This window comes from Ambystoma mexicanum, chromosome 6q (assembly GCF_040938575.1).
Source record: "Ambystoma mexicanum isolate Mex_15411 chromosome 6q, UKY_AmexF1_1, whole genome shotgun sequence".
Taxonomy (NCBI): Eukaryota; Metazoa; Chordata; class Amphibia; order Caudata; family Ambystomatidae; genus Ambystoma; species Ambystoma mexicanum.
This window is the reverse complement of record NC_090937.1, coordinates 1020548222-1020692400: the sequence shown is the minus strand read 5'-3', so window position 1 is coordinate 1020692400 and position 144179 is coordinate 1020548222.

Sequence of the window (144179 nt, the reverse complement as noted above, 5' to 3'; positions counted from 1 at the left end):
AGAAGCTTAAACACCAATTTACTAGTGCACCCATCCTGGCCCAACCAGATACCACCAAACCATTCCTGGTAGAGACCGATTCTTCAGAATATGCAATCGGGGCAGTCCTTAAACAAGAAGCTGCTGACGGACATGAGCACCCCATTGCCTATCTATTGCGAACCCTATCCTAGTGAAACTCATTATTCGGTCCTGGAGAAGGACCTGCTCGCCATTAGACAAGCCTTTACAGAATGGCGTCATCTCCTTCTGATCATTGCAACCTCCAAGTTTTACAGTCCATGGAATGCAGAAACAGTCGGCAAGCACGATGGGACTATTTCTTCGCCAATACCAGTTTCGCATTAAACCCGTTCCTGGTCCTTCTAATATAATTTCTGATGCTCTCTCCAGAAGACCTGATTACATGACAGAAGATGCACTAGGCTTCCCCAAGATGTTTCCTGACAAGGTGTTCATAGGCCAGGCCAACTCGCTTCTAGAAATGATACGCTCAGAAACTGCAAATTCTGACATTTGGAAGGATTACATCAAGGATAACCCCTGGGCACTCTCCACCAAGATTGGATACCTTTTCAAGGACAAGTATCTGGTTATTCCCACTCAAAACACTCGGACAAAGATCTGCCATGACACATTCCATTCCGGACATCGAGGAATCAAGGCCACTTATCAGACAATTAGGAGGAACTTCTTGTGGCCTAAGATACGCTCTGAAATACGCGTATACATACAAGCCCATTCAGTTTGTAACCAGAACAAGATAGACAACAGGAAACCAGCAGGACTGCTTCAACAACCTGACCTGCCATCTCGACCCTGGTAAACTATTGCCACCAATTTCATCGTGGCTCTTCCTCACTCAAAAGGGTATACCACCATAATGGTCACTATTGACCTCTTTTCTCACATGGCCCATTTTACTCCTTTAACCAAACTACCTTCAGCACTTGAAATGGCAGGGGTCTTTGTTACTCAAATCTTTTGATTTCACGGCCTGCCTTCTAAGATCATCTCTGACTGTGGACCACAATACATTTCCAAGTTCTGGAAACATCTCTGCCAGCAGTTGGGAATTCAACGTGCCTTATCGTCAGGATATCATCCACAAAGAAATGGCATCACTGAGAGAGTAAACCAAACCCTTGAATAGTTTCTACTGTGTTTTGCTTTGAAAATCCAGGATGATTGGTCATTATTGATTCCAGTAGCCAAATTTGCTTACAACAATTCTGATCATTCCACGACTAAGATAAGTCCTTTTTTTGCACTCAAGGGTTCCATCCATCTGTGCTACCCACGCTCTTACCACAGACGACCTTAACTCCTTCAGTGGATGCTTGGATCGCTCAGCTGGTATCAGTTCATAAACAAGTTAAGGAACACCTAAAAAAGGTCAGGATGGTCATAATGAAATTTGCGGATACCAAGAGGCGACCTGGGCCTTCTTATGTTGTTGGAGACAAAGTTTGGCTCTCATCTCGATATCTACCCAGACATCTGAGACCCAACAAGCTGGCCCCTCGTTTTTACGGACCTTTCACAGTGACTGAAATCATCAACCCAGTTGCCTTCCGGCTCCAATTACCAGACTCCTGGAAAATAATCCACCTTGTTTTTCATACATCATTATTGAAACCATTTCACCACTCCACCAAGTCAACACTTCGACCTCCCCCACTCCTTTTCGACAACCAAGTCGAATTCGAGGTTTCCAGGATCTGCGACTCCAGGTACAGAAGAGGTCACCTCCAATATTTGGTGGAATGGAAAGGCTATCCGCCGCGTGAACGGACTTGGGAACCAGCCCCCAACATGAACGCTCCCCACCTGTTGCAGCGTTTTCATCGGACTCATCGGGGCAAGCCGGGTGGATTGGAGCATAGAAGGGGGCATGCTGTTATGAATCTGCAATACCAACCCTTCTGGTCAGCCTGGTCCAGTGACCATTTCACTCTGATCCTCCCCAACATGGCCGACACCTAGAAACTTTGCAGTCTAGTCTTTTTGATTCACTCCCATGCTTCCTTGAAAACAGACATGCCCCCGTGCTAAGGCGCGTCTCAATGCTCCGCTTGCCTGTACCCCTTGCCCGGCAGGTGTTGTACATAACTCTTCTGGCCCAGTTTTACCTTCGTGTTTAACTAGTACCTGCATCTATTATCCTTCCTGGTTACCCTTCCAAAACTCCTCCATGATCTCTGCCTTCGGAGATTTGCTTCCCGCTATACCTTCCTTGCCCCTGACCCTTCCCGGATCCTTCCGGGACCTTTAAACGTTCTGCGAGTTCCGGTGCTGCCGCAGGTCGGAGCCTGGAACGCTTGTGCTCATCGTCTCCCAGCAGACTGGATCCAGAGGAATCAAGACCCTACCTCTATAAGGCTTGTTCCTCCAGGAAGAAGAAGTCTGTGAACTCCAAGAAAAGGACCACGAGTAAACAGGTGAGTCACAAATCCGAAGATTCGGATTCTGACATATGCCCACCCCCTCTAACTCATCTGAGAACCCTTTTCTTTTACAGCCAGTACTTGTATACATCAGGCATGTTCATTGTCAACCCATTCAGAATTTCATTATTCTGTGTGCCTGGATTTTTTTTACATTTTTTGGTTGATCAACTGCTGTGAACTTTATCTCTCCTTTATTGTCCTCCTTTCACACAGGATTCTACCCTCTCTTGGATGCTAAGCCTGTGTCTTGCCTTTCTGTTGATGAAAGCAAGTATAATCTTTAGGCATGTACCTTTGTGCTTCTCTGAGTTGTGTTCTATGACTGAGATTATATCATTCGGACAGAATCTGTATCTATACGTCCCTGATACTAAATATTTCTTTTTCAGAGGAGATTGTTCGGTCACAGTTAACTCCGTGAACCCTATAAAATTCATCTGATATATCACCCTAGACCCAGACAATCCGGCTAATTACCAGCCCTTTGCTAACCTCACGTTTATTTGTAAAATCTTTGAGATAGAAGACACTATACAGCTATGCACCGGAAACAACTAAACCTCCTAAATTACTATCAGGGTCCACCCCAATTGTAGCCTCAAGACTGCCCCATCCAGGTTTTGTATGATGACCTCCAAATCATGGATACATGTGACTCATGCCTCCTCGTCCTCCTTGACCTCTCAGCTGTATTTAAAACCATTAACCACTTCATCCTCCTCTACCTACCCTCTGACAGGAAGGGATTCCCTGGCACAATCCTGAATTGTTTTCATTCATACCTCATGTGTAGATGACAGGCTGTCCAATGAACACAATGCATTCTAACACATTCCCAGTCTCCAGCACAGTCACCCAAGGCTCCATCCTCTCACTGATCCTTTTTACCTTTACATGGAGCCTCTGAGCACACTACTTAAAGTTCCTGATATAGACATCCATCAATACATGGACGTAAAAATAGCACAGGACATCAATTCTCTCTGCAATTACTTAGCCATCATCAAGTTCTTGATGTAGACTGTCTTCCTCAAACCCAATGCATCCTGGACTGAATGTGTCCCCATAGGTCCTCCCGCTAAACAACATCTTGTCCATGGCTCAATATATGCGCAGAGAAGAATTTTCTCTGCAACTCTAAGATTCAGTATAATCCTCAGGCTTTAACATTGATGGCAGTCTGTCTTTCCAGAAACACATAGCTAAGAACGCCCAATCTGGTTATCTCCAAATGTCTACCATTTGCAAAATCAAACCCTTGATCCCACCGCAGCACTTCTGGCCCGTAGTGCAGGCCCTTGTGGTCTTGCACACTGATAGCGCAAATTTCCTCCTAACAGGGTTCCCAGCCTCTCACTTGGCTTTCCTAAAAGCAGTCTGCCACAATGAAGCATGTTTGATTGTGGTTGCATGGACCTTTGACCAGGATACTGTTAGAGACTGCATGTATCATCTACAAAGTAGTCACAAGTAGCACACAAGTGTATCTGGTAGCTAAGTTCCACATATCTGGTGGCAGATTTTACTCATGCAGAAAATTGACTAACATGCTCGAATTACAATTCATCCTTAAAGGGAGGACCTGAAAACAACCCTTCTATATTCACACAACGACCCTCTGTAACCTGAACCCAGTATTGGCTCAGAATGCACCAATAACTCCCAAATTTAGAAAATCTCACAAAACCTGTATTTTTCAACAACACCTGACCAGGGACTAATCCCAATTGACACAAAGACGGAAGCACAGACGGCAACTCAGAGTACTGTGCTCCTGTTAAACGGTGCTATCTCAAATGCTGGCTACCCATGCCCTGTACATTGCTCCACTGTGTGTGATCTAGATCCATGCATTAAAACATAAAACAAAATAAAATAGTATTCAGAGGAGGAACTGCCTCAAGGTGATTCAGTTTAGTGGAGTGCAAACTGAGCATCACATTTTGGTTTGAGGGCATGAACTCAGACAATCTTTGAGAGATCACAATGAAAGTCTCCCTCACTTACTAGCTAGATCATCACCTGGTGTTGGTGCAGCTCCTAGAGCTGCTATCGCCATAGCATGTGCCATGTCTATCTCAAAGTGTCTCCTCAAGATTATATATTGTTGTATAGTATATTGTTAGAATTTCTGTTTGGGTGAAAACTGACTTTGTATTACAGTATCAGGCCTACTAATTTGAAGGGTCACGGTCTATCAGTATTTACTTGACATCTTAATTAACCCCCACACCAATTTCAAGGGTCTGTTTGGTCTAAGGATAAATCTGAACACTGATAAGGCACCTTTGCTATTTTATGCATCCTTAGGAAAACAGTTTTAAATAAACTCCCTACTTTTGCAGCTGGTGTTTTCATTGAAGTGGATAGTGCATCCCTAGGCAGACCTTCTGGTTGTTCCACTGCCATAGCAAAATTAGTGTTCGGATTTATAACACCTAAATCTGTCAACCTTCTATTTACTATATGTGACATTCAGCATGTACTGGAACATCTGGAACTGGAACTGAAGTGCTTTGAAACACATTGGGCCTCATTATAAGTGTGGCGGTGACGGTATGAACGGTGCCGGTAAGGCACCGGCACTGTTCATACCGTCCCGCCGCATTACAAGTTCTGCTCGCGAGTTCCTGACAGGTCACAGGGTCTTACCTGGTGGGCTGTGCGGTACCCGCAAGCAGAACTCGTAATGCCGCCAGCACCGTTATCAACGGTGCTGGCGCTGCCAGACTCCCCACCCCCATTCTGCATTATCAAACAGAATGGGGTTCGGGAGCCCGGCAATACCGCCACCCACGAATAGGCAATTACCAACCCATTCATCTCATAATGGCCCGGTTATTGCCCAATCGCGGGAGGTGGTGCCGCTAGCGAGCATAGCAGTAGCCGTGCCTGCCATACAGGCACAGCTACCGCCATGCTCATAATGAGGCCCATTGTGTATAGGCGCTATATGAATAAACTATCTCTAGGTCTAGCTCTGCTGCCGCTTCACTGAAGCCTCTTTGGCCAGGACCCCCTGCTACCATGGTGAGACAATACACTTTGAATTTGCTAAGCCACTATACCTTCCTTGCCCCTGACCCTTCCCAGATCCTTCCAGGAACTTTGAACGTTCTTTGAGTTCCGGTGGTGCCGCAGGTGGGAGCCTGGAACTCTTGCGCTCGTCGCCTCCAAGCAGACTGGATCCAGAGGAATCAAGACCATACCTCTATAAGGCTCGTTCCTCCAGGAAGAAGAGGTCTGTGAACTCCAAGAAAAGGACCACGAGTAAACAGGTGAGTCACAAATACGAAGACTCGGATTCTGACAGTTTGAGACGATAACCAACTAATACCATACCCACAATGGAAGCTGCCGTACAAAATCTAATGAGAGGAATACAGGAACAAAACCTTAAGGCTGAAAATGCAGCCTTAAAACAGCTCGTTCTGTCCAGGGATTCGGCTTATCAAGAAAGCGCAACTGTAGGAGGCAATGTGGACAAATATGATGGTAACCCAAAAACGTTACGCTGCTTCCTCGATTCATGCCTGGTTCATTTACCTTTAAACCTTACTACTTCTCCACTCCCAGAGCCAAGGCGGGGTTTATGATCTCTCACTTATCCGACAATGCGTTGGCCTGGGTGACCCCTTTGGTCTCTGCAGGGGATTCGTTACTCGACAACTATGATGGGTTTGTTGCCGCCCTCAAGGCCATGTTCGATCGTCCTGAACAGGTGTACTCCGCCCAGGAAAAACTGCTAGAATTCCATCAAGGCAACCAGGATATGTTGACTAGTGCGACCCGCTTCAAACAATTGGCAAAAGATGCTGACTGGACCCCTGAAGCCTGTTTTACCTTGTTCAGACGTGGATTGAATGAAGAGGTTAAGGATGAATTGGCCAGGGTAGCCCGTCCTGGATCCTTCCAGGCCCTTTTAGATCTGTCTCTACAGATCGACTTCAGGATACAAGAAAGAAGGGCTGAGAAGACACAGAGTATCCTACCTAGAACTCTACCTGAACCCACCAGTCCCAGGGAAAAGGACATACCCACGCAAAGCCCGACTGAGCCAGAACCCATGCAGCTGGGATCCTTGAGGGGTGCCATTACTTCCCAGGAAAGGACCCGGCGGATCAACAGTGGTCTCTGTATGTATTGTGCATCAGACAAACATTTAGTACGAAATTGCCCAATAGCTCCCCCACGACGCTCGGGAAACGCCAGCTCCCGGTCCTGAACGGAGCACAGTTTCAGGAGAAAGATTCATGCTCTGAAGTTCCTCTAGCACTGGACTGTTCCCTAAAGATTTCCTTGGTGCTACTCCAAGTGTCCCTTTTAACTCCCAACAAGGAAAGATGTTTCATCCTGGTCTTGGTGGATTGTGGGGCCATGGGTCTCTTTCTCGATGATGAATGGGCTCAGAAGCATCACATTCCACGAGAAAAGAAGAATGTCTTTCAGGCGGTAGAAGGAATAGATGGAAGGCCCCCATCCTCCGGACCCATAATGCAGCAAACCTCTGAGCTCTTGCTCACTATTAACAACCATCAGGAGTATGTGTGATTTGACATAATTAAGGCAGCCCACTACCCCATAGTGCTTGGCATGCCTTGGTTGCAAAAACATAACCCTTACATCAACTGGACGGCAGGATCCTTGTTCTTGGGTTCTGAGTTTTGTCTTGCTCTTTGTCTTTCCGGGAAACCCCAACAGTCCACAGGAAAAAGGGGCCCAGACACCCAACACATTACCGTTTCCACTATAACACAGGTACCTGAAGTATACCATCAATTTTCTGATGTATTTTCTTACGTCATTGTACAGTCACTTCCTCCTCATCGCCCTGAAGACTGTACCATTGATACAGAAGAGGATGCAGTCATTGCCTTTGGAAGGATGTTCATTCTGTCAGAGCCTGAGAAATCTGCCCTTCGTGAATACCTAGACAACAATCTGTCTAATGGGACTATCTGTCCGTCCAAATCCCCAGCTGGAGCCTCTCTCATTTTTGTACCAAAAAAGGATACAAAGGAACTCCGTCCATGCCTGGATTACCGGGGCCTGAACAAATGTACCTTAAAAGACTGATAACCATTGCCACTCATTTCGGACATTCTGGAGGCGTTACGTGGAAGAGTGATCTTCACTAAACTGGATTTGCAAGGAGCATACCACTTGATTCAAATCAAGGAAGGAGACAAATGGAAGACGGCCTTTCGGACCCCCTTCGGTCACTATTCATATTTGGTGATGCCATTTGGCTTGGCCAATGCTCCTGCTATATTCCAACGATTTATGGACAGAGTCTTTTCTGAAATGTTGTTCCTTTTCGTTATTGTCTACTTAGACAACATACTTATTTTTTCACAAGACCCAGCCTACATCAGAAACACGTCACCCAGGTCTTACAGCGATTACAAGATCAAGATCTGCTGGCCCAACCTGAAAAGTGTATTTTCCACGTGTCCACGGTTTAGTGCTTATGATTTGTATTGAGCCCTCAAGGGGTGGCCATGGACGCAACCAAGGTCGAAGCGATCCTCTCCTGGCCGGCTCCAACTTCAGTGAAACAAGTACAGTAATTGGACTCGGCAATTTCGACAGAAAATGCATCGCTACATTCTCAGCTATTGTACAACCTATTGTCCATTTCCTAAAGAAAAACACGCCCTTTCACTGGACAGCAATCCAAGAAGCCACCTTTCAGAAGCTTAAACACCAATTTACTAGTGCACCCATCCTGGCCCAACCAGATACCACCAAACCATTCCTGGTAGAGACCGATTCTTCATAATATGCAATCGGGGCAGTCCTTAAACAAGAAGCTGCTGACGGACATGAGCACCCCATTGCCTATCTATTGCGAACCCTATCCTAGTGAAACTCATTATTCGGTCCTGGAGAAGGACCTGCTCGCCATTAGACAAGCCTTTACAGAATGGCGTCATCTCCTTCTGATCATTGCAACCTCCAAGTTTTACAGTCCATGGAATGCAGAAACAGTCGGCAAGCACGATGGGACTATTTCTTCGCCAATACCAGTTTCGCATTAAACCCGTTCCTGGTCCTTCTAATATAATTTCTGATGCTCTCTCCAGAAGACCTGATTACATGACAGAAGATGCACTAGGCTTCCCCAAGATGTTTCCTGACAAGGTGTTCATAGGCCAGGCCAACTCGCTTCTAGAAATGATACGCTCAGAAACTGCAAATTCTGACATTTGGAAGGATTACATCAAGGATAACCCCTGGGCACTCTCCACCAAGATTGGATACCTTTTCAAGGACAAGTATCTGGTTATTCCCACTCAAAACACTCGGACAAAGATCTGCCATGACACATTCCATTCCGGACATCGAGGAATCAAGGCCACTTATCAGACAATTAGGAGGAACTTCTTGTGGCCTAAGATACGCTCTGAAATACGCGTATACATACAAGCCCATTCAGTTTGTAACCAGAACAAGATAGACAACAGGAAACCAGCAGGACTGCTTCAACAACCTGACCTGCCATCTCGACCCTGGTAAACTATTGCCACCAATTTCATCGTGGCTCTTCCTCACTCAAAAGGGTATACCACCATAATGGTCACTATTGACCTCTTTTCTCACATGGCCCATTTTACTCCTTTAACCAAACTACCTTCAGCACTTGAAATGGCAGGGGTCTTTGTTACTCAAATCTTTTGATTTCACGGCCTGCCTTCTAAGATCATCTCTGACTGTGGACCACAATACATTTCCAAGTTCTGGAAACATCTCTGCCAGCAGTTGGGAATTCAACGTGCCTTATCGTCAGGATATCATCCACAAAGAAATGGCATCACTGAGAGAGTAAACCAAACCCTTGAATAGTTTCTACTGTGTTTTGCTTTGAAAATCCAGGATGATTGGTCATTATTGATTCCAGTAGCCAAATTTGCTTACAACAATTCTGATCATTCCACGACTAAGATAAGTCCTTTTTTTGCACTCAAGGGTTCCATCCATCTGTGCTACCCACGCTCTTACCACAGACGACCTTAACTCCTTCAGTGGATGCTTGGATCGCTCAGCTGGTATCAGTTCATAAACAAGTTAAGGAACACCTAAAAAAGGTCAGGATGGTCATAATGAAATTTGCGGATACCAAGAGGCGACCTGGGCCTTCTTATGTTGTTGGAGACAAAGTTTGGCTCTCATCTCGATATCTACCCAGACATCTGAGACCCAACAAGCTGGCCCCTCGTTTTTACGGACCTTTCACAGTGACTGAAATCATCAACCCAGTTGCCTTCCGGCTCCAATTACCAGACTCCTGGAAAATAATCCACCTTGTTTTTCATACATCATTATTGAAACCATTTCACCACTCCACCAAGTCAACACTTCGACCTCCCCCACTCCTTTTCGACAACCAAGTCGAATTCGAGGTTTCCAGGATCTGCGACTCCAGGTACAGAAGAGGTCACCTCCAATATTTGGTGGAATGGAAAGGCTATCCGCCGCGTGAACGGACTTGGGAACCAGCCCCCAACATGAACGCTCCCCACCTGTTGCAGCGTTTTCATCGGACTCATCGGGGCAAGCCGGGTGGATTGGAGCATAGAAGGGGGCATGCTGTTATGAATCTGCAATACCAACCCTTCTGGTCAGCCTGGTCCAGTGACCATTTCACTCTGATCCTCCCCAACATGGCCGACACCTAGAAACTTTGCAGTCTAGTCTTTTTGATTCACTCCCATGCTTCCTTGAAAACAGACATGCCCCCGTGCTAAGGCGCGTCTCAATGCTCCGCTTGCCTGTACCCCTTGCCCGGCAGGTGTTGTACATAACTCTTCTGGCCCAGTTTTACCTTCGTGTTTAACTAGTACCTGCATCTATTATCCTTCCTGGTTACCCTTCCAAAACTCCTCCATGATCTCTGCCTTCGGAGATTTGCTTCCCGCTATACCTTCCTTGCCCCTGACCCTTCCCGGATCCTTCCGGGACCTTTAAACGTTCTGCGAGTTCCGGTGCTGCCGCAGGTCGGAGCCTGGAACGCTTGTGCTCATCGTCTCCCAGCAGACTGGATCCAGAGGAATCAAGACCCTACCTCTATAAGGCTTGTTCCTCCAGGAAGAAGAAGTCTGTGAACTCCAAGAAAAGGACCACGAGTAAACAGGTGAGTCACAAATCCGAAGATTCGGATTCTGACATATGCCCACCCCCTCTAACTCATCTGAGAACCCTTTTCTTTTACAGCCAGTACTTGTATACATCAGGCATGTTCATTGTCAACCCATTCAGAATTTCATTATTCTGTGTGCCTGGATTTTTTTTACATTTTTTGGTTGATCAACTGCTGTGAACTTTATCTCTCCTTTATTGTCCTCCTTTCACACAGGATTCTACCCTCTCTTGGATGCTAAGCCTGTGTCTTGCCTTTCTGTTGATGAAATCAAGTATAATCTTTAGGCATGTACCTTTGTGCTTCTCTGAGTTGTGTTCTATGACTGAGATTATATCATTCGGACAGAATCTGTATCTATACGTCCCTGATACTAAATATTTCTTTTTCAGAGGAGATTGTTCGGTCACAGTTAACTCCGTGAACCCTATAAAATTCCTCTGATATATCACCCTAGACCCAGACAATCCGGCTAATTACCAGCCCTTTGCTAACCTCACGTTTATTTGTAAATTCTTTGAGATAGAAGACACTATACAGCTATGCACCGGAAACAACTAAACCTCCTAAATTACTATCAGGGTCCACCCCAATTGTAGCCTCAAGACTGCCCCATCCAGGTTTTGTATGATGACCTCCAAATCATGGATACATGTGACTCATGCCTCCTCGTCCTCCTTGACCTCTCAGCTGTATTTAAAACCATTAACCACTTCATCCTCCTCTAACTACCCTCTGACAGGAAGGGATTCCCTGGCACAATCCTGAATTGTTTTCATTCATACCTCATGTGTAGATGACAGGCTGTCCAATGAACACAATGCATTCTAACACATTCCCAGTCTCCAGCACAGTCACCCAAGGCTCCATCCTCTCACTGATCCTTTTTACCTTTACATGGAGCCTCTGAGCACACTACTTAAAGTTCCTGATATAGACATCCATCAATACATGGACGTAAAAATAGCACAGGACATCAATTCTCTCTGCAATTACTTAGCCATCATCAAGTTCTTGATGTAGACTGTCTTCCTCAAACCCAATGCATCCTGGACTGAATGTGTCCCCATAGGTCCTCCCGCTAAACAACATCTTGTCCATGGCTCAATATATGCGCAGAGAAGAATTTTCTCTGCAACTCTAAGATTCAGTATAATCCTCAGGCTTTAACATTGATGGCAGTCTGTCTTTCCAGAAACACATAGCTAAGAACGCCCAATCTGGTTATCTCCAAATGTCTACCATTTGCAAAATCAAACCCTTGATCCCACCGCAGCACTTCTGGCCCGTAGTGCAGGCCCTTGTGGTCTTGCACACTGATAGCGCAAATTTCCTCCTAACAGGGTTCCCAGCCTCTCACTTGGCTTTCCTAAAAGCAGTCTGCCACAATGAAGCATGTTTGATTGTGGTTGCATGGACCTTTGACCAGGATACTGTTAGAGACTGCATGTATCATCTACAAAGTAGTCACAAGTAGCACACAAGTGTATCTGGTAGCTAAGTTCCACATATCTGGTGGCAGATTTTACTCATGCAGAAAATTGACTAACATGCTCGAATTACAATTCATCCTTAAAGGGAGGACCTGAAAACAACCCTTCTATATTCACACAACGACCCTCTGTAACCTGAACCCAGTATTGGCTCAGAATGCACCAATAACTCCCAAATTTAGAAAATCTCACAAAACCTGTATTTTTCAACAACACCTGACCAGGGACTAATCCCAATTGACACAAAGACGGAAGCACAGACGGCAACTCAGAGTACTGTGCTCCTGTTAAACGGTGCTATCTCAAATGCTGGCTACCCATGCCCTGTACATTGCTCCACTGTGTGTGATCTAGATCCATGCATTAAAACATAAAACAAAATAAAATAGTATTCAGAGGAGGAACTGCCTCAAGGTGATTCAGTTTAGTGGAGTGCAAACTGAGCATCACATTTTGGTTTGAGGGCATGAACTCAGACAATCTTTGAGAGATCACAATGAAAGTCTCCCTCACTTACTAGCTAGATCATCACCTGGTGTTGGTGCAGCTCCTAGAGCTGCTATCGCCATAGCATGTGCCATGTCTATCTCAAAGTGTCTCCTCAAGATTATATATTGTTGTATAGTATATTGTTAGAATTTCTGTTTGGGTGAAAACTGACTTTGTATTACAGTATCAGGCCTACTAATTTGAAGGGTCACGGTCTATCAGTATTTACTTGACATCTTAATTAACCCCCACACCAATTTCAAGGGTCTGTTTGGTCTAAGGATAAATCTGAACACTGATAAGGCACCTTTGCTATTTTATGCATCCTTAGGAAAACAGTTTTAAATAAACTCCCTACTTTTGCAGCTGGTGTTTTCATTGAAGTGGATAGTGCATCCCTAGGCAGACCTTCTGGTTGTTCCACTGCCATAGCAAAATTAGTGTTCGGATTTATAACACCTAAATCTGTCAACCTTCTATTTACTATATGTGACATTCAGCATGTACTGGAACATCTGGAACTGGAACTGAAGTGCTTTGAAACACATTGGGCCTCATTATAAGTGTGGCGGTGACGGTATGAACGGTGCCGGTAAGGCACCGGCACTGTTCATACCGTCCCGCCGCATTACAAGTTCTGCTCGCGAGTTCCTGACAGGTCACAGGGTCTTACCTGGTGGGCTGTGCGGTACCCGCAAGCAGAACTCGTAATGCCGCCAGCACCGTTATCAACGGTGCTGGCGCTGCCAGACTCCCCACCCCCATTCTGCATTATCAGACAGAATGGGGTTCGGGAGCCCGGCAATACCGCCACCCACGAATAGGCAATTACCAACCCATTCATCTCATAATGGCCCGGTTATTGCCCAATCGCGGGAGGTGGTGCCGCTAGCGAGCATAGCAGTAGCCGTGCCTGCCATACAGGCACAGCTACCGCCATGCTCATAATGAGGCCCATTGTGTATAGGCGCTATATGAATAAACTATCATATCATATAGCATATCATCCATATGTTGTGGTTGGATAGCTAGTCCAGTATCTCTTCATAAGAATTATTTTGCTTGTATTGTCAAGTTTGAAAACACTAGTAGCATTAGATTTTTTAATTCTACAGATCATTTTTCTAGGTAATGGGTGCTAACAGTGATGACTTTTCAGATCCCAGTAACATTAACAGTGCCAACAGTCATGGTGACGTATATATCCCTTAAATGTAATGGGTGGCAACATTGATGGTTGCCTAGACCTGCTATTAAAAGTTATGGGTGTCACTATTTTTACTATACCCTGCATGTCAGAGCATACCATCCAACCCAACGATGCTCTAAATGTCCACTTGGGGCTGTGGCATGATTTGAAGTAGAAACTTGTGCTGTACTTGATGCAAGGCTATGAAGAGTGTTCAGTCTCTGTGCTTAGTGCAAGAGAAACTACTGACCAAGGCTTACTACTGGAAAGCAATATTGACATGGCTCTAACTCTTGATCTTGGAGCCAATTTGTATTACTCTTGTATGTATGATAAAAATTAGATGTCAACACAACTTCTCTTCATAGTTTTAATACTAATCCAAGAGGCATTTGCACTTACAATGTAGTGTTGTACGCTCATAAATAGAAACACATTCTGAATGCACTCGCTCTCTTGTTCAGAATTCATGTATATTTAATCCCTTGTAGAGATAATGAAAGAGATCTACAAATATCATATTGAAAACATTATTCAGTCCCCACTATTAGAAATATTAAGCATATTTACTTAGCCCAAGATACGCCCGCTGATGATTTCGCATCCCGCTACACTCTCTTTGCTAAATTGGTATCCCTGTCTGCATTGAAACAAGAATACGGCATATCTGCAAGAGAAGCGCTATTTCCCGTGACTTGACGAAATAGAGTGGCATCCGCCATTGACCACCATGAGGACTGTGCATTTCAAACATGGCCGCCCCATGCAACGTGGTCCTTGTAACCCTCCCCACCTTGTGCCAGTGACCCGGGAGCATCAGGATTGGCTGCTAGTATTCTTAACTAGCCAATCATTCCTCGCCGGTAGGCGAGCGCCGGCCCACGAATGAAGGCACAGGAAAAAAGTCACCTGACCGAGTGTGCCGTGCTGCGGGCTGCTCTAGGTCTAGCTCTGCTGCCGCTTCACTGAAGCCTCTTTGGCCAGGACCCCCTGCTACCATGGTGAGACAATACACTTTGAATTTGCTAAGCCACTTACTCTGCGTAACGTGAGCCTCTACTTGTTATCCCATTGAGCACCCACCATATCGTCTCCCATCACCGTGACCAAGACAATCTACAAGGTTGACTGGAGATCCCTCTAGAGTACAATGCTCACGTGCCCTCTTGTCTATATATGCTTACATAGTATCCATAAGACACTCAAGCGTATGCTCGACCCTCTTATTTTTGATCGCCTTAGTAGCATATGCCACCTCTGATCTGTTCTGTGCATAGTAAGCTGGGCCTTTGCCTATAAATCGTATCCTGCTAGTGTCGGCCCCATTGCTCTTCAATGTATCTCGCTTGATAGCCATAGCAGTACTCCGCTTCATGCCCTGAATTGCATTACATCTGCCAGCGACAGTATAGTCATTGCCCTGCACCCCGCCATTGTCTCTGCTGCTTTGATTTGTACCGTATCACGTCGGCCATACCCTGCATCTTGGTAATGTTAGATATGCTGCACTGATTCGTATTGTATCACGTCTGCCATACCCTGCATCCTGGTAATGTTAGATATGCTTCTTTGATTTGTACTGTATCACGTCTGCCATACCCTGCATCATGGCAATGTTTGATCTGCTGCTTTGATTCATATCGTGTCACATCTGCCATACCCTGCATCATGGTAATGTTTGATCTGCTGCTTTGATTCATATCTTATCACGTCTGCCATACGCTGCAACCAGGTAATGTTAGATATGCTGTACTGAATTGTATTGTATCACGTCTGCCATACTCTGCATCATGCCAATGTTTCCTCCATTGCATGTTCGCTAGCAGCACCTTAGCTTACTATTATTGGCTTCCTGCTTGGGCCCCGCACCACTGCCCCGATAGAACTAATTGATATCTAGCTCACTCCTTCAGCTGCACCACAGCTTATAACCTGCCACAGCACCCTCACCACGCACCATCTTGCACTACCTTCTGTCAAGATCAGATCATCACAAACCTTTAGTCTGACTCGTGCTAACATACCTACTGCGCTCGCACTGACTGTTTGATTATTTTTGCCATAGCATGCACACAGTGAACCACCCCTGATTTATACTGTATATCCTGTACGTTACGGTACTACTACGCTCCCATTGAACACGTACCTGGCGCCATTACAGTGTTTACACTCTATCTATCCTAAACATTAGGCCACCTGTGTCACGATATGCCGCTGTGGGCACCTGCCACCATCTTCCTTACTTACCTTATCACTATCTCGCAACTAGTCAGTGCATACTGCGCACCACCCATCGGTACCTCTGACTTTCTCATTCACCACCCTAGCACTCACTCTCACATAATGGCCTACAGTACACTACCACTGACTCACCTCATCTCATGCCCTCTCTCACCCACACATAATATTATAACTAAATCCCCTACCGACTTCCCTACCAACCCGTATCTCAATGCTCCTGCTCTATGGCTTCAAAATTTCGCTATGAAACCCACACCCATTCAACCATGCTCCCTCCAATTTAGGAATACCAGACTCAGATCCAGACTGCCTCACATACCCTGCACCCAGCACAACACACACCAGCACCACACAGCCAGTCCACGCCCAACCACGCAGATTCCACCTGACCACCCTGCAACCCCCCCCAACAAAGAAGTAAAGGGAGCCCTCATCAACGCTAGATCCATCAAAGCCCACGCTCTTGACATCGCAGACCTCATCACCTCCCAAAACCTAGACTTCATTGCCATCACGGAAACCTGGCTACATGCCGCTTCAGGCCCACTTCTGGCTCTCGCCATACCTGATGGATATTCCATTCTCAGAAATGAAGGCCAATCCAACCTCTCCAAAAGCGGCGGCGTTGCATTTATACACAGGGACAACAACATGAGACTTATTCCCAACACTCAATTTAGCTCTGCCGAATCTCTATCAGTTAAACTCTCCCTATCACCGACCAATACCGCTTCACTACATCTTATTTACAGACCACCAGGACCACTTACTTCCTTTGCGGATGATATTACATCCATCCTCACCGACAACACCAAGCCTAACTCCCAAGTTCTGCTTCTGGGTGACATCAACCTTGGCTTATCAGACCCTAAGGATCTCAGGGCTATAGAGATCGCCAGTATCACCACTAACTTAGGTTTTCAGCAATGCATTCTTGATCCTACCCATAACAAGGGCAGAATGCCCGATTGGATTGCAGATTTAAACTGCAACACATCGATAAGCTCTAACTCTGCCTGCGCCAGGTCCGACCACCACATCATCATCTTTCATATACCAGCTTACAGTCTGTGCTCCAAACCTAACATAGCCCCCCCTATTCTAACTAGGAACAAAAAGGACATCACTAGGGACAAACTGCTCCCCCTCATCCTACCCATCCTTAACAACTGTGCCGCACAGCACAACGACCCCACAGTCCTTGTAGACACCTTCAATCAAACATTGCTCAAAGCCATTAATACCATAGCACCCCTCAAACTACAGAAAGCCAAACAACGAGCTCACTTGAACTCATGGTTTACACCGCAACTTAAAGCACTACGCAAAGAAAAACGTAAGGCAGAAGCACTTTGGAAAAGTCTTCCATGTGTGACTAACAAAGACAACCTTTTCATCGCATCCCTTATTTACAAGGAAGCGATCATACAAGCAAAAAAAGAGACTTACAACCAGTGCATCTCGCTAGCAGAATCCAACACGAAGGAGTTATTCAAAATTCTCAAAGAACTAGAATCCTCCTTCCCATCCTAGACACATGCAGCAAAGACAGCAAATGGTGCATTAACATACAAAATACTCTACTCACTAAAATAACCACCTTACAAGCCAAAACTCAATACCAAACAAAACAGCCTCTTACCTCCTCTCAAACTACACTCCCTGCACCTAAAACGGCCACCCCTTCATTCACCCACACCCCATTCAGCTTTGTACCTCTCACCATCCCAGAGGTCGAAAAAATCATTAGCAATCTAAAACCTTCCAACTGCCAAGGCGACTCCTGCGCTGCCCCCATCATCAAGGAATCCTCACACGACCTTGCCCCCTTCATCACTACCTTCATCAACTCTTCATTTCACTCTGGAATTGTCTCCAACAATCTAAAAGACGCTTGGGTCATCCCCTTGCTGAAAAGACCTACTCTGGACCCTGTGATACCGACCAACTACAGACCTATCACCACGGTCCAGTTCCTTCTAAAAATACTAGACAGGGCAGCTTATTTACAGATCCAGAAGTACTTGGAAACTAACAATCTACTTGGCACAAGACAATCTGGCTTTAGACCTAGGCACGGGACAGAAACTGCCCTATTAGAACTTAAAACTCAAATCGAGGATTTAAAAGATAATGGCAAACTGGCCATCCTTCTTCTCCTTGACTTTTCAGCAGCTTTCGATCTGGTCAATCACCAAATCCTCTGCCATCACTTTAAATGGGCTGCCCACCTCTCTGAAGAAGCCACTAATTGGATTAGGTCCTTGCTGGACAACAGACATATGAGAGTTTTCTCACCTACCTCATCTCCAGATCCAACTCGGGTCCCTTGCGGAGTGCCTCAAGGGTCGAGTATATCCCCTATGCTTTATAATGTATTTACCAAACCTTTGTTTGATGTGCTTGACTATCTGGGTGTTACCTACACCAACTACGCTGATGACACCCAGAAACTCATCCCTATCTTGGGTGATTACATTGCCGATTCCAAAGCTTTGAATGACATCTACCAAGTTATCAAAGCTTGGATGGCCCAACACGAGCTCTGTCTTAATGATGATAAGACAGAGCTCCTCATTCTGGGCACCCAACAAAGGCTCAACAAGCTCGACCCTTCATTTAACACTTTCAACATCAAAGGCAATTTCATCAAAGTATCCAAAGATACCAAAACCTTGGGAATCTATCTCGATGCTAGTCTCTCCTTCAACAGACAAACTAATGTGGTTGTCGCAGCCTCTGCTTACACATGTAAGCTCATCACAGCCTGCCGCCCATTCCTCGCCACACAGAATTGCATTATTCTAGCTAGGACACTGGTTATGTCCAAACTTGATTATTGCAATGCACTCTATCAAGGCACCATTCAACGTAACCTCAACAAACTCCAGATCACACAAAATAATGCTATTAGAGCGGCCCTCAACAATCCTAGATCCGCACACATCTCTGAAACCAGGAAGAGTCTACACTGGCTCTCGGTTGCCCAAAGGATATCACTGAAATCCCTGACCCTCACACACAAATGTGTAAACAACCTGGCCCCCATTTACTTAGCCTCTCAGTTCTCTCAGTATATACCGCAGAGGTCACTTAGATCCACCCAAGCAAACTGCCTCACGATACCCAGATACAAACTTCAGATAGCTGGAGGTGCAAGCTTCCCAGTCCTAGCCGCCAAACTTTGGAACACACTGCCACTCAGCATGAGATCCCTGCCTTCACCCACCTTATTCAAACACATAGCCAAGCTTTGGCTATCCGACACACTTGACCAACGGCCTTCACAGGCCATCTGACCCTCTCCGCCTTTATGTACCTGCTGCTCTAAGATATGCACCTGGTTGCCCTCGGGCCTAGTGCGCTATCCAAATAAATTAAATACAAATAAACTAGTGTAACATAGTCCTCTTTTCTCCTTGTCACTTCTAAAAGATTATTGGAACCTAAAACCAATCACCAATATGTATAAAGACATTTTGGCACTGCACACCTTACAATCATACTCACAATAGAGATACTCACAAGAAAGGTGAGATTATGCATATTAACCTCTGTGCGGTAAAACCGATTATATAGAATTGGTAAATCTGTCAACCATGGCTTCTGTGGGCCGTCAACTAAGGATAACCTAAAAACAATGAAAGCCAGTGATGAAAAATACATTTTAAACCTCTTGGAAAGGGAGTCCTCGGTTCTGTCTACTGTGCCAGGGGACAGCTAAAGTTATACATACAATTCGGTGTGATCTAAAATCCAATATATGGAATTTCATTTAAAAGACCACAGGTTCCAAGGTTAGTTAACTTAGAACTACCTAAATGTAATACAAAGTATTGGATTCAAATAAAAAAAAATCATATCACAGTGAACGCATATAACATTCTGCGTCAAGGATTCCTCTCTTCCGTCTACTGTGCTTTAATGGAACCACTTATCCTGACCAACACAATTTGAGGAGCAGCACAGGCTGCGGTTGTGTACTGTGATCAAATGCACTGTTATGATAAACTTAATGTTTCACCAATTTCACCAGTACAGTGATATTTGAAAAGTGTAGATAAAGAAACACATTGTAGTGTCTCTTAATAGTGCAAGCATGGACAACTACAAACATATGTTGTAAAATGGGAAAACATGGCTTATTTAAGCCCCAAATTATTGGCAAAATTCACATGTTTAGGCCCATGTGCAGATATGCAGTATCAAGAGGGTGGTATTTAAAAACGTTTTGCTCCTTCTAATTAATGTATTTCAGATCTGTAATTTCATTTTGAATCAACATTATTGAAGCAAGCATTGAAAATGATTATTTAGACAAAATGGCATAGTAACAGGTTAGCCAATACTGGTTACCTCTAGCATCCATGGGCATAATCACTGAGCTTATTATAAATTTAGAATCCTGTGGTATTCAACCACTCAACAGTACTTTTACCAATCACGTACTAATAAGATTGAAACCCAATGGACAATAGAGACTCAGTGCTACCTAAGAGAATTAAATGAAAGGGTGCACATGCCATTGTGGCCTCTTCTTTATCTTGATCGTGACTTGCTCATGTCTATGATTCTAAAAAAAACCTGCTCTTAATTTGACTAATGGATATTGGACTGTTTCTGTACTCAGTGAACGCCATTATAGACTTACCTTTCTGCTTGGAGGCAGCAGTACGCATCTACCAGAAATCCATATGGTTATATCAATATCAGAAATTATTTCAATATATTCCTACATAAAGCCATGCCTTGACCTTGTAGAAATAGGGAATTTGGCTTATGTTGAGGAATGCCTGGAGGAGATTTGCCATGTGAGAAATGTAGGTGCAAAATTATCTCTTCACAAAGCAGAGAGGTGCAGAACTAAAGTAAACTTTCTAGACCATAAAATCACAGCTGACAGTATTCATTCTCAGAAGCAGAAGCTTGAGCTTCAGGCTCTGATGAAATTCAAGAATGCCACAATTCTATTAGAGTTACATCGACTTTTAGGATTGACAAACTACAGTCATACATTCATAGAGGATTATTCAGAGATCACCCAACCCCTTGTCCATCCTTTGGAGGCATTCTGATGTATAGATTATAAAGATCTTTATTTTATTTATTAAGCTAGACATTCACATACAAAAAATAATGTATGTGAATGAAATGCCCCTCCATATGGTTGGGCATGAGTTCCCCCATCCCTTCAAATCATAATACTAGGGTGGATAGCCCCACCTTGCAAGTAACAGAATAAGGAGTGAATGGCTCCCATCACTTAGTCACGGGTATAGGGGAGGGATTTTGATTATAGAAAACCTTGCACAAAGATAATCAAATACACATTTTCATCATTATCTGGATATTACTGGAAGGAGATGGCTGGCTGAGGGAGAAAAGACATCAACTGGAGTGTTGGTTTTCCATAGAGGCTGCAGTGATTGCCCCCCATTCAAAAGCAGATGAGCAGTCCATTCTGTAAACGTATTCAGAAACTAAAAGGCACCTTGCTGTTGGTGGAACTACAAACTGAGAGGGTCAAGGCTGATGTGAAAAACATAAGAAACCACATTTAAATGGTAAGTGCTCAACCCAGATATAACTCCAGATTGCCCTATAGAATTGTCTAAAGTAACTCCTTGGGAATAATAGTGGCCTGGGATGAACAAGGAGATAATAATCTTAACAGGGACACAAGGACAGTGTAAAATAAAATGGCACTGTAATCTCTATTTGAATCTGAATTGAAGTGAGATTTCATTTCCTCGGTATTACCCAAATTGTTTGTTTACAATTGTTCGAATGAACAATTGACCGAATTTAAAGGGTCACAATTGACCTTTTCACAATTGACCGTATATATATATATATATAGGGGTTTGGCGTTGGGTGGGGGGTTGTGGGGGGTTTCCCCCCACATATATGTTACAATTGTTCTTCACAATTCGGTCAATTGTGAATAGGTCAATTGTAATTCGAACAGTTGTAAAACGAACAATTCGTATACAACCATTTCCTCAAAGCCCACTGTATTTTTGTATTGTGAAGCTCAGTTTAACTGACAGCATTTTGTGCAACTTAAATGCAGAGTGTTTGTGTAAAATTAAACCAGAAGGTGTATGTCCTACCAGCATAGTTGTCGATGTGGGGCATGGCAGTCATGAAGCTCCATTGCCTAGAATAATACTGTACATGATGTTTTGCCAGTGAGAGACTTAGTCATAAAAAGTGTTGTGTGGGAGAGTTCACTGAAAATCATGCACAGGCAAAACCCAGGGAATCCCGTATCCTGAAATGCACAGGTAGAGCTTTGTCTGATGTGAACTGGCATGTGTGCTTTTACAATTGTACCTTTTAATAAAAATATTATATCTTCAGCACAAAACCTGTCCCAAGTGAATAGATGTAGATTGAAAGTTGAACACACAAGTTCAAGTGAATTGTGAACACATATGTATAATGAATGCTGCACACATATCTAGATTGAAAGTTGCATACATATTGTCAGAGAAAGCTTTACAAATATGTTAAAGAAGCACCTCCATCACATTCAGTCGAAGGCACTATACATCTTATATCAGTCCTTCAATTCTGTAAATGGTGGGTGGCATGCAGAGAATGTGAACACAGTATTTTGATGCATTTGAAAATGTTACGTCAGATTTCATATTGATTATTATGCACAGTTAAGCATTGTGAGAGACATTTATTGACAAGAGATAGAAGTGTATTTAGGATGCTTAGTATTCTTTCGAGCTTAACATATACATAGAATTGGTTAAGGAAATTAATGCGTGTGTGATGCAGGGAGGTTGAAGGCTGCTTCAGTGACTGATTGTTTATGAGCATATAGCTGGAGGCCACCTTTCTTTGGATTAGATTTCAATTTTTTTATAACTGCCTATTTATTGCCCAGAATTGAGGGTTGCGACTGCATGATGGGACGTGTGAGACCAACAATATCATACTAATGCTGAGTCTGTTATTTATAAGATAAAAACATATTTTTTTCAATGATTAACATGATATGAGTTCATAGGAACCTGCCTTCATATAGCACCAAATGATATGTATGTGGATTAGATTGAGATCCATTGCACAACATCAAAGATCAATTTGGATGTGCTGTATACTAGAGAACAACATCTACAAAGAACTACTCAATCATGTAGAAAGCAACAGAATACTTGACCAATCCTAAGCTGCCTTCAAACCCATGAGAGGACCCGAATCAGCACTACTCTCCTTATGGGCCAACCTAAAAATAAACATGCACACAAGCACCTAATTGGCCCTCAAATTACTGGACATATCAGCCGATTTTGTCATAATAAGGCACACAATGCAAATTAAGAGACTGGAGAAATGCAGGATTAAAAACTCTGCACTGCAAAGGCTGAAATCTTTCCTCATCAACCAAATGTCCCTTTGGTCTACATGACACTTATCCCTATGCTTGCTACAGCCTCTGTTCCCTCCCAATATGGTGCCTCAGAAGTCCTTGGTGCGGTCTAGTCTTTCTGGTGAACCGGATACCACCATTTCTGCTTCCGTTGTCTTTGATTCATACTGCAGCAACAGAAACTGCTTCTTCATGTCTCAATGCTAAAATTGGATTTTAGCTCAGCACGCTTCCAGGTACCTGTTTCCCTCCTACTTCTCAGTCTGTTTCCCTCTAGATTTGGTCCTTCCTTTGCCTTCAGCCTCCATTCACCTCCAATCATGTTCTTCGCCTTGTTTCCCTGCTTGATCCTTGAACCGAGAGCTGTCTCTTCTTGCTGCTACATTCTGCCCCTTTAAATACTTTCTTCAGCATTGGTATCCAACCATAACATCACAAGGACCTACAGGGTTTTTCCCTCTTTTAGAGGGTTTTTCCAGTGATCACCTGGCGGTCTCTCCGGGGGTCATTCTTCCTGGCACTTGTCTAGAACATGCAGGGTGGCTTCATGAGATATGTCTCCTAAACTACAAGACTCTAGGACCAGACGAAAACCATGGAAGACACTGACCCCTGCTCCATCTTCAAGGCAAAGACATCAGGTGAGCCCCACCTTAGAGGAATCTGACACCAAACCAAAATAACCACCCTCCCACCATTTACATCAAACACTAAAAATATCACCTGTGGTGTATCACAAGGATCGAGCCTCTCCACCCTTCTCTTCAGCATATGCGTGACCCCACCAATGAAACTCATTCAAAACCATAGACTGACATCCTACAACTATGCATACAGCATCTAACTTATCTTCAAGATGACTTCCTACCAATACCCTGACAACATACTCAACACATTCCTCCCCAACATAAACACCTGGATGAGAAACAACAATCTCAAGCTAAATCCAACCCAAACAGAAATAAAGTTCTCCCCAATGGAAGCCAATGCAACACTGGCACATCTGACTTGGCCATCAAGCATGAGAACCTAACAAAAGACATTGACAGTGTTAAGAATCTGGCTTCTCTTTGGAACCATAAGTCAATGCAATAGCAACAAAAAGAATCTACCTTTTGGTATTAATAAGAGGTATCCTCTCTTAACTCAATTTCCGACACAGAAACCTTGCAACAATTCCCTTGGTACTATAAAGAATGACTACACAAATAGTCGCTAAATTGGAATGCTAGAAAGCCTCACAAAAAAATATAATGCATCCAAAATACTGCATCAGGATAAATCCTGAGATGGAATAGAAGAGACCACATCACACCGGCTCAGAGAAGTCGTCAGTGGATAACCGTAAAGGAACTGATTAATTTCAAAGCTCTCCGCATTTCTAATAAATCGTATACTGATAAGGAGCCAGATTCCTCCGAGCTAATACCACCCATTACTGACCAGAAAGAGACTTGGGATCAAGCAACAACCTCCAAATATAAACAAGACACTACGAGAAAAGGAAATTCAGAGCAACTGCCTTGTTGTACCTGATAGCCAACTGAGGAACCTGATAGGAGAGGGAAATAAGAATGATGGAAGACCACCTAGCATTCATGAAACAACTGGTTATTCAACTCACTGAGAAAAACATAGATGCGCGCCTCCACAAACAAAACAACTGCACCAAAGCAAACACAGAATAAAGAACCAACAAATACTCAACACCTAGAGATCATCAGAGGCCAACTAACCACCTCTTTTTCTTTTCAACTCCCCTCCCACAACTCACACGTGCTACACACACCCAGAGGGCTAGTGAAACAACCCACCAAAACATGCAAACCACAAGCCTCTCTCTAATCATGCTGCAACCCCAATATAGGAAGACAATGAACAAATCAGAGACTGAATGGCTGCCTTCTGGACACAACAAGCCCAGTGCACATAGCAAAGCACAACTAGAAATCTCACAGACACAGACTCCAGTTTCCACTGGTTCTGCATGCATTAACAGATAAGCACAAGCTGTATCTTATTCATCTCTTCCTCACTAACCAATCCTACCCACCTCTCATACAGAGCCATGTGAGCTCCTGAAGACCATGCAAATGGCAGTGGTGTGCAGTATAAATCAACAAAACATAAAATAACATAAATTAATGTGGCAAATAGTGAAACAGGACAGTATGCGGAGTGTTGGCTGGCCACCCTCTGCTTTTTTGTACTCTGGGTTTAAAAGAACATGTGTTGTCCACAAATGCAGAAATATGCTGACGTTGTGTGTCCCCTGTCTGTATACTGTATGACAACAAAAAGATGTCAATATCTGTGGCCCAAATTACTAGACAATTGGTGAATACATACTACAGGCCTGTGAAAGTGAACGCCACAGTATTTAACCATACACACGTAGGTGTGCTATATTTCTCTCTGTGCAAGCGTCATCTTCATTATGTTGACTGTCTATACTGTAATCTCTGTCACACAGGAGATGCAGCACGGCCCTTTTTGTCCCTGGCTGAGACAGCATTGCAGAATCCTGCCAACCCTAGACAGCAAAGGTACAATGCTGCCCACACCACACGGAACTCCATTGAGTGGGCTTTTGGCCTTCTGAAGAAACACTTCCTGTGCCTCCCCTTGTGAGTCCTTCATGTACCATGTAGCAGTTCTGCCACATTGTGGCAATGTGTAGCAGACTGCACAACATTGCCAGTCACAGGAAGAGGCTCAATTCAGATGAGGATCAGGGATAACCATGATCAGGGTGGACTTGACCATGACGGCATGTCTCTTGGGCCTGTACAACAACAGTGCTATATGGACTGACTTGTACTGTGGGAGGAGGTCATACATATGATTATATCTGTACACTGCACAACATGGCCCTACTTCTCGCTGCCCCTTCCCATGCACTCAAATGACAAACAGGCAGTATAATGCAGATGTTGGTACAAAAATTGGTTTACTGAACAGCGAGGTTATTGATGGATGCTGGTGCCATTTTTGGGGTCAGAGTGGATTGATGAAAACCGATATATCCTGTCCATTGTCCATTAAATGCTGTGTTCATGTACATCTTTCCCACAGGTAGTCCAGAGAAATACAGGTGAAGATGAAATTCAGGAGATATCCAAATAAACAAACGTCAAAGGTTGGGAAACATAAAGCTGGATGCAGTCCGAACAAAATCAAATAATGTTGAAAGCTTGCCAAGGAAGGTTGAAGGGAATGGTAAAGGCTGGGATGGTGCAACTTTTTATCCTGGCATGTCTGCTTAGGCACAGGACCCTATGGTGTAGAGGGCTGTGGTCACACAATCCGCACCCATTATGAATGGCATTCTAGCTTGGGATGGATGGGGACACTTGGTTAGAGGTGGAAGCAGATGATTGGTTGGGTGGATGATGAGGCAAGGTTGACTCTCCAAAACTTGATTTGTGACTGGGCATGATGCAAGCCCAGCCTCCACTATACATTGGTAGAGGGCTGCGACTACTTGCTAAGAGCTGGTTAGAAGCAGAGGACGTGCAAACAGCATGGTTTGCGACTTGGCTATGCCTGGAGGCCTGCTCCCAGGACAGTCAGACATCCTACCTGGCCTAATCGCTGGATGCTGCAGATGCAGCTTGTTAGGAAATATTTCGTAATTGTAGGGAATTTTCCTTCCATGTGGCAACCCCTAAACTTTTTGCTATTGTTTTTAACCTTGTTGTTGACTTTGCCAGAGAAGTACAGCCTTCTGCCGCACTTCTCTGGGCTTTCGCTCCTTTCTTACGGGGAAACTGACATGCCCTTAAGACAGTCAGTACCGGGGAACGTGGTTTCCGGTAGTTTCTTTTATCGTGTCGCAGCTTTAGTGCAACACGACACAAGAGGGCACTGTAAGCTAAGTTACAGCTCTCTTGGGTCTCTAGCCTTCTACAGGCCCTAGATACTCTTTTAGGAATGTATTTGATCGGTGCAAGTCATTCAGGGACTCGAATGGTGGCAGCGATCGTATTGTTTATTTTGAGCTCCTTTTGGCGTTCTGAGCACGTTTTTGCACTGAACCCAAAATGGTGGCCTGGCTCCCAAAATGGCCAGGCCGCGAGGCTCCTTTGTCTTGTCCACTGACCGTTTTGCTCCCTTCACCTTCCCCAGGTCAGACGACCCGGGGCCTTCCTTATTTGGGCATGTACTTTCCCGCGAAACGTGGTTGCTTTCGCGGGCTTCTACATGTCGTTTGTGTGCCTCCAGGGTGTGGGCTGGGATGTCTGGTCCCAATACACATCCTGGGTGCCAGAGAGTCTGGGGTGGTGTGAATGCCTGGGACCACCGTGGTCCGTGATTGGTCCACGTATGGTATGTGTGTTGATGAGCGGATCTCCCATTGGCTCCCCTCCGTTTTGGCGCGAAGGGAACCGTGGATAAGAGGGGGCTGGAAACACCACTACCATGTCGATCTCCTGAGTTCTCACGAACGAAGGAATACAGGAGCCAAGTATCCTGCAACTACGAGGCTGGACCGAGGAATCGCTGGTGACCCGCTGAAGGAATCCTCCTTTGCACTGCTGTCGTCCTGTGAAACCCTTTCCTCCTTGGATCGAACCAGAAGGCCTGTACTGGTGCTTCGACCTTTGGAATAGCAGGAACAGCTATTCCCGGCGACTTCATCATCTCCTGCCAAGTAAGCCTTCGGAAGTGTCTCTGGGCCATCCAGCTGACTGACCAGCTTACAAGGGAGTCCTGCTCTGCAACTGCCGCCAGGTTGTGTTGTATTTCGAGTCCTTGTCACTCTCCCCCGCTTCGTATGCTTGGCGTCCCCAGGTCTGAAGGGAGGAGTGTACATTTGGCTTGAATACACACAGCCGCTCCGTTGTCCTGCTGCGGCAACAAAACTGTGCTGGTTTCGTCGATTGGGACGTCTTTTTGCTCTACACGACTACGAGGCGTTCCCTGCTCTTCTGAACCTGCCAGCTGCTGAAACTAACGTGGAGAAGCCTGGGTCTGCTTGCTTCGGGGACCGGTGAGTAGTTTAGCTAGGATCTGGTCGCCCTCCTGCAGTATCCCATTGCTTTTCCCTGCTGTGTAAAAACAGCACCCTTTTGCCGTACTCGCGCTCTGCTTCTGCTCGCTGTGGAGGCTGCGCTTGAGTTGCGGAACCTGTTCTCCTTCTGCTGTGCACTAACCCGAACTGCCTGACTTCCTCCGAAGAGCTTCCCCTTTTGCCCGTTGGCACCGGCGTGGCAGGTACTTTGAGCACAAGGCTCCACTCTTCGCAGGGCTCGGACTTCCATCTAGTTAGGTGCCTCTAAAGGCGAACTGAGTCTAAAGCGTTATCGCACTGCCTGTTTTCCTTTCCTTTCAGGTGGACTACATATTTCGTGCTTTAAACGCTTGCGACTGTGTATTTGTATATATATTGTGTTGATATGGTATGTGTTGGTTTAATATTGTGATATTGTGATTTTCTCGCTACGGTCATTATTTTAAAGGCCTTAAAATAAATGTGTATCTATTTTTGATATAACAACTGTTTGGAGTAGTTTGTAAGCGCTCTTGCTTTGTGTGCTCATTGCGGGCTTTCAGTCACCCTCACCCCTCTTGAGACCTAGTCTTGACCGCCGCGATCGCTACCTTGATTGGTCTGGCTTGTCCAGAGGTTACCCTGTTCCAAGTAATTAGGTTGGCCTTCTGAACTTCTGCGCCACCAGGACAGAGTTCAGAAATCCGTCTTAACAAATTGGTGGCAGCGGTGGGATACGACTGAAGGTATCCAGTGTTGCGCTCGAACTAAGGCATTTCAGGTTATTCCAAACAGTACACGTAGTGAATTGTTATAGTATAACTTTAAAAAGGCCATAGTCCTATCAAACAGTATGGAAACAAGTACGTTGTTAACTTTAAATGCTTCCAAATCAGAAACGCTGAAAAAGATGTGTGCGGAGAGAGGTGTTTCCTCTCAAGGCACGAAATTGGAAATGATCCAAAGAATCGTGGCGTGGCAAGAAGCGCAGCTTGACGCTATTACTTCTGAGGACAGTGCGGAAGGTGGTGGGGCTGCTCTCACTGGTAGAACCGACGGTTCTGCCGCCGCACTGTTCCACCGTGACCACGAGGACAGGGAGGACGAGCTGTCTAATGTTTCCTCTGCCAGTGCTGATGGGGAGGCTATGCTTGAATTCAAGAAGCAAGAGCTGCGGTTTAGGCAGCAGGAGCTTGAATTCAGCATAGCCAAACTAAAAATCGAACAGGCAGAAAAACAAAAAGACAGGGATCACCAGTTGGAACTGGCCAAGCTTCAGGTTGCAAATGGATCCAAGGGTCCTGGACATGGGTCTGGGGCCTCCTCTCATCCACGGTTTCCAAAAGATCTGCTCAGTGTGTATGAAGAGAGGAATGGCATTATGGACTGGCTGAATGCGTTTGAGTATGCATGCGAGGTCCAGGAAGTTGACAATGCTGATAAGATTGCGTGGTTGCTCAGTAGACTGCCCCATTCTGGCTGTAGTGCCATTATGGAAATGTCGAAGGCTGAGCGGGCTGATTTTGCAATGTTAAAGCAGACTCTCATTTTAAAGTTTGGGAAGACTCCGGCCCAATATTTAAAGCGTTTTCGAGAGTATAAGAAAAAGGAAGGTGGTACTTGGGTATCTTATGTCGCTGAATCCTTGAAAAACTTAACTGGCTGGGTCGAAGGTTATAAGGTTTCTACCTTCGAAGGCATGATCAATCTGGTCATGCTGGAACACATTTTTGCTTCTTCTTCCCCGGAGCTTAAGCAGCATTTGGCCGATTCGAAGGAGATAGATCCTAAGATGCTGGCCATTGCAGCAGACTTATGGGTGTCACATCGAGTGTCCCATAAGGACAAAACTCATCCTGGTAAGCAGGAGGAGGGGAAAAAGTCCAAAGATATGGAGGGTGGGGAATCTGCTAAATCTTCTTCCCAAAAGGGCCACAAAAAGAAAAACAAGGGTAAGACACAAGAGAACTCACAGGGTAGTGGAGGTGCGCATACGAAACAGAACTCTGGTTACAATAAGCCTCCCTACGTAAACAGACCCACTGGGGCTTGTTTTTCTTGTGGAGCAACTGACCATGTGAAGGGGGATCCCCGTTGTAAGGTTAGACCTTTGGGGGTCCACTCCGCTAATCTGGCCTTCTCCTCCTACGAGGAAGAAGAGATTACAGGAGCATCCTTCTCCTCAGACTCATTTCCCAGCGGAATAGAGGCTGAGGTAGTTTTAGTGTCCCTGGGTTCCTGGGAGCCTAAAGTCGCAGAGGCGTATGCTAGGATTCCGGATAATACCAAGCACTACTTTAAAGACAGTGTGCTGATCAATGGAGTGGATACTCCAGCTCTTAGGGATAGTGGGTGCAGTCGAACTGTAGTGGATTCTACCTTGGTAGACTCAGAGGAAGTTGCCAGAGCTACTCTGATGCCCACTAAGTTGGCTGACGGCCCCCTCCGTATGTTTCCCGTGATCCCTGTTAATCTAACTTTAAATGGTACAGCTGTCAGGATTCCAGTGAGCATTCAGAGAAACGTCCCGGGAAAGGTCTTATTAGGTAATGATCTCAGAGCTTTAGGGCTCGTAGGAGACACTGCCGAACGACCCTACACACGGTCTCAAGCACGGGCAGCATTGGCCAAGTCCAATACGCCGCCCCAGCCGAAGGGGAAACCCAAGGCGAAAGGAGTCTACAAGTCAAGACGAGGGAAAGAGAATATTCCCCCGAGCTCGCCTACCACTGCGGTGGAGGAAGTTGGTCAATCGCCCGAGCCTGACGAGGAGGTGGCGATGCCTGAAGTATTCGACCCCAACGACCATCCGGAACTAAAAGACTTGTTAGTTGAAGGAGGTCCTGATAGGGACGAATTCAGTAAAGGCCAACGTGAGTGCCCATCTCTGGAAGGCCTAAGGAGACAGGCCTGCTCCCAGCTTGAGGGCGAACCTCCTGGGAAGCATAGGATTTATTGGGAAGGTGGACTCCTGTATAGTGAGCCCACAGAGTCTACAGAAGGAGACCATAGGAGGTTGGTGGTTCCCCTTGCTGTTCGACCCTTCCTCCTGCAGTTGGCGCATGAAGTTCCCCTTGCTGGTCACCTTGGTATGAAGAGGACCAAGCAAAGGTTATCCATGCACTTCTACTGGCCCAAGATGGGGGTGCAAGTAGAAAGTCACTGCAGGAGTTGCGCCTCCTGCCAGTTGTCTGGTAAGGTTGGCGCGACAATCCAAGCTCCGTTGGTACCGCTCCCAGTTGTGGGGGTACCATTTGAAAGGGTAGGGATCGACATCGTTGGTCCCCTTGACCCGCAAACATCCTCGGGCAATAGGTTTATCCTGGTGCTGGTCGACCATGCAACCAGGTATCCTGAGGCCATCCCATTGAAAACTGTAACTGCCAAGTCAGTTGCAAAAGCTTTACTCGGCATATTCACTAGGGTTGGCTTCCCTAAAGAAGTTGTGTCAGATCGTGGCAGCAACTTTATGTCGAAGTATATGCAGGCTATGTGGAAAGAATGTGGGGTCACCTACAACTTCTCTTCTGCATACCACCCCCAGACCAATGGTCTGGTGGAACGTTTCAACAGAACGTTAAAGAGCATGATTGGGGCTCTGGAGGAGCCCCAGAGAAGAAAATGGGATCTTCTTTTACCATGCTTGCTGTTTGCCTACCGAGAGGTACCACAGGAGGGTGTTGGCTTCAGCCCCTTCGAACTTCTGTTCGGTCATCCCGTACGGGGACCCTTAGCCATTGTCAAGGAGGGATGGGAGATGCCCACTCCCCCTGTTACTACCAATGTAGTTGACTATGTGCTAGGGCTCAGAAAACGGATGGTACTTCTGATGGGCTTGGCTAGTGATAAGTTGAAGGCAGGGCAAGCACTGGTGAAACATTGGTACGACCAGAAAGCTTCCCTCATCAACTTTACACCTGGTCAGCAAGTCCTGATCATGAATCCAATAAGGCCTCGCGCTTTACAGGACAAATGGTCAGGCCCTTACACAGTGGTGGAGCCCCTGGGTGAGGTAAACTATTTAGTGGACCTTGGAAGGCCTGGACAGGCTCCAAAAGTGTTCCACGTGAATAGGCTGAAGGCTTTCGTCCCAAGAGTCGAAATCGCAGCACTGCTACTGGCGTCAGACGTTGAGGAAGAGGAGTCTGAACCTCTCCCCGACCTGTTCCAGAGCGGTCCTTCAGATAGCTCCGTTGAGGGTGTCCGAGTGGCCCCTCACCTGACTTCTGATCAGCAGGCTGAGGTGAAAAGTTTGCTTAGGCAGTTTTCCCCCCTGTTTTCACAGTCCCCTGGTTTGACACCTTGGTGCAAACATAACATTGACACAGGAGACAGTGTACCTACCAAAAGTAGGGGATACAGGATGTCGGATAAAGTACGGTCTTATATTAAGACCGAGGTCAACAAAATGTTAGACCTTGGGGTGATTGAACCCTCTAGTAGTCCTTGGTCCAGTCCTGTGGTTCTGGTTCCAAAGGCAGGCACTTCTGAATTGAGGTTCTGCGTGGATTACAGGGCTCTGAATGCTGTCACCAAGACAGATGCCCACCCCTTGCCTCGAACAGATGAGCTGGTGGATACTTTGGGTGCCTCCAAGTACCTCAGCACGTTTGACCTCACTGCTGGCTATTGGCAAATAGCGTTAGCAGAACATGCCAGGGAGAAGACAGCATTTTCTACACCAGACGGCCTTTACCAATTCCGGGTAATGCCGTTCGGGTTGAAGAATGCACCTGCCACTTTCCAGAGGCTTGTGAATCATGTGTTGAATGGGTTGGACGAATTCTGTCTTGCATATCTGGACGATATAGCAGTTTTCAGTGCCACCTGGGAAGACCATGTGAAACACCTCAGGATTGTGCTCCAGGCTCTTCAGAAAGCCCACTTGACCATAAAGGCTAGTAAGTGCCAGATTGGACAAGGCTCAGTGGTTTACCTTGGACATGAAGTAGGTGGAGGGAGGATACAGCCTCTACCCAGTAAAGTACAAGCAGTACAAGACTGGCCTACCCCCACTATGCAAACCCAAGTGAGAGCCTTCTTAGGACTCACGGGGTATTATCGCAATTTTGTGGCAGACTATGGCACCATAGCTGCTCCTCTGACTGCCCTCACAACTCCGAAGAAACCCAAGAAGGTAACTTGGACCGACGAGTGTGAGAAGGCCTTCAATGGCTTAAAAGACTCCTTGTGCCAGGCCCCTGTGCTTAGGGCCCCTGATTATCAAAGACCTTTTATCGTGCAGACGGATGCCTCTGACACTGGGATAGGAGCTGTACTATCACAAGTAGATGAGAAGGGTAAGGAACACCCTATCGGTTTTATTAGTCGCCAGCTTAAGGACAGAGAGCTCAGATGGTCCACGGTAGAGAAAGAATGTTTCTCTGTTGTGTGGGCCCTAAGGAAGCTGAGGCCCTACCTCTATGGGACCCACTTCACTGTGCAGACTGACCATAAGCCGTTAAAGTGGCTAATGAACATGAAGGGGGAGAATCCAAAGTTGCTTAGGTGGTCCATAAGTCTACAAGGCTTCGACTTCACTATTGAGCATAGGCCAGGTGTCCAACATAGCAATGCTGATGGGTTGTCCAGAATGTTTTACCGACCTGAACAAGAGACTCATCCAGGGGTGGATTAGTTCCCCCTGTCCATAGTCTGGGAGGGGCGAGTGTTAGGAAATATTTCGTAATTGTAGGGAATTTTCCTTCCATGTGGCAACCCCTAAACTTTTTGCTATTGTTTTTAACCTTGTTGTTGACTTTGCCAGAGAAGTACAGCCTTCTGCCGCACTTCTCTGGGCTTTCGCTCCTTTCTTACGGGGAAACTGACATGCCCTTAAGACAGTCAGTACCGGGGAACGTGGTTTCCCGTAGTTTCTTTTATCGTGTCGCAGCTTTAGTGCAACACGACACAAGAGGGCACTGTAAGCTAAGTTACAGCTCTCTTGGGTCTCTAGCCTTCTACAGGCCCTAGATACTCTTTTAGGAATGTATTTGATCGGTGCAAGTCATTCAGGGACTCGAATGGTGGCAGCGATCGTATTGTTTATTTTGAGCTCCTTTTGGCGTTCTGAGCACGTTTTTGCACTGAACCCAAAATGGTGGCCTGGCTCCCAAAATGGCCAGGCCGCGAGGCTCCTTTGTCTTGTCCACTGACCGTCTTGCTCCCTTCACCTTCCCCAGGTCAGACGACCCGGGGCCTTCCTTATTTGGGCATGTACTTTCCCGCGAAACGTGGTTGCTTTCGCGGGCTTCTACATGTCGTTTGTGTGCCTCCAGGGTGTGGGCTGGGATGTCTGGTCCCAATACACATCCTGGGTGCCAGAGAGTCTGGGGTGGTGTGAATGCCTGGGACCACCGTGGTCCGTGATTGGTCCACGTATGGTATGTGTGTTGATGAGCGGATCTCCCATTGGCTCCCCTCCGTTTTGGCGCGAAGGGAACCGTGGATAAGAGGGGGCTGGAAACACCAATACCATGTCGATCTCCTGAGTTCTCACGAACGAAGGAATACAGGAGCCAAGTATCCTGCAACTACGAGGCTGGACCGAGGAATCGCTGGTGACCCGCTGAAGGAATCCTCCTTTGCACTGCTGTCGTCCTGTGAAACCCTTTCCTCCTTGGATCGAACCAGAAGGCCTGTACTGGTGCTTCGACCTTTGGAATAGCAGGAACAGCTATTCCCGGCGACTTCATCATCTCCTGCCAAGTAAGCCTTCGGAAGTGTTTCTGGGCCATCCAGCTGACTGACCAGCTTACAAGGGAGTCCTGCTCTGCAACTGCCGCCAGTTTGTGTTGTATTTCGAGTCCTTGTCACTCGCCCACGCTTCGTAAGCTTGGCGTCCCCAGGTCTGAAGGGAGGAGTGTACATTTGGCTTGAATACACACAGCCGCTCCGTTGTCCTGCTGCGGCAACAAAACTGTGCTGGTTTCGTCGATTGGGACGTCTTTTTGCTCTACACGACTACGAGGCGTTCCCTGCTCTTCTGAACCTGCCAGCTGCTGAAACTAACGTGGAGAAGCCTGGGTCTGCTTGCTTCGGGGACCGGTGAGTAGTTTAGCTAGGATCTGGTCGCCCTCCTGCAGTATCCCATTGCTTTTCCCTGCTGTGTAAAAACAGCACCCTTTTGCCGTACTCGCGCTCTGCTTCTGCTCGCTGTGGAGGCTGCGCTTGAGTTGCGGAACCTGTTCTCCTTCTGCTGTGCACTAACCCGAACTGCCTGACTTCCTCCGAAGAGCTTCCCCTTTTGCCCGTTGGCACCGGCGTGGCAGGTACTTTGAGCACAAGGCTCCACTCTTCGCAGGGCTCGGACTTCCATCTAGTTAGGTGCCTCTAAAGGCGAACTGAGTCTAAAGCGTTATCGCACTGCCTGTTTTCCTTTCCTTTCAGGTGGACTACATATTTCGTGCTTTAAACGCTTGCGACTGTGTATTTGTATATATATTGTGTTGATATGGTATGTGTTGGTTTAATATTGTGATATTGTGATTTTCTCGCTACGGTCATTATTTTAAAGGCCTTAAAATAAATGTGTATCTATTTTTGATATAACAACTGTTTGGAGTAGTTTGTAAGCGCTCTTGCTTTGTGTGCTCATTGCGGGCTTTCAGTCACCCTCACCCCTCTTGAGACCTAGTCTTGACCGCCGCGATCGCTACCTTGATTGGTCTGGCTTGTCCAGAGGTTACCCTGTTCCAAGTAATTAGGTTGGCCTTCTGAACTTCTGCGCCACCAGGACAGAGTTCAGAAATCGTCTTAACACAGCTACAGAATCAATGCCATCATGCTCACGCTTCCTACCCTGACCTAGCTCGGCCTGCAGCAATGCAGCTACAGCTGCAGCTGCATCAGTGTCAGCCTGCTCCCGGGTCAGTCTGTATCCTACCTGGCCTGTGCCCAGGTTGTTGCAGATGCAGATACACTGCTGGCTGCCTAAGTAGCAGCCTGATACCTGGCCAGATGGACATCCTCCTGGTTTGAGCACAGGCTGATGCAGATGTAGCTAAACCAGCAGCTTGCTCCCAGACACCATGTGCATCCTCCCAGGCCTCTTATCCGTGGCTGCAAATCCAAAAGAAATACCTCACTCAGCCTTCTGGCTTTCCCCAACTCACACTGCACCTTCTCCAGGGACTCCTTTCCTCCAGCAAGAAGTGGCCCCAAAGGAGAACACTCATCAATCAGTTCCCTTAAATCTTAGGTTTTTTGAGCTGGCACCACTTTGAATTAATGAATAGTTTTTCAAATTTATTAGATATCATTTCTTTTTATTCAAAATATTTGTGAGTGAGGTGCACACCTAGTGATTTGTGCCTCCGTGCAGGGCACACCAAAATTAAAGTAATAGAAATACCTGGGCTGTTTAGCTTTCGGTGTGGGTTTCACACCCTAACATCCACTATGTGGTTATAGTCTTTTGTTCAATCATTCCCATTATATTTAGATTGCTCCACGTCGTCCTTTTTTATGAAAAATAATTTGTGATTCTGTTGGTTCTCAAGGATGTATAAAGTTACATTTTCAAAAATCAAGTGCAGATGAAAATCGAGCCAAAGCATTTCACACTAATCATAGTCCTTCATCAGGACCTATAATTCTCATCTGATCTATATCCAGTCAGTTGGCAATTGCAATCATCATCAAATACAACCCCAAATATGATTCATCATCCAATCACAAGAACTAATATTTCCTTACAACAGGGCAATGATGTTTATACCATGCATTCATAGTTGTATCCACTATTTACAAAAAATATACATTAGGCCACAAGACATACGGACATCCACAACATATAAAGAATTGAAGAACATAGAAAAAACAGTAATCAGAACAAAGCATATTGACACAATTATTCATACATCTTAAACACTGACATTGTAAGCGTCTATTCTCTGAATTGAGGTATCATTCATAACCCCATCTATGTGTCTACATGTGTACTTCATGTCCAAGGTGGTTGCCTTACTTGTTAATAACTGTGCGTTATAACCTCTTTTTAACTAGCCTGGTTAAGATTGACACGCGTGTATAGCTTGTGATTGGTAGAGACCCCAAGAGATCTAAAGATGTCCCCATTCTTAGTAAGTGGGATGAGTATTGCATGCTCACTCTGTGCGGAATCATTTTGACTGACCTGTATTTGCTCAATAGAGCAGAGCAGCGTTCTGCTGAGATCCTGTAAAGATATGGTAGATAAGTTGCAAGTTTTATTCTCATCATTGTGCCACAAGCCTGGCTATATCTAAACACTACTTAACGCTAACGTGTGCAGCATGTTCTAATCTTGTGCATAGAGTGTGCTGCTCCACTCGAGAGGGATAAAGCGAGGATGCCGCGGATAATGTCAACTTACTGGTGGTCATGGTAATGATCACATGTTTATCTAAGATGTAATCCTGTGTTGATTCCATGGAGCTCAATGAGCTGACCGTCTTGGAGTGGATACTGTGTACAGTACTCAAGCTAGTGACATAACTCATTATTAAATCTAAAGACCACTGCTGGAATCCGTTAATGATCATATGGGTGTCAAAATTGATATAACACAGTGGTACAGTGTTATTGCTCAAGACGTGGGGTAGATGTAAAACCTGTATATTAATTATGACAGTGTGGCATTAGCAAGTGTGTCAATTGCTGGGTTTCAATATATGGACATGATGAACCCTCTGTTCTATTAATCATTCTGTAGTTGATGTGAAACAATATTATTACCATATCACATGATCCAGTGTAGAATACTACACTGCAGACATAATGTGCACCCTATTCATTCTAAACGTTTTGGGGTGCCCTGTACAAAACTCTATCTCTCTAGGTATTGCCATGCTTTATATCTATGGCTATGAATGTTAAAAGATCAATCTCTCATAATCTGCCTGGTGGGGAAACTACTCAAATTTTTTTATTTGCCCATTGATAACCTTTAAAGAAGGAGCTGGTGTAAACCTGCCCTGATGGTGCAACAGACCCAATATCGGTCCTTCTTGCAATCTGGAATAAATAATACATAATAAATGTATGTTGGTCTATCGGTCCTTCCTGTGATCTGGAATAAATGTCTTATATTCTGACTTTCAAAATGATCATAAAAAAACAGTTAAGGTTCCATTCCCCATTCATTCCATTAGGGGAAAGTGAATCAAGTCGATCTATCCAGTAGGCTTCTCGTTGGCTCTCTTCCTTTTCACATCTTGCTTGAGGTCTCGTATGTTGATAACTTCTAGTACTTGAAACTTCAGTTGGGCAATACTATGTCCTTTTGCTTCAAAGTGCCATGCCACTGCTGAAGAAATATTAGAGGGTGTAGCCCTATAGGGTGTAGGTTCTGGCCCTGGGGTTGTGTGCTTTTTTATGAGTTGGGTGGAATGGGGGGGGGGCTTCACACGTCTAGTTCTCTGGTGGAGGAATAGAAGCCTTGGGAGGAGTTGGGGGATTAACTTTCCCTGAGGCTTCTGTTATTTTTGTGTGTTTTTATTTGAGTTACCAGGCACTCTGGCACTGCTCCGATGGGGGCAGGGAGGGTAGAAGCCCTGGGAAAGTTTGGGGTCGATAGCTGGCACTACAGGTCTGTTCTCCTGTCGGGTGTATATGCATTATAGGTGGTAAGGAGGACCAAGAAAACCTATAATTTGCAGTGGAGGGGGGAAGGAAATTTGCTTGGAGTGGTGGGGGAGTTAGCTGGCCCTGGCACTTGCCAACATTTTTGTTTGTAGATATGAAGTGGGGAGGGTGCGAACCCTAGGTCTCCTGTGTGTCTTTGGATAATGGTGAAATGTAAACCCTCGGAGGGGTGTTTGGTAATACAGTGTGCCCTGTCTCTATCTGCTCGGTATCCACTTTGATTGCAAGCAGCCCCGGAAGTGTATATGACGCAGCCCGCACTGGTGCGCTGTATAACCCTGTATTTGCGTCTTGTGCTGCAATGTTCTACATTGTGCTATCGCATTAGGCATAAACGGACACATATTAGGCAGATATGCAACACTACAAATGAAGCATAAGTGGAGGCGTTCCACTAGTAAAATGACAGCCTTTATAGGAACAGTGAACATGCACAAAGGCTGCACTTGCAGCTGCAGGACAGTGCATCGTGTTCAGCATGCAGAGTGGCAGTGCCTCCTGCTGATCTTCCACGTGATGAAAAAGGGCATGTTTATGGAGCTCGTCTTCAGATTCCTTCATGTTTGGATGAAGTTAATGCAATGTGCCAGAGAACACCCAACTGAGTGTGTGGGTGTGCTAGCACCTGCCCTGCGGTGGGCTACAGTTCGTTATTGCACCCACTAACTGTGAACCATGAGGCACTCTGTGACCCTTCTTGTCTCCTCCAAAGATTCCCCACTCAGTGTGCACAATGTAAATCACCTTTCGCTGCCCTTTATTTTTAATTTTTATTTTATGCCAGGCCCAAGGAGAATTGAATTTCCTCCGGCACACCTTCTTTCAAATCGAAACATTATTTTTTGTGAATCTGTAGGTGAACAAACAGCACCTGCAAATATTGAATTTCAGAATGAACAACTTTTTTAATAGGTCAGTGGCATTCCAGAGGGTCTGATATTTTTGTAAAATGAACTCGTTTTATGGATTGTGCTGCATGCTATGATATGAAATGGCTCTCTTGGTTCCAAATGGGGCTGCAGTTTCCTTGCATTCAACACATTTATTTTATATTACTCCTAATCTTCCTGCATTTGCACGCCGGAGAGGGGGTATGGATCGTAATTTAAGATTTCACATCCTCCTCTCTGGCATACCAGCATAACATTTTTATACTGCCGTAAACGCTGTATATTCCTGTGGAATCTACTTTCTTTTTTTTACACCACCAAAAAGCAGCTGGGTTCTATAGGAATCAATTGTAAATACGGCCTTCCATGTGTAAATGGCCCGCAGCGTTCAGTACATTATCATTGCAAAGTGCAAAAGGGAGACAAGAAGGCAATGATTTCGCGTCTACTTTCCATGTCCTTTTTGCACCCAAAAATGCAAATTATGAACATTAGGTGGTGGGGACCTGGTTTCAGGTCGCCTTGGTGTAGTTAACTGAGGGCTTGGATATGTCCCCATGGGTGTTACATTGTGGGCACTGGAGTGTATACCGGAGTATACCTCTATACGGAGTACAGCACAGTATAAATGCATAACAGAGTGCTTTTCAGAGGTAACAACAGAACAGATATACAGCTAGGGTAGGATAGATGAAGAAGAATGCTGTAGCTGAGGCGGTAGTTCCTGGCAGTTCCTGCTGGCTCACGGTTCCTGAAGCGACTGTTGGACTGACAAAAACGAGGAAGACTGGAGGGTCCTGCGCTGCCCAGGGAAGAAGCCAGCAGCAGAGCAAAACAACGAATAAAAGGTGGGTTCCTTAAAAGCACAAAGGGACACTCTCAAGCTGGCTATCCGGTTTCCTGTGGCACAGCAAATTTGACCAGGCTGAAGAGGGAGGTCCAGGGGCTTTGTGAGCTGCTTGGTCCCACCAGGCTCAAGGGGAGAAGACTCCTTATTGATCTGCTCTGTCGACGAAGTTCAGGTGATTCGGTCCTGCAGCCGGGCTTCACCGGGATGTCCAGTAGTTGCAGCAGTCGTCTTCCTTCAGCTTCTCGTTGGCTCTCTCGATCCAGTGACGACTCTGCCTTCCAAGTCCCAGAGACCTGCTTTTAAACCCCCCCATTCACACAGCCTGGCTGTCAATCACACAGCAGGGTGGCTGTCCTGGCAGGACAGTCACCTAGCCAATCAAACTGGAGTGCAAGTTAGGACTCCAAAGAGACCCTGTGCAGGGGGCCTAAAACCCCTCCCTCACATCCTGTCCACCCAGACACTAAGGTGCCTAAGGAGGGCTTCTGTGCAGAAGCCCGCCAAAAGACAGCAAACAAAGGAACCAAACCTGGATTGGAGCACAGAGTAAAACACAAGAAAGACCTTTACAAAAAGAAATAGTGAATAAACCCAACCAGAACCAAATAAAATTAAAAGGGGGTCCAGTGGATTAATGTTCGAGGCTATCACCATAGCCTCTAATAGTACCAAGGCTATTTTCATAGCTCGGAGTAAAATAAAACGGGTAGCTACCACTGCCACCAGCCAAATCTTGGAGAAAGGGGAACGAAATATTGTTCCATGAGAAACAGACAAAAAGGGATAACTATTAACCCTTCCAGTACTCTATGGAAGATAGTTTGTACTGGGTCTGTAAATTAAAAAAATCACTAGTAAAGTCAATGGCAACTTTACATGTTCTGGGAGACAGTAGTCAGCCCCAGAAAATGGAGTTTAAAGTGGGAAGTCTAAAAAGACAACCCTGTGTCACTGCACTAAAGGTGCTGTGTGACACAGTAAAAAGATGATGCCTATGGAGTAGGTGAGACTCCATAGCCCATGAGCACAAAAATGTACAACACACAGCAAAAACACATGTAAGAGTGGGAAAAAAAGGCTCCCACTCTTACCAGGTGAAAAAAAAATCCTAGAAATTCAACAAAGCTGCTGAGGGACTCAGTAGGTAAGGGAAATTAGCCATTCTGGAGAATTCTCCCTAACAGAGACCTTAGAGCAAACGTAATTGGGCCCTTCTGTGTAATTTACTGGAATTACAAAACTGATCTCCCTTCTGTTTTGGGATATGCCTAAAATGCAAACTAATTTTCGTCAAATAACTTGAGCTTGTTACCTTACAGATCAAGTGTGGGATCATTACTCTTTGGGCAAGTGCATTTAGAAAAAGTATTGTCCAAAGAGACACAAGCCTTATGCCACATTAACGAAGTGAGAAGATTCTGCATGAGTTGCTGCATGACAATGTCAGATTATAATTAATTAAAAAGAAAAAAAAAGATAAGTTAAACAAGAGGAAAACATGAATCACAAAGAGAACAGATGAACACAATTCTGATTAGATTACTAACATCGATATGTTTGAAAATACGTGTAACAATGTATGTACAAGTGCGTGGCATAGCGTGACTTCTTACTGGAAATTGTTCAGGAAAATCCCTCAGAAAAAAACTGCAAAAAGGCAGCTTGATCCCATATCCAATGAATCTCTTTAGCGAATAATTTAAGACTGAATTGGTATTCTACACCAGCTGTAGTTTTAGGGTAGTGTTCTCTTTTTAATTGTAAAAAGAAAGCAGACACCTCTATGGTTTCTTTCTGTATGGTGTTTTGCGCAAATGATTCTGGTGACTGTCAACATGAGACAGTCAACATAGAAGTACGTGGTCAAAAGGCGTTAATTTAATCTGATTTTTAATCTTTGACTCAGGTGTTTGTGCACAGTTGTGAATATTACTATTGCGTGCTTGCAGTTGATGACTTCAGGATGCATGCCATTAAATGATTTCTAATTAAATTTGCATCTCTTTTATGTTGCTGTGTAATCACTGCACATCTGTCACTTTGTTAGACCTGATAAGCGTCAAACATCTCACGAAGATTTTTCATAATCTTCTTATTTTGGCAATTTAGACCGTGATTGGGAACATTATTTCTTAGTTACTCTCGCCTTACAAGAAATTAGAAAAAAAGGCAAAACATAAAAACTCCAAGAGGAAATATATTTGATCTATTTGTATACATTGATCGTACCTTTTTTTCCCCTTTACTTTGTAATTTGTGTTAGGTCAAATCAATTGGGCACCTATTATGTGTGCCATTTCAGTGCATTTTTTTTAATACACAGTCTGATGTGCTGTATGGCAAAATAATGCAACTAATAAGGATGGATCTAACACGTACCGCTGAATAATGTATTATGGCTTGATTTGCTCCTTACTATTGAAGAGGAGAGCATTGATTGCTTTGAGGAGTGTCTATTGACATATCAGATATCATGAGCTATAGTCTGAGACGTTAATTAATTGATGCATATTTCAAGCTCCTGTTTGCAGAATATTGAAAACCTGTTCCATAACTTCAACACTAGCCAGTCAAAGGACATCTTGCCGCAGAATGCTCATAAATATGTGTGTTTCATGGCCCAGTCTAAAACATGAATCCGAATTGCTGTGAAGACTGTGGAAGACCTGTGGACAATCCCTGAAGACACCTCGTGACCAAATTAGACTGGAGTCCTGTCTGGCTACTGATCTCTGAAGACCCTTGCCAGTGTTTCAACCCTCTGGATCAGTGGGAACAACTGGTCATAGCATCTTCAGGTACTGAAGCAAGTTGGAGCTGGTGGGCTGACTAACACCTGGTGGCGCTACCATGACAGAATCATTGTTTTGCTGAGCTTGGGGCAGGAACTCCAGGGGTCATTATCTTTTATGATAGGAGGTCTTCCTGCAAAATCTCAGCTCCCTGTCATCAAGGGGTCCTGAGATAGGAGACTTTCTTCAATGACAACAATCGTGACACCTGGTGTCACCATGCAATGGTAACCATCCCTCTAACCTGCTTTCCTTAGGAGTGTCCTTAGGAGTGCTCTCATGGTGGTTCTTGCATTGTTCATCGAGAAGAGTTTGCATCAAGCGTCCATCCCTGGCAGGAACTCTTCTTGTATTCGCAGATCCCGGGCCCCAACGAGGGTATCCAAAGGTGGGGAATCTTCCCTAAGGCGACCCTCTGACGACCCGCCAAGTCTGAAGAGAAATAAGAGTTCAGTTGCTAAATTTTAGCTATACTTTTTAAATGTTTTCATTTGGTGGTTTGTTAATACCATTTACACCATACAAAGGAAATAATAAAAGTAATATACTCAATTGCAAAACACAATACACATAAAATTCAGTTACATGTTTCAATAACATATCACGTATAACAATACTCAAGTATCAATAAATACAAATACACTAAGTAAAATATAAAAAATAATTCGTAGGCCCTCATTAAAAGTATGGTGGTCCAGTAATAATGTGCCGGTAGCACTGTGTATCAACACTATTACCAGATCGGACAATTCCAAGTCAATATGCCAGCACTGGTAACAGCACACTCTGTGCTACTGATGCTGGATACACAGACATCTTAAGTAGAGGCACCCCCCAGACACCTGCGAGAAACACCAGCACTATGGAGCCACCGGCCCATTACGAACATGGTGTATGTGGTACTACTGGCACGAAAATGCTAGTAGTACTTGAAAAACTATGCCGGAAAGACCAGCATCATGTAACAGACAGTAAATGGTCCCAAGTGGGGCCAAATAGGCCACAGGTGTGCCAATTACCCCAGGTGCACCCAATACAACAGGAACAATAGAAAAGGGCTGCACCCAAAACACTCCACCAACACAACAATGCTGCCCCTCTCAGTGGTAAAAATGGACATGGAGGAGCTGCATGCTGCAGTGCAGCTGAATGAACTGGAGCAGTACCGATGGTGGCAGGAGGCCAGGGAGGATAGGAGGAGGAGGAGGAGCAGCAGGAGGAAGAGGAGAAGGATGATGGCTTGGATGTAAGTGGCGAGTTGGCGGAAATCAGTCATACCCCACGCAAGAGCCACATCTGGGCCCTGACAGATGGGCAGATACATGCCCTGTATTGGCTAAACAGAGAGACAATCCAAAAATGAATGACCCTAATCCAGGGCGACATAGGGAGCAGGATCGGCATCAGGATAGCCATACCACCACTGTTGAAGCTGATGTTGGTCCTGCACTTCCTAGCCACACGCACGTTCCTGCACTCCATGGGCCAGCTGCATGGTTTATGGCAGCCTGCCTTATCCAGAGTGCTCCTGCAGGTAATGGAGGCCCTCCTGCGCCATGTGGGCCAGTACATTGCCTCACAACCAACCTGGCACAGGTGAATGCCACCAAGGTCCGCTTCTATGCGCTAGCAGGCATGCCAAAGGTACTTGGTGCATTAGACTGCACACCTGTTGAGCTGGATCCCTCATAACACCACAGAGGAGGTGTACAGGAACCGCAAGTAGTACCCTTCCCTCAACATAAAGATGACCTGTAACGCCAACCTCACCATCACACACTGCTAGCACCCTGCCAGCATACATGGCACGACACAGCGTACAAAGACCCTGGATCTTGGATGAGTACATGAACAGGTACACACATGTTGCTGCATGACCCACAACCACCATCCATCAGAGGGTACAACCAGTGCATTGCCAAAAGCCAGTCCACGAAGCATGGGTGTAGCACCAACTAACAGCACATTGTTAGGGGAATGACAAGGTGAACCCTCTCAACCATCTTCAGAAAAGAAAAACATGGCACACTGCCACACAGCAAAACCTGAACAAATTACTTCAGACGTTCCGTGGTAGGATAGTGGTATGCACATTGTGTGGTTTTATCCCATAAGGGGCACTTAGGATGTACAAGGGTGAAGGTCTGCAAAAAATGAGGAACTGTAACTATACATAACAGAACATGAAACTAATATGTGTTTTTGAAAGAGGGCTAGCAACAGTAACTTCAGCTCTCCTTCTTCAAGTCAGTTCTGGAGTGTGGTCCCCATGTGACTTCAGGTGCTGTTTTCTTTAGTTGGTCATCTCTGTGCCCTGCCCTTTTTCAGGACAAGGGATATCCAAATGCCTCTCCCCACAAGCCTGCCCACCTCTGGTGCTCAAAAGAGCTAAGAATCCATGGATTCCCCAGATTCACATGGGCTGTGTATGGCCTCCCCTTCTTGAAGTCCATGCCTTACAGGGACAGTGGGGGAACTCACACTGCATATTTAGACCGGCAAATGCTTACAGTGTGATCAACGCTTGTCAAAAAGAGACCAGACCAGCTAGCCACTTGTGGGATCACTGTCCTGAAGGATAAGAAGCAAAACTGCTGTATCATGGGATTTATTAAGGAGCTGTCTACACCAGGCCATAACGGTGAGGTGTGAAATAACCATTCAAAAGAAGTAGTGTGATGAGCAATAGGGATGCAGAGTCAATAGCTACCACCATCCCTCCACAAGCACCAGTCAAAAACAGTTTGTGAGTGAGTCTATCTTGCAAGTATTCACCACGATTTGAGCACAGCAGAAAGAAGCACTGGCAAGTGTGATACACCTCAAAATAAAGCACCCTCAAGTAATTGTCAATTACATCACACACATGCCAAACTACAGTTCTCATGGTAGTAGAGTTTGTGTAGCATCTGGCTCTGATTTGTTTTAAATAAAAGATGTAGTCAGACCTCATCTGTTGAGGCACATGTGCGCTCACTGAATCCTCCACAAGGAAGTAAAAATATTACATTGGCCCAATACCCAATGAGTCACTAAGTGTCCACTCTTGGACATTTTATAATTAAAAGCACTTTCTAGGCGTCAGTGGTGTGGCAATGGTCCCATACCTAAGTGAGTAGTGGATGATTGCAAGATAAGGGGCAACTGATGCAGATGGACAGGCTAGGGGTGCACATGCAGGGAGGATGGTCACTGTGAAGACCGGTGGGGGGGTCTGTACTTCCGCTCTCTATATGGTAGAGGAGAGGCACAGAGGACCCCAGCCAAGATTCTCTAATACGGTAGCGATGGACGAGCAATCAAGGCCTAGCTTCTCAGGAGGTGATGCAGGCTGGTTCTTAAGTACAGTGTATCCCCAAGCCCCCCACAAAGGAATGTCCACACACTGTATTACTGAAAACACAGTCTTTATATAATTAATATTCAAGGGTTATGTACACTTATCACAACAACGCACTTTGTGCTCAGGAAAACCAATAATGATAAATATCTACAATTCTAAAGTGGTACCACTAATATTAGACCTCATTAAAGTGCATTCACAATACTGTAAAAATGGCACACAGATCAATAAGAAGGAAACCAGCAATAGAGAGAGGAGAGATAAAAGATGGTTGAAACAATAGGCAGAATACTGGCCCTAGCTACTGGACACAGTTCTGTGTGGAGATCCCCCCACCTGGGCAACCTGTAAAATAAAGGGATATGACACAAGCCCAGTCCATATATTGTTCAACAGTCTTATTCTCTCCTACAATGTTTTTACCCCCCCAATGTACCTGGTGGAGTCGAGTTCTTCGAAGAGGCGTCGACAGATCCTTCTTGAATGACCCCCTTTTAAGCAGGAGTCACGGATCGTCGAGAGGCGTCGAGAAACGTCGAAGACCTCGGGGTTCGGCGACGGGGAATCGACGGCCCTTCTTGAATGCCTTCCCTTTCAAGCGGGAGGCACGGGGCGTCGAACGTCCGTCGACAAACGAGGTAGAACGATGTCGAAGAGGCGGCAGCTTCGTCCGAGCGGTGCTCGTCGGCGTCGGGGCGTCGGCGTCCTGCAAGGCGGAGGTGTGCGGGGCACCTCGATGACAATAGTTCTGGACCGCAAAGATTGTAGAGACGGGAGCCCAGCAAGGGCGTCGAGTCGCTCGAGTCTTTGGGATCGTGAGGTGGCGGGAACCCCACCGGCGGATTCTCCTCGGCGCATTGGTCGTCCTCGACTTTCTCCGGCAGGGCAAAAGCGGTCGACGGTGCGGACGAGGGAGTCCTTCGAGTCAAATGTTCTTAGGCAAGGAGCGGACGGCTCCGGTCGTCGGCGGCACGGCGTCAAGTGGTTCCCACGGCTGGGCAACACAAGTTCGACGGGCCTCCAGCAGTTACACAGACCTGCGAACCCTGGTTGACGGCAATGGACTTCGACAGCGTCGAGGTCCGGGTGCTTCACTTCGATCTCCTCGGCGGTCCCGTCTCGGGTCGGCAGCCTTTCGAGGGTCTGACTTCCAGGGCGCTTCGGCGAAGATTCAGCGGTGCTCGATGGTCCCTCGGAGCACGGGAAGAGGGCGCCTAGCCAGGTCCTCTCTCGGGTCAGTCCTCGACGATGTCGACAACCTTCAGTTTCTGTCGAAGCAAATGCCACAGCAAGTCTTCTTCTTCCAGTTGGACGTCGAGGATCAGCAAATCCAGTTACTCTTGAGTGGAGACTCAGCTTCTGAATGCTTCTGAACAATTTCCAGTGGTGAGAGGTCCCCAGATATACTATTCTGTCTCTCATCCACACTGCTGGCACACACACAGCAGCCAATCACACAGAAGGGCATTCATGCAGTCAGTCAGCCAATCAGGCACACAGTGCATTCAGGCCACACTCCTCCCTTTCAGACACTCACAACAAGGAATGTGGATTGGGACAAGTACCCAGCCATTCAACACTACACACTGCATTCAGGCCAGTTTCGGGCAGGGCTGTCTCAGTCTTTGTCTCTCATGCCAGAAACCAGACAACCACAACAAGGAGTGTATATTGGTCACACACTCCATTCACCCAGGTCCCACCCACAGGAGGTACCCACAACATACAGTCACTGGGAAGGCTCCAGTCAGTCTAGCTGGGCCTTCACAACAACACCATATATGGAACTTCCACCCAACAGCCAGTCAGGGGGAAGGGACAGAGTCAGGGCTTCCCAGGACTTTGGGAAAAACAAGATAACAGGCAATAGAAAGCAAGAGGCCACAGGGGCCATCTTGTTTCCTATCAGGAATCAACTGATTCCAATGGCAGGGCCTGGGTATCCCAAAATGGAGGACACCCAGAGCACCTGTCAAATTCAGCATGGAGCTGCCACCAGCCCATACCCTGCTCTGTGGGCCACCCACAGGTGCCCAAAAACATACACTAGGGGCACAGGGTTGTACCCCTACCCATGGGTGCCATAAGGGTATCCCATGGGTCTGTTCACCAAACCAAAAGAGAGCTGCACTGCCAGGAGTCCCTCATGGACTCCTGGGCAGAAAACATGACAGAACACACGGTAAAAACAGAAAAAGGACAAGGATTCAGAGGCCCTGTCCCTCAGATGCATTTCCGGCATCACAGTCGCCCCCCCCAGACTGAGGTGGAGGGTGCCTAATCTCCCACGGGATAGACACCCTCATCCAGACGGTCAACATACCTTCTGGAAAGGCCATCTGCATTATCGTGACTCTTCCCTGGTCTGTGCTCTATGGTGAAGTCTAGCCCTTGTAGGCTAATCGACCACCTGAGCAATTTCGGATTCTCACCCTTCATCTGCATAAGCCACTTCAGGGGCTTATGATCTGTTTGGACCTTGAAGGTGGACCCCGTAAGGTAGGGCCTAAAACGCCTAAGGCTCCAAACTATACTAAAACATTCCTTTTCAACAGTAGCCCACCTAAGTTATCTACCCTTGAGTTGTCTACTGATGAATATGATAGGATGTTCTCTCCCTTTGTCATCTAACTGGGACAAGACAGCTCCAATTCCGGTGTCGCAGGCATCCGTCTGGACGATAAAGGGTCGGCTGTAGTCAGGCGCACTCAACACAGGTGCCCTACACAGACTTTCTTTCAAGCCATCAAAGGCCCTCTGACAGTCTTCAGTCCAATTAACCTTCCTAGGCTGTTTGGGTGAAGTTAGAGCTGTCAGGGGTGCAGCTATGGTTCCATAGTCTGCCATGAAATTGCGATAGTACCCAGTGAGGCCCAAAAAGGCTCTCACCTGGGTTTGAGTAGTGGGAGTCTCCCAGTTCTGTACGTCCTGTACTTTACTGGAGAGAGGTTGGATTTGACCCCCTCCTACCTCATGACCAAGATAGGTAACTTTCCCCTGAGCTATCTGGCACTTGGTGGCCTTGATAGTGAGGTTAGCCCTTTTCAAGGCCTGCAACACCTTATCCAGATGTGTCAAATGCTCTTCCCAGGTGGAACTGTAGACGGCAATGTCGTCTAAGTAAGCCACACAAAAGGCTTCCAGCCCACTGAGCGCATGGTTGACCAATCTCTGGAAGGTGGCAGGGGCATTCTTCAACCCAAAGGGCATGACCCTAAACTGGTAGAGTCCCTCAGGTGTGGAGAATGCCGTCTTTTCCTTGGCATGGTCCGTCAGAGCTATTTGCCAATAGCCTGAGGTAAGGTCAAAGGTGCTCACAAATTTGGCAGCACCTATGGTGTCCACGAGCTCATCAGCCCTGGGCAATGGGTGCGCGTCAGTTTTGGTGACGGCATTGACTCCTCGGTAGTCCACACAGAACCTCCAATCCTTGGTACCCGCCGGGGAACTTGCCTTGGGGACAAGGACCACTGGACTGGACCAGGGACTGGTGGAGGGTTCAATAACACCCAGATCCAACATCTTGGCGACCTCAGCCTGGATGTGGTGTTTGACGGTATCTGACATACGATAGCTCCTGCTTTTGACAGGCACACTGTCACCAGTGTCAATTTCGTGCTTACACCACGGTGTAAGGCCCGGTGTCAGTGAAAACAGAGGGGCATACTGCTGGAGCAAAGCCCGGCAGGCCCTCTGCTGCTCTGTTGTCAAATCGGGAGAGAGTTGTACTCCCTCCACTGAGCCATCCTGAGGGTTGCTATGCAGCAAATCAGGAAGGGGCTCACTCTCATCCTCTTCTTGCCCTGAAGCTAGCAAGAGACATGAGACCTCTGCTCGCCTGTGGAAAGGCTTGAGCCTGTTGACATGGAATACCTGGGGGGCTACCCCAGAGGCTCCCATGTCCACCAGATAATTGACTTCGCCCATCTTGGAGATGATCCTGAAGGGTCCAGTCCACTTGTCTGCCAAAGCTCTAGGCTTGGTAGGCTCCATCACAAGGATTTCCTGTCCCGGAGTCCAATCCACTTGCAAAGCTTTCAGGTCATGCCAGTACTTATTCAATTCCTGGCTGGCCTTGAGATTTGCTGTTGCCTGACCCATCATTTGTGTCATCCTCCGCCTGAGGCCTAACACATAGTCCCCCACTTGCTTGGCGGGACCTGGAGGGGTGGCTTCCAAGCCTTCTCGGATCAAGGCGAGGGGCCCCCTCACGGGATGTCCAAAGAGTAACTCAAAGGGGCTGAAACCAACACCCTCTTGAGGTACCTCTCTGTAAGCAAACAGCAGGCATGGCAGGAGGAGATCCCATTTCCTCCTTAGGGGCTCTTCCAAAGCACCTAGCATGCCCTTGAGAGTTTTGTTAAATCTCTCAACCAGACCATTGGTCTGGGGGTGGTAAGAGGTGGAGAACTTGTAGGTTACCCCGCACTCTTTCCACATGGTTTTCATGTAACTAGACATGAAGTTGGATCCTCGGTCAGAGACAACCTCCTTGGGGAATCCAACACGGGTGAAAATGCCCAGGAGAGCCCTGGCAACCACCTTGGCAGTAACAGTCCGAAGGGGTATTGCCTCAGGGTACCTGGTGGCATGATCTACCAAGACCAGGATGAACCGATGTCCACCTGAAGTGGGAGGGTCAAGGGGACCGACGATGTCGATGCCCACCCTCTCAAATGGTGTGCCAACCACTGGTAATGGCTGCAGTGGGGCAATGACCCTGCCTCCAGTCTTGCCAGACAACTGACAAGTTGGGCAGGTCCTGCAGTGGGACTCCACCTCTACTCCCATCCGTGGCCAGTAGAAATGGGCAGAGAGCCTCTGCTTAGTCTTCTTGGTCCCAAGATGACCAGCCAAGGGCACCTCATGCGCCAACTGCAGTAGGAAGGGCCTGTAAACCTGGGGTACCACCAACCTCTTGCGGGCACCAGGTTCGGGCTTAGTGGGCTCACTAACAAGGAGCTCACCCTCCCAATAAATCTTGAATGTCCTAGGCACTTCACCTTGTGCCTGGGACAGGGCCTGTTTCCTCAGGCCCTCGAGAGAGTGGCACTCTCTCTGTCCCTTACAGAAGTCTGCCCGGGAGGGTCCCCCTTCAGCTAACAAGCATTGAAGGTCGGGATGATCCTCCGGGTTGAGAACCTCTCCCACAGGAGAGTCTTCTGTCTCTTCTCCCACAGGAGTTGAGTTTGGGTTTTCCGCTGGACCCAGCCCGTCCGGAGCATGGATCCCAATGGGTGCTGTCGGAACAGCAGGAAGAGAAGGTGTTCCCTCCACAGAGGTGGCCTTCTTGGTCTTCCTTCTTCTTGCCTTAGGCCTCGCCTTTGGCTCGGGTACCTGACTCACAGCCAGACCCGGTGTCACCTGTGACCTAGTGACTGCAGCAGCAGTCATGGGAAGACCATCCGAGATCAACCCCAACTCTACTAGATCATTTCCTAACAGAATGTTAGCAGGGACATTGTCCTGAACCAGGACAGGAAGCTTTGCTGTCTTGTCTCCAATCATGAGTGTGACTAGGGCTACAGGCGATAATTTGGGAGGCCCACCAGCTAACCTGGTGGTTCTCAGAGGAGCACCTACATAGTCCTCTGGCTTGAGCAGGGTCCTGTCCACCACTGTCATGCTTGCCCCAGTGTCTCTCAAACCAGTAGAAGGCTGGCCATTCAAGAGGACACTTCTCAAAAACCTACGGGTGTTCTGCGGGATAGTTGCCAGTACTTTTGCGTACTGGTCCCAGGCCCCAAGGGACACTAAGGAAATCTCTACCGGAGCACCAAATGTGATTCCTGTAGAGGAGGGGAGGACAGTGGCCTCCACCTCAGCCACGGGGTAAGGGTAGGTCAGGCTGACAGCCTGTACTCCAAGTGCCTTACCTTTACACTTGGGGTCACCCCTTTTGTGATCCAGAGCCCCACAATCCCAACAAGTGCCAGGAGTGCGGGGTACGGTACTGGAACCACTGGGAACCTGCTTTGCAGCAGGTGGACCACTACTCTTATTCCCACCCACAGAGGACTTATCCCCACCAGATTTTTGGGTCTTAGGAGAGGAAGGTTTTGGTTTACTCGACTGTGATTGCTTTTGGGACTCCTCAGCTTTCTGAGAGGTCCCCTTTTCTTTGTCCTTGTCCTTCCCACTGGAGTCCTTAGGGGACACCCGGTGGGAGACCCACTTGTCAGCCAACCTAGCCAGCTTAAAGGGGTCCAAAATGTTCTGGTCAGCCACATACTGACGCAGCTCTGGTGAACAGGCTTCAGAAAAATGCTCAAAAAACAAGAGGTGGGACAACTCAACAAAAGTTTTCACCTTGTAACCGTCAATCCACCCCATCATGTTCATGTGCGCAGTACTCACCCAGTCAACCCAAGACACATTCTCTCTTTTCTTAAAATCCCTGAACCTTTTAAGGTATTGGGTAGGTGTCTTGCCAAACTTGGCAATCAAAGCAGACTTCATACACTCATACTGACCCCTTTCCTCCACACTCAGCTTCAGAATACAGTCATATCCAGTTTGAGGCACTCTGCTTAACAAACACTTAGCCCAATCTCTTTTATCTACATCATGAATTGCACAAGCCATTTCAAACGCTTCAATCCATTGGAGGATATCTGAACCCTCCACAAACACACCAACCAAATCTTTCATAAACTTGGTGGCTGGGGACCTGCCACTCTCAATTGGTCTAGCTGAAGTCTCCACTCTAGCTCTCTCTAGCTGGATTCTCTGACATTCAGTGTCCTTGTCTTTGAGCGCAAGATCCCTATTCTTGAGTTCCACTTGCTGTGCCAGCTCCTCTTTCTTAAGCTCAGCTTCTATTTCCAACTTGCGATATTCAAAGGCCAATTTCATCCTTAATAACTCAAGTTCCATGGAATTGCTGGGGTTTGGAACAGAGGCAGCAGGAATGGTGGCATTCCCAGAAACAGATTCAGCGACAACCCCAGGGGCAGAGTCCTCACTGGTTGCATCCCCCCCTTCATCAAGGGTTTCACCATCAGTCTGGTAGTCCACCAGGGCAGCTATCAGCTCAGCCCTAGACTTATCCACAAAGTCCAACTCCCTGGCTTCACAAGCACTCTGGAGAGCCTCTAAGCTCATCCGAGTCAATTTACCATTTGCAATGGGCTCCATTGCCTGTAATGCAGTTATTTGGTACACACCCAAACCTTAATCTAATAAAGTGCGGATATTTTGTAAGTGGCACGGTTATACACTGAGTCTTAAAACCATAAGCATCCCACCGCTGCCACCAGCTTGTGAAGACCGGTGGGGGGGTCTGTACTTCCGCTCTCTATATGGTAGAGGAGAGGCACAGAGGACCCCAGCGAAGATTCTCTAATACGGTAGCGATGGACGAGCAATCAAGGCCTAGCTTCTCAGGAGGTGATGCAGGCTGGTTCTTAAGTACAGTGTATCCCCAAGCCCCCCACAAAGGAATGTCCACACACTGTATTACTGAAAACACAGTCTTTATATAATTAATATTCAAGGGTTATGTACACTTATCACAACAACGCACTTTGTGCTCAGGAAAACCAATAATGATAAATATCTACAATTCTAAAGTGGTACCACTAATATTAGACCTCATTAAAGTGCATTCACAATACTGTAAAAATGGCACACAGATCAATAAGAAGGAAACCAGCAATAGAGAGAGGAGAGATAAAAGATGGTTGAAACAATAGGCAGAATACTGGCCCTAGCTACTGGACACAGTTCTGTGTGGAGATCCCCCCACCTGGGCAACCTGTAAAATAAAGGGATATGACACAAGCCCAGTCCATATATTGTTCAACAGTCTTATTCTCTCCTACAATGTTTTTACCCCCCCAATGTACCTGGTGGAGTCGAGTTCTTCGAAGAGGCGTCGACAGATCCTTCTTGAATGACCCCCTTTTAAGCAGGAGTCACGGATCGTCGAGAGGCGTCGAGAAACGTCGAAGACCTCGGGGTTCGGCGACGGGGAATCGACGGCCCTTCTTGAATGCCTTCCCTTTCAAGCGGGAGGCACGGGGCGTCGAACGTCCGTCGACAAACGAGGTAGAACGATGTCGAAGAGGCGGCAGCTTCGTCCGAGCGGTGCTCGTCGGCGTCAGGGCGTCGGCGTCCTGCAAGGCGGAGGTGTGCGGGGCACCTCGATGACAATAGTTCTGGACCGCAAAGATTGTAGAGACGGGAGCCCAGCAAGGGCGTCGAGTCGCTCGAGTCTTTGGGATCGTGAGGTGGCGGGAACCCCACCGGCGGATTCTCCTCGGCGCGTTGGTCGTCCTCGACTTTCTCCGGCAGGGCAAAAGCGGTCGACGGTGCGGACGAGGGAGTCCTTCGAGTCAAATGTTCTTAGGCAAGGAGCGGACGGCTCCGGTCGTCGGCGGCACGGCGTCAAGTGGTTCCCACGGCTGGGCAACACAACTTCGACGGGCCTCCAGCGGTTACACAGACCTGCGAACCCTGGTCGACGGCAATGGACTTCGACAGCGTCGAGGTCCGGGTGCTTCACTTCGATCTCCTCGGCGGTCCCATCTCGGGTCGGCAGCCTTTCGAGGGTCTGACTTCCAGGGCGCTTCGGCGAAGATTCAGCGGTGCTCGATGGTCCCTCGGAGCACGGGAAGAGGGCGCCTAGCCAGGTCCTCTCTCGGGTCAGTCCTCGACGATGTCGACAACCTTCAGTTTCTGTCGAAGCAAATGCCACAGCAAGTCTTCTTCTTCCAGTTGGACGTCGAGGATCAGCAAATCCAGTTACTCTTGAGTGGAGACTCAGCTTCTGAATGCTTCTGAACAATTTCCAGTGGTGAGAGGTCCCCAGATATACTATTCTGTCTCTCATCCACACTGCTGGCACACACACAGCAGCCAATCACACAGAAGGGAATTCATGCAGTCAGTCAGCCAATCAGGCACACAGTGCATTCAGGCCACACTCCTCCCTTTCAGACACTCACAACAAGGAATGTGGATTGGGACAAGTACCCAGCCATTCAACACTACACACTGCATTCAGGCCAGTTTCGGGCAGGGCTGTCTCAGTCTTTGTCTCTCATGCCAGAAACCAGACAACCACAACAAGGAGTGTATATTGGTCACACACTCCATTCACCCAGGTCCCACCCACAGGAGGTACCCACAACATACAGTCACTGGGAAGGCTCCAGTCAGTCTAGCTGGGCCTTCACAACAACACCATATATGGAACTTCCACCCAACAGCCAGTCAGGGGGAAGGGACAGAGTCAGGGCTTCCCAGGACTTTGGGAAAAACAAGATAACAGGCAATAGAAAGCAAGAGGCCACAGGGGCCATCTTGTTTCCTATCAGGAATCAACTGATTCCAATGGCAGGGCCTGGGTATCCCAAAATGGAGGACACCCAGAGCACCTGTCAAATTCAGCACGGAGCTGCCACCAGCCCATACCCTGCTCTGTGGGCCACCCACAGGTGCCCAAAAACATACACTAGGGGCACAGGGTTGTACCCCTACCCATGGGTGCCATAAGGGTATCCCATGGGTCTGTTCACCAAACCAAAAGAGAGCTGCACTGCCAGGAGTCCCTCATGGACTCCTGGGCAGAAAACATGACAGAACACACGGTAAAAACAGAAAAAGGACAAGGATTCAGAGGCCCTGTCCCTCAGATGCATTTCCGGCATCACAGTCACCATGTACAATGTCCCCTTGACCATACATAGACAATCACTTGTGCAGTTCATGACTCATGGGCATCTATAACCATCACAGGCACAACATTATGAAATATACCATATTATTGTAATACCCTCTGGACTACTGTATGTGTGTGTTGTGGACAGAGTTCTTGCAACGTGTGAGGGGCCCAAGGGGAACATCTGTATGTTGCTCTATTTACCAATGGCACCAAATCATAATTAGCAAATTCCATTGGAAAACACTTCACTATGAGTAGTACACACTTATCAGAGATGCCAAGTAGAGGATGATGCCTTCATTATATGTGCCTGTATAAGTAGAAGGCTAGAAGGTGTGTTTGCACACAGGTGCATGGAGGGCCACGTTATCTACAACACTGTTGAACATTGATAGAATGTTCAACTTGCTATTTCCACAGATATTGGCCCATTAGAACAGGATGTAGCAGTGAGGAAGCCTAACAGCCAACCCTTGGAAGTTCATTAATGTAGTGAAGGCCACTGCATTTTCTCTTTTCGACACAAGCTCAGTACAGCCGCATATTTGTCGACACCCATAAGGGTCCCTTGTTTTTTAACCTTGAGGTACAGGGAAAGAGTAGAAAGAATGTAGGGAGTAACAGTTTGAAAAACATATCGTTTGATAAGGTTATGCTTCAAAAAGGTTTGCACTGACCATGAGCAATTAGTTCCTCAACAGGCAGTCTTCCACATACACTAGTGTCTGACTACAGCAAACGCAATGGAGGCGCTCCACATCATGTATGTGTATTTTTGCCGCCTATATACCGAATTGACGTTATGTTTTAGTTTGTAAAAAAAAAATATTTTCCCTAATGATTTACAAGTTTTATGTGCCGTTGCAATTTTTTTCCTATTATGGACCTTGCACATTGTCGCCGTTTGTAGGGTGCCACTACATTTCCCCAAATTAAAATAATATTTAATAAAAAAAGGTATGTGTTACAATTTTGTTTTGTGCACAGGTTGTGCACTGATACACGTTTAATTTCCCCTTCCACCGCGCAGCTACTTCCAACCAAAAATTGTATTATTAATAACGACGTTCCAGCTTTCTGTGCCATCTGATTTATTTTTCCAATTATGGACATTGCACATTGTCGCCGTCCCTAGGGTCCCACTACATTCCCTCCTATTGAATTAATTTTTTACTGAAAATGTTATGTATTGCAACTGTGGTTTATCCAAAGGTTGCGTATTCATACATCTTTTAATTCCCATTTCCTCCTCAGGTACTTCCTTCCCTATTGTGATTGTCACGGATTACAGTTGCCCAGTGACAGCTTCTTTACCCGTCAAATGCAACTGTTCGTAACTGGCTGTCTGAGCATCATAATTCACTGGGATGATCGTGTGGGCCCTCTGTGTCCCTACGCTGCTGTCGCTATAAGAAGTAACATTCCATCATTTCTGGTGGTGTAGATCACAGCGGTTGACATCGTCTTGAACATCAATGTGGGAGGAAAACGACTACTGTGGCGGCAACGCTTACTTTCTTTGTGTGGAAAAAACAATGTGACCTTTAACATTCTCATTGTTGACCAAAGAGACAAACTTAATACTTTTATGGAAAAGTGAATAGTGCCATCATTTCGCACAGTTCATTGTGAAATAAAACTACTGGACACATTTTTAAATGTTACTGTTTTCTTTACAAATGTACTCTCTGTTTTCACAATGTGGCATGCTACGTTGCAGGTCGTAATGTGTTCTTTTGTAGGTGCTACATCACGGTACGTACGTCCATATGGACGTGTTTGTTTAAGATGCCAAGGAACGTTATGGGGAAAAGTACTCCATACCACTTGCATTGGCTATGGGAGGGTCAGGCCCATCTCATATGCATTAGTGCCATCAGGCCAATTTCTGTCACCGTTAGCCCAATTTCTGTCATCCAGATACCCTATGCACAGCAATGTTTGTACAATAATATATGGTTACACCCTCCCAATGCACATATCTTCACACTTTTTGACCTGTGTTACTTACAAAATTATGTGTCGAAAGGTGAGTGGTGATGGTGTTGCATCCAATATTTCTGACGTAATTGCGCTTCCCATCACAGAATTTGTTTGGCATTTTATGTCAACATAAGTACACTACTCCTTTGTTTTTTTTACGCACATTTTTATAGAAGAAAATGAGTACATGTACAACACATGTATGTAAAGGGCATTGACAATGACTGAAAAGCTTTGTGTTGTGCATGTGATAGTCTTTTCATATTTAACAAGTGTCGTAATGTACATAACAAATCAACGGTACAGCTTCCATCTCTGAGGGGTAGCCTCTATGTATGGGTAGTGGCCACAATGTCGGGGATATGGCACTGGTCTTTACTACAAGGGTGAACACATTGAATTGAGGTCGCCATGTCCACCAGGGACTGCCTTTCTGGTAAAGGTCTTGCTCATAACCACACATTTATCAAGGACACAAATGTGGTGCTGCCATAACGGTAACACAGTTTCTTTTTTGCTTTCTGAAGCATGCAATGGAAAGGGTAGAAGGCTTTCTATCCAATGCCTGTCTTCCCTTTGTATGTCATCAATGAAATTTGTGATGTCATCTTTGATGTCCTGGGTGTTCGTTTTAGCAATGCACGGTGGTGGCACGAGTTATGGTTCCTTAGCTTACCATAACTAGCAAATTTCAGGGGTTTTTCAGTTTTACTTTGAACCATAACGTCCCTTTAACAAAGTTTTTTAACTGAATTTCATAGGTTTTAACTGAATTTCATAGGTTTTTAGTAGCACAACTTAACCATCACGCCCCTTTAACAATGTTTTTTTTTACTGAATTTCATAGGTTTTTAGTTGCGCAACTTAACCATAACGTCCCTTTAACAAACTTTTTTACTGATTTTCATAGGTTTTTATTAGCGCAACTGAACCATAATGTCTACAAACATCTGACTTCATTGCACACCTTCCGGAAAATACCACATGACCATATCCTGGCGCACAGCATGAGGATGTGTCCGAGAACCCATACACACTTAACAAGGACATCTATGCTTCATGCACAGTTTGGAACTACATTTTCTACTAATGTAGGAACTTGCAACTTCAACATTTCCCTTGCACAGCTCCAACACCTATTCGTACTCATCCATTAACAATCTAGTACGCAGTACATACTTTTGGCAAAACGGCTATTTATGTTAAAATGACATCAGCTAACGCCATCCCTCCTCCCCATGAGATACCACCACTGCTCTAATCAAGGAGCATGAGAAACACTGCCCCCTACGGTGTTCAACTCTTTGATAGTCTGTTGCGGGACACTTGGCCACAAGGCTGTGATGACGTCACGTCATTCATGTTTGGGCCGCCTCTTTTAATTTTTATTTTTTGAAGGCTCTTAATTCCTGGCTTCATTTAAGTACACATGGTTTGTCCGGGTAGGTGATGTTCACATTTTTTAACTGCAAACATGACCATCACAACCCCAGAAGCAAAGAAAGCAGCAGGCAGCAGCGCCGTGTTGAGCAGATGGCCACTTCAGTTTGCAGAGTTCTTGTGCCAGAGGCAGGTTGTCCAGCACAGCCATTCTGCAAACCGCAGGATGGAGTCCCTAATTGCGGGACAATCCCACGAAATCCGGGACCCTTGGCCACCCTAATTTCTCCTCTTTGAGAAACATACAAAATGTGGCAACAGGGTGCGTCCATCTTGTACTATTGTTAACCATTGCTGCATCGGCCTACGTTAAACTGGCCTGACATCACTAAATCATATGCCCCGCCCCTGACCCTCACATAACCAACCCTAGTGATAATGAACACCTTCCTCTGTGACGTTCCTCTTCAGCGTAGCCAAATGCGCCCATAATCACCTACATGACATGAGGCAGAACCCAAAAAATCAACACACATCGACTAACAACATACCACGGCACAATTCAAATTATTAAACCGGTCTTTAAAAGAAAAGAATAACAGTATACAATTTTTAAAGAACTTTTATTTCCCAATGAACTCTCCGAAAACATCCGACCGTTCCCATATTCAATCAAATTGCTAATTTTTTTCTTTGCTCGTGATCGAAAATGTTAATCGTGAGGCACACGTTCTTCTTTTTTCATACACAAAGTGTTTGTTTTCCTTAAAGGAACCACTTGGGTCCCACAGTGAATTCCCGGTCGTTTGCATCAACTTGTGCCTACACCACCATAAAAGATGTTATATTACACCTAATCGCTAGGGCCGCGTACGGACAAATGGGCCCTGGCCGATAGTCCCACAAAACAGTGACGGTGATCCAGCCGTTGACGACACCATGCACCTGCCTATTGAAGAACCCATCAGTTGGCACCTGGAATCGATGGCAATCTCAGTAAGGCAGCATGTAGCCATTTGGAAAACATAACAGAAAATATGTATCAATACCCTACCTTTATTACAATATGTGTATACTTTTCTTAATTCGACATAGAGTTTAAACTAATGATTAGCACACACATCAAACAATCTCAAAAAAGACAAAAAGAACCTACAAACTGATACACAATTCCATATGGTCATACATGATATTTTAAAGAAATATTAGCGTTGAACCTGGGTGAATCTAGTTATAGTCGACATGCACCTACATTTTGCACTCCCCATAACCACATAGAAAAGACAACCACACAGAAAAATAGTACTTGAGTTACATTGCCAAAATTAATCTTCAGATAATAATAGGTTAAAGCTTGTTCCGTTATACAGTCGTCAAAAAAAACGTACATAATATTCACTGTCTCCATTCTCTTCCCGTAATTCAGTCCGAAATGCTCAATCTGCTCGCATCAAAGAATCTTCAAGAATTGAATTTACATGTTCCGTACACACATTTGAATGCATAACCTTGACAAATGTTCATTATTACAAACATCCTCTCACTCACTCTTTATGGAAAAATCCCTTTCTCTCAAGGTCAAAAAACAATTGACCCTTCTACTTTCAGTCCCATGCGTGGGCTGCCTTAGCTCGCAACCAAAAAATCAAAGCTAGTGACCTTCACTCAGAGTCTTAATATATTCTCACTTTGCAACAACACGGCTCAACGCACCCATGAGAACTCGTATTGTCATACACGTGCACGCCCGCTGTTTCCATCAAACACTGCAGATTGCTGCCTCAGATGTCAAACTCTATGGGGCGTCAATCTGACTCCAATATTATTTTAAATACATTGTAACACAGACACATTACTCCTTCCCCGGTACTTCCCGAGCAATATATTAAGGAATACCTCCAAATAGGATGCCAACTTTGTCACATCCCTTTGCGCAGGGCTTTAAGTGGGCCGGGGCCTGCCGGGGCTGGGCCCCGGCAGTCTCCGAAATTTCGTTTTGAGGCGGGGCCCTGCCGGGGCCCACTAATCTCCCCTGTCAGCCCCGGCCACTACAGGAAAAAGCATTTTTTTCTACAGCCTGAAGCTCTCGCTCGTATGCGAGAGCTTCGGGCTTCAGAAAAAAATGCCTTTCAGCCATAATGGTGGCGTCGCACCTGCGAGGCATCCCTTTAATCAAGGGATGCACGAGGGCCGGCGCCACCATTATGGAGAAAACGTGCGGCCGCTGGAAGCAGAGGCCTTGCTTTCTAAATACTGAAGCTCCCGTGGATTCTCGGGAGTTTCAGTCTTTAGGAAAAAGGCCTCTGCTTCCAGTGGCCTCACCCTTTCAGTCTTAATGGTGACGCTGCCCCTCCCCAGCTGGCGAGGGGCAGTGCCACCATTAAGGCTGAATAGGAGAGGCGCTGTCCCCTGCCAGGCAAGCCTATAGAATAGAAATGCAGAGATCAGCACCCTCTCCCCCAAAGGGGAGAGGGTGCTAATCTCTACAAAAGGCTGCCTGGCAGGGGTGCCAGTAGCCCATTGAGCCGGGGCTCGTCAAGGGGGCGTGGCCTAACGGCCCATCAAGACCCCCGTTGTTAGGCCACGCCCCCTCGATGGGCCCCGGCTCGATTTGTAGTGCCACTTAAGGCACTGCCTTTGCGGGACGAAAGGTGTTGATGTCGTCACGGCGTCATTCACCTGGCACAATCATTGTATTGCACCCAAAGCTACTGACATGACCGCCCTGCAAGCCTGTCATGTCAGTAGCTGCGGTTGCAATGCAATGCAATAGGACTCTTATTTACAGATTAGCTGCCACTTTCCAGCCACTGTTATTCCCATTCACGGGAAATGTATGTATATGACCCCCTCCCTGCTCGGCCCCAACCCCCAACATGACTAATTGTGACTCCTGTCTTACTCTGTTAGATCACAAATTGTGCTCGAACAGACAACCCACGTCCCACAGAGCCACTCTGCAAACTGCGGGACACAGGTGCCAATTTCGGGACAATCCTGCAAATTACGGGACAGTTGCCCACCCTACCTCCAAATATACCGTATGACTTCTGTGACGGAAAAACACCACTTTTTTGCTTCTTCCTGCCACATCCCCAACCCTCAACTCCCCAGACAGTATTTGATAACTGTAACAAGTGCAATTTTGTGTTTTTTTTACATGTTTTTGCAGCTATGTCCGTGGACACCAAAACACGGATCAAAGATGGCGGGCGCATCGAAACAATCTGACGCACTTCATGCTCTCCACCATCCAATGATCGAACGCGTCACATGTCCGCGGACATAACGCGCCCGATTACCCAATCAGTGTCCTGCCCGCAGAGCGAACAGGGAAGTGTGTCCGCGGAGCGGACATAGATATCAGTAATCTTTTTAGACCTACTTTTTGATCGTTTAAAAATAAAACTACTGGATGGATTTTCACCAAATTTGCAAAAGCACGCTTTTGAGACCAAACTGCTGCTTCTGCCGCAAATTTGGTGAAATTCCGTCCAGCAGTTTCCTCTGTAGACGTGCGCAAAGTTTTCCCCCCATTCAGTCTACGGGAAAAAAATAAGTTTTGGGACGCCCCCCCTATAACTTTGCCCATCCGGACCAAACCTCACCAAACTTTGCAAAGAAATTCAGAGTGCGGCATATACTTTTTTTTGCAAAGTTTGGTGACGATTCGTCCAGGGGGAGCGGACTTATAAGCCGCCCCAAAAAGTGCTCTTCCTATGGAACTACCATAGGAGGAACACTATGAAACTACCGTGGCCGTGTAATATATATTACATGGCCACGGTAGTGGCCATGTAGTTATGGTTAAGTTGCTGTTTCCATAGGAAGAGTACTTTTTGGGCGGCTTATAACTTCGCTCTCCCTGGACGGATCCTCACCAAACTTTGCAAAAAAAGTAGTTGGGTCACTCTGAAATTTTTTGCAAAGTTTGGTGAAGATTCGTCCAGGGGGTGAAAAGTTATAGGGGGGGTCCCAAAACTTTTTTTTTTCCCATAGACTGAATGGGAAAAAACTTTGCGCACGGCTACAAAATTTGCGGCAGGAGCGGCGGCCTGGTCCCAAAAGCGTGCTTTTGTAAATTTGGTGTAAATCCGTCCAGTAGTTTTTTAAAAAATGACCAAAATGTAAGGCAAAAAAATTAGTGATATCTGCGTTCGCTTCGCGGATGGACTTCCCTGTTCGCTCCGCGGACAGCACCCCGATTGGCCCATGGGCTTCCGTCATGTCCGCAGACATGCGACGTGCTCGCTGATTGGACGGCGTGGAGCGTGAAGCGTGTCAGATTTTTCGGTAGCGCCCGCCATATTGGATTCGCGGACGTCCCCGACAGCGCGGTGAAACTTTGTTCAAAATGTGTATTTTGTAGAGTGTGTTGGTGTGTAGGAGTGTTTGGGGAGGGTGGGAGTGTATGAGATAGGATGAAAGTTGTGTTTTTTATGTGTTAGACGTTCTTTTTGTGTTCGATTTGTTTGCGGCCATCACGGGTGTTCTGAAATGTTCTAAATAAACTGACTAGTGGGTGTTCTAAGGAGTCAATATGTGTCCGTTTTGTTCGCAAGCAAAGTGAAACTGTTCTAAGAACACTTGCGGTGTCCGGGGAGTGTTCGTAGGTGGTGTCCTGAGGACGCTGTCCGTATTGTTCTCTGTCAAGTTGAATGTATTCTAAGAACACGTGCGGTGTCCTGAAATGTTCGCAAATAAACAAAATGGGGGTGTTCTGAAGACGTTTTTGAGAACACTTGCGGTGTCCGGGGAGTGTTCGTAGGGGGTGTCCTGAGGACGCTGTCCGTATTGTTCTCTGTCAAGTTGCATGTGTCCTAAGAACACTCGCGGTGTACTGAAATGTTCGCAAATAAACAAGATGGTGGTGTTCTGAAGACGCTTCTAAGAACACTCGTGGTGTCCGGGGAGTGTTCGTAGGGGGGTCCTGAGGACGCTGTCCGTATTGTTCTCTGTCAAGTTGAATGTGTCCTAAGAACACTCGCGGTGTCCTGAAATGTTCGCAAATAAACAAAATGGGGGTGTTCTGAAGACGCTTCTAAGAACACTCGCGGTGTCCGGGGAGTGTTCCTAGGGGGTGTCCTGAGGACGCTGTCCGTATTGTTCTTTGTCAAGTTGAATGTGTCCTAAGAACACTCGCGGTGTCCTGAAATGTTCGCAAATAAACAAGATGGTGGTGTTCTGAAGACGCTTCTAAGAACACTCCCGGTGTCCGGGGAGTGTTCGTAGGGGATGGCCTGAGGACGCTGTCCGTATTGTTCTTTGTCAAGTTGAATGTGTTCTAAGAACACTCGCGGTGTCCTGAAATGTTTGCAAATAAACAAGATGGTGGTGTTCTGAAGACGCTTCTAAGAACACTCCCGGTGTCCTGGAATGTTCGTAGGGGGTGTCCTTTGGACCCTGTCCGTATTGTTCGTTGTTAAGTTGAAAGTGTTGTAAGAACTATCGCGTTGTTCTGAAATGTTCGTAGGGGGTGTCCTGAAAACGGTGTCCGTATTGTTCGCTGGCAAGTTCAAAGTGTTCTAAGAACACTTCCATTGTTCGCGGACATTAAAAGTTTCCCATAGATCATAGTTGAAATGTTTGACTCTATGGATGTGATATGCTGTGGTGGTTGTTGCCAGGGCATAGAGTTGGCCATGCACCCAAGACTCTATGCCCTGGCAACAACCACCGCAGCATATCACATTCATATTTGCTTATAACTTTGGGTGAAAAACAAATGTATAAGGAACAAAGGTATTAGATACTATGGATGTGATATGCTGCTATGGTTGTCCTTATTATTGTATACTTACTTTTGGTCTAGTAATGGGAGTCCATGTTTTTCTTCTTCATTTCTGTGATAAAAGAAAATAGCATGTTAGTATTAGTATTTTGTAATGACTTATTACATTGTATAAGCAATATACTTTTATTTTTTTTCGACCCTCATATTTAGTAGAGTACAAATCAGAGTACTGTGCAATTTGCTCAGTTTCTGTATTTGTTGCTAAAATCATTGGGTCTGTGGGAGAAAAAAAAAATCCATGTTGGATTAAAAAAAACCCTTTTTCTGTAATGCTACAGTTTATTTGTTTGTTTGTTTTCAGTGTTCACTTGTTGTTTCTGGCTAATGCTTTATACTTTGCTTTGTTGTATTTTATTTGGAGCAGTAACAGATTCTTCATTTGTTTTGATATTATAAAATTTTGGAGCAGTTAGATACCAATTGGCGTATTCTAACTGTCTATTTTTTTAAATATATTTTAGTGTTTTTGATTTACCTATTTGGATATTGTTAAATTTTGGGACAGTTAGATACCAATTGCCGTATTTTAACTGTGTATTTTTTGGCCTAATTTAGTGGTATTCATTTATCTGATTAGTTGTTGTAGAATCTTTGAGCTGTTAGATAGCTTTTGGAGTATTCTAACAGTTTATATTATTTTAACACAAATTTATAATTTTGGGACAGTTAGAAACCAATTGGCGTATTCTAACTGTGTATTTTTTGGTCTAAGTTAGTGGTATTCATTTATCTGATTAGTTGTTGTAGAATCTTTGAGCAGTTAGATAGCTTTTGGAGTATTCTAACAGTTTATATTTTTGTAACACAAATTTACTTAAAGGTTTAAATACAGTTTATTTATCAAATTTTGGTTTTCGGTTTTAAGAACATCAAATAAGCGTTTGTAAGATTTGCTGGTAATCTCTGCTTTAGAGTAATGGTACTATCATTACATTCAAACCATCCACATTTCTTTTTTTCTACTTTTGTAACAAAAGGTCATCCTATGACCCAAAAGCAAACGATTATAAAGTTCTTTCCCCCCCAACCGACCATTAACAAAGTACAATCGGCGAAAGACCAAGGTGAAATGAACCGCGGGTCCGAGACCCCCCTCAACTGCGAAACACCAAAATCAGTGGCTGAACGGGAAATTCCAAGTTTGATGTCGGGGCACAATGAACTAGACAGTGCTCCCGTAAATAAGGAATCAGAGTATGCGATTGACGAGGACTTACTGAACTGTAGTGTTTATACACTTTCTGATGATCAAGAATCAACAAATAATTCTCGTCATATGGACAAGGAGCCCCCGCCCTTTTGTATGCTGGAAAGTCGCTGTAAGATGCTTCAAAAAAAGTGTAGCTTGAGGGCGGGACCGTCGCAAGACAGCAGCCCCAAAAGGCACCATACTAACTTCCAAGAAGCGAAAAGGGGAGAGCCCAATTTCGAAAATCCTCGCTTAAGACCGGGGGAAAGAAGACCTGACTCCCCTCCAAGATCCCGTTCCCCGTCTATAACTAAATGGGTGTACGCCACCCGGGACAAATGGTTTGCGGAAAATCGACTTTCCCCAGCTACAAATACGAAAGACAAGCAAAAGCTGCACCTCTCCAAACCTGTTGTAAACAAAGGACGAGGGTCAACGGCATATGCTTCTAAGTCAAAACGAAATTTCAAAATTGAACAGCTGCCAAATAACAGAAATTACGTGATATTAAATAGAAGCTACCTGCTACAACTGCTCAAATGTATACCATCGCTCAGGAAAATCGAATCAAACGACCTTACCAGGGTCGAACCTTTTCACCAAGGAAAAATGGCATGCGCTTATCTGCACGTACAAACGAATTGGGCCAAAGTGAGAATCTCAGAGGCGGCGGAACAACTATTAAAAATGGGCTTTGACCTGTTCGAATTGGAAGAGAGTGTACTATTTACCCCTCCCACCAAATCTGCAGAATCAACAAATCCAGCCACATCATGCACTGTAGTTGCGAAAAGTAACAAACCACAATCGTGCTCTCAACCTGGCAAGGAGAGAGGATTCCGACAAATTTTTACATACAATGAACCAGCCTTACAGATGGTCTCTCCCCGGTCTTCCCTTTGGAATCCCATTGGTAAAGAGAAGAGCCAGCGTCTTAAAATGGCAACAAAGATAGACGGAATTGCCCTAAATGATCCTTTGGGTACAGGAAGATGCCCTCAAGGACCCTGTGATGCCGGAAATGCATCTGAGGGACAGGGCCTCTGAATCCTTGTCCTTTTTCTGTTTTTACCGTGTGTTCTGTCATGTTTTCTGCCCAGGAGTCCATGAGGGACTCCTGGCAGTGCAGCTCTCTTTTGGTTTGGTGAACAGACCCATGGGATACCCTTATGGCACCCATGGGTAGGGGTACAACCCTGTGCCCCTAGTGTATGTTTTTGGGCACCTGTGGGTGGCCCACAGAGCAGGGTATGGGCTGGTGGCAGCTCCATGCTGAATTTGACAGGTGCTCTGGGTGTCCTCCATTTTGGGATACCCAGGCCCTGCCATTGGAATCAGTTGATTCCTGATAGGAAACAAGATGGCCCCTGTGGCCTCTTGCTTTCTATTGCCTGTTATCTTGTTTTTCCCAAAGTCCTGGGAAGCCCTGACTCTGTCCCTTCCCCCTGACTGGCTGTTGGGTGGAAGTTCCATATATGGTGTTGTTGTGAAGGCCCAGCTAGACTGACTGGAGCCTTCCCAGTGACTGTATGTTATGGGTACCTCCTGTGGGTGGGACCTGGGTGAATGGAGTGTGTGACCAATATACACTCCTTGTTGTGGTTGTCTGGTTTCTGGCATGAGAGACAAAGACTGAGACAGCCCTGCCCGAAACTGGCCTGAATGCAGTGTGTAGTGTTGAATGGCTGGGTACTTGTCCCAATCCACATTCCTTGTTGTGAGTGTCTGAAAGGGAGGAGTGTGGCCTGAATGCACTGTGTGCCTGATTGGCTGACTGACTGCATGAATGCCCTTCTGTGTGATTGGCTGCTGTGTGTGTGCCAGCAGTGTGGATGAGAGACAGAATAGTATATCTGGGGACCTCTCACCACTGGAAATTGTTCAGAAGCATTCAGAAGCTGAGTCTCCACTCAAGAGTAACTGGATTTGCTGATCCTCGACGTCCAACTGGAAGAAGAAGACTTGCTGTGGCATTTGCTTCGACAGAAACTGAAGGTTGTCGACATCGTCGAGGACTGACCCGAGAGAGGACCTGGCTAGGCGCCCTCTTCCCGTGCTCCGAGGGACCATCGAGCACCGCTGAATCTTCGCCGAAGCGCCCTGGAAGTCAGACCCTCGAAAGGCTGCCGACCCGAGACGGGACCGCCGAGGAGATCGAAGTGAAGCACCCGGACCTCGACGCTGTCGAAGTCCATTGCCGTCGACCAGGGTTCGCAGGTCTGTGTAACCGCTGGAGGCCCGTCGAAGTTGTGTTGCCCAGCCGTGGGAACCACTTGACGCCGTGCCGCCGACGACCGGAGCCGTCCGCTCCTTGCCTAAGAACATTTGACTCGAAGGACTCCCTCGTCCGCACCGTCGACCGCTTTTGCCCTGCCGGAGAAAGTCGAGGACGACCAACGCGCCGAGGAGAATCCGCCGGTGGGTTTCCCGCCACCTCACGATCCCAAAGACTCGAGCGACTCGACGCCCTTGCTGGGCTCCCGTCTCTACAATCTTTGCGGTCCAGAACTATTGTCATCGAGGTGCCCCGCACACCTCCGCCTTGCAGGACGCCGACGCCCCGACGCCGACGAGCACCGCTCGGACGAAGCTGCCGCCTCTTCGACATCGTTCTACCTCGTTTGTCGACGGACGTTCGACGCCCCGTGCCTCCCGCTTGAAAGGGAAGGCATTCAAGAAGGGCCGTCGATTCCCCGTCGCCGAACCCCGAGGTCTTCGACGTTTCTCGACGCCTCTCGACGATCCGTGACTCCTGCTTAAAAAGGGGGTCATTCAAGAAGGATCTGTCGACGCCTCTTCGAAGAACTCGACTCCACCAGGTACATTGGGGGGGTAAAAACATTGTAGGAGAGAATAAGACTGTTGAACAATATATGGACTGGGCTTGTGTCATATCCCTTTATTTTACAGGTTGCCCAGGTGGGGGGATCTCCACACAGAACTGTGTCCAGTAGCTAGGGCCAGTATTCTGCCTATTGTTTCAACCATCTTTTATCTCTCCTCTCTCTATTGCTGGTTTCCTTCTTATTGATCTGTGTGCCATTTTTACAGTATTGTGAATGCACTTTAATGAGGTCTAATATTAGTGGTACCACTTTAGAATTGTAGATATTTATCATTATTGGCTTTCCTGAGCACAAAGTGCGTTGTTGTGATAAGTGTACATAACCCTTGAATATTAATTATATAAAGACTGTGTTTTCAGTAATACAGTGTGTGGACATTCCTTTGTGGGGGGCTTGGGGATACACTGTACTTAAGAACCAGCCTGCATCACCTCCTGAGAAGCCAGGCCTTGATTGCTCGTCCATCGCTACCGTATTAGAGAATCTTGGCTGGGGTCCTCTGAGCCTCTCCTCTACCATATAGAGAGCGGAAGTACAGACCCCCCCACCGGTCTTCACAAGCTGGTGGCAGCGGTGGGATGCTTATGGTTTTAAGACTCAGTGTATAACCGTGCCACTTACAAAATATCCGCACTTTATTAGATTAAGGTTTGGGTGTGTACCAAATAACTGCATTACAGGCAATGGAGCCCATTGCAAATGGTAAATTGACTCGGATGAGCTTAGAGGCTCTCCAGAGTGCTTGTGAAGCCAGGGAGTTGGACTTTGTGGATAAGTCTAGGGCTGAGCTGATAGCTGCCCTGGTGGACTACCAGACTGATGGTGAAACCCTTGATGAAGGGGGGGATGCAACCAGTGAGGACTCTGCCCCTGGGGTTGTCGCTGAATCTGTTTCTGGGAATGCCACCATTCCTGCTGCCTCTGTTCCAAACCCCAGCAATTCCATGGAACTTGAGTTATTAAGGATGAAATTGGCCTTTGAATATCGCAAGTTGGAAATAGAAGCTGAGCTTAAGAAAGAGGAGCTGGCACAGCAAGTGGAACTCAAGAATAGGGATCTTGCGCTCAAAGACAAGGACACTGAATGTCAGAGAATCCAGCTAGAGAGAGCTAGAGTGGAGACTTCAGCTAGACCAATTGAGAGTGGCAGGTCCCCAGCCACCAAGTTTATGAAAGATTTGGTTGGTGTGTTTGTGGAGGGTTCAGATATCCTCCAATGGATTGAAGCGTTTGAAATGGCTTGTGCAATTCATGATGTAGATAAAAGAGATTGGGCTAAGTGTTTGTTAAGCAGAGTGCCTCAAACTGGATATGACTGTATTCTGAAGCTGAGTGTGGAGGAAAGGGGTCAGTATGAGTGTATGAAGTCTGCTTTGATTGCCAAGTTTGGCAAGACACCTACCCAATACCTTAAAAGGTTCAGGGATTTTAAGAAAAGAGAGAATGTGTCTTGGGTTGACTGGGTGAGTACTGCGCACATGAACATGATGGGGTGGATTGACGGTTACAAGGTGAAAACTTTTGTTGAGTTGTCCCACCTCTTGTTTTTTGAGCATTTTTCTGAAGCCTGTTCACCAGAGCTGCGTCAGTATGTGGCTGACCAGAACATTTTGGACCCCTTTAAGCTGGCTAGGTTGGCTGACAAGTGGGTCTCCCACCGGGTGTCCCCTAAGGACTCCAGTGGGAAGGACAAGGACAAAGAAAAGGGGACCTCTCAGAAAGCTGAGGAGTCCCAAAAGCAATCACAGTCGAGTAAACCAAAACCTTCCTCTCCTAAGACCCAAAAATCTGGTGGGGATAAGTCCTCTGTGGGTGGGAATAAGAGTAGTGGTCCACCTGCTGCAAAGCAGGTTCCCAGTGGTTCCAGTACCGTACCCCGCACTCCTGGCACTTGTTGGGATTGTGGGGCTCTGGATCACAAAAGGGGTGACCCCAAGTGTAAAGGTAAGGCACTTGGAGTACAGGCTGTCAGCCTGACCTACCCTTACCCCGTGGCTGAGGTGGAGGCCACTGTCCTCCCCTCCTCTACAGGAATCACATTTGGTGCTCCGGTAGAGATTTCCTTAGTGTCCCTTGGGGCCTGGGACCAGTACGCAGAAGTACTGGCAACTATCCCGCAGAACACCCGTAGGTTTTTGAGAAGTGTCCTCTTGAATGGCCAGCCTTCTACTGGTTTGAGAGACACTGGGGCAAGCATGACAGTGGTGGACAGGACCCTGCTCAAGCCAGAGGACTATGTAGGTGCTCCTCTGAGAACCACCAGGTTAGCTGGTGGGCCTCCCAAATTATCGCCTGTAGCCCTAGTCACACTCATGATTGGAGACAAGACAGCAAAGCTTCCTGTCCTGGTTCAGGACAATGTCCCTGCTAACATTCTGTTAGGAAATGATCTAGTAGAGTTGGGGTTGATCTCGGATGGTCTTCCCATGACTGCTGCTGCAGTCACTAGGTCACAGGTGACACCGGGTCTGGCTGTGAGTCAAGTACCCGAGCCAAAGGCGAGGCCTAAGGCAAGAAGAAGGAAGACCAAGAAGGCCACCTCTGTGGAGGGAACACCTTCTCTTCCTGCTGTTCCGACAGCACCCATTGGGATCCATGCTCCGGACGGGCTGGGTCCAGCGGAAAACCCAAACTCAACTCCTGTGGGAGAAGAGACAGAAGACTCTCCTGTGGGAGAGGTTCTCAACCCGGAGGATCATCCCGACCTTCAATGCTTGTTAGCTGAAGGGGGACCCTCCCGGGCAGACTTCTGTAAGGGACAGAGAGAGTGCCACTCTCTCGAGGGCCTGAGGAAACAGGCCCTGTCCCAGGCACAAGGTGAAGTGCCTAGGACATTCAAGATTTATTGGGAGGGTGAGCTCCTTGTTAGTGAGCCCACTAAGCCCGAACCTGGTGCCCGCAAGAGGTTGGTGGTACCCCAGGTTTACAGGCCCTTCCTACTGCAGTTGGCGCATGAGGTGCCCTTGGCTGGTCATCTTGGGACCAAGAAGACTAAGCAGAGGCTCTCTGCCCATTTCTACTGGCCACGGATGGGAGTAGAGGTGGAGTCCCACTGCAGGACCTGCCCAACTTGTCAGTTGTCTGGCAAGACTGGAGGCCGGGTCATTGCCCCACTGCAGCCATTACCAGTGGTTGGCACACCATTTGAGAGGGTGGGCATCGACATCGTCGGTCCCCTTGACCCTCCCACTTCAGGTGGACATCGGTTCATCCTGGTCTTGGTAGATCATGCCACCAGGTACCCTGAGGCAATACCCCTTCGGACTGTTACTGCCAAGGTGGTTGCCAGGGCTCTCCTGGGCATTTTCACCCGTGTTGGATTCCCCAAGGAGGTTGTCTCTGACCGAGGATCCAACTTCATGTCTAGTTACATGAAAACCATGTGGAAAGAGTGCGGGGTAACCTACAAGTTCTCCACCTCTTACCACCCCCAGACCAATGGTCTGGTTGAGAGATTTAACAAAACTCTCAAGGGCATGCTAGGTGCTTTGGAAGAGCCCCTAAGGAGGAAATGGGATCTCCTCCTGCCATGCCTGCTGTTTGCTTACAGAGAGGTACCTCAAGAGGGTGTTGGTTTCAGCCCCTTTGAGTTACTCTTTGGACATCCCGTGAGGGGGCCCCTCGCCTTGATCCGAGAAGGCTTGGAAGCCACCCCTCCAGGTCCCGCCAAGCAAGTGGGGGACTATGTGTTAGGCCTCAGGCGGAGGATGACACAAATGATGGGTCAGGCAACAGCAAATCTCAAGGCCAGCCAGGAATTGAATAAGTACTGGCATGACCTGAAAGCTTCGCAAGTGGATTGGACTCCGGGACAGGAAATCCTTGTGATGGAGCCTACCAAGCCTAGAGCTTTGGCAGACAAGTGGACTGGACCCTTCAGGATCATCTCCAAGATGGGCGAAGTCAATTATCTGGTGGACATGGGAGCCTCTGGGGTAGCCCCCCAGGTATTCCATGTCAACAGGCTCAAGCCTTTCCACAGGCGAGCAGAGGTCTCATGTCTCTTGCTAGCTTCAGGGCAAGAAGAGGATGAGAGTGAGCCCCTTCCTGATTTGCTGCATAGCAACCCTCAGGATGGCTCAGTGGAGGGAGTACAACTCTCTCCCGATTTGACAACAGAGCAGCAGAGGGCCTGCCGGGCTTTGCTCCAGCAGTATGCCCCTCTGTTTTCACTGACACCGGGCCTTACACCGTGGTGTAAGCACGAAATTGACACTGGTGACAGTGTGCCTGTCAAAAGCAGGAGCTATCGTATGTCAGATACCGTCAAACACCACATCCAGGCTGAGGTCGCCAAGATGTTGGATCTGGGTGTTATTGAACCCTCCACCAGTCCCTGGTCCAGTCCAGTGGTCCTTATCCCCAAGGCAAGTTCCCCGGCGGGTACCAAGGATTGGAGGTTCTGTGTGGACTACCGAGGAGTCAATGCCGTCACCAAAACTGACGCGCACCCATTGCCCAGGGCTGATGAGCTCGTGGACACTATAGGTGCTGCCAAATTTGTGAGCACCTTTGACCTTACCTCAGGCTATTGGCAAATAGCTCTGACGGACCATGCCAAGGAAAAGACGGCATTCTCCACACCTGAGGGACTCTACCAGTTTAGGGTCATGTCCTTTGGGTTGAAGAATGCCCCTGCCACCTTCCAGAGATTGGTCAACCATGCGCTCAGTGGGCTGGAAGCCTTTTGTGTGGCTTACTTAGACGACATTGCCGTCTACAGTTCCACCTGGGAAGAGCATTTGACACATCTGGATAAGGTGTTGCAGGCCTTGAAAAGGGCTAACCTCACTATCAAGGCCACCAAGTGCCAGATAGCTCAGGGGAAAGTTACCTATCTTGGTCATGAGGTAGGAGGGGGTCAAATCCAACCTCTCTCCAGTAAAGTACAGGACGTACAGAACTGGGAGACTCCCACTACTCAAACCCAGGTGAGAGCCTTTTTGGGCCTCACTGGGTACTATCGCAATTTCATGGCAGACTATGGAACCATAGCTGCACCCCTGACAGCTCTAACTTCACCCAAACAGCCTAGGAAGGTTAATTGGACTGAAGACTGTCAGAGGGCCTTTGATGGCTTGAAAGAAAGTCTGTGTAGGGCACCTGTGTTGAGTGCGCCTGACTACAGCCGACCCTTTATCGTCCAGACGGATGCCTGCGACACCGGAATTGGAGCTGTCTTGTCCCAGTTAGATGACAAAGGGAGAGAACATCCTATCATATTCATCAGTAGACAACTCAAGGGTAGAGAACTTAGGTGGGCTACTGTTGAAAAGGAATGTTTTAGTATAGTTTGGAGCCTTAGGCGTTTTAGGCCCTACCTTACGGGGTCCACCTTCAAGGTCCAAACAGATCATAAGCCCCTGAAGTGTCTTATGCAGATGAAGGGTGAGAATCCGAAATTGCTCAGGTGGTCGATTAGCCTACAAGGGCTAGACTTCACCATAGAGCACAGACCAGGGAAGAGTCACGATAATGCAGATGGCCTTTCCAGAAGGTATGTTGACCGTCTGGATGAGGGTGTCTATCCCGTGGGAGATTAGGCACCCTCCACCTCAGTCTGGGGGGGGCGACTGTGATGCCGGAAATGCATCTGAGGGACAGGGCCTCTGAATCCTTGTCCTTTTTCTGTTTTTACCGTGTGTTCTGTCATGTTTTCTGCCCAGGAGTCCATGAGGGACTCCTGGCAGTGCAGCTCTCTTTTGGTTTGGTGAACAGACCCATGGGATACCCTTATGGCACCCATGGGTAGGGGTACAACCCTGTGCCCCTAGTGTATGTTTTTGGGCACCTGTGGGTGGCCCACAGAGCAGGGTATGGGCTGGTGGCAGCTCCATGCTGAATTTGACAGGTGCTCTGGGTGTCCTCCATTTTGGGATACCCAGGCCCTGCCATTGGAATCAGTTGATTCCTGATAGGAAACAAGATGGCCCCTGTGGCCTCTTGCTTTCTATTGCCTGTTATCTTGTTTTTCCCAAAGTCCTGGGAAGCCCTGACTCTGTCCCTTCCCCCTGACTGGCTGTTGGGTGGAAGTTCCATATATGGTGTTGTTGTGAAGGCCCAGCTAGACTGACTGGAGCCTTCCCAGTGACTGTATGTTATGGGTACCTCCTGTGGGTGGGACCTGGGTGAATGGAGTGTGTGACCAATATACACTCCTTGTTGTGGTTGTCTGGTTTCTGGCATGAGAGACAAAGACTGAGACAGCCCTGCCCGAAACTGGCCTGAATGCAGTGTGTAGTGTTGAATGGCTGGGTACTTGTCCCAATCCACATTCCTTGTTGTGAGTGTCTGAAAGGGAGGAGTGTGGCCTGAATGCACTGTGTGCCTGATTGGCTGACTGACTGCATGAATGCCCTTCTGTGTGATTGGCTGCTGTGTGTGTGCCAGCAGTGTGGATGAGAGACAGAATAGTATACCTGGGGACCTCTCACCACTGGAAATTGTTCAGAAGCATTCAGAAGCTGAGTCTCCACTCAAGAGTAACTGGATTTGCTGATCTTCGACGTCCAACTGGAAGAAGAAGACTTGCTGTGGCATTTGCTTCGACAGAAACTGAAGGTTGTCGACATCGTCGAGGACTGACCCGAGAGAGGACCTGGCTAGGCGCCCTCTTCCCATGCTCCGAGGGACCATCGAGCACCGCTGAATCTTCGCCGAAGCGCCCTGGTAGTCAGACCCTCGAAAGGCTGCCGACCCGAGACGGGACCGCCGAGGAGATCGAAGTGAAGCACCCGGACCTCGACGCTGTCGAAGTCCATTGCCGTCGACCAGGGTTCGCAGGTCTGTGTAACCGCTGGAGGCCCGTCGAAGTTGTGTTGCCCAGCCGTGGGAACCACTTGACGCCGTGCCGCCGACGACCGGAGCCGTCCGCTCCTTGCCTAAGAACATTTGACTCGAAGGACTCCCTCGTCCGCACCGTCGACCGCTTTTGCCCTGCCGGAGAAAGTCGAGGACGACCAACGCGCCGAGGAGAATCCGCCGGTGGGTTTCCCGCCACCTCACGATCCCAAAGACTCGAGCGACTCGACGCCCTTGCTGGGCTCCCGTCTCTACAATCTTTGCGGTCCAGAACTATTGTCATCGAGGTGCCCCGCACACCTCCGCCTTGCAGGACGCCGATGCCCCGACGCCGACGAGCACCGCTCGGACGAAGCTGCCGCCTCTTCGACATCGTTCTACCTCGTTTGTCGACGGACGTTCGACGCCCCGTGCCTCCCGCTTGAAAGGGAAGGCATTCAAGAAGGGCCGTCGATTCCCCGTCGCCGAACCCCGAGGTCTTCGACGTTTCTCGACGCCTCTCGACGATCCGTGACTCCTGCTTAAAAAGGGGGTCATTCAAGAAGGATCTGTCGACGCCTCTTCGAAGAACTCGACTCCAGCAGGTACATTGGGGGGGTAAAAACATTGTAGGAGAGAATAAGACTGTTGAACAATATATGGACTGGGCTTGTGTCATATCCCTTTATTTTACAGGTTGCCCAGGTGGGGGGATCTCCACACAGAACTGTGTCCAGTAGCTAGGGCCAGTATTCTGCCTATTGTTTCAACCATCTTTTATCTCTCCTCTCTCTATTGCTGGTTTCCTTCTTATTGATCTGTGTGCCATTTTTACAGTATTGTGAATGCACTTTAATGAGGTCTAATATTAGTGGTACCACTTTAGAATTGTAGATATTTATCATTATTGGCTTTCCTGAGCACAAAGTGCGTTGTTGTGATAAGTGTACATAACCCTTGAATATTAATTATATAAAGACTGTGTTTTCAGTAATACAGTGTGTGGACATTCCTTTGTGGGGGGCTTGGGGATACACTGTACTTAAGAACCAGCCTGCATCACCTCCTGAGAAGCTAGGCCTTGATTGCTCGTCCATCGCTACCGTATTAGAGAATCTTGGCTGGGGTCCTCTGTGCCTCTCCTCTACCATATAGAGAGCGGAAGTACAGACCCCCCCACCGGTCTTCACAGACCCAGGTTGAGAATTGTAAAGACCATACATCAAGTACCGGAGGGCAAAGAATCCGGCACCCATGAATCTCAACAACAAGCTCCACCAACTGAACAATGGGCATGGTTGCCCAACGCACTGATGATAAACAAGAACAAATAGCAATTCGTCGCGTGTCTGTCCGCACCACTCGCCTCAACACAACAAACTGGTAAACCAAATATCTCCCTGGGGTCATGGAATACACGTGGTTTCCGGCATTTAACGAAACAAGGAGACGTAAACTTGGGATGTTTAGACATCATCTGTTTGCAAGAAACTTGGATGACAGAACGCCCCTCCTTAGACGGATATGATTTGACATTTGCTCCAGCTGTTAAAGGACCTTTTGGCAGACCGTCATCAGTCCTTATAACGGCAATTCGCTGTGGATCCGGTCTACACTTAAAAAACACTTTGAGAGTGACATCTCACTTATTGACCACAGAAGTTATCTGGAGTGTGGCAGAGGTGGAAAAGAGAACGCCCAGAACACAACCCTTAATCATCTTCAATGTATATTGGAACCCCGCGATTATGACTGATTCATTCTTCTTAGCACTGATTGAGTACGCAATCGATGAAGCACGAATAGGGTGTCCTGAGGCCCTGCTGATCATCTGCGGAGATTTAAACGCCACCTGGTCACCACGTGATACTGCTGACGACCTACCTCTTTTCTCGACTCTAAGAAGTGAACGTGGCGTGGCTTGGCTGTCGTTGATGTCATCTCGTGATCTGCTCTGTGCTGAGGATCTTTTCCCAAGAGATGAGAGGCCGCCCACCTGGGCAAGAGGTAACTCCTCAGCGGACCTGGACCACATCTTCGTAAGCAGGCTTTTGGCAGCGTTGACCACTTCGTTCGAGGTACGCACGTCTTCGGCCAGCGACCATAACCTGCTTGTACTGGAATGGAAGACTACAAGGCCTGTGAACTCAGTTATGCCAGCACAAGTGGAGTTAAATAACCAGCAAAATCGTTTAAGACTCTCAGAATCATCAATCTCAAAGATACAGGCTAAATATCTGGTAATTGGAAACAAGGACAATTGTCTGAGTGACCCGCAAGTACCAGACTACCAACCTCTCTTGGTTCCTTTTAGAGCTAAATTTGCCGGCCTCAGACACAACAACGACTGTGTCAGACATCAATCCAGTCAAGAACTGGTCCTTAAACGGAGATCGGTAAGACAAGCTAGAAGAAAATTTGCCGCTTCTCCCTCACCTGAAAACCAGGCAATCTTGAATCAGTAAAGAAATCCTACAAATCATGGCTTAAGCACCACCGTAGCAAATTCTACCAACAGGATGCCGAAGCGATGCTGAAGCTTGTAAGCGGCCACCACCCCCGTGAATTCTGGGCACTCCTAAGATCCTTTTTGTCGCCCCACGAGACTCTACCATCTAATCCTATTGGGGAAATAACTTGGATAACATTCTACTCAAACCTGTTCAAAGCACCAGCACCATCATGTGCCTATGAACTTAATACTAAACGGACACCATGGATAGACTTGAGCAGGGAATCTGAGATCTTCAGAATCCTGCATAGATTAAAGCCATCGCGAGCACCCGGCCCGGACGGAATAACAAACCTCGACCTAAAGAAATACCCAAGTCAGTGGGCTGGGTTGATAGGTGAAATCTTCAAACGCTGCAAACAGGCAAGGCAAATCCCGTCTTCATGGACAACATCTATCATAGTCCCGATATTCAAGAAGGGCAGGAAAGAAGATCCAAAAAACTATTGCCCTATCGCACTTTTGGATACGGTTGGAAAGGTGTTTGGTTCTTTATTACTACAAACATTCCAGGACTGGGCGAGGGAGGCCGAATGTGCGGACCCGTTCCAAACAGGATTTACAAAAAACAGCGGTACAACCACTAACATTATGTTTCTCAGCTCACTCAAAAGTAAGGTGTTGGGAGGAGGCCCACGAGTGTTGTTTGCGTTCATAGATCTGGCGCAAGCTTTCGATCAAGTAAACCGTGAGCGCCTATGGAGAAAACTGAGTCTCTGGAAATGCCCGGACGAACTCCTCCAACCGATTCAAGCTTTACATCAAGAAACAAAGATGCGAGTGAGACTTACCCAGGCTGGTCTGTTATCATCTGAAATTCCAGTTGACCGCGGAGTGAAACAGGGTTGCCCACTGGCTCCGTCACTCTTCATCGCCTACCTCGGCGATTTCAAAACCTCGGAGCAATCAATCCGCTCTTTTCCACCAACTATGGGCAAGTTGAAAACATCGAGACTACTTTACGCTGATGATTTAATCTTAATGGACTTGACTCCTATTGGTCTCCAGCGTCAACTGGACCATCTGGCGACATACATCAGAGTAAACGATCTAACTATAAATACAGCAAAAACCAAGATCTTGATAATGGAAAAACACAAACGTCCTAAGGAAAAACTTGCCTGGTACTTGGAGGGGGCAGCACTGGAAAAAGTTGTAAGCATTATATACTTGGGAGTAGCTCTGGACTGCTTAAGTATAAATGCAACCCTCCAAAGCAGCTTAATAACCAAGACAAAAAACCTAGCGGCACAAGGCCGGGCATTGGACAACAAATTCGGTGGTTTTTCCCTGTTACCTTTGATTACATTTTACAAGATGAAGGTGGTGCCAACCCTCACCTATGCTGCGGAAGCCCTCCCTCATACACCGACAAACCTGTGGCTGAAGCTTGAGGGCTTATTTTGGCGCACCGTCCTAGGCCTCCCTAAGTCAACATCAGCCCCCTTGATCAGAAGAGAGCTTGGCCTACTATCGTTGGAAGGGACCGTGGAAATCAAATCGATGATACTGTACAGGAAGTTGCTGCTCTCGGACTGCCCTCATGTGCTAGCTATTGTACGCACGGAACTATTGACACCTTCCCCTTCTGTGCTAAAATCCTGGGAAATGGCTCGCAAAAAAAAGCTCGTGGAAACAAACTCTTCGGAGCAGGATCTTATCGGCAATGCGCTAAAAATAAAAAGGAAAATCAGTGAGCTTGACTGGATTGAAACCTTGAACATTGCTTCTAAAGCAAAATCTGTCAGTCATTTGCCTTCCTATCAGAACAAATTAAATACTGTACCGAACTATTTGAGCAAGTTCCCAAACAAAGCAGCTAGAAACTTGTTCTTGAGAGCGCGTCTGAACCTACTGCCGACAAACGAGATCTTAAAACTCAGAGGACAAAGTAATTCGAACAGGTGTCGTTTTTGCAAAAACGAGACACACGTAGAAACCATTCGCCATCTTCTTTTAAATTGCCCCGGAACCAGAGCCGTAGGCGAGAAGTTTCTGCTACCACACCTTTCTGCATCTTATACCAGGGATGAAGAAACGTGGTGGACACGTTTGATGAGCGGAGAAAGAAATACCTGGACTATCGCCACTACACAGACTCTGAAGTTTATTCTATCTCTTTGAAAACCCCTTTCTTCTCTCCTCAACTTTCAGCCCTTAGCTCTACTCCGATTCTTCACTTCGTTTTGATTTCGATCTGTTGTAAAAATCATTAATTTGATTAAATCAACTAAATAAAAAAAAAAAATAAAAAAAATTCTTTTTTATGTATGCAGTGTAGTGCCCTGAATTGGTTGTGGCTCCTGCGTGGTAGATTATACCTATTGTTGTGAAGGTTTTCTTACCAAGTGATATTTGACCATGTGTGAATCCAGTCAGCTTGCAGTTGTTTTTGGTACCATCTGCATTGTAACGTAGAAGCATTAGTATTACGTATTTACTATGTGTTTGTATTACTAACGTGGAGCGATTATCTGAATTGCAGGTAGAGCATAATCTACCATGGTTTGCATTTTGTACAAGTCGCTGAAATGGAATGGATTCACAATTTGGTATTGATATATATATGAAGCGTTCATTGGGGATTTCTTCTTGTGTCACATTGTTGCAGAGAGTGCATGTATGTTTCCACATGTATGAAATCTGAAAGATTTCATTTATAGGTATGTTTTTGTTTTCCAGTACTTGTAGTAAGTACATTAGAAATTCTTGTGGATCTTCCTGTGAGTTTATAGTGAATTTCCCCATTCCAGCAGAGTAGTCCAATTGTCGTCTTATTCCAAAAACACTATATGTGTTGTCAGGATTGTTTGCTGCATTTCTGTGAAGTACTAACATTTGCAAACACAATGGGTCTGTACTGTGTGAGTAAATGTTGTCAACAATTGGTGGTAATTGAAATAGGATATATATTGCTACATTTGCATAGCAACTTACACCAACTATATTTGAGAATTTAAATGGTCCAGGTAGTTCTGTATCTAACTGCTTTTTTTGGAGTTTGTCTTCCTTCTTTAAAGAAGTACCTGGTTTACTTTCTCTAATTGATTCTTTTTTGTTTGTGGTACTTGATGAAGTATTAGTTTCTTTTACTCTCTTTGGAGGATTTGCAGTGACGTCCTGTTGCATTTCTGTTTGATTTAGTTTTCTTTTACAACGTTTTAGTTTTTGTGGAACAGAATATGTGTTTAGATGGGGAGTGTATAGTGAGCGAAGTCTATTATATTCTAAAATGCAAGGAATATCAGTGTTTACTTTACTTGCATCAAAGTTGATTAGAAATAGACCGTCAAGTGTACGTAAGCGTGATAGTACTACGTAGCTCATGCCTTCTTTAAAGACTGTGTTACCAATATCTATCATTGCTTTGTCTAGGGTAAGACCTTGTGATTTATGAATTATGACTGCGCATGCAAGAGTTAGAGAAAATTGTTCTCTGCGAACATACATATCTTTGAAGAGAAGGAATCTAGCTGTTGAGCGTCCTATCCGTTTTACTTCTGAAAGTTTGTCAAAGAGTATATTGACAAACTGAATTTTGTTGTCACGTGGGTATGTTTGAAAGCCAACAACTGTACCCAGTGCTCCATTAACTAGTCCTTGGTCCACGTCAAGGTTACGTTTAAGCATTACTCTGCAATTTAAGGATAATTTTAACATCTTTTCTATGCCTGCTATGTTTGAGATTGATTTTTCTAAATTATTTAGTCTTGTTGTGGATTGGTCACACATGGGTAGTGTCATACCATGTACATCTAGTTTGTCTGTGGCGCTAATTTCCATTATTGGTTGCATTTCTTTACTTAGCATGATTTCATTGAATTTGAAACAGCTTGCAAGAGTTGGCATTAAGGCCATACAATTGACATTTTTGTGGGCTAATTGTTCCATAACATCTGTAGCACATGCATTATCGCCATAAAGTGCATTAATGTGCCGGGTTTTCAATGTTGCTTCTGCTTCTTTAGAAAGTATACCAACTCTCAAACTTTTCAAAATGTTGGCATAAGTTAGATCTGCAGATTGGCGCCTGTTTTTTGTTAATTCTCTGTATTGGAAATGTTGCCAAAGGTTGACATTTCCAATGCTGCCAACAGTTTTACGGCAGAGTTTGTGCCCTAATGTTTTAAAAATAGGTTCGACTTTTACTGGTGTTAATTGAAGCAGATCTCCAAAAACAATAATGTGTTTTCCTGCAAAGAGCTCTTCATAGTCTGTTTTGAGTACTTCTTGTAATCTGAGGTGAATCAAAGCTAACATCAGGTTGGAGACCATGCTCACTTCATCTATTAGTAGCATTTTCATTTGTTTCAACACTCTGCGTAATTCCATTGCAGCTTCTGCAGAAAGTTTGTAATAGTCTAATTTGTTCTGGTGTTCTACTGGTAATAGTAGTAATCGGTGTAATGTAACACCACCTATGTTGTAGGCAGCTAAACCTGTGGGGGCAGTGACAACAGCTGACAGTTTGTTGTTTGTCAATTGTTGAAGGAACTTACTAATGATTTTGATTAGGAATGTTTTGCCAGAACCAGCTTCACCACTGACGTACAGTAGTATAGGTTTATAATTATGGCAGGAACATTCTTTATTTTCATGTTTTACACCATGTGCAATTTGTTTTGTTACTTCTTGAAAAATGCTTCTTTGCTCATTGTTTAGTTTTGATTGTAGTATAGTTAAGTCTTCCTTATCTTCATACTGGCACATGGTGTTTTCTACTTCTACCATAGCTAATTCTGCCTCATTTGTTTTTAGTGGTTCTCCCAGTGGTTCTTGGCTTCCTGTTACAGAAGGTTGACTACTGTCAGGTGTATCCTTATCTAGTTGGGCTTGGAGTTCTTCTTCATGTTGCTGTTCATTGTGCAACATTGTTTTGTACTGTGTAAAGTTTACATCAGTTATAGTGCTTTCATTTGCTTTGAAAGCATCCTCATATGAGTCATAGTTATCTAGTAATTGTTCTTCTTTTCTCCATGGTTTGAAGAGTTGTAGCAGGGACATGTAATATACTTCTTTATGTTGAGGAGTCTTCAATGACAATTTGATATGATTAATTAAATTTGGTTTAGTGAGTTTAACTAAGCTGCCTTCACAGTCTGTCACTCTATATTTACCTTTTTTTCATCGTGTTTCATATTATTTTTGTATGTGTAGTTTTGGGCTATTTGGTATAGACACATGTTTTCCAAAGTATTACTTCTGTTTGGGTAGTATGTGTCCAATAAATTGTTTTTTAAAATGTCTTGGCTGTTGGGATCATGTTTGGCTATTGTTTCTATATCTTCATATGATTTTGGAACTCTTTTTCTAGATTTAGCTGGACCAAGACTTAGCCATACTATATTTTCAGATTTACCATACAATGAAGTACCAGTTAAACAATCAGCTGCTTCATAAGATCCACATTCTCCATGGGTGAGCATTTTTATGCCCAAGCTGTATAATTTCTGAGATACTGTTTTATCTGATGACAGGTCATTCCAGAGGTCTTGGAGCTCTGTTTTTTCTGCTTTAGTTAAGTATGCTGTGACATATCGTGCAACTGCAGTAGAATTGTCTGCAATGTACTGCACATCTATGTTTGCATTCCATAAGTGGGCAATGATTGCATTATAATCATTGATATATTTTTCTTCTTCTTTTCTTTTTATGTAATATGTATTTTTAGGTGACTTTCCTTTAACAGTATGTCTAACTGAAGACATGAGGTTGTTTACTTGACCTGTATTTGTAACTGGTCTAGGGAAACCAAATTGGCATTTGGTGTAGTATTTGCCTTTGTTTTTGTATTTGCGACGACAATATTTTCCACATTTGTGTCTTTGAAATTGTAAAATTTGTGCACGAAGATCACTATTTGTGGCTTCTGATGGAATTTCACAAGTGACATATTTTTCAATAAACTGTAAAACAGTGGCATCACTGTCTTGACCAAATTTAGGAGCATCTTTAATCCATAAAAGCATGTAGATATGTGGTGCTCCTCTGGCTTGGTATTCTTTTCTCCAAAAGAAGTGTTGCACTTCTCCAAGGGGAGGAACAGTTTTATTACGAATAAAATGTAGCATAGCAATGAAGCGATGGTGAAAATATCTTGAAACATTAACAGGATCCAAAGAACAAAGTTCTCCAGGTGTTAGAATATCTATGTTTGTTTTGTTTTTATTTGATATGCGTAGGAAGTCATGTAAATCTTCCCATGCATATTCTGCACAACTTAATGTAACAAACCAAGTGGGTGGGCCAAGGTTTCTGATCATACAACGTACATCTCCATGTCGTCAAAACCAGTACTCTTTAGTACCACGCATATTTGCTAATAGATTAGTAATATTTGATTGTAAAACCTCATCCTTTTGTTGCACTTTCTCTAATAATTGTGTAGCTGTCATATTTTGAAAGTGTGATCCTGATTTTAATATGTGTGCAACTCCGTAACATAAAGTTGCTAGTTCACTTTCAAAGAGTAGGTGGAATATGTATTCCACATTTTGTCTAAATCTGGGATCTTCAGAATACATCCGTAATGAGCGGTATTCTGAAGCTGATATTTGAATAGGTCTATCATCATACCTTCCTCCTTTGCCAGTAGGAAAGAGTAGAGGAAAAGCACGTGCTTCTATACTTTTTTCCCATATACTGATTGGCGATCCTTTTGTTTGACGCATTTGGTAAGTTTCTAGTACATCTTGTACGGTGTCATTACAGTGCAAAGGATGAATTGTATAATGGTCTAAAGTATTTGATATTGTAGCAGGATCTAGTAGCTGAAATTGACCAGCTTCTTGTGTTTCTTGAATTATTTCAGTTGTATCTTTCAAGTTTTCTTCAATATTAATTTCTTTGTAATATTCATTATTCTCTTTAAGATATTGGAAGGCTTGTCTAACTTTATATAAATCTACCAGCTGTTGCCATATTTTTTTGTCTTTTGTAGGTACTCCATTTACTAATATAATTAAAGATTGCTGCATTGGACGTTGCACTCCTAGAGTATGCACATTTTCTTTTAGATTTAATGGTAAATAAACTACTTTTCCACAAATGCCTTTTACCAATTCAGAGGGAGGTAATTTTGCTGTTTTTGGTTGAAGGCGTATTATTTCTTGAAATGGGTGTACTGTTTGAATTATGATGCTCTCATATAAATTAAGTTGTTGTAGAGGTTTTGGTACTGGGTATAATTCCAAATTATTTGTGATAGAACGTGAAGGAGTTTGGTTGTTGTCAAGTTTTGTAGTGCAATAACTGCAAAGTATTAAGGGCTCAGTTATTTCATATTTGTTTTCTGCTAGAAGGTAGAGAGCTAATTCAAACCATTTAGAATCTTCATTGTCTTCTGTTTTATATGATAGGTCCACAGTTTTTGTGTTACTTTTATAAAAAATTCTACGGCAACATACACATACATGGTTTGGTACTTCAGCTGATGTACTTTTAAATTTTAGTATTTCTTTTTTGTATGTGTTTAGCAAAAGGTTGCCATGTGTAGAATTGTTGCTTAATTGGTTTAAAGCTATTTCATTCTGTAAATGGCTTTCACTTCCAAAATATTTTTTCTGGATATAGTGAATTTCTTCAAGTAGGTCTTTTGCTGTACCATGTAGAAGGATGTTATTTAACTTTGCTAGTGCTAAAGCAGGACTTTTAGCATAGTACAGTTTATAGACTAGATTTCTTATAGTTGAATGATGTGTTGATATCCTTTTGATATCATGGAAAGTGGTTTTACAAGTAGGTCCTGTAATGCAGGCCAATGAATGTCCTTGTAGTCCTGTGTACTTGCGCACTGGACAGGTATCTATATTTTGCAGTAATTTAATTTTGATTTTGTCTTTGCTTTTTACATATTTATTGAGGAATTGGTGTAAAGATTTGAAACATTGTTTGGGAATGTTACACATTGACATGCATGGCCATTTTTACACTAGACGTTCTGATTCAGTTGAATGGAGGGGTAATTCTAAGTTTTCAGGGCATATTTTTGTAAGGAGTACTTCTTGTTCCATTATGGTATTATTCACTTTTTCATAACCTCGACCACTGCTATTTATGGCAATTGTATTCGTTTGCTTTTGTTTGTACGCTTCTTCTTTAAAATATGGTTCTGTGCTCGTAGTGTGATTCCATTCACCTCCGCAGATACTTAAGAAGTTCTTTCTGTTGACATTTCGCTTATTGAGAAGTCTTTTTTGTAATTTAGTTATTAGTTTTGTTAGTGGTTTCATTTTGTATAACAGTAAAATAAATACATTTCTTTTGAGAAGAATTGCACTGTCCATCAATGCTTCTAAGATTAATTTCCTACGGTAGGTTTTAAGCTTTGAACCTGATTTCTCTCATGTTTTTATAAGATTTTGAAGGACTTTTTGACGGTATATTTTGGCTAAAATACTTTTCTTGGTATGCTTATTTTGCACTATATTAAAATTTGAAGAAGTAGTTCTATCTGTACTGATAGCTGATTTTCTGTTAATTGTTTTTTGGTTTGTTTTACATTTTGATAGAGGAAGCGAAGTTGTTGTACTTGAAACTTCTTGTGTTTCACTAAATGATTGTATTAGCTGTTTTGTTTCAACTTTTTTTACAAATTCTGCTAGAGATGGATGCTTATGTTGGACTCCTTTATATTCATTTGCTCTAATTTTGCGTTGCTTTCTACGGAGTTGTCTTTTGGTAGGCATTCTTTAGGGTCTGTTGAAAAAAATAAAGAAGATATGGGTTGGGGTGTTCTGGAATGTATGTGCGCTGTGTGCATGAGTGTTTGAGTAAGATGATAAAGATGTATGTAATGGTGTGTGTTTGTGTATTGGGAACTAAAACTAGTAGGGATAGGTATTCTTGATTTTATGTGTCACTAAACTGGGGTTCAGATGACACAAAAAAGTAAGCTAGTGGTGTGGAAAAGTACAAATAGTAAATCTAATGTATACAATTAAAACAGTTGTTTGTTCTATACTATGAAAATTGTAGTGGTTCAGTTGGGTAATTTGTGTGTCCAAAAATAGAAATTTGTGGGCCATTCTGGTTGTAAATCGCTGTTTACGACATGGACATTTTTGGACAAAATGGTACAAAATCTCTATTTTAAGAAACCAAAATAGCTGGTATTAATGTTATAGTATATTTGATTAATAATATAAATATTATGGTGATATTTTACTTACTTTTTTTTTTTAAATTAACAGGTAACTTCTTAGTTTTTCTTTCTTCTTCAAATTCGGCTGCTTCTTTTCAGGAAACTGGTCTTCACTGCAACTGTAAAAGCTTCAAATTAGTAACTTTGTTTGTATATAGCACTGTTTTTAATTTAGATATTGATTTTTTTAATTGAAATCCTCAGTGCCTTCTGTAAAACCATTAAACTAATTTATTTACATAAGATACATTGCATCAGTTCAGTACAAGTGATATGTTCTTAATGAACAAATTGTGTTGAATGACTAACTGTAGCAAAAATAAAATATCTTTACTATGTCTTGTGAAATTTATAATATATTAGTGAATACTACTATTTCTGTAAGTAAACTGTTCTAGGTAATAGCGCCTCAATGTCATGTCTAATATAAAGTAATTAAGTAAATAAATAAATAAAAACAAAAAATATGAAATTGTATAAGTATTTTTTTAAAGGTTTAAACATAGATTGTGTTTGCATGCAATTTTGTTTGAATATATGTAGTCTATATATTTCATTTAAAAAATGTTAGTTTAACATGATTTGAGTGTGTGTGTATAAAGAAAGTAAAAAGTATAAAGGTGTATAAGTGATAGTTGATTTAAGAAAATTGAAAAAAGTACAGTAAATTCATTTTACAGATTTTACAAGGTAAAAGTCTGTTTGAAAATGTGTTCATCTAACATAGCTCTCAACTCACACGCTTTTGGCGGGTGTCACACGCCTTGTAAAGGGCAGAGTCACCCGCCAAGCCTCCTGCATGCCCATTCATTCCAATGGGCGTCTCACCCGCCAAAAACAAAATCGGGTGATTTCACTCGCCTGTAAAACAAAAATGGTTGAGAGCTATGTCATCTACTATACAGAAAATATGCATACCTGAAGTTTGTGTTCATGCATATGGATATGCATGGAGCTGCAAGTAGAAATCTTGAAGACTTGTACAGTATTTGTGGTAGATGCTGCTTGCCAATGATATGACACTTGTACTCAGAGAGATTCAGAGTACATTTGCAGTGCTGATCTATGATGATGCAGTTAAATGTAGAGGTCTTGAATGTGATTGGTGCATGGTCATGTGATTTTTGAGGTACATCAATGAGGGAATGGCAGAGAGAGTGTAGTGGAAATGGTAGAAGGGCTGTTCATGTTACAATATGTCCGCGGACATGGCGGTAGTTCCCGGACATCGGGAGTTACATCCGGGGATTTTTGGGTTCAGAAGTCATGCAAATGAGAATAAGCACTGAAAGGGATTGGTCAGGAAAGTTTGGTGGGTGTGTTGTGCCAGGAGAGATTTTCTGAGATACTCTTTTTGCTGAGAGAACAAAAGATAGCTATGGCTGTGTGTTTCAGAAAACAGATTGTTTGGATTTTAGGAGATTCGTGGATACATTGGTTGAAGGTGCATGCAGAAAGCTGTGGAATAGCTGTAGATCTTGGATTCCCACATGTGGAAGTACACTGGCATGGAGTACGTGGAATGAAGTGGTTGGACTTGCTACCTCTCTGTGTTACTTTGGAGACAGAGCAACATACAGACATAATTGTAATTCATTGTGGAGGGAACAGTTTAGGGCATGTGACTGGAATTTTTTTGCAATTTGCTATGAAAGAAGGACTGAGGAAGGTTATGGACATGTTTCCTAATTCTCAAGTGATATTTTCACGGAGACAAATGTGGCTTCATTCTTCTTCATTTGGTCCACAAATGGAAAAAGCAAGGTGCAATGTTAATAAGGCTGTTTGTGGCTTTCTAAGAGATTTTGGCATGTCTTCTTTTCACAATGAAAGTATTATGTTTTGTAGTACATACATTTTTCGCAGAGATGGAGTCCATCTTACTTATGCTGGCAATCAGATTTTTCTGAGAAATGTACAAAATGCATTGCGACCTTTTTTGGAATTACAACAACGATTTTGAAGTAGATGTTAAGCATTTACAATTTTTGACTTACATACACCACCCAAAGGCTCTTTTCAGAGCCACCACTTCTTTCCAGAGAAAATTACAATGTTTGTGATGGAGTAGTAACCCAATTTTTTTAATGTTCGCGAACTGTCCACGAACTTCTAAAAAATACAAAGAGCCTTGTTTCATTTATTTTCACTTCTATTTTTTAACTGGGAAAGGTGGCTCTGAAAAGAGCCTTATTTTTTTTTATTTTTGTAATTTTGTATTTTTTTTGGTTTTTCAGACATGACACACTAGGAGAGGAGGGTAAAGGAGGGTAAAGGGGGGACAATAACCACAGGGATAAGAAAGGGCGAGCTGAGAGAGGAAGATGTAGAGTGGGTTTTATTTGGGTAGTGAGCAGGTCTTCTCGTGCTTGGGACGATAGTCTCAAAATCACTCCTAAGTCGCTCCCCCCTGCAGAGTACTGTGTCACAGTACATACATACAACTGTGACCCTCGAAAGGTAAGGGTCATCAGCATTCTGTATGGCCTGTGAGGCAGGTTGAGAAAGACGCTGTCCCACAGAGGTGGTCCTTGTGGTGACAGGATCAGAAACAGAGGATGAAGTAGAGGAAATCAACCTGCTACGTTCTTCGCAAGGTACAACCCTGCGAATAGCCCCAGAGTGAAATGACCTCAGGTGTCGCTTCATAGTAGTGGTCCCAAAGCTGTAGTTACCGTGCTTCCCGCGACTGAGTATCATTTTGCACTCATTGCAGGTAACATGGTTCGCACAAGCCTTAGGACCATTCCCATGAATGGTAAATAACCGCCACACCCAAGACTCATGTCTAGTGCGGGTAGTAGGGATTTCCTCTACCTCATTCTCATCATCCTCTTCTTCCTCCTCTGCATCCTCAGTCCTGTTCCCCTCTTCAGGCCTTAGGGGAGGTGGTGGTGGTGGAGGGGGTGGTGGTGGTGCTGAAGCAGGTGCAGCACCAAGTGGCAGTTCAGCAGCCAAGGATGCCATGTCGATGATGGTGTAGTCTGCAGGTGGCAGCAAAAATCACTGTGTTCTGAAGAATAGCCAGAAACACAATGGGAATAAGCTCTTGGGCGTGGTCTTTTATAGGGGTGCTTGTGCGCGGTCCGCGGACATGCGCACTGTGCGCGGACAGATCGAACACAAAAAAAGGATCGGAAAGTTTCAAAAGGTATATAGAAACTCAAGATTGCTATGTGGGGCTTGTGGCATGGTGAGATTTTATTGAAAAGTATTATGGATTAACTGAAAATGTACTTTTAAATTGTTTGGGGACATGAACAGTGTCCGCATTTCAGGACACACGATGAGCGTGGTCATATGATCTGTTTGCGAACTAGTCTGCGAAGGAAGCGCCTGTCCGCAGGACACCAAGTGCACGGAGATTGGTTAGCGCATGCGCATTGATGTCCTACGGACACTGTTCGGGTTCTGAAGTAATTAACAGTGCGTCACACGTGAAACGAATATTTCAGGACACCGCGTGTGTTCTTAGAACAGTTTAAACTTGGTAGCGAACAGTAAGGACAGATATAGTGTGCTTCAGGACACGTGTAATTTAGTTTATGTACGAACATTTCAGGACACCAATTGTGTTCTTAGAACACTTTCAATTGGTAGCGAACACTACGAACAGTTGTACCGTTGTTCAGGACACATCATTTTGTTTATTTACGAACATTTCAGGACACCAACTGTGTTCTTAGGACAGTTTTAAGTTGATAGCGAACATTACGGACAGATATACAGGCCGATTCATGGAATAATTAGCGCGGCGCAAGTGGCCAAAAACGTGCGATTCGCAGTGGAATAGAGAAAATCGCAGTGCAAGTGCGAAAATCGCATGAAAAGCAGCGCACATCGATTCATGGAAGGCCGTGCGTGAGAAAACCATCGGATGTGCGCTAAAAAAGTGCGCGGCGCACGTTGGCGCACAGGCCATCTAACTGCGTGCGCCAGGTCACAGCGAAAATCGCACAGGCCACAGCGAAAATCGCACATAGCGCAGCGCACACAACAAAAGTAGGCGGAACACGGGGCGTAACACTCGGAATGGGGAACAACTTGCCAAAATCTGGGCGTCACGGGGGAAGTACAGGGTGCAAGTGCGCAGAACGCCCACACGCTCGCCTACAACCCGTATTCATGGAATCGAATAGGGCAAAAAAGCGCACGGTCAAACCAGCGCACAGGCACAAACACGACCGCCACAAGAAAGCAGGCGGTAGCGTCTCTGCGCCTGTAATAAATGTGCGCCAAAAGGTGCGCCAACAAAAAGCACCTATATACAGCCATGATTAATGTCCTATACTGTGGCCCTCCAGGACAAATGACGTGCAAAGGGGTACCCACAAACATGGACACCCGCTGACTGAAAAATAACGTGTGCGTGTATTCCGGGGGGCACGGGAATTCTCACACGCGATTTGGCAGGGTACGTGGATTTCAGGGGTGCGCGGGAAGTTCCACATGTGATTTGGCCGGGTACGTGCGTGAGAATTTCCACAAGCGATTTGTCTGGGTACGTGGATCTCAGGGGTCCGCGGGAAGTCTCACACGCGATTTGGCAGGGTACGTGGATTTCAGGGGTGCGCGGGAAGTACCACACGCGATTTGGCCGGGTACGTGCGAGGGAATTTCCACACGCGACTTGGCTGGGTACGTGGATCTCAGGGGTGCGCGGGAAGTCTCACACGCGATTTGGCAGGGTACGTGGATTTCAGGGGTGCGCGGGAAGTTCCACGCACGATTCGGCCGGGTACGTGCACGGGAATTTCCACACGCGATTTGTCTGGGTACATGGATCTCAGGGGTGCGCGGGAAGACTCACACGCGATTTGGCAGGGTACGTGGATTTCAGGGGTGCGCGGGAAGTTCACACGCGATTTGGCCGGGTACGTGCGCAGGAATTTCCACACGCGATTTGTCTGGGTACGTGGATCTCAGGGGTGCGCGGGAAGTCTCACATGCGATTTGGCTGGGTACGTGGTTTTCAGGGGTGCGCGGGAAGTCCCATACGCGATTTGGCAGGGTACCTGCGCGTTAATTTCCACACGCGATTTGGCTGGGTACGTGTATGACAGGGGTACGCGGGAAATTCTACACGCGATTTGGCTGTGTGCTCCCAGGTATTCCCTGTACACCCTCCACGGCCCCTGCAGGCAGCCGACACCACAGGGGACTACCCTGCACACCTGCTCATGTCACCCAGCACCCCCACCCCCCAGCAGTGCAGGGGCAGCCTCCACCAGGCCCCCACTCATGTCTCCCACCACCCCCCAGCATCTAGGGGCAGCCTCCACCAGGCCCCCACTCATGTCTCCCACCACCCCCACCCCCCAGCCACCAGGGGCAGCCTCCACCAGGCCCCCACTCATGTCTCCCACCACCCCCACCCCCAGCAGTGCAGGGGCAGCCTCCACCAGGCCCCCACTCATGTCCCCTTGAACCCCCACCCCCAGCATCCAGGGGCACCCTCCATCAGGCCCCCACTCATGTCTCCCACCACCCCCACCCCCCAGCCACCAGGGGCAGCCTCCACCAGGCCCACACTCATGTCTCCCACCGCCCCCAGCAGTGCAGGGGCAGCCTCCACCAGGCCCCCACTCATGTCTCCCACCACCCCCACCCCCCAGCATCCAGGGGCACCCTCCACCAGGCCCCCACTCATGTCTCCCACCACCCCCACCCCCAACCCCCAGCATCCAGGGGCACCCTCCACCAGGCCCCCACTCACCCCCACCCCCCCAGCAGTGCGGGGCACCCTCCACCAGGCTCCCACCCATGTCTACCACCACCCCCACCCCCCAGCCACCATCGGCAGCCCCCACCAGGCCCCCACTCATGTCCAACTCATGTCTCCCACCACCCCCACCCCCCAGCAGTGCAGGGGCACCCTCCACCAGGCCCCCACTCATGTCCCCCTGGACCACCACCCCCCAGCATCCAGGGGCACCCTACACCAGGCCCCCACTCATGTCTCCCACCACCCCCACCCCCCAGCATCCAGGGGCACCCTCCTCCAGGCCCCCACTCATGTCCCCCTGCATCCCCACCCCCCAGCATCCAGGGGCACACTCCACCAGGCCCCCACTCATGTCCCGCTGCACCCCCACCCCCCAGCAGTGCAGGGGCACCCTCCACCAGGCCCCCACTCATGTCTCCCACCACCCCCACACCCCAGCCACCAGGGGAAGCCTCCACCAGGCCCCCACTCATTTCTCCCACCACCCCCACCCCCCAGCAGTGCAGGGGCAGCCTCCACCAGGCCCCCACTCATGTGTCCCACCACCCCCACCCCCAGCATCCAGGGCCAGCCTCCACCAGGCCCCCACTCATGTCCCCCTGCACCCCCACCCCCCAGCACTGCAGGGGCACCCTCCACCAGGCCCCCACTCATGTCTCCCACCACCCCCAGCCCCCAGCCACCAGGGGCAGCCTCCACCAGGCCCCCACTCATGTCTCCCACCACCCCCACCCCCCAGCAGTGCAGGGGCAGCTTCCACCAGGCCCCCACTCATGTCACCCACCACCTCCACCCCCAGCTACCAGGGGCAGCCTCCACCAGGCCCCCACTCATGTCCCCCTGCACCCCACCCCCCAGCAGTGCAGGGGCACCCTCCACCAGGACCCCACTCATGTCTCCCACCACCCCCACCCCCCAGCAGTGCAGGGGCAGCCTCCACCAGGCCCCCACTCACGTCTCCCATCACCCCCACCCCCCAGCCACCAGGGGCAGCCTCCACCAGGCCCCCACTCATGTCCCCCTACACCCCCACCCCCCAGCAGTGCAGGGGCACCCTCCACCAGGCCCCCACTCATGTCTCCCACCCCCCCACCCCCCAGCCACCAGGGGCAGCCTCCACCAGGCCCTACTCATGTCTCCCACCACCCCCACCCCCCAGCAGTGCAGGGGCAGCTCCACCAGGCCCCCACTCATGTCTCCCACGACCCCCACCCCCCAGCCACCAGGGGCAGCCTCCACCAGGCCCCCACTCATGTCTCCCACCACCCCCACCCCCCAGCAGTGCAGGGGCAGCCTCCACCAGGCCCCCACTCATGTCTCCCACCACCCCCACCCCCCATCATCCAGGGGCAGCCTCCACCAGGCCCCCACTCATGTCCCCCTGCACCCCCACCCCCCAGCAGTGCAGGTGCACCCTCCACCAGGACCCCACTCATGTCTCCCACCACCCCCACCCCCCAGCCACCAGGGGCAGCCTCCAGCAGGCCCCCACTCATGTCTCCCACCACCCCCACCCCCTAGCAGTGCAGGGGCAGCCTCCACCAGGCCCCCACTCATGTCTCCCACCACCCCCACCCCCCAGCCACCAGGGGCAGCCTCCACCAGGCCCCCACTCATGTCCCCCTGCACCCCCACCCCCCAGCAGTGCAGGGGCACCCTCCACCAGGCCCCCACTCATGTCTCCCAGCACCCCCACCCCCCAGCCACCAGGGGCAGCCTCCACCAGGCCCCCACTCATGTCTCCCACCTCCCCTACCCCCCAGCAGTGCAGGGGCAGCCTCCACCAGGCCCCCACTCATGTCTCCCACCACCCCCACCCCCCAGCATCCAGGGGCACCCTCCACCAGGCCCCCACTCATGTCTCCCACCCCCCCCACCCCCAGCATCCAGGGGCAGCCTCCACCAGGCCCCACTCATGTCTCCCACCCACCCCACCCCCCAGCAGTGTGGGGCACCCTCCACCAGGCTTCCACCCATGTCTACCACCACCCCCACCACCCAGCCACCATGGGCAGCTCCCACCAGGCCCCCACTCATGTCCAACACATGTCTCCCACCACCCCCACCCCCCAGCATCCAGGGGCACCCTCCACCAGGCCCCCACTCATGCCCCCCTGCATCCCCACCCCCCAGCATCCAGGGGCAGCCTCCACCACCCCCACTCCCCAGCATCCAGGGGCAGCCTCCACCAGGCCCCAACTCATGTCCCCCTGCACCCCCACCCCCCAGCAGTGCAGGGGTACCCTCCACCAGGCCCCCACTCATGTCCCCCTGCATCCCCACCCCCCAGCATCCAGGGGCACCCTCCACCAGGCCCCCACTCATGTCTCCCTGCACCCCCACCCCACAGCAGTGCAGGGGCACCCTCCACCAGGACCCCACTCATGTCTCCCTCCACCCCCACCCCTCAGCCACCAGGGGCAGCCTCCACCAGGCCCCCACTCATGTCTCCCACCACCCCCACCCCCCAGAAGTGCAGGGGCAGCCTCCACCAGGCCCCCACTCATGTCTCCCACCACCCCCACCCCCCAGCATCCAGGGGCAGCCTCCACCAGGCCCCCATTCATTTCCCCCTGCACCCCCATCCCCCAGCAGTGCAGGGGCACCCTCCACCAGGCCCCCACTCATGTCTCCCACCACCCCCACCCCCCAGCCATCAGGGGCAGCCTCCACCAGGCCCCCACTCATGTCTCCCACCACCCCACCCCCCCAGCAGTGCAGGGGCAGCCTCCACCAGGCCCCCACTCATGTCTCCCACCACCCCCACCCCCCAGCCACCAGGGGCAGCCTCCACCAGGCCCCCACTCATGTCCCCCTGCACCCCCACCCCCCAGCAGTGCAGGGGCACCCTCCACCAGGCCCCCACTCATGTCTCCCACCACCCCCACCCCCCAGCAGTGCAGGGGCAGCCTCCACCAGGCCCCCACTCATGTCTCCCACCACCCCCACCCTCCAGCCACCAGGGGCAGCCTCCACCAGGCCCCCACTCATGTCCCCCTGCACCCCCACCCCCCAGCAGTGCAGGGGCACCCTCCACCAGTCCCCCACTCATGTCTCCCACCACCCCCACCCCCCAGCCACCAGGGGCAGCCTCCACCAGACCCCCACTCATGTCCCCCTGCACCCCCACCCCCCAGCAGTGCAGGGGCACCCTCCACCAGGCTCCCACTCATGTCTCCCACCACCCCCACCCCCCAGCAGTGCAGGGGCAGCCTCCACCAGGCCCTCACTCATGTCTCCCACCACCCCCACCCTCCAGCCACCAGGGGCAGCCTCCACCAGGCCCCCACTCATGTCCCCCACCACCCCCACCCCCCAGCAGTGCAGGGGCAGCCTCCACCAGGCCCCCACTCATGTCTACCACCACCCCCACCCCCCAGCCACCAGGGGCAGCCTCCACCAGGCCCCCACTCATGTCTCCCACCACCCCCACCCCCAGCAGTGCAGGGGCAGCCTCCACCAGGCCCCCACTCATGTCTCCCACCACCCCCACCCCCCAGCATCCAGGGGCAGCCTCCACCAGGCCCCCAATCATGTCCCCCTGCACCCCCACCCCCCAGCAGTGCAGGGGCACCCTCCACCAGGCCCCCACTCATGTCTCCCACCACCCCCACCCCCCAGCCACCAGGGGCAGCCTCCACCAGGCCCCCACACATGTCTCCCACCACCCCCACCCCCAGCAGTGCAGGGGCAGCCTCCACCAGGCCCCCACTCATGTCTCCCACCACCCCCACCCTCCAGCCACCAGGGGCAGCCTCCACCAGGCCCCCACTCATGTCCCCCTGCACCCCCACCCCCCAGCAGTGCAGGGGCACCCTCCACCAGGCCCCCACTCATGTCTCCCACCACCCCCACCCCCCAGCCACCAGCGGCAGCCTCCACCAGGCCCCCACTCATGTCTCCCACCACCCCCACCCCCCAGCAGTGCAGGGGCAGCCTCCACCAGGCCCCCACTCATGTCTCCCACCACCCCCACGCCCCAGCATCCAGGGGCACCCTCTACCAGGCCCCCACTCATGTCTCCCACCACCCCCACCCCCCAGCATCCAGGGGCAGCCTCCACCAGGCCCCCACTCATGTCGAGCCACCCACCCCCACCCCCCAGCAGTGTGGGGCACCCACCACCAGGCTCCCACCCATGTCTACCACCACCCCCACCCCCCAGCCACCATGGGCAGCCCCCACCAGGCCCCCACTCATGTCCAACTCATGTCTCCCACCACCCCCACCCCCCAGCATCCAGGGGCACCCTCCACCAGGTCCCCACTCATGTCCCCCTTCATCCCTACCCCCCAGCATCCAGGGGCACCCTCCACCAGGCCCCCACTCATGTCCCCCTGCACCCCCACCACCCAGCAGTGCAGGGCCACCCTCCACCAGGCCCCCACTCATGTCTCCCACCACCCCCACCCCCCAGCATCCAGGGGCAGCCTCCACCAGGCCCCCACTCATGTCTCTCACCACCCCCACCCCCCAGCATCCAGGGGCAGCCTCCACCAGGCCCCCACTCATGTCCCCCTGCACCCCCACCCCCCAGCAGTGCAGGGGCACCCTCCACCAGGCCCCCCACTCATGTCTCCCACCACCCCCAGCCACCAGGGGCAGCCTCCACCAGGCCCCCACTCATGTCTCCCACCACCCCCACCCCCCAGCATCCAGGGGCACCCTCCACCAGGCCCCCACTCATGTCCCCCTGCACCCAGGTCCTCACAATCCCCAACCATGTGCGTTATGGTCAGCCTCCACAGCCAAAAGGCCCTACCAAGTAACCCATTCACCCACATGGAAATGGAAATTACATGTTACACCCCCAATGTTCACACAGCAAATGAACCCATGTCCGTCACACACAATGGTTGCAAATGAATGGGAAAACACCGAACATGACATGCATGAAACCAATGAGATGATACCAACCAGTGAAGTATGAAAACAAAATTGTATTAAAAAAAATTGAATGCAAATGAAATGAAACAAACTACAATGGCAATGAAAAAAAGATAAGCTGCATGTCGTCCAAAAAAATCATAACTACAAATCCAAATCCAAAAAAATGTTGTTCAAAATCACAATAAAAATAAAATCAATCTGAGAGATAAAAATAAATGCAAAGACCATTGCTCCATGGAGAATAAATCAAAAATAAATAAAAAAAACAATCCAATGAAGAACTATGTACAAAACATCCAAGGGTCCATGAGCCCAACTGAACAAAGGAAACCTACAAAAAACCCTAACTAAAATGCAACTATATACAAAAAGTGGAGCAGTGTCCGTCGACTCCAAATCATAAGAAGAAACAAATGAAACCTAAAACTAAAGAACTATATACAAAGGCGGCGGGCAAGTCCAGCGGCTCACTCCGTGGTGTTCCGGGCCAGGGCATCATCAAACTCCTCGTCTATGTCCCGGAGGCGGTCCTGTTCCATGGCCCAGAGGGTCCGCAGGGACGACGCCATCTGCTCCCCCAACCCCCTGCGGATTGCCTCGAGGCAGTCGGCCCGCCTCAGGGCCCTCCGCATGGAGTTCTCCGCCCTGACCATCGTGAGCCGCGCCTCTTCCGCCCACCGCCGCTCCGCACCTATCTGCTGGCCCAACCGCAGCCACACGAAAGACACTTCCTGTCCTGGGTCCTCCTGCCCTCCGGCCGATGCCTGCCCCTCCGATGTTGATGGCCCCGAGCCATGATGCCTCCCACGTTGACTCTGCTGCTGCCTCCGACGCAACTGCCTCTGCCAGCACAACGGCATCCAGGCTGATGGAATCCACCGACGCCGTCGTGCACGTGCCCTGCCTGATGATGCCGGCACATCCTCCATCTGCTGGGGTACAGTTGCTGTGGTGTCCACCCCTGCTGGACCTCCGACTCCCGACTGTGGCAAGGATGGGATCCCCACCGAGCTGGCTGCATTGGTCAGGGCAGGTCCACATGGGGCCATGGTGGCATCTGGGCCGGAAGACGGCAAGGAGAACGACCGGCGTATAGCCTCCACAGAGGAGGAGAGGGCCGCCAGATTGGCTGACACATGCAGGAACCCCCCGAACATGGAAGATCCCAATTGGGCCACGTCGGCACGGTGCTCTTCGTGATGAGGTGCGTGCTCCTCCCGGGAAGCACGCACGTCATCACGAATTGCACCCGCGCGCATAGCGACCCCAATCAGGACCTTCTCCATACGGACACGGGTCCCCTCGTCCGCAGGTGGAGGGGAGTCAGGTGACATGGACATCCCCTCTACCTGCGGACGGGCCTGGGACGGGGCATCCCTGCTGGTGCATGGTGGTGCACTCACAGGGTGAGGGACAGCGACATGCACAGGCCCCTCCACGGTGACCTGTGCTGCCTCCTGCCCCTGGACTGCACCACTTGCACCAGCAGGGATGCCCCCACCAGGCCCCATGTGTGCCTCAGTGGCGGCCTCCTCCTCCTCTGTGGAAACCACTAACCTGGATGGCTCCTCACCGTCTTCCGCCGTAGCAGGCCCCTGTGGGGGCTCACCCACCCCTTCTGCTGCAGCCGTGGGGGCATCCCCGCCGCCTTGCTCCACAGCGCCGTCTCCGCCCTCTTCTTCACTAGCCGCTGCGTAGAGGGAGACATAGAACACACGCATCAGGGTACTGTTCAATGGTCCCCTAGACAGGAAGCAATAGCAGATGAGTACCACTGTCAAAGTACACTTCCATCATGTCCCTCCACACCACATGGGGCAGTCCAGGCAAAACACACACAGTAACAGGCATGGTGCATGCCATGGACATTTCCATACATGTCCAATGGACTCGTGAAACATACAATGATATGGAACTCACATGCATCGTGGGTCATGCCTATCACATGCACACACTTCACCTCAGTCACATCCATCTGGCCTCATACACCCCAAACACAGCGGATACAAGGGTAACTAGGCTGCATCAGTGAATCTGTGCATTGTCACACACATGTGTCATGCATCCATGGCATTCACAAGTCACAGACACGCAGGTCAGGCACACAGACATGGCTACCATATATGTACCTGGCATCAACACCCATCCCTCACCCCCACCCATGTCCAGGAACAGAGACTGGCATGCTCTTATGTGTAAAATCTGCATAGGGCTCCCCATGTGGCATTTAAACACATGCAACAACCATGTGGTTCACACATCACTGGTCGCACATGCATTACCATGATGTCCCTGCACACATACATGCATACATGGCCTATGTCACACATACAGGCAAGTATCAGACAACCAGCACACCGCAACATGCCCTGTCTCACACAGCAATGCTTGGACACTTACCGCTCAACTCCAGACGGGTCTCCCTCTCAAGGATCTGGGCGTGGAGCGCTGGGCGTACGCGTTCCAGGACCCTCATCTGGGTGGAACTCATGCGGCCCCGTCCCCCCTCCACGAGGCGCCGGGCCTTCACGAGGGTCCTGGACCTCAAGTCCTCCCAGCGCTTCTTGATCTTCTGGACGTCGCGGGTTGCCACCCCCTCCGCGTTGATGGCAACCACACAGTCGGCTCAGATCCTCTCCCGTCCTTCCTTGCTGGCGCGGGATGATCCAAAGAGGGCATCATACTGCCCCAGGACATGCTCCACCAGGACACCAACTTCGGTGGCAGTGAAGCTGGTGGCCCTCTGACCCTCTGGCCTGGGGTTGCCACTGGTGCCAGATGTGGAAGTTCCCGACATGGCAACCCCAGAGGCAGGAGTGGGTGGGCAACTGGGTCCTGGGGCTGAGCTGTGGAGCGATGTTATCCCAGTCGGGAGTCTTCAGTTCCAGCAGGGGTGGACACAGCAACTGGACCCCTGCAGATGGCTGATGTGCAGGCACCAAATGGCAGGGCACGGTGGCAGCAGGCAGGCAGGCAGGCAGCAGCAGCAGATGGCACGTGGGAGGCTGCTGGGGGCACTGGGGGGCAGTAATTCGGCCTTCTGGGCAGGAGCGTGGTCTTCCGTGTGTTTTCACGTGGCCAGCTTGATACGGAGTGATTTGGCACGTGAAAATCCTGCACGTCAGCGTGAAATTCGAGGAAAGGCCCTTAGCGCGTAAGCGCGTCAGCACGCATATGCGATTCTATTGGACCAAAGGCCCTCCTGTGACGTGACCCGCACGGGTGTTTCCCTCATAGCACGTGATGACCGAGCACACGTGGAAAGACTGCACATCAGAGTGTCATCGCGTGTAATTGGACAAAAGTGCGCGTACACGCGATTGGCCTATGTATGTGTATTTCAGGGGTGCGCAGGAATTTCCACACGCTATTGGCCTGGGTACTGGATTTCAGGGGTGCGCGGGAAGTTTCACACGCGAGTACATCAGCGCACGTGTATACCGGGGTGCGCGGGAATTTCCACACGCTATTGGCCTGTGTACTGGATTTCAGGGGTGCGTGGGAAGTTTCACACGCTCGCCTACAACACGCGCAAAGAAACACGTACGCCAGTAGGAAGCAGGCATACGTCGACCCGCGACGCATAAATTTGCACGCAAACAAAATAACAAGCTCAGACGCCAGGATGAATATACCGTTCCTAGCAGCAGTGGCCGTGGGCTACCAAAGGAGGAGGAGGAGGATAGTCAGGGCCAGAATATTCACACCCAGAACCAGCCTTTTTGGGATGCCTGATGACCAAGTGTATGGGAGGTACAGGTTTCCACCACACATAATACTGGACCTGGTGAGTGAGTGGGAGGATGACCTCACATCACCCACCCTGTGCTCCCAAGCACTCAGCCCCCTGGAGAAGGTCCTCAATGTACTGCACTTCTTAGCCACTGGATCATTTCAGCGGACAAGTGCCATAGTGGGTGGGGTGTCACAGGCCACGCAGTCACGCTGCCTACACCAGGTCTTGAACATCATCACTGCACGCCCATCAGTCCGCAGGCACATATACCTGCCCAGAACACCTGCAGAAAGGCATGCTGCCGACCTGGATTTTTATGGTGTGGCACGATTCCCCCAAGCGCTAGGTGCACCCACGTGGCTCTACGTCCCCCCAGGGCATCTGAGCACATCTATAGGAACCGCAAGCACTGGCATTCCATCAACGTGCAGGTAGTATGTAATGCCAAGGGAATCATCACCTCAGTATATGCCAACTATCCCGGGTCCACCACGACAGCTTCATTTACCGAATGTCCACCCTAAGCCGGGACCTAGAAGCTGGGCGGCATGGCGATACATGGCTGATTGGTGAGTATGAATGCCACTGCACATGCATGTATGCCAGATACTGAGCAAGGTCACAACCCCACCAATGATACCAATCACCACCTCCACAGGGGACAGTGCCTACCCTCTCAGCCCCCACATGATGACGCCAATTCGGAACCCCACCACGCCACCCGAGGTAAGATATAACACAGCCCACATTGCAACCCGGGGCATAGTGGAGCGCACATTCGGAGTGCTTAAGTCACGCTTTCGCTCCCTTGACCGTTCTGGCGGGCAGCTGTTATACGCTCCCCCAGTAGTGTGCAGGATCATAGTGGCAGCATGTGTCCTGCACAACGTTGCAACACGCCGGGGCCTGGCCGTGGACATCGTGGTGGCCCCACATCCCCAACCACATGCACAGCTGCTGCGCATGGGAGGGGAAAGGGCACGGGGGAGGCAGCCCGTACACAGCTAGTGGCTAATTACTTCACCTAGAAATCACACCCCTGTGGAGTGCACACTGCCCTGGCACATACCATCTGACAATCAATGATGACTCAACCTGACACTGATCCTGAATGTCTGGAGAATCAACCATCAAAACCATATCAGCCTGAGATTGTTCACCTGGAAGTGTTACAATGTGTGCATCCCTACCTACACAGACACCACCAATGCAGTTTTGTGAAAAAACACATTCAAGCAGCTAAAATGAATACCCACTTGCAAAATGCAACATGAGGACTGTGCCATGTCACCCAACCCATCCCCAGCACCGCCATACGACACACTGTGCCATGTCATGCTATGTGCAGGTAAACAAAGTAATCCCCACAACATGACACAAGTGTCACAATGTACAGTGTCCCTAATTGAAACTCACGACACCTGAAATGCTCACAGTAATGCAGGACCAACAACACACTTGAGCAGGTATTTAGCAATAACACTTATCAGCCACTGACCCTCAAAACTACCATTAACATGACATTACGAATGTAATGAATTAGTAGTCTCACCACCTGGAAATGCCTGCACTCCCACCACTTCCAACTGTACAGTGTTGCCGCCATGTAGAGTTGTAGGTGCACTGCTGCCAACATGGACCCCATCTCCAAAGTAGAGGGCCTTGTGTAGACATGAGGAAAGGACCTGCAAATTAGGAGGTAGACACGGATGATGAGTTAACATCAATGCAACATGCATTGTACAACACAACAGCAATATGCACTAGGAATGTATACACAGTATTGACTAGACTACCCACACATGTAGTGGGAGTCCAATGTCACCATGTACGTCAATGTCACTTGGGCACACCCTTTGCAACCCCATGGAAACGGGAAGCAGGAGGGGTGTGTGTGACAAAAACCCAAGCATCTGAACCAAATACATGACAAGCCTGCATGTGCCCAGCCACAATGCAGCGTATGCCCACAGGAGCCACGGAAGGCAACACATTGTCTCCCCAAAAAATAAATAAATAAATAAATAAATAAAAAAAAATAAAAAATGGCCATTAATGGGCCCGGGGGGGTGTTGGGGAGGCCACCCAGGAGGTCCGAGGACAGGGTGCACACCAAAACCGACCTGTGTGGATCTTTGGAAAAAAAAAACACCTCCATGGGCTCATGGCCCACACGGCTACCCTATTGTGGGAGTATCACTGCTGTCGCTATTATCACCCTGTGCAGCTGCATCCGGAGGTGGTTGCACTATGGGAGGCAGCCCACGCAAGGCCCTAGTCTGTTCCTCCATGGATGCAAGCATGCGGGTGTGGTAGGTCTCGTTCTGGAGGATGAGTGTGCGGAGGTCCCCATGCAACAACTCAAGGGATGCCCGGACCTCCGCCCTAGTTGCCTGCATCTCAGCTGAGAGCGTACGGGTGAGACGCTCCAGCTGCTGTTCTGTCCTTCGGTTTGTTGAAGCCTCAAGCTCAACAAGAGTCGTCCTGAGGTGAAGGAGCTCCTGCCTCTGTGGCCCTGGGACTCTATGGAGATGGCTTCCTGCAGAGCCGCCAGTGCCGCCCGCCTCTCCCTGTTGGACGCCAACATGTCCTCCCTGTGTGACTGGCAGATGGAGTCGGTTGCCTGCTGTAGTCGCTCCATCAGCCTTTCGGGGGGGACAATGGAAGTGGCCACCCTATCCATGGCCTGAGCCATCATCTCTGATGATGCTGCCTGTTGGGTTGCCATACCGTAAATGGATTGCTCCCATGCGGTATTGCCAGGTGGCGTACGGCCACCACGTCGGCGGGCACCACACCTGTCTGGGGCAAGGCGAACTGCGCCTTGCTGTGCCGGCACTGCCTGAGGCTGCAGGACTGCATTCCCCCTCTGATCTGCTGGCCCAGGAACAGGATCAGATGTCGCGGAGTGTGACCCTGCATCCGTAACCACCAAAGGCGTAGCTGCCAACACTGACATCCCCATTGAGGGTTCTGACCCTGTGCAGGTGGGTGGGACAGAACAGAATCCCTCCCAGGAACACTCACCTGCGACGGCACGTAGGTCTCATCATCCGAATCAACACCTGAGTACAGCTCGGGGGAGGTGCAGCCAGAGACACCCCTTGAGAGCACGACCTGCAGCAGTTGTGGGTTCTCACCCACCACCACACCACGTCCCTCACTGGTTGTCGGTCGGCCCTCGGACCCCTCCTGGCTCTGCACCATCTCCACAACCCCAGCAGTATCAGGTGCGTCTTCCCCTGCAAAGACATAAAAGAAAACAAATGGAAACAGGCATTAGCACCATGGCACACAATGAGGGCTGAGAAGCAAGAGAACCAGTACTTGATTGACGCATGTCCCACATGACTAAAACCCTCCCATGCATGCATGCTCACTGGTATGAAGGGCAGGCAAATGGCACACACTGATGACACCAAGATGGAAGATGAACACATTTTCTGCATGCTGCCTGGCAGTGGCATCACACATTGGCCTGTGATTGCCAGGTGAAATACACATGCCATCACACAGATGGCATGTACCATTGCTATTGAGTGAAGATGGAGAGGAGGGCAGCACTTATTCATTCAGTCCAGTTCCCGCATGTAATAGCTTTTCTAATTCAAACAGGTCTGATTTTTCACCTGGAGCTGCCAGTCCAAAATGGTCCGATTGCACAGGGACGTGTGTGAACAAATGATATCCAGGTAACAAAGTCACTCCACTTTACCATAGCCATGTCAGACATGTGACTACAGGACTGAGAAATGCCTAGTAAAAGTGGTGGAATGCAAACAATCTGCCTGAATGAACAGAGAAAAATAAGCAACAATGTTGTGGCAAGGTGACACTTCAAGGGCAACTGGCGTGCTGTTGGCCTAGATGTCTACTGTTGGCAGAAGGGATACTGCTATGGCCAAATGCTGCTGCGCAGAATGTATTGCATGAAGCACATGGGTGACCCAAACGACTCAGGCGCACACACCCTCACCTGGCACACAAACAGAAGCCCTCACACACACACACCATGCACATGGTTGACACACACATGCATGTGCACTCACCGGACAATGCCTCATAATCAGGCAGATATCCCACGCCTTGGATCTGTTCCTCTGTGACGTAGGTCGCAGCGACTGACTCATGTGGAGTGAGTTCCATGTCTTCTACTGGAGACCCACCTCCAGTCACTAGAGTTGCGGCATGACTTGAGGCCAGCTTATTCTTTGCCCTGCGCTTTAGGTCATTCCAGCGCTTATAGCAATCATTGGCTGTGCGCCTCACGATTCCAAGGGCACTTACGATGTCCGCAACGGTCTGCCAGTGTGCCTGGCGTTGTGCAGGTGTGGTCTTGGATCCTGCAACAATGACCATCTCGTTATCATGTGCGGACACATACTCGACAAGTGCATTCAGTTCGGCATCCGTGAAGCTGGGCTTCCTCGACGGGCCGGACTGTGTAGCTGTGTCCGGGGCATCAGCCTGTGCCGGACGAGCACTCTTCCTCTTCCGCTTGGAAGGTGGTGGTGATCCTGAGTGTCCTGCGCCGCTCTGGACACTAGGGGCAGGAGCCCTGGTGGACTCTGTATCAGGAGTGTGGGATTGCACACTCAGCATGGGAGTTGGTGCAGGCATTGGCTCAAGTGTAATGGTGTCAGGGGGAATGTCAGCAGGATGGACTAGGACCGACACTGTCCTGGATGGGTGTGTGAGAGCTGGGGTGGATGGAGCCGCAGCTGCCCCTGCAGCCTCTCCACCCTGCCTACTTGGGGCAGCAGATGACTTTGCTGCCCCTGATCCACGTGGCCTGATGACATCAACGTGCACCAGCGCACGTGTCATAGGCCTGCTGACCTGGAAGTCAGCCATGGAGTCAGCCAGGTCTGGTGCCACAATGGGCTGGTCCAACAAGGGCTGAGCATGGATGGTGTCAGCCACATCAGCCTCAACCAGGGGGGGGGGGATTATGGGTGCCCTTGACTGGTCCTCCACACATGGGGGGACAGGGTCACCCTGCAAGTAACGACCACGTCCCCTACCGGATCCACCACGGCCACCACTTGTGGCTCGTCCACCTTTGCCACCCTTACGGAATCCTCGCTTCCCAACCATGGCACTGATGTTAATGTGCGTATGGGAGTGGCTGTAAACTATTGTCCTAGGCAATTGGGGGTCAAAGGGGTTGGGTACCAGATGGTAATTGTACCCTAGTGCTCTTGCAAGGCTGAATGTGTCCCCTGGGGAAAGATGACGGGTCACGCAACGCACAGGAAGCCCAAAAAAGGGAGATGACGTGCACGCAACCCCTCCTAGACCACGTGTGCGGGAAAAAAACCTGCACTACGCTGTGGCACCCAGTAACACAAGAATGAACGTATGTGTGTCACACGCAGCCTAGAATGACCTCTGAAGGGGTAGGCTACACACGGGGCAAGCACAGATGTTAGATACGTGCGTGACTCACCGTCTGCCAGGAAAAAGAGCGTGAAAAAGAAGCGCGTTTGGTTGGCAACACCCCCGCCAAAAGAAGATTTGTACGCTGTCTGAGGAGACAGGACAACAGTAGAAGGGAAAACTGTTTGAGGGAACAGGCCCAGGAAAACCAGAAAAAGAGAAAAAAGAGAAAAAGCTGTCAGAGGTAACAGGGAGTACGAACTTGAAACGCTGTGAAGTAAATCGTGTGTGAAACGACAAGAAGTACAGAATTCACCCACTGGCTCTCCACGAAAAGCACGTACAAGGAAATGGTGTTCTACACGTACCTTTTATGCAGGCCCACACGTCCAGCGTCACTTACGCGGTGTGTACGTGCTAGAGCCATTTCCACCAATTACACGCTTTGTCACTTCTGCGTGTAGGGCCATTTCCACCAATTACACGCTTTGTCACTTCTGCATGTAAGGCCATTTCCACCAATTACACGCTTTGTCACTTCCGCGTGTACGTGCTAAGGCCATTTCCACCAATTACACGGTTTGTCACTTCTGCGTGTAGGGCCATTTCCACCAATTACACGCTTTGTCACTTCCGCGTGTACGTGCTAAGGCCATTTCCACCAATTACACGCTTTGACACTCGGACGTGTCTTTCATTTTTTTAACACGCAACATTTCCAACGTGTGCCCTATTCAACGTGCACGTGATTTCATAGACGCACATACGCTGGTGGCCTTTGGGCCAATAAATGTACAGTGTGCTGACGCGTTTACGCGCTAAGGGCCTTTCCTCGAATTACACGCAGACGTGTTGGATTTTCACGTGCAAAATCACTCCGTATCAAGCTGGCCACGCATTCACACACAGAAGACCACGCTCCTGCCCAGAAGGCCAAATTACTGCCCCCCAGAGCCCTGAGCACGCTCCCACCTGCCATCTGCTGCTGCCTGACTGCCTGCTGCCCATGTGCCCTGCCATTTGCTGCCTGCACATCAGCCAGGGGTGCTGTTGCTGTGACCACCCCTGCTGGAACCGAAGACTCCCGACTGCTTTTCCATCGCCCCACAGCCCAGCCCCAGGACCCAGTTGCCTACCCACTCCTGCCTCTGGGGTTGCCATGTCAGGCACTGCAACATCTGGCACCAGTGGCAACCCCCAGCCAAGGAGGCAGAGGGGCACCAGCTTCACTGCCACCGAAGTTGGTGTCCTGGTGGAGCATGTCCTGGGGCAGTATGATGCCCTCTTCGGAAGGTTGCGCGCCAACAAGGAAGGACGGACTCGGATCTGGATGGACATCGTGACTGCCATCAACGCGGAGGAGGTGGCAGTCCGCGACTACGAACGTGTCAGGAAGCGCTGGGAGGACTTCAGGTCCAGGACCCTCAACAAGGCCCGCGCCTCCTGAAGGCAGCGGATGCTAAGGGGCGCCAGGGCCACTTGTCGGAAGATCAGATGAGGGTCCTGGAACGCATATCCCTAGCGCTCCACATCCAGGTCCTTGAGAAGCAGAACCGTCTGGAGTCGAGCGGTAAGTGTACATGCATACTGATTGTAAGCTGTGCGTGTGGTGGTGTGCCGGAGTGTGCAGGTTGAACATGTATTTTTATGTGGCCAAGTAGGGGGGGTGTACAGGGCCGTGAGGGTGACACATGCGAGGGGTCTCATGTGTGACACATGGATGGTGCTTGTGTGTGTGGGCTTGCATGGCACAGGATATGGAGGAATGATTGTCAGGTGTGACATGGATGTCGATCAAAACACTGCGACAGTTGGCAGAGGTGTACACATGCATGCAAGTTTGGTGTTGTGTGTGCATGTGTAGTGTACTCCCTATGTTGCATGTGATGTGTGGATGACCTTTGGCTGCTCATGCTGTTGTATGTGAATGGATGGTGCTGGCTGTTGCAATATGGCTGTGGTATGGCTCATGTGTGCAAGTTGAAATGACATGTGTGTTGGGGATTGTGATGCCATGTCTGAGGTTTACCAATGCCACTCATGTATAACTGTCATGTGTGTATGAGTCCATTTTACAGTGCCCTGATGTCTGTGTTTTCTTTCTCCCTGTCTGCAGCGTCAACTGATGAAGAGGGCGGAGAAGGTGCTGTGGAGCACAGCAGCAGGGGTCGCACCACCAGCCGGAGACGCAAGGCCCGGATCCCCTCCCAGGTTGTGATCTCGTCGGGGAGTGAGGAGTCCGGTGCCGCGTCCCAGGCCGCAGCTGCTGAGGGGAGGTCCAAGAGGCAGAGGTTGGAGTTGGACTCCTCGGCAGCAGAAGGGGCAGCTGGGACCCCACAGGGCCCAACGGAGGAAGATGGCACGGAGTCATCCAGGTTGGTGGGGGGTTTGGTGGAGGAGGAGGCTGTGCAAGCGACAGTGGCAGGGTCTGGAGGTGGGGATTCCACTGGTGCTAGTGGTGCAGTGCAGGATCAGGGACAGGAGGCAGCACAGGCCGCCGCGGAGGTGCCTGTGTGCAATCCTGTCCCTGCTCCTGTCACTGCATCATCTTGCACCAGCGGGGATGCCTACCTCCAGACCCGTTCTCAGGGAGAGGATTGGCTTACAACACCTGGCCTTCCTCTCCCTGCGGATGTGGCTATCCTGCACCAGGTTGAGCCTGTCCAGGGTGGGGTGGCGTTGCGTCAACGGGCCATGCGAGCTGACCTGCAGTCTTTTCATGATGAGTCTGCACGACTTCTCGCATGGCTCGTTGACCGCGTTGACCCACTGGGACAGCTCACCAGGGCTGGATTCCTCCGTTTCCTGGACCTTGTTCCGACCCCCTTCTCCACAGAACCCCCTATGCCCCAGTCGTCCTCCATGCCATCTTCCCACCCATGTGTCACCTGGGTGCCCTGTGGAGCTGCCTCCAACCGTGCGGCCAGGCTGGTGGACAACAGATCCCTGCCACAGTCGGGAGTCGGACGTCCAGCAGGGGTGGCCACATCAACGACTGCACCCCAGCTGGAGGAGGATGTGCAGGCACCATCGGACAGGGCACATGGACAGCAGCAGCTGCAGCAGCAGGAGGCTGTAGGTGGGAGCCACGATAGCTCGGGGCCTTCAACATCGGAGGGGCAGGCATCGGCCAGAGGGCAGGAGGATCCTGGACAGGAAGTGTCTTCCGTGTGGCAGCGGTTGGGCCACGCCATAGATGCGGAGCGGCGGCGGGCGGGCGAAAGAGGCGCGGCTCACGATGGTCAGGGCGGAGAACTCCATGCGGAGGGCCCTGAGGCGGGCCGAGTGCCTCGAGGCAATCCACAGGGAGTTGGAGGTGAAAATGTCGGCGTCCCTGCGGACCCTCGGGCCATGGAACAGGACCGCCTCTGGGACATAGACGAGGAGTTCGATGATGCCCTGGCCCGGAACACCACTAAGTGTGCCGCTGGACTGGCCCGCCGCCATTGTATATAGTTATTTAGTGATAGGTTTCCTTTATAGTTTATTTTTATTTGGAGTCGACGGACACTGCTCCACCTTTTGTATATAGTTCCATTTTAGATAGGTTTTCTGGTAGGTTTCATTTCTTCTCTTGGGATGATGGACCCTGAATACTTTGTACATAGTTGGACTTTGGATTTGGATATTTTTTTTACTATGAATATTTTTTCCCATGGAGCAATGGTTTTCTATTTCTTTTTTCCCTTCATTTCCTTTTCATGGACTTGAACTTTGGAAGATATTTTTTTGGATTATCATTTATTGATTTTAATTTGAAAAGGGACAGCCAGCTTAATTTTGTAATTTTTTTACTTGTGTATTTTGGTTAATTTTGATTGCCATTGCTGTTGTTTTTAATACATTATTTGGACTTTTTCATTCTTCAATGTGTGGTTTCATCTCATTGTTTTCATGCATGTCATGATATGGGTTTTCAGGTTCACTTGCAACCATTGTGTGTGTGTGAGACACATGTGTTGATTTACATTGTTTCCATTGGAGTAGTATCATGGGCACATATAATACTTGGTTGTGTCTTTGGGCTGTGGTGGCAGGCCATGAGGCACATGCTTGAGGATTGTCAGGAACTGTGGGAAGGGGGACATGAGTGGGGGCCTGGCGGAGGGTGCCCCTGCACTCCTGGGGGGTGGGGGTGGTGAGAGACATGGGTGAGGGCCTGGTGGAGGGTGCCCCACACTGCTGGGGGGGTGGGGGTGGTGGGAGACATGAGTGGGGGCCTGGCGGGGGCTGCCCATGGTGGCTGGGGGGTGGGGGTGGTGGTAGACATGGGTGGGAGCCTGGTGGAGGGTGCCCCACACTGCTGGGGGGGTGGGGGTGGGTGGGAGACATGAGTAGGGGCCTGGCAGAGGCTGCCCATGGTGGCTGGGGGGTGGTGGGAGACATGAGTGGGGGCCTGGCAGAGGGTGCCCCTGGATGCTGGGGGGTGGGGGGGGTGGGAGACATGAGTGGGGGCCTGGTGGAGGGTGCCCCTGCACTGCTGGGGGGGTGGGGGTGGTGGGAGACATGAGTGGGTGCCTGGCGGGGGCTGCCCATGGTGGCTGGGGGGTGGGGGGGTAGACACGGGTGGGAGCCTGGTGGAGGGTGCCCCTGCACTGCTGGGGGGTGGGGGTGGGTGGGAGACATGAGTGGGGGCCTGGTGGAGGGTGCCCCACACTGCTGGGGTGGGTGGGGGTGGTGGGAGAAATGAGTGGGGGCCTGGCAGGGGCTGCCCATGGTGGCTGGGGGGTGGGGGTGCTGGTAGACATGGGTGGGAGCCTGGTGGAGGGTTCCCCACACTGCTGGGGGGTGGGGGTGGGTGGTCGACATGAGTGGGGGCATGGCGGAGGCTGCCCATGGTGGCTGGGGGGTGGGGAGGTGGTAGACACGGGTGGGAGCCTGGTGGAGGGTGCCCCTGCACTGCTGGGGGGTGGGGGTGGGTGGGAGACATGAGTGGGGGCCTGGTGGGGGCTGCCCATGGTGGCTGGGGGGTGGGGGTGGTGGAAGACATGAGTGGGGGCCTGGCGGAGAATGCCCCTAGATGCTGGGGGGTGGGGGTGGTGGGAGACATGGGTGGGGGCCTGGTGGAGGGTGCCCCACACTGCTGAGGGGGTGGGGGTGGTGGAAGACATGAGTGGGGGCCTGGCGGAGGCTGCCCATGGTGGCTGGGGGGTGGGGGTGGTGGGAGACATGGGTGGGGGCCTGGTGGAGGCTGCCCCACAGTGCTGGGGTGTGGGGGTGGTGGGAGACATGGGTGGGGGCCTGGTGGAGGGTGCCCCACACTGCTGGGGGGTGGGGGTGGTGGTAGACATAGGTGGGAGCCTGGTGGAGGGTGCCCCACACTGCTGGGGGGGTGGGGGTGGGTGGGAGACATGAGTGGGGGCCTGGCGGAGGCTGCCCATGGTGGGTGGGGGGTGGGGGTGGTGGGAGACATGGGTGTGGGCCTGGTGGAGGGTGCCCCACACTGCTGGGGGGGTGGGGGTGGTGGGAGACATGAGTGGGGGCCTGGCGGAGGCTGCCCATGGTGGGTGGGGGTGTGGGTGGTGGTAGACATGGGTGGGAGCCTGCTTGGGGCTGCCCATGGTGGCTGGGGGGTGATAGGGGACATGAGTGGGGGCCTGGTGGAGGGTGCCCCACACTGCTGAGGGGGGTGGGGGGTGGGAGACATGAGCAGGTGTGCAGGGTAGTCCCCTGTTTTGTGGGCTGCCTGCAGGGGCCGTGGAGGGTGTACAGGAAACACCTGTGAGGACCCACCCAGCCTAATCGCGTGTGATTATTCCCGCGCACCCCTGTAATACACGTACCCAGCCAAATCGTGTGTGATAATTCCCGCGCACCCCTGTAATACACGTACCCAGCCAAATCGCGTGTGACAATTCCCGCATACCCCTGTAATACACGTACCCTGGCTAATCGCGTGTAAAACTTCACGCGTACCCCTGTCATGCACGTACCCAGCCAAATTGTGTGTGATAATTCACGCGTACCCCTGTAATACACGTACCCTGGCTAATCGCGTATAAAACTTCACACGTACCCCTGTCATACACGTACCCTGGCTAATCGCATGTAATACTTCCCGCGTACCCCTGATATGAACGTTACCCGCTTTGCGTTCCTTGTTTGGCAGCCCTGTAAACTGGTCCTGGGTTGGCGCAGCCCTTTGCGATGATTAAGCGATTTTGATGGCTTTTCCTTGCGCGAGGGCGTTCTTGGGGGCGTTACTGGCGCTGCTGCAGGGTCGCTGCGATACTCTGCGCCACGGCTGGTTTGGGAGCCTGAAATCCATGAATACGCTGTGCGCGGAAATCGGTTTTGGCGCACGCGCCTGACGCAGACAATCGCACGCGGACACTCTGCGCCAGCCGCTTGCGACACTTTTCTGCGAAATTCTATGAATTACCCTGATAGTGTTCTTTAGAACACTTTAATTTTTGTTTCTTTACGAACATTTCAGGACACTACGAGTGTTCTTAGAACATTTTGAACTTGCATGAGAACATTACGGACAGATGTAGTGTCATCAGGACATTTACATTTTCGTTTCTTTACGAACATTTCCGAACAACCGCGGTGTCCGTGGACACCTAAATTGGTTTTATTACAAGGAACTGAAAGTAATTACAACACAATATAAAAAAGTAACTTTATTTAACATATATGAACAATTTATGACTGAGAAGGTGGGGCAGAAACGGAAACAAAAACAGGAGAATTAGGGTTTTCAATATTAGTGGGATCAGGTGAAGAAGGGATGGAAATCTCATCAAAACGTTGTGGTCCATGGAGAGAGTTTGGGGATAAATGAATGGGATATGGTGAGGGGGGACAAGTACAGGTGGGACAATGATATGTTGTTGGTGGTTTTAGGTGATCTTCCACAAAGCTCTTTAAATCCATAAAATTTGCCATAAGTTGGTCCATTTTGTGGGTAATGTGTTCAAGAGTGTTATCCACCACTTCTTTTTCTTTGGAAGTTGCAATTTTTGTAGGGTCTGTAAAAAAAGAATGTATATGTTGAATGTATACAAAATAATATTTATCAATTGGTTTATACAGTAAAGTGTGTACCATTAGGTGGACTATCTTCTAACATTTCGCCTCGTGGGAAATGGTCCTTTAGCTAGTCCAGAGTACTACACATTTCTGTGAGAAAACAAAGAAGTAATATGTTTTTTTTTTCTAATATAGAAAGTTTATAAATATATGAGTAAAAAGAAGTGCACTTACTATGTCTGGTGAGATATGTAATCAGTAGTGTATACGTCTGGTCTTGCTGTTGGTTGTGGAGCATCTGTGAGGTAATTATGGTGGAAGCCACTTTATCTTCTTTTGGTATATTCCATTTTAAAACATATTGTATTTACATGAATGGTTAGTGTGTTACATATATGGGTAACATTTTTTAAGTATTACTACATATACTTTGTATGTGTGCTGCTTTGTGAATTTGTTAAATGTTCCTATGTTATGATATAACTATTACAAATACCTCCCCAGAGTTTTTAGGTGGTGGTACTGTTCTCCGAACATGTCCGCGAACATTAAATATGTTCGTGGACATCAAGTTCATAAGAAGAGATCTAGTCAGTTCCATATGACATGTATATAAAGTCAAAGTCATTATTGTTAAGTTGTGCTACTAAAAAACTATGAAATTCAGTGAAAAAACTTTGTTAAAGGGACGTTATGGTTAAGTTGCGCTACTAAAAACCTATGAAATTCAGTGAAAAAAACTTTGTTAAAGGGACGTTATGGTTAAGTTGCGCTACTAAAAACCTATGAAATTCTGTGAAAAAACGTTGTTAAAGGGACGTTATGGTTCCAAGTAAAACCGAAAAACCCTTGAAATTCGACAGTTATGGTAAGCTAAGCAACCATAACTCGCGCCGCCACTGTGCACTGCTAAGACTAACACCCAGGACATCAAAGATGACATCACAAATGTCATTGATGACATCACTGATGACATCACATGTCTGGCTCACTATTTTTTCTTTTGCTGACATATCTAGGCCACATGGTTTTCTTCAGTAACAGTCAGAAACTAAGAATAATATTTTATTTGTAGACGTATCCTTCTAGTAGGTTCTTACAGTAATTCTCTGAGAGTACAGTCACATCATATGAAACATATACATATGGGAAAACACAAGCTTGAAAGACAGCAATCCTTTTTGTGCATAAAGATAATCACTAGACTTATGAGCACTTTCTGATAGTTCTGTTTTTTTTATGGCTGTACTTTCCCTGTGGGTCCAATCACATCAAGTGATACATATACATAGGGTAAATAGCAGATTTGAAACAGAGCAATCATTTATTTGCATGAAACTAATCAGTTAAGTTATGAGTTGTTTCTGCTACTACTTGTGCTTTTTTGCTAACTTCACTTTCCCTGTATATACCCATATTGGTATGTGTTCTTGTGTCTTTGTGTTTTGTCTATAGTAATGCAAATTATGTAATACATGGGTTTTATTAGCTACTTATTACATATTTCACAGTATACAAAAATCTATTAAGAAAACAATTATCATTTCATTATTCAACATATTAACATTACCAATATCATACCTTCATCTTGTACGCTGCACACAATGTTATGTTTCTGTATGAGTAGCTTAGTATACTCGATAGAACCCCATAATAGGATGCTATTTATATCAATGCATCGTTCAAAGCACTTATTAGGGTATATTTCTTGCAATGATTCTTGACACTTTTTTCGCAACATAATAAGAATCCCTTCTACACATATTTCATGAGAAGTACATACACATGTGATGTCATCAGTGATGTCATCAATGACATTTGTGATGTCATCTTTGATGTCCTGGGTGTTAGTCTTAGCAGTGCACGGTAGCGGCGCGAGTTATGGTTGCTTAGCTTACCATAACTGCCGAATTTCAAGGGTTTTTCGGTTTTACTTGGAACCATAACGTCCCTTTAACAAAGTTTTTTCACAGAATTTCATAGGTTTTTAGTAGCGCAACTTAACCATAACGTCCCTTTAACAAAGTTTTTTTCACTGAATATAAATATATATATATATATATATATATATTCAGTGAAAAAACTTTGTTAAAGGGACGTTATGGTTCCAAGTATAACCGAAAACCCCCTGAAATTCACCAGTTATGGTAACCTAAGCAAACATAAGTCATGCCACCACCGTGCACTGCTAAGACTAACACCCAGGACATCAAAGATGACATCACAAATGTCATTGATGACATAACTGATGACATCACATGTCTGGCTCCCTCTTTTTTTCCTATACTGGCTTATCTAGGCCAGTTACAGTCAGGAACTAAAATTTAAAAAAGTACTATATTTATAGACTTATACTTCAAATAAGTTCTTACAGTAATTCACTTGGGGTTCACTCACAGCATGTGAAACATATACATTGGGGAAAACACAGACTTGTATGAATATGGTTCTACTGTTTTTTGATTACTATACTTTCCCTGGATAGGCTCATACTTGTATACATTGTACTCACACTACTTTCCTTAGGGTCTAGTCACATTTTGTGATAGTTATACATAGGGAAGTAGTAGCTTTGAAGCACAGCAATCATTTCTGTACAGGAAGATAATCAGTTAGGTTATGAAGATTGTCTGGTAACACTGCTGCTTTTTGTTTAGTCCATTCTCCCTGTATATGCTCATATTTGTATGTGTTTGTTTATTTGTTTGTTTTATTATTTATAATGCGCAATCATACCCTCAGGTAACAGGGCTCAGCAGTTACAAGTATATGCGAAGCTTAGTTACAACAGAGATATTATATATACACACAGTTAAATCATGGTTGTATACAAATATAGTTGTATACAAATATACACATGTAGGTACAATATATGTGATAAGAGGGAGTACTGGAACATGCACACTACATACTGGCTTGGAATTGTGAGCAAGTAAAAGTTAGATAAAGTATGTACATGTAGGCAGTAAGGTGGAGTGCTATGCTCCTCACGGCAAGACTTAACATCATATAGCGTTTAAGAGCCTACGTTTTCAACCATAGGACAACCTTAGACCGGAAGTTGTGGTAGGGCAGGTCCATTCTAAGAGTGGAGGTAGGGAATTCCACAGTTTATCTGCTTTCACTGGGAAGCTGTTGCCCCCTATGGTGGAACGATTGAAGTTAGGGACAGAGAGGTAATCTTTGTAAGCTGTTCTTGTGGGTCTCAGGGAGGTCTGTCTCTGGAATCTGTCGACCAAGTAAGTAGGAGCAACATTGTTGAGAGATTTATCAGTAAGTGACAAGGTTTTTAGGAGAATTTTGTCTTTGATAGGCAGCCAGTTATTCTGTTGGCTATGTGTAGAAATGTGGTCTCTTCTAGACATGCCTAATGCTGCTCTGTGGGCATTGTTTTAAAGAGTTTGTATTTTACTGGTGGTAGCTTTGGTAGACCCAAGATAAAGAGCATTACAATAGTCCAAGCGGGACAAGATAAGGGCTCCGGCAAGTGTCGTAGAACTAGTATCGGAAAGAAAAGGCTTGGCTGCACGGATCAGTTTACACTTGTAGGCCATGGAGGATGCTAAGGAGTTTACCTGTTTGTTAAAAGAGAGGTTTGAATCCAGGTAAAACCCCAACGTTTTGACCTCTTGTCCTACTTTGATACTGTTGCCATCAATTATAAATGAGGAATAGACAGGGCCTAGTTTCTTTAGGCTAGAGGTGGTGCCCAGGAAGATAAGTTCAGTTTTATCATCATTCAGGCATTGTCCATGTGTGGCCATCCATGCCTGGATGATGATGTACACTCTGTTCACCAAGGCCAAATCCTTTCCATAATCCCCCGAAAGGATCTGGGTATCATCTGCGTAGGTAGTGTAGGTGATACTGAGATGATCCAGATCATCGAAAAGGGACTTGGTAAATATATTGTACAGAGTGGACGAGACACAGGAGCCCTGTGGCACGCCACAGGTGATAGGTATAGGGTCTTAAACTGCTGTGGGAGAGAAGACCCTCATGGTTCTGCCGTTTAGGAATGATCTGATCCAGGTGACAGCATCATACGTTGTATGTTTGTGTTTTGTTTGCATTAATGCAACTATGTAGTAAGTGGGTTTTATTAGGTGCATATTAAATGTTTCACAGTACACAAAACTCTAATAAGAAAGCATTTATCATTTTACTATTCAACATGGCAAGATTATTGATATTGCACCTCCATCATGTATGCTGCACACAATGCCTACGGTTCTACATGAGTAGCTTAGTATACTGGAAAGAACTTCATAATTGAATGCTATTTGTATTAATGCATTGCTTAATGTACTATGGATCTCATGATATGTATTCCAATGATCCTTGACACTTTTTTTTTTTATCAACATTACAATAAGAATCCCTTGTATAGACTTTTCATGAAAAGTAAATGCACATGTGATGTCATCAGTGATGTTCTCAATAACATTTGTGATGTCATCTTTGATGTCCTGGATGTTAGTCTTAGCAGTGCACGGTGGTGGTGCGAGTTATGTTTGCTTAGGTTACCATATGTGGTGAATTTCAGGGGTTTTTCGGTTTTACTTGGAACCATAACGTCCCTTTACCAAAGTTTTTTTTTCACTGAATTTCATAGGCTTTTAGTAGCACAACTTAACCATTATGTTCCTGTAACAAAGTTTTTTCACTGAATATAGACATATATATAATGTAAATTTGATACATGTTTACTAGGATGCCCTTAGTTCATATACATATAACATACAACATACTGAACCCCTACCTCCGCTAGTGGGTCTGATGTCCGGGGACCATGCGCCTGTTCACAGACATATTCGGACAACATCAACACTATCCAAAAACTCAGGGGGCATCTTACATTGTTATATCACTAAACATGTTAAAAAAGCAGCACATAAATACATTTAATTCAATAATAAATAAGAAGTGAAACTGTGTACATAAAACAGTAATAGTCCAATTACATAGCATATGCAACATAGTGGAATATGCCAAAACACAATAAATATGCTTCCAACAGAATTACATCAATGTAATTCCACAGCAAAAATCAACAGGACACCTACGCAGCAGTAACAGCAACACTTAGCAAGAAACTAGTGAGTACACTACATTTATTGGATATATTTATACACTTTCTGTATTAAGTACACTAAAACTAATATTTTTTTTGTACACAAAAATGTCTAGTGCGTTTTGGAATGTCTGGAAGAACATTTTCCTCGGGTGGAAATTAGTGAAGACAGTGATACTAATGGTAGACACTACACTTATCTATATAAGCCAATTAATAGCCATTACGTTATGTGTACTTAACACATTTTTTAACAGACCATACAGACATTAAACATAATATACCAAGAGAGACATTAGAAGATCCTCTGAAACAAATGGAGCTAAAAATTGATCTGGTAATGAAAAATGTCATTCTTGTAAAAAAAACTTTGTGGAAGACTGTATAAGAGAAGAAATTAAATATCACTGTCCCACATGTATCTGTACTCCCTCTCCATGTCCCACCCAACTATCCCCAAAAACTCCCTAGCAAGAAAAATGTTATGATGAGACTTCACTCCCTTCCTCCCCTATCATCCATAAAGTCCAAATTCGGAATTGTATCCGTTTCTGCTTCCCCCTCTCTTACATATTGTTTTACTTTTATACAATAATAAAATATTAAATATGTTGTTAGTATATTCCTCTGTGTCTTATTTTATTTTTTTAAAGGCAGTTAAGGTGTCCGCGGACAGCGCAACTGTTGCGGGATGTCCTCAATTACCCAAAATGGGGGTGTCCTAAGGACGCTATGCCTGTTCATATTGTTGGCAAACAAAATGGAGGTGTTCTTAGGACACACAAGATGTCAGCCTGTCCAAAACTAACCAAAATGGGGGTGTCCTAAGGACACTATACCTTTTTGCACTCTCCTCAATTAAGATGGAAGTGTCCTTAGGACACACAAGATGTCCGCCTGTCCGTAATTAACCAAAATGAGGGTGTCCTAAAGACACTATACCTGTTTGAATTGGCCGTAGTCAAAATGGAGGTGTCCGTAGAACACTAAAGACGTCCGCATGTCTGTAGCTTTACAAAATAAAGTGTCCTAAGAACATTCCCCCTGTTCACATTGTCCGTAACCAGAACAAATATGTCCGTAGAACACATAGCCCGCCTGTCCGCAAAGTTGTGACGCACATTTGTTTTCTTTGGGGACCTGAACACTGTCCATAGAACACCCGTGCACATGCGCAGCACACCCTTGTCCCTACGAACATTGTGCCTTTCGGCAACTGTCCACCACACGTGTGTGGAATTTGTAATTAGTTTGGGGACTGGAACACTGTTCGTACAACACCCGCAGGCATGCATAGACCAGACCCTGCGCATTTGGTGTCCTACGGACAGCCATCCCATTTGCCAACGTGTCCTCGACATCATCATGTGACTGCATCCACGCAAAGCGTAACGAATACTGTCCAGGCCCATGGACAACTAAAATTGTTTTTTCAGCAATCCAAGGTATTTTCCTGGGAAAGTTCACCCTTGCACATGCCCCACACTGTGTCCCTGGCGATCTGCATACTTTATGGATTTTTTTAGCCCTTATCGTGTTGTTCGAAGTGTTCTGGGACAGTGCTAGTGTCCTCGGACACATTGAAAAATCAGAGTGCAGGGAATTTTTTATTTTGTTTATTTTTTATTGTTGTTTTAATCAAGTAAAAACTTGATTTTTCAACATCATAACATCAGAAAATTAAAATACATAATACATGTACAATATTGGATACTATTTACAAAAGCAACCCTCTAGTAATAAAACACTTATTATAACTTACAAGTTATATTTATCCATAAAATTTATAGGTAAAATATAACATTTCATCCAGATCAAATCTAACATACTATTCACAATGTTGTGTTAGCTTATATGCATAATCACCAAAATTACTATTTACTTTGTGCAGATTTTTCTTCTTTTTTTCCAATCAATTTAAGCCTATATAGAAAATTCAAAATGGCATATCTGACCAATGTCCTTGTTGTGTGAAATAATAAATTCCATAACTCATTACTAGTTACAATACATGATCGTTGAAATAAAGGTTTGAAAATTAGGACCCTCTGTGGAAGTAATGTCACACCCTCAGTACATAAATGATTCAAAGTTTCAGGAGCAGATTTACAAAAACGACAAGGTAAGGTATTAAGAGGTAACATCTTTCTTCTACATAATATTTAATGTGTCGAGCATATATTTAAATGGAAGCGCAGGAAATCATCTCTTTGGCAGGAGTTTGGAAAGAGAGTTAGATAAGACCCCATCATACCATATCGTTTTAAATTAAATGGATTATTTTTAAATGCCTGATAGGAATGGCAGGCACACCTTGTTTGAATCCAATCCATTTTCCATAATTGCTTTTTAACAGCATTTGGATTTTCGATTAGGGTAATTGCAGGAAGATTTAATTTTACGAGAATTCCCTGCGCCTTTGTTCTCCATGCTATAGGATAACTATCTTCTGAGTTGAGCAGATAATTTGCAACGATACACAAAATGCCATTACCATTAGGTTCTATTAAACATTTTCTGTAAAGAGAGCAGATCTTCCACTTATAGAATGCATTCAATGATAACAGACCTAACTCATGCCTTAGTATGCATATGGGTTCTGACCTGGAAAGATTTAATATACGTTTCCAATAGTAGCCCTCGAGTCCTGCCCAGTAGTCATAAGTTTTGATCTTAAAGGCTTCAGTGCCATATGTAAGCACAGGAATGAATTTCTGCTTATAATATATTATAAGGGGCTTTAGTGAAAACTTACAGTACTAGGCTTTGATTAAACACGCCTGGGATGCTATCATTATCGCTTTTAGTTTCGAGTGACATTCTTGTTCAGAGGTACCTGCTTGTTGTGTTATCAGTGTTCCCAAATATATGTACGAGGAAATTGAATCTAGGTTTGTTGTCTGTAAAGGCCATTGAATTTAAATCTCTGTTTAAAAGTGCCAAATTGCATGACCTTAGTTTTGGTAACATTAACTGAGATATAATTTTCTAAACAGTATGACTCTAAAGATTTCAATAAAGCATGTAAGCCATTTGGTGTTTTAGAGAGCAAAACCATGTCATCTGCATACAAAAGATGTTGAATTGGAACACCGCTGATTTTTGGTGAATCTGTCACAACAAGCTTAAATCGTGAACTCACATCTGTGATAAAAAAAATAAGCAATGCAGATGCCAACAGGCATCCCTGCTTCAGCCCTTGTGCTGTATTAACAGAATCAGAAAGTAGGCCTTTGTTATTTAGTCTAACTTGGATAGTGGTGTCCGTGTGAAATTCTATGATCCACTTTAAGATTGACCGTGGGCAACCACTATTCATTAATTTTCTGTATAGCAACTCGCGCGGAACCGCGTCAAAAGCCATACGTAAATCAATAAAGGCTACATACAAGGCCTCCCTTCGTTCAAGAGCCCGATAAATGATACTATTCAAGGGATGATATTTATCCCTGTGCCTACTTCTGGTATAAATCCAGTCTGGAATATATCTCGAAGATTATATGCATTTAGCCATATATTAAATTGTTTCAAAACTAGATGTCCAAAGATCTTACCCAGACAATCTAGAAGGGCAATGGGCCGATAAGCCTTTGGGTCGACTCTATTGCCTTTTTTAAAAAATAGGCACTATAATCGATTGCTTCCATGTCTGTGGTATTTGGCCAGATGAAAAAACATTCTCAAAAATGTGCATCGAAATCGAGGCCCATTCATGCGGATGATCCTTAAGCATGCCAATGTGTAGCTCATCTGGCCCACTGGCTCGCAATCGACTAAGGGGGTAATTCATAGAATTTAGCACACTAGTGGTGCACGCGGCTGGCGCACAGAGTGCGCGTGCGAATCTCTGCGCCAGCCGCTCGCGCAAAAATCAATTTCCGCGCACAGCGTATTCATGGATTTTAGCTACCAAAACCAGCCGTGGCGCACAGTGGCGCAGCGACCCTGCAGCAGTGCCAGTTATGCCCCCAAGAACGCCCCTCGCGCAGGGAAAAGCCATCAAAATCCCCAATCCAGCGCAAAGGGCTTCGCTAACCCTGTACCAGCAAGGCAAGTGGGGAACGTGTATTACTGGGGTTCGCGGGAAGTTTCACACGCGATAGGCCCTGTGCGAGTGGGGTACGTGTATTACTGGGGTTTGTGGGAAATTTCACATGCGATTGGCCCTGTGTGAGTGGGGTACGTGTATTACTGGGGTTCGCAGGAAGTTTCACACGCGATTGGCCCTGTGCGAGTGGGGTATGTGTATTACTGCGGTTCGCGGGAAGTTTAACACGCGAAAGGGCCTGTGCGAGTGGGGTACATGTATTACTGGGGTTCGTGGGAAGTTTCACACGCGAAAGGGCCTGTACGAGTGGGGTACGTGTATTACTGGGGTTCGCGGGAAGTTTCACACGCGAAAGGGCCTGTGCGAGTGGGGTACGTGTATTACTGGGGTTCGCGGGAAGTTTTCACACGTGAAAGGGCCTGTGCGAGTGGGGTACGTGTATTACTGGGGTTCGCGGGAAGTTTCACACGCGATTGGCCCTGTGCGAGCGGGGTACGTGTATAACTGGGGTTTGCGTGAAGTCTCACACGTGATTGGATCCGGGTACGTGTATTTCGGGGGTGCGTGGGGAGTCCTACACGTGAATTGGCAGTGTGGGTCCTTCCAGGTGTTCCCTCTACACCCTCCACGGCCCCTGCAGGCAGCCCACACCACAGGGGACTACCCTGGTCATGTCCCACAGGCAGCCCATCCACCATGGGCATGCCCCCCAGCCAAGCCACATGTCAGCTTGCACTACTGATCACCAACTCATGTCCCCCAGCAGCCCCCCCAGCAGTGTGGGGCACCTGCCAGCAGGCCCCCACTCATGTCCCACTCATGTCCCCCTGCACCCCCACCCCCAAGCAGTGCAGGGTACCTGCCAGCAGACCCCCACTCATGTCCCCCTGCTCCCCCACCCCCCAGCAGTGCAGGGCACCTGCCAGCAGGCCCCCACTCATGTCCTACTCATGTCCCCCTGCACCCCCACCCCCAGCAGTATGGGGCACCTGCCATCAGCCCCCCACTCATGTCCCCCTGCACCCCCACCCCCCAGCAGTGCAGGGCACCTGCCAGCAGGCCCCCACTCATGTCCCACTTATGTCCCCCTGCACCCCTACCCCCCAGCAATGCGGGGCATGTGCCAGCAGGCCCCCACTCATGTCCCCCTGCACCCCCACCCCCCAGAAGTGCAGGGCACCTGCCAGCAGGCCCCCACTCATGTCCCCCTGCACCCCCAACCCCCAGCAGTGCGGGGCACCTGCCAGCAGGCTCACACTCATGTCCCCCTGCACCACCACCCCCCAGCAGTGTGGGGCACCTGCCAGCAGGCCCCCACTCATGTCCCCCTGCACCCCTGCACCCCCAGCAGTGCAGGGCACCTGCCAGCAGGCCCCCACTCATGTCCCCCTGCACCCCCACCCCCCAGCAGTGCGGGGCACCTGCCAGCAGGCCCCCACTCATGTCCCACTCATGTTCCCCTGCACCCCCACTCCCCAGCAGTGCAGGGCACCTGCCAGCAGGCCCCCACTCATGTCCCCCTGCATCCCACCGCCAGCAGTGCAGGGCACCTGCCAGCAGGCCCCCACTCATGTCCCCCTGCACCCGCACCCCCCAGCAGTGCGGGGCATCTTCCAGCAGGCCCCCAATCATGTCCCACTCATGTCCCCTTGCCCCACGTCATGACGATCCTCAATCATGGCCCTTATGGCCAGCCTCCCATGCCCAAAGACCCAACCAAGTATTGCATCCACCCACATAGAAAAGGCAATTACATGATACAACCCCAAAGGCAAGTATGTAAATGAACACATGTCCGTCACACACACACAATGGGTGCAATTGAATGTGAAAACCCATATCATGAAATACATGAAACCAATGAGATAATACCACACATCGAAATATGAAGAAAAAAAATGTATTAAACACAACATGAATGTAATTAAAAGAAAACACACAACAATGGGAATAATTAAAGAAATGCTGCATGTCCGTAAAAGAATACAAAATAAGAAATCATAATCCAAAGAAATCCAAAAGAAAAGGTGTCCAAAGTCACAGTCCAACAAAGCAAATCCAAGGGAAAAAAGAAAGTGAAATCCATTGCTCCATGGTGAAAATAAAAAAAAAATGAGAATAATCCAATGGTGAACTATGTACAAATGAACAATCCAGGGTCCAGGAGCCCAACTGATGAAATGAAACCTACCAAAAATACTACCTAATAAAAAACTATATACAAAAACGTGGTGCATTGTCCAAGCGCAACCAAAATAAAAAAGAAAGGGAAAGGAAACCAAACACTATCTAACTATATACAATGGCGGCGGGCAAGTCCTACGGCTCACTCTGTGGTGTCCCGGGCCAGGGCATCATCGAACTCCGTGTCGATGTCCTGGAGGCGGGCCTCTGCCCTGGCCCCGAGGTCTCACAGGGAGGCACTAATGGCCTGTTCCAACTCCCTGCGAGTCGCCTCGAGGCACTCTGCCCGCCTCAACGCCCGACGCATGGAGAACTCCGCCCTGGTGAGCCGTGCCTCTTCCCCCAGCCACCGCTCCGCATCTATGTGCTGGCCCAACCGCAGCCACATGGAAGACACATCCATTCCAGGGTCCTCCTGCCCTCTGGCCGATGCCTGCCCCCCTGATGTCGATGGCCCGGAGCCATCATTGCTCCCACCTAGAGCCTGCTCCTGCTGCTGCTGCTGTCCATGTGCCCTGTCCGATGATGCCTGCACATCCCCCATCAGCTGGTCTCCAGTTGTGGTGTCCACCCCTGCTGGACCGCCGACTCCCGACTGTGGCAGGGATGGGATCTCCACCGAGCTGGCTGTGTTGGTCAGGCCAGGTCCACAGGGGGCCCTGGTGGAATCTGGGCCGGAAGACGGCAGGGAGAACGACTGGCGCATAGTCTCCACAGAGGAGGAGAGGTCCGCCAGAGTGTGCGTCACATGTTGGAACCAACCAACCAGGGCCCCTCCCAACAGTGCCACGTCGCGACGCTGCTCTTCGTGATGGCATGCATTCTCTGCCCAGGAAGAATGCACGTCATCACGAATGTCACGCATGCGCAACGCGACATCAATCAGGACAGAGCCCATACGTTCATGGGACCCCTCGTCCGCAGGTAGTGGAGAGGCAGATGACATGGCACTCTCCCCTACCTGCGGACGGGCCTGGGACGGGGCCTCCCTGCTGGTGCATGGTGGTGCAGTCGCAGGGTCAAGGACAGGGACTTGCACAGGCCCCTCCGTGGTGACCTGTGCTGCCTCCTGACCCTGGCCCTGGACTGCACCTCTTGAACCAGTGGTACTACCCCCACCAGGCCCCATGTGCGGCTCAGTAGCGGGCTCCTTCTCCTCTGTGGAGACCACCAACATGGATGTCTCCGTACCGTCTTCCGCCATTGCAAGCCCCTGTGGGGGCTCACCCGGCCCTTCTACCATAGCCATAGTGGCAGACGCGGCACCAGCCCCCGTGCTCCCGGATGATGGCAAGTCCTGGGAGGGTGGCTGGGCCTTGCGTCGCCACCCAGTGGAGGCATCCCCGCCGCCCTCTTCTTCACTTGACGCTGCGTAGAGCGAGACATAGAACACAAGCATCAGGGTACAGTACAATATTCCCCTAGACAGGAAGCAATAACACATGAGTGGCAGTGACTAACGTCACTTCCATCCTGTCCCTCCACAACACATGGGTGAATGCACGCAACACACATGCATGAACAGGCATGGCGCTTGCAATCAACATCGTCACCCATGTACAAGGGCCTCTATTCATCAAAATGTTGCCTTCAAACTCACATACATCCTGGCTCACACTGATCCCATGCACACACATCACTGGAGGGTCATGCATCATGCCTTGTACAACACAGACACAGTGGAGAGACACAGTGCATACAACGGTGACCGCACTGCATGAGTGAATCTACACATCATCACAGACATGTTTCATGAATCCATGGCGTATCAAAGTCACAGACACACTTCTCAGACACACACACACATGTGCACCATACATGTACATGACAGCAGAACCCATCCCTCACACCCCCATGTGCAAGAACAGACACTGGCATGCTTTCTTGTGTGCATTTGCCATACAGCTCCCCATGTAGCATTGGAACTCATTCACCAACCATGTGGTTCGCACATTACTGGTCTCACATGCATGACCATGATGTCCCTGCACAAACACATCCATACATGACCCATGTCACACATACAGGCAAGTATCAGACTACCAGCACACTGCAACATGCCCTGTCTCGCACACCAATGCTTGGCCACTTACCGCTCAACTCCAGACGGGTCTTCCTCTGAAGGATCTGGGCGTGGAGTGCTGGGCATACGTGTTCCAGGACCCTCATCTGGATGTCACTCATGCTGACCTGGCCCCCCTCTGCGAGGTGACGGGCCTTGTGGAGGGTCCTGGACCTGAAGTCCTCCCAGCGCTTCTTGATGTGCTTCATGTCGCGGGTTGCTACCCGCTCTGCATTGATGGCCACCACTACGTCGTCCCAGATCCTCTCCCTTCCTTACTTGTTGGCGCGTGATGTTCTGAAGAGGGCATCATAAGGCGCCAGGACATGCTCCACCAGGACACCAACTTCCTTCACACTGAGGCTGGTGGCCCTCTGCCTCTCTGGCTGGGGGTCGCCAGTGGTCTCAGATGGTATTTGCCCCGACATGGCGACCCCTGAGGCAGGCGTGGGTGGGCAACTGGGTCCTGGGGCTGGGCTGTGGAGCGATGGCATCCCAGTCGGGAGTCTTCTGTTCCAGCAGGGGTGGACACAGCAACTGGAACCCTGGCTGACGTGCAGGCACCAAATAGCAGGGCACGTGGGCAGCAGGCAATCAGGCAGCAGCAGATGGCAGGTGGGAGTATGCTCGGTGCTCTGGGGGGCAGCTTGATACAGAGTGAATTGGCACGTGAAAAAAGTGCACGTCCGTGTGAAATCCGAGGAAAGGCCCTTAGCCTGTAAGCGCGTCAGCACACGTATGCGATTTCATTGGACCAAAGGCCCTTAGCGCGTAAGCGCGTCTGTGACATATTGCGCATGGTCATTGCCCTGGCACAGGTTGAAGATTTCACGTGGCTTTCCATTGCTCTGTACTTGCTTTTCGTGGGGTGCGGGCATGTGTTTTCCAGCCATTGCGATTCACACGCTATTACTTCACAGCGGGTGGGTTTTGGCTACGCGTTCTTCTACACACAAGGCAGAAGGTGAGTGGTATCCCGCTCACCCAGGGCCAATTGCGTGTGAAACTTCCCGCGAACCCAGTAATACACATACCCCACTCGCACAGGGCCAATCGCGTGTGAAACTACCCAGGAACCCCAGTCATACACGTACCCCACTCGCACAGGGCCCTTTCGCGTGTAAAACTTCCCGCGAACCTTAGTAATACACATACCACACTCGCACAGGGCCAAACGCGTGTGAAACTACCCGGGAACCCCAGTAATACACGTACCCCACTTGCACAGGGTCCTTTCGCGTGTGAAACTACCCGGGAACCCCAGTAATACACATACCCCACTCGCACAGGGCCCTTTCGCGTGTAAAACTTCCCATGAACCCCAGGAATACACGTACCCCACTCGCACAGGGCCAATCGCGTGTGAAACGACCCAGGAGCCCCAGTAATACATGTACCCCACTCGCACAGGGCCCTTTCGCGTGTAAAACTTCCCGCGAACCCCAGTAATACACGTACCCCACTCGCACAGGGCCCTTTTGCATGTAAAACTTCCCGCGAACCCCAGTAATACACGTACCCCACTCGCACATGGCCCTTTCGCGTGTGAAACTACCCGCGAACCCCAGGAATACACGTACCCCACTCGCACAGGGCCCTTTCGCGTGTAAAACTTCCCATGAACCCCAGGAATACACGTACCCCACTCGCACAGGGCCAATCGCGTGTGAAAGGACCCAGGAGCCCCAGTAATACACGTACCCCACTCGCACAGGGCGCTTTCGCGTGTAAAACTTCCCGCGAACCCCAGTAATACACGTACCCCACTCGCACAGGGCCCTTTTGCATGTAAAACTTCCCGCGAACCCCAGTAATACACGTACCCCACTCGCACATGGCCCTTTCGCGTGTGAAACTACCCGCGAACCCCAGGAATACACGTACCCCACTCGCACAGGGCCCTTTTGCATGTAAAACTTCCCGCAAACCCCAGTAATACACGTACCCCACTCAGTATATATGTGCTTTTTATTTGCGCACACTTTTGTAATGCGCAGGGACACCACCGCCTGCCTTCGTGTGGCGGACGTGTTTAGGCCTGTGCGTGTCTTGGCCATGCACGGGTTTGCCCTATTCGATTCCATGAATACGTGTGGTTTGCGTGCGTGTGGGCGTTCCGTGTACTTCCCAGCATTACTTCCCCAGTTACGCCTTCTTTTTCACGTGTTGTTCCCCATTCCGCGTGTTACACCCTGTGTCCCGCCCCCTTTTTGGTGTGTGCGCGGACGTTGTGCGCTTTCCCTGTGCGCGTCGCGCACAGCGTTTGAGCTGTTGCAATGACGTGTGCGCCCGTGTGCGCCACGCTCGGGTTTGGCGCACATCCCAAGGAAAACACGCACAGGGACTTCCATGAATCGCATTTCATGCTTGCGCCTGCTTGCGCCTGCTTGCACCAAGATATTCAGCGCACATTTGTTCCATGAATCGGCCCCTAAGAGTCTTGATACAACTCAAAATGTCATCAATATCTATTGGAAAAACGTGAGGCCTAGTGATGGATTGCAGAGATCAATTCATTTCAGGAAATGGAGACTGGTAAAGGTCTCTAAAATATATTTCCCAGTCCTGATTTTGTATTGGATCTATCAATACTGCTGTCTATGTTCTCATTGTTGCTCCATTTATACATGCCCAGATGCCACTTGTCGATTTCTTGACTAATTGATTTAACATTTGCTCGCTGTTTTCCCGTTGCAAGCTCACTTTCTGCTCTCTCAGCCATTGTGTATAACCCAACTTTAGTTGCTTTTTCATATTGGGCCACATATTAATAGGATAATAGATCAAGTTGTGCAGGGCCCGCCTTAGGTTGGCTTTGGCTTGTAGAATGTTAAAATCAAATGAATGTTGATGTTTGATTTTTATGGTCAAGTTGGGCATGATGGTCTGCTTGAATATTTGCATTTTTCAACATAGCAGTTCTGAGTATTAGTAGAGATAAAATTCAACATTTTTCTAAGACTATTTCCATATTGAATAAGCTTTTGAGAATTCCATTTCAGGCGATTGCCATAATTATTTATACTAATGTGGGATACATTTGCATTCTCCTGCTGGGTCCACCATCCAGCAGGAGATTTAAAACGCATAATCAACTTGTTATGGTCACTCATACTGGATGGGACAATTTCCATTGATTCCACTTGGGGAAGAAATTCATTTTTTATACAGATGTAGTCTAATATAGCACATGATGTGCCTCTTTGCCAAGTAATACAAGTGGGGGCAATTCCATTACACACATTGTTTAGCATAATGTAATCACTATTTTTCATGATTCGGATCCAAACACTCTCATCACTTGTCTGAGATGAATTGGTATCCGAGAGCAAATGCAGGTTTAAATCACCTACTATTAATACATTTGCAGTACTATTAGTCACATCTATATTGTCCAAATGCCATAAAAAATGGGTGAAGAATAGATCAGAGGTCCAATTCAACCTTCTCCAGTATATATCTACAATGATGATGTTGACTGCGGCCCTACTGAGTTTTACAACTTGAAAGTAAGGGGAGGCAGAATAATATTCTTTTCCCATAAAAGCACATGTTTTTTTAATTGCTAGTAGGATGGTCGGCCCTTTGATTTTTTAACTGCCATGGTGTCAAAAAGAATGTGAGAGTCCCATATGGGAGACTCCGTAAACCACGTCTCCTGGAGTGCAATGAGGGCATATTCTTCAAGATCACTCTTACTAGAGTTTATTAAAATGATTATGACCTCTAGTGTTCCAAGAAACTATGCTGATTGAAGTCTGAAGAAATGTCTTTTATGAGCTTACCCCATAATTCGGTACCATCGGCATTAGGGCTTGCTTTGGTTTGGCACCTCTGGGTTGATATATTTTCACTTGAGATTTTTCAATCTGTTCGCTGAATGGAGAATTAATCTGTGATAATATAAAGCCCAAATCGAATAGATTCATTCTGGCCTGCCACAGTATATTATAAATTATACCAGATCTCACGTATATATCAGTGTCAGAAGAGTCTTCATGATTTGTAAATTCAACTAAATCAAGATCTGTTGAGGTTAATTCCTTTAAGATTGGGATTTCTGTGCATATATTAAGAATGCTTGTATGATTGAGCACATAGCTTTGAAATGGCAATTCTCTACACTTCAAGTTAAGACAATAAGAGCCCGTTTGTTTGGCTGAGCCAGATCTATTTGTATTTGAAAGTGCCTGCAACAATTGCTGTGCATGAGCTGGAGCACCGGAATTAATGTCCGATTGTTGTACCTGTTGCCTATTTGTTATACTAGGTCCTTGAATCAAAGGCCCCACATTCAGAAATGTGGTGCTAGGTTGAGATGTTAAATTTGGATTTTGAATTTGAGTGGCTTTTATATAGGAATCGATTGATGACTTGATTAATTCTCTTAGATCTTGATTGCACATAATAGCTGGAGAGGACAACTCCATATTCTCCTCTTGAGTATTTAAAATTGTATGTATTATTTGTACTTTATCCTGTGATGTATTTGGACATATCTGTTTCAAGGGTATCAAACAACCTTCACTCTGTTCAGTCATCATCGGGCCAACCGCCCTCAAAGTAGTCAGCTCAGGCAACTTTATATATACACTTGGCTTATTTATTTCAGTCAAATTAACAGTTTTAATGCAGGGCCTCAGAAAGGGATCACTTAATGGGATACCTACTGTCTGTTGTGATTGGTATGCCATAATAGATTCTCTAATTTCTTCTCGAAGACTTTCAATGGTTATTTGAATTAATGGAGCCCCGACATTGGATGGACTAGTTGTACCATCAGAATTCGCCTGATTATTCTCAATGATCTTACTCGTATTCACCATACGGGCTATAATGTCATTCTCAACTTGAATAGATTGCACAACATTCGGGGATGTCATTTGCCTGGAAATTGCCCCTAGATCGTCTAAAGGCTTATATCCTGATGTTGTTCGGAGTACTGGAATTGATGTATCGGGTGATGGCATCTTATTCGTTAGTCTTGAGTGAACTTTTATATATTTACGCCCTTTGGCTTTTACATTTTTTTTTTTAACTTTTGTTTATTGGCAAGAAAAGGTCAAGACAGGAATAGCACATTTTACACAGAGATACACAGAATCACAATAGCACAGCTGGGCATTACATAATGCATTTTGAGATGGCTCGAGAATGGGGGGGGTATTGACAACTCAGGAGGAGGCAAGGTGTCTAGCCTTTAAGGCAACCTGACAGGCGGATCCAGCGGGGGAGCGGGCCCCACTCAACCTCATCTTTATTGTTCAAATAAGTGCAGAACTCTGTCCACACATTCTTTGGGCGAGATGGCGTGGGCAGGGATCCAATATACTCCTCCTCACAGGTCTGCACCCAGGTGAGGGCCTTCAACCACATTTCAAAGGTGGGAGGAGAACGGCGTTTCCAACCCTGCAAGATACATCTTTTAGCAACAATAGCGCATACATTCAGAAATGTAGACATTTTTTTTGCGTTTTCTCTGGACCATATACCAAATAACAGGGCCAGCGGGTCAGGGTCTATTGGGGACCCAATTATCTCTGTGAGCGCTTTTGTTACTTCCAGCCAGAACGCTCTAAGCGCAGTACAGGACCAAAACATGTGCATATGATCTGCCTCCTCGGAGTTGCATTTCGGGCACCTGTGGGCAGGGGAGCGTGTGAAGTTCGCTACTCTGAGCGTTGTGTAATAGAGTCTGTTGAGTAGTTTATATTGTATGCAGCGGAATCTTGCACTTAGGGAGACCTTGCGTGTGTGCGCACACATGGTGTTCCACATACCATCAGTGATTTCTATTTCCAGCTCTCTGGCCCAGGCTTCCCTTGGTTTTAGGGACGTGTTCTCTCGCTTTGATAGCTGCATTTTATACAGGGAGGACACTATGCCCCTGCCCCCTGTGGAGTTTGCTATGTATTGGAGTTCGGGTGAGTCCGGGGGCTCGTCTGGGTACGACGGCCACAATGCACGGACCGCCGCTCTTAGCCTAAAGTATTGTAGTAGCTCGAGCGCTGAGTTAGAGTGCCCGGGTCTCCATGTTTGGGGGGTGATGAATTTACCATCTGGGTACAGGTCCGTAAGAGCTCGGTATCCCAGGGCTTCCCAATGTTGGATGAAATGATGATCGTGTGTGGGGGGAAGACCTGGGAATTGTCATAAGGGTAGCCATTTATAGTATGGGTGAAGCTCTTGTACCGGGTTCAGGATCATATTCCATGCTCTAATTGTAGTGGCCACAGGGTCTGTTAGTCCCGTCCCCCGCCAGTTCCTCCAATTTGTCGTGTGGAGGTGGGTTCAGGTATGCATACCGGTGCGTGGCGTGTTGGGCCTGTGCTGCAATCCAGTATAGGGTTATATCTGGGGCTGAGAAACCCCCTTTCTCGTAGGGAAGGTCATGTGTAGCCACTTTTTGCGGACTTCCCCGGAATGCCAGAGGAATTGGGCACACGCGGCGTGGAGTCTCTTAAAGTATTGCTTCCCGGGCCAAACTGGAACGTTAGCAAAGATGTAAAGGAGCTTAGGGACCACAATCATTTTGATTAGTGACAGTCTGCCTGCCAGAGACAGAGGGAGGTTGCGCCATTTGAGCATTTTGGATTCAATGTGCTGTGCCGTCAACTCGTAATTATCCGTCAGTAAGGAGGCCTTGGTTAGTGAAACTTGTACCCCTAAGTACCTGATGCCCCCCGGGGACCACTGTAGGGGAAATTCACATGTTGGCTGCTGGGTCGCTGCAGTGAGGGGGAATATCTCTGATTTAGAATAGTTGATGGTAAAGCCAGAGTACGTGCCTATTTTTGTTATGTCTCGGATGATCGGATCGAGGTGTGTGGAGGGTTCCCTGACATATAGGAGTACGTCAGTACGTCATCCGCCACTGCTTACATTTGTAAGCTCATCAATGCCAGCATACCTTACCTCTCACCCTCCAACTGCACCACCTTAGCTAGAGCGCTAGTCCTTTCCAAAGTCGATTATTGTAAAGCTCTATACCTGGGCACCCGCCAGAAAAACATTAATAAGCTGCAAGTTAACCAAAATAACGCCCTTCGAGCAGCCCTGAACATACCCAAACATAATCACATCTCCGACGTCAGACGCTCATGCCAATGGCTATCTATAACGCAGAGAATTGAATATAAAACCCTCTCACTCACTCACAAATGCCTATCTAACCAAGCGCCCAGATACCTATCCGACAAGTTCACTCACTACACCCCATCTCGTCCAACCAGAGCAGCTCAAACACACTTCTTAAATATCCCCAGATACAAACTCCAAAAAGCAGGAGGCTCTAGCTTCCATGTGCTTGCCACTAAACTCTGGAACGCACTACCACTCGATCTTAGATCTGAACCGTCCTTTCATGGATTCAGACACAGTGCCAAAACCTTGTTACTGACCAAAGAAGCCTAGAACGCCCATCTCTACCCTATTATCGCACCTACTGCCTGCAACCCGTGAAAATACTGCCTTGTTTGCAATACCTTGTACATTACCTGTAACTGTTTGATAATGCTCTAAACTTTCTGTGGTGTCCACCTACGGACCATGCTGTATTATATTGTTATGTTGTAATCAATTCAAGCGCCTGGATGCCCCAGGGCGAGGCAGCGCTATACAAATAATAAACTAAACTAAACTAAACTAATCGGCGTACAATGAAATAATTTCCGGCGTGCCCTGCAGGCGAATCCCTTGCGAGTATGTCTGTCCCTGACGTGATCTGCCATAGGCTCGATGGTGAGCGCAAAAAGGATGGGGGATAACGGTTATCCCTGACGGGTGCCTCTGCGTAGCACACAGGGGGAGGAGACAATGGAGTTAACCAGCACCTTGGCCCTTGGGTCAGCATATAACAGTTTTATGTAGGAGAGCATGTTCGGGCCTATGCCCATTTTTTCCAGTACAGCCCATAGGTATTTCCATGAAACCATGTTGAATGCCTTTTGGGCATCTAGCGTGACCGCCACTGCGTCCGCCTTTGGGTCAATTCTGGACAATATATTGAATAGTCGACGGATGTTAAGAGCAGTGGAGCGGCCTGGAACAAATCCACTTTGGTCTGCGCGGATCATATGGGGCATAAATGGGAGGAATCTATTCGCAATTATTTTGGCAAACATTTTCATGTCTGTGTTGATAAGTGATAGGGGCCTATAGGTTCCACATTCATCTGGGGTTTCCCTGGTTTGGGGAGAACAGTGATTAGGGCTTCCCTTAAAGAGGGAGGGAGAGAGGCCAATCAAAGGGATTCGGTCCAGACTCCGTGCAATATGGGAGCTAAGATGGCGACGTGTTCACGGTAGAACTCAGATGTGAGCCTGTCGGGACCCGGAGCCCTATTCTTCTAAAGGTCGGAGATCACCTGGACTACCTCTTCCAGGGTGAACGGGATGTCAAGCTGTTCCCTGGTACTTTGGGAGATGATGGTCATAGGGATGCATTCTAACATGTCGTCTAGATCTTGAGCGTTGTGTTCTGGTTGGGGGCCATAGAGCCTGGCGTAGAAGCCAGCAAAGATGTCAGTTATGGCCTGATCAGACCAATGTTGCTCGCCCCGTTCATCTAGAATACTGTCTATCTGGGATCTGCCACCCTCCACACGTACCAGTTTGGCCAGGGTTCTGCCAGGTCTATCGCCCTCGCCGTACCGTCGGGCGGCCACAGGGCGAGCAAAATAACGCACCTCGCTTAAGGCATGGGATTCAAACAGTTCTAGTTCTGTTCTTATTTTTGCAAGGTTGGCCGGAGTTGGGGCGGAAGTATGTTGTTGTTCTAAAATTTTAAGCTTCGTTTCGGAGCAGTGTAGGGCTTGCCTTATAGCTTTAAGCACCCCAGCCTCCCTCGAGATACACATCCCTCTGATGTAAACTTTAAATGCTTCCCAACGGGTCCCCTCGGGTGTATCGTGCGTGTTGTTGTGTTCGAAAAAAGTGGTTATATCCGGCTTTATCTCAGCTTTGAAAACGATGTCAGACAAGGCCTCCAACTTAAAGCGCCAGGCTGCTCGGGCCGCCAGAGTGTTATCCAGTTGGATCTGCAGCAGCATGGGGGAGTGATCAGAAAGCGTGCGGGCGAGTATCTTGACATCCAGCTTCCTACCGACCTGGCACCCCGACAATAAGAACATGTCTATTCGGGAAGAGCTATCATGCACTGTGGAGTAGAAAGTGTAATCTCTGTCCAGGGGGTGGAGCGTTCTCCACACATCATATAGGTTCAATGAATTCATCTGTGTAAAGAGCCGTCTGGCAGCTCGGGGCACGACCCTACGGGTCGAGGTTGTCCTGTCCATGTCGTTGTCAAGTATAAGATTCATTTCCCCACCCCATATAATGGGAACTTCCACATATTTCATGATAATGGCGGTCACAGCATCTATAAATTCGGGGGAGTCGGTGTTGGGGCCGTACGAATTCACGAGTAGGCATTCCTGGCTAGCCAGGGTACAGTGAAGGATCACATACCTGCCCTCCGTGTCGATATGGGATGCGTGGAGTTTAAATTTTACAGATTTGTGAATGAGTGTTAGGATACCTCTAGATTGAGTGGAGAATTGGGTATAGAATCTGTTGGGGCCCCAGGACGGTGCAAGATTGGATGATAGGAGTTTCTGAGTGTGCGTCTCCTGCAGCAGGAGTACCTTAATCCCGTGTCTTTGTGCACATGCTGTGATCCTACGGGACTTTGTAAAATGTTTCAATCCCCGAATGTTCCATGTCATCATTTTAATAGCCAAGCTAGCATTTTATGGGACACCCCAACTGTAAGAGCTAAAGGGTCTGCGTCTGTTTATCAGGAGATGTGCAACTGTGGCATTCTTGTGCCACACTTCGAACCCAGTCATCACTTTCTTGCCAATTTTCATATAACTTCCCACAACTTTCCCGCCCCCCACCTTCACCGCCCGAAAAGAGTCAGCAGTGTGATAATACCCCCAACCAAAACAACCAACCGCGTGCCATTCCCAGTCCGGCAACGCTAGACTAACTGACCAACAGGGGCTCAACCATAAACACTTCGCCTCAGAGGGCATTGCAGCTGCAGTGGGGGCTACCGCTGCCAACGACCCACATTTGTTAACACATGTTATGATGGTACATCATAGATATTTTGCACGGCTGATGAGACATAGGGTTACAAGCAAGGCAAGTATGTACTCGGACCCCGAGAACCACGCTATTTTTGGAGTGGTCTGGTGCCTAACTGATGGTGAGGTGACGGGGTTTGGGATCAGAGTGTGCCATTGAGGTCAGATATTATAGGGGGCATACCCCTCTCTTCATATCATGCCCTCGGATAGAGCCATCAGGGCTGGTTAGGCCCAGAATAGCGAGAGGGGGGGGGGACCAGTTCACCCCCAAGGGGGGGGCAGCTTTTTGAAGAGGCATAGCTGATAGCTGATAAAGTCTATAGCCAGGTCCTGCGAGCTTGTCTTTTAGTCGTCATTCCTTGGTTCCTCCACATGGTCCGCTAGCGGGATGTGCGCCTCGATAAATTTAACTGCCTCATCTGGAACAGTAAAGAAGTATATCTTGTTACGATGGGTAAATTTTAGGCGAGCCAGGAAGAGCATAGCATATTCTATTTTCCTCTCCCTCAGCATCTTTTTGACTCCTACAAATTGGCGGCGTTCCATTTGCACTCACACAGAAAAGTCAGTTAAAATTCTAATTGTTTGTGAGTCCAGCCTTAGTTCCCCTTTCTCTCTGGCCAAGCGGAGTATGTGGTCCCTGTCTTTGTAACTTAGCAGTTTTGCAATTATTGGTCTGGGGAAGTCGCAAAGGTTTGGGTCGGGGTGCCAGTGAACGATGTGCTCTTTCTACCGTGAAGAATGGCGATAACTCGGGGTTGCCCAGTAGGTTTTTAAGAAGTTGTTCGACCGCTAGTTCCATGCGCCCTTTTAGAGCAGTTTCGGGAACCCCCACTATGCGAATGTCATTTCTTTGCGACCTCGATTCGAGGTCATCACACTTGGTCTTGACCTGTTTCATGTCCCGGACGAGCTCTGCGACGGTGCCCTGTAAGGTGCGAACATTATCCTCGTTGACTCCTATTCTCTGCTCTGCCTCCGTGATTTTTGCACCATGTTGGTCTAGTTTGGCTCTTAGGGAGGCTACGTTAGCGTTGATATCGTCTAGTTTTTCATGGAAGGCTGCAAAGTTTTTGGCCATAAACTCCATCATTACAGTAAGGTCCGCCTGGGGTGGATCGGGCAGGGCATCGCCGTCTTCTTGTGCTGTGGGGGAGGACGCCTGGTCTGACCTGGGCGCAGCCTTGGTGAACTTGTCCATGGTGCCTACCCTGTTCGCGCCCCGTGCTCTGTTCGACATTGCAATTTCAGGTGGACAGATTGTGGTGAACTCAGTATAGGAGTGCACTAGTGGGGGTGGGAGCTGGCCAGTAGTATTGCCGCATAGCTTGATCGCCTGGTATTGCAGGTATTGCCAGCCCGTAGACCACAGCTAGCGCAGGGGCGGCCAGTAGTAGTGTGGAAATTGTGGAGAAGGGTTGGCCGGGGGGAGGGCTGTATGATGACGGGATGAGCCGGAGCACCGTGGCTGCCGCAGGCGCAGCAGGCGGATATATCTGGAGGGAGATTCAATGGGCTCCAGAGTAGCTAGTGCAATGTTTGGTGGTATTGAGGCTCAATTGGGTGAGTTCAGTGAGTGGGGTGGGTTTGGGTGGTATAGAGGCTCACTTGGGTGAGTTCAGTGAGTGGGGTGGGTTGGGGGCCCTCCTGGGCAAGGATCTGTATTGTTTAACCAGTTGCAGGCAGTGGTTTATCGTGCTGTTCCAGCTCCCCGGCTGTAAATGTCACTCAGGTGGATTGCAGGGGTCTCACGGTGCGAGGGGGATCCGTTAGCTGCACCACCCCTGAATTGTTGCGTTGCTCGCCGCCCGCGAGTGTGTGAGGAAGGACTGGGGAGGCTTTTTGTAAATCAGAGGTTCTAGCCACCTCCACCGGAACCAGGGCCGGGGTGCAGCTGCCGCCGCAGTGGCCAGGGCCAGTGGGCGGCAAGCCCTCCTCGAGATCCGGGGCCAGGCGTGGGATGTTGTAGACCGCCACTGCGCCAAGCAGGGAGAAGCAGGTAATGCCAAGGTGGAGGGGGGAGGCGGGAGACCGCCGCAGCCGCCTCAAAGATGACGCCGGGCTCACGGGAGCTCTGGCGAGGCAGCGGATGGCTGGGAGTGCGCTACCCGTCTCCGAGGCACTCGCCGCCCCCGCCCGCGGTCCGCGGCCCTTGCGGCGGCGGACCAGATGGAGCTAGCGCCAGCGTCCCCCACACAGATCTCAGCCTCCGGCCCGGCGGCGACGCACCCGGATGACAGAGCGCCCCGCTCTCCGATGTCCCAGGAAGAGGGCCCAACGGCCGCACAGGGCCAGCCGGCACAGTCGATCGTAACTTGGCAGCGGCCGAGTCTCAGGCGCCAGGTTTTCCCCAATATGTGCCCCGCAGCTAGGGGAATTATCTGGTGCAGCTCTCAGGGTCAGAGGTGTGCGGATTCTGCCGCTGTCCGCCGATGAAGATCTGTGGGTGTCGGAGCTCCGTAGCTAGGCGGCCATCTTGTTGGCTGCTCAACAGCGCCCCCCGGCTTTTACATTTTTAAAGTCAATTTTAATGTTCAACTTTTTTGGCCTCCTCCTATTATTTTTAGATGGTTGGGGATGGTCAGATTTCAGTGTTTGTTCACCGGTACTCATCCCAAATAACTCAAACATGTTCTTTGGTTTTGACAAGCTCCTCTCGTCGGTTGATTCTGGCACTATTGTTGTAAGTTGATTTTCATTTAATGGTTGTTGGTTTTCAGTCAATTGACAATCAGACTCGGTCACATCTAATGCTATAATTACTGGCTGAGGAGTTTCTAGCTCCTTTGAGGGCTTCAAAGACTTATTGTTTAACATTTGTTCATTCTTTTTGGTAATTTCAATTAGGATGTCATGTTCCATTTGTTCAGCTTTGCTTATCATAGAAGTATTACTTCCTACGTTCTGGAGACTGCTTCTCGCCTCCAACAGTTTTTCAAGAAATTTTGTCTGGTGATTTATTTTATTATCTAATACTTCATACAATTTGGCTATTGACAGTAATGCAGTATTCATTGCGCTCAATGTATTATTGAGTGCTGGGGCCTGAGGAAATGAGAAGCGCTTGGATTGCGCTTTTTGTATGAAGAAATCAGAGTCACGCGTGATTTCTTGGAATCTTGTTCGCTGAGGTGTTAGTGCTATGAATGATAGTGACTCTTCAACTACTTGGGCATATGATTGTTCTAAAAAATTTGGTTGTTGCGACACGGCCTCTTGAGTTCGATTGCGTGGTGAAACTTGAGAAATTGTGACCAAATGACTTGTTTTCTCTTTGTGGCTATGTGTATGATCTTCGTGCAGCTGTATTAAGTCCCTTGAATTAGAACATAAATAAAAAATATCAGCTTTGGGGATTTCTGAGCTGCTTGTCGTGTCCATAAAGTCAAGTGCTTCTTTATCAATCTCCCCCACTAACGTTAAGTCTTCGTAGGCTTTCCGAAGCTTTATTTGTGCTTCTACAGAGCATCTTATGGGTTCCATGATTCGGGGAGCCGTTTCAATGTAGTATCGGTTACTTCATTTGATTTCATGGTGCCGCTATTTTCCGGCTGTATAGATCTTAAAGCGGCGCTAAGTACAGCTGTCTGTTTTCCAGGCGTTTTCGTGATGGTAACAGAAGCATTACGTGATATCGGCATTTGTTTTTCGGACCTTTCTATGTCATTAGCCGATGTTTCAATTGCAATTGAGGTAGTTTGGGGCGTTAATTGAATAGCTGGTTCAGTTAATGTATTTGGAGCAGCCAAATTTGGTTGTACTAACGGCGAGCATGTTCGTAGTTGCATCGCACACCTTTGTTCCGCCATAGGGCCCACTTCTGTTTGTGTATCGATGTCATAATAGGAGCGGATATCTGCTGATAGAGAATAGGTACGTCGCAGTTTAGCACTCAGCGGACCTGTTAGCTGGAACAATGATTTATTTGTTAGGTGTTTCGGGCAAGTTGCTTTTACATTGGTTGGTGAGGATGGTAATCCAACTACCTGAGGCATACCAGATTTTAGAGTGAATTTTCGAACCACCATTTTTCACGTACGTTAGTATGAAGTAATTAAAACAATCTTTCAGTAACAGTAAAATATTACGATGCATGTGCTAAACAAAATAAAAAAAGCGACTGAGACTGATCGTCAATAATCGTAGTGCTGTCTGCGCTGTAAGCTAGTACGCTAGACAGTCAAACAGTACCACAACACTTGACCACCACACTTGTTCCACTGTGTGCGCCCCACTGCGCGGGTGCGCGTGATTTATAGGAGGCTGGTTTAGGTTTCTGGAGTAAACAGAGAAAAAAAAAGTCTATTACCAGTATGGAACAGCCTGTTAGTCCCTTTACTAAAGGACGCCACCGGTAGGCAGATTCAATCGTACCCAGCGCCAGCAACCAATCAGGAACATTGACACCAGCACATCACACGACAGGCACGACAGGTATATCTGAACAGTTTCTTGTAGCAGCGAACGAACGGGGGACAGCCAGACAGTACCATCACACTTGACCTACGCACTTGTTCCACTGCACCAAGTGCAGGGAATTAAAATGTAAATGCTGTGCCCAATTTACCCTTTGAGGTTGGTTCTGAAAAGATAATTTCTTTTGGTTTTTTTGCAGATGCTTCAGAAAGATCTTTCATTTTGTATTTTATTTTTGTTTTTTTTGTTTATTTTCCTCCAAAAATCTTCACATTTGCTTCTCCAATGCAACCCATAGGTTCCAAAACAGCATGGCATTTCCCGAAAAAGATAACAACATGACATCTTCCTTAAAGTAATCAACATTACCAGAGTCAATGTTGTCATTGTTGCAAAAGAACATGACAGCTCTAGCCATAAAAGCAAACATGCCTCGGTTGATTAAGCACCTACCAATATTTTGCAGAGGACAAAAAACAGAACTATTGTCCCATATTTGCCCATTAATCAAACCAGAAAAAAATATCTTGGCATTTTGAAGGAGTTTCATTACTGCCTGAACCAAGGTTTGCAGATCTTGCAACAAAGTAGGGACACTGACATATCCCAAATGCAAAGCACCACAGTGCAGAACAACCACATGTGGACTATTATACTTAGCCATATCCTGACAATCATCACACCACCTACACTCCTTTTGTGTCAAAATGGTTAGCCACATTCCTAGATTTAGCATACTGCTCCAAAGCATTCACAAACATATCTCCAAGCACCACCACACTGACTTTCTCCACCTCCACCATCTTCACTACACACAGCCTCTCTCAATATGAAACAGAACCTCAACACCGGATTGGCTAAGCCTCAAAATACACTCCCATTTCATACTCGCAAGCCCCAGATGTGGCATGTCCTTTCTGCGAACAGCTGCGCTGACAGCAAAGCGCATAAGTAACACTGGGGCAGCCCTTCTACCCTTTCCACTTCACTCTCTGCACCATCCCCTCATTGGATACTGTTAAGCAGTCACACAACCATCCACTAATCACATGCAAGACTGCTACATCTAACTCCATCATCACAAATCAGCACAATTCAGCACTTTAGATGTACTGTTGAGCACTTTGAGTGCAATTGTGCTGTGACTGCAAAGCACCTACAGCAACCACTAGTAAACTCTCCAACATTTCTACTTGCAGATTCATTCACATCCACATGCATGAACACAAAGTACAGGTATGAATATTTTTTGCACAGTACATCATACATGCCAACATTCCGACCCACCTGGGAGGGACATTTCCTTAGAAAAATCATGAGACAACATTTGTGACATAAGAATGCATTGGGCAAAGGTGTATTTTCGGTGGGAGAACATGAAAAATAACAATATTTTTCATGCAGGATTGGCATGTATGGTA